The following is a 121,896-nucleotide window of genomic DNA, read 5'->3' on the forward strand; positions in this document are numbered from 1 at the left end:
CAATACCACCCAAATTTAGCAGCCGTCATTACAAACTCCCTCGCGAATATGCTACAGGACTTTAGCAAATCAAACCCCACATTGGACTCCAGAAAAAGATTTCTACAAGATACCCAATCCATCCTAGCAGCACTCATAATGCATTAAAAAAAAAAAAAAAAAAAAAAAACCAGATTCCCTACAGATCATCGCGTGGAACGCGAATGGACTTAAAAACAAGGTTCTAGAACTCCAAGAATGAGTGAGATACAACCCAGACATCATCCTCATAAATGAATCTCACTTAAGACCAGCAGACAACCCAAACTTAGTGGATACCTCCTCCACAGAAACGACAGATTAAACTACAGAGGCGGTGTCACCGCCATTTTCATAAAAAAAACTACATCGATCACCACTCAGTAAACAACCCCTCAACCAGAAATCTAGAGCTCACAGGAATAGTAGTACCCACAAACTCAGTTGGGAAACTAACACTTTATGCAGCTTACAACCCTCCATCAAAAAATCTGCTACATTCAGATCTGGATGCCGTCTTGGCCCATAAAGAGGAAGTCATCATTGCCGGTGACCTAAAAGCTACAGTATAGCATAGATTCTTTAAATGAGCTGACATCCGATCACAACCCAATCCTGCTCCAGCTGGGAAAGCAAGAACAACTGCTGCCTCCTCCCCCCCACCCCTTCATCTCATGGAAAAAACTATCGGAAGCTCTACCGGAACACATCGGCCCAGTCCCTCACATCAGCTTCATAAAAGAAATTGAAAATGCTGTCGAAACTCGGCTATTATAAAAGGGGATCGCGACTCGAAAAAGATTGGGAAACACTGGTCTAAGGTAAAGGATCCGATCTCTAGTATTATTTGTTAATTTTCGTCACTTCAGGTCTCTAACAAGCAGAGTAGTAGGGAAGATCAAGCTAACCAATGAAAATTATCTACCACCTAAAGACCTCACAATGTTCTTGCCACCCACAGCGAAATTCGCATCTATGACCTCTAACAAACAAATACAGTGGCAGCATCGACGCTCTTTAAAAAAAAAAAAAAAAAAAAAAAAAAAAAAAAAACGGACAGATACAATAATTAAAATACAAGTATCATATGCCTATTGTCTATAATACAAAAAAAAAAGAAAAAAAGAAAAAAGGAAAAGGAAATCTGCTTCATACAAAAAACCTGCCGTGATCTGTTAGTTAAAATAGCGATGACTTCGACTGCCTTAGCCATCATAAAAACTCAATAGCGCTACTAATACGTAAGTTTTTTTTTTTTTCCTGTCTATGGAATTACGTTTTGCTCATTTAAAAAAAAAATTATGAAATCGATAAAAATATATTAAAAATATTCTTAACCCACCCACAGTACGAATGCACTTATATAGATTTACAAAAATAAATAAATAAAACAAAATAAAAATAACATTTCTCGCGTGGCAGTCACACACACACACACACACACACACACACACACACACACATACAAAAAAAAAAAAAATACTTGTCTATGCAACTCTAGTGTGGATGCAATAGATTCGCTGCAGCAATCCCATTGACAAGAAGCTAATTTTTTCCCCACACCTTTTAGTTTTTATTAAACTATCATTTTGCATCTTTTTTTTTCTTTTTTTTTTTTTGAACTTTTTCTTGAATAATCATAGCATTCAAAAAATTAAATTAATTCATCTGGAAGGTTATTTGCATTCACAAAGAAATATTTTTTGTCATCTCCCCAGTTTATTAACAGAAAGATAGAAAGAATAAATTTTAAGTCTAAAATGGAAATTTCAAAGTTCCCAATTCCCTACAGATGTATTCATATTTTTTTTTAAATTGAAATACTGTATTTTGAAACAGAAAAAAAAAAAAAAAAGGAGGATGACTCTTTTCATTTCCATGACATCAATACAATATGTGTTAATAAATATGACTAATAATTAAAGATCTTGAATAATATACCCTATGTGTAAAACATGTATGGAATTTGAAGGTTGCAAAGTGGTTAAAATTATAGCGCTTGGTAAAGCTTTTTTTTTTTTTTAAAAAATTATTATTTTTCAAGTGTTGCGAAGTACCAATGAAATGTTGTTTGCCAGTCATAAAGGATAACCAGTAAAGTGGCCCATAACGTCATCCTCTTAAACGGTACAGATTTGACCTTTAAACGATTTCGAATTATTCTTTAGCTAATGTTCTTCTATGCTTCTTCAGAATTATAATAGCTAACTTGACCATTTTAAAGGAACACAATTGTTATTTCAACAGATAACCATCTATTTGCATCATGAATAATTTAACTTATCATAGAATCAATAAATTGAAATAAAAATAATTATCATGAAGAATACTGTATTGTTTGCTAAATTCTACTGTTCTGTTTCATTATCTATTCTTTAAGTAATTAACCAATGAATGTCTAAAATTTTAATTTTGAAAAGTTTTCTTTCGAAAGATGTTTGTGTATGTGTGTGTGGTAGCATCCCACTTTGGCTTACCTTGGCGATCAAGGCTGAACAGCAACATCCTGGGTCATGCCACCGTGCCTCTAAGCCTTATGGTGACCTACTTGGTAATGCATTGCTTGCTAAGAAGAGAATATAAGTCCCAGAACTGAGAATCGTCAATTATTCTTTATTTACGTTTCACCTTCATTTAAAAGTAATGATGTAATCTGAAAGAAGATAAACAGGATTCCGTCGTGGGTGCGCTCAATAGACTTTACGACAAGTTGCGCATTTTACAAACGCCAAAATGAAGTTTCTAGTATATCTATTAGCAATCTATATAACTTTACTTGTTTTCACACTAAGGCTAGCTGCCGATAGGATAGTGATGAGAGCTGATGTGGTTAGAGGTATGTTTATTTATTTTTTCTTTCTTTCTACTTTATTAGTATTGCTGAAACTAGTATGTCTGTTTATTTAGAATTTTTTAAAACATTTAAATCTCCGAGGAATATTGTATTGTACATTATAGACTTGTTTTAAAGTTTATTATAAAAATCGATTGAATTTACATATAATGCATAAAACTCTTAAATAAATGAGCTTCCGGTGTCTTTCATTTCAGTCTGTTGTCTTTTGTTTCGTTGGGTCGTTTATTCCAACATTAAATAAACACATTATTACTGCTGCACGACCGATAATAGTTAATATCCCTGAATTACAGTGTTAGGTTTAAGTTTATAATGTCATAAAGTGATCCAATAACATTTAAAAAGATTAAATGGGCTGAGTAGATTAAATATTATTAAATTAACAACATTAAATGAACTACTTAAAAACTGCATAAAAAATATTATATTTACAAAATGGTTTTATCCAAGTTATTACAAATACAGTACAGCTTACACCAACACTAAATTTAAACGGAGCAGTATATGTGACTTCATGGAAGTCCAGAAAATAATAAAAATAAAATAATTTGGTACAATGGCTTAAAAAATAAAGAAAAAGCAATAAAATAAATGTTTTTATATCCGGTGTGATGTGAGACTTTTAGTTGTTGTTGCCTATCTAAATGGTGACGTCCGGCAAAAAATTTCGAGGAATATGCATTAAAAATGTTTTGAAGCGATGGTGAAATGTGCTTCAATAAAACTGCTCTTGTTTGTAAACAGAAATCAGTTCGATGACCGACGCAGTGTCTGGGAGTTATCTTCTTTCTTCTTCACTTTGCTATTCCTTCAATACATTTCTGTCTTGTAACAGCTTGTCGTTATGTACACGTGAGCTCTATAAATAATCATGGGTTAATAAAAAAGCGGTACATCAGTGATCTTAAATATATTAAAGGAGCTATTTTCTGAAAAAATAAAAAAGTGAACCAAAACATAGGATGATATTTTAAAAAATAAAATAAAAAATCGTACACACACTTTCTACTAGCTCTCAGACTTTTTTAAACCATACTATCTGTTTCATTATTTCTACAGTTGCATATGCAGTTGTTTTTAGCACGGAGATACAGAATCATAGCTTCCAAGGGATGCCTTTTTTTTTTTTAATTTGACTTCCGCACGCGAAAGGTTATAAGCCTATGGTATATTAATACCGTAGATTCATTTTTTTCTATTTTAATTAATTTTTATATATTTTTTGTTTTTTTAAATTCATTTTTACTTTGAAAATATTCATTAAAATATATTCGATAAAGAATTTTTTAGTTTTTTTACAACTGTTTTTCAGATGGCATAATTTTTTTAAATATTTCAATATATTTTGGAAAGTGATCCAATACAGTCCTGTATAATGCTAAATCCGAGAGCCAGATAATGGCTCCGTGTTACGTTTTATTTGCAAGCGTTAGTGGTCCTTTTGAGAAGTACTTCAATTTCTTTTATTATTATTATTATTATTATTAGTTTTTAGCTTACATTTTTTCATCATTTCTTCACATTTTATGATTAAAACAATTATGTGAATGTTATCCAAGGTTGTAAATTTATATAGTACTGTGGGTTAGCTAAAGGTTAAATAAAGAGTAAAAGTTCAATTACGACCAGACGAAGAAATGAACTCACCGCCTGAAGACATTGACAAATATCTTTGGCTGCTGTAGAATTCGAATCTGTTGGAAAATGAATACTCAGTCCACTCGGTCAAGCAATCAGCCAAACAACATAAAATTTTGGTGTGTTTTGTTGTTTTTCTCATAAATTTAATTTCGGATACTATTAATCTTTGTTTAATTATCCAGATTTCACTTCCGTAAACTAGTGTTAATGAAAGTGGCTTGCACAAGATTTTGTTAAGGCAGAGAATTTATTACTCCTGTTATTTTTTCAGATATATTTGATATATTTGTAATTTTCGTATTCATGTTTTTTTTTTTTCCTGGTGAAATTATCATTTCGAAATTTTCTTTAGGTTTAAATAACTTGTTGGAATTTATGTTCACAATAAGTAATCATTAATTTTTTGTCTCCGAAAAAAAATCATGTCAGCAGAATAGTTCAATGCTTTGTTCTTTTTGTTCCATTTTATGATTATATGAATTAAATGTATGCTGGAAATATGGGACATCTATGTCTAACTTCTTGTTTTATTTCTTTTTACAAGATGACAAAGCATTTTCTTATCTTCATATGTGTGTATAATAGCTACTAAGAATGACATTTTGCATTTCACTTTCCTGTAATGTCTCTTGTTACCTTATCGAATAGTTTTTCAAAATCTGTAAATGTACTTTCAGGTTTTTTATATTATTAATTTAAAACCATTCTGTGATTCTCAAATAAAATGTTTAGAATTATTTCATATTTCTTATTTAATATTCTTCTATCTATTTTGTAATAAAAATGTAAATGCTTGCACACCATACTTTTTAGGGACACCTCTATTACTCTTAAATTACTATTGCTTTTTTTTTTAACCCATTTCTATGGAAGGCTTCCAATTGAATAATACTTTATTCAAAAAACGAAGTTCTTTTACAACTGGACAGCAGATTCACTGAACCTGTTACTCCTAGTCGTTTTTTATTCCATCTACCTCATTCCTCTGAAACATCCTTCCCTCATGAAGTATTGCCCAAGGTCTAAAACCTCCAGCTCTTCAAGAAGAATATCCACAGATTACTTTGCTCTTTATCCCTGGTCCCTAATGGATTTATTTTCTATAGGCCTTGACCTCTAGTGTGTGGAAGTGAATAAAAATTATCCTTGTGATTTGTCATGTTTTTAGTTATTTATTTCAAATTAATTTCTAATTCTTTCGTTGTCACTTTTTCCATGATTACTTTATAATCCTTCGTGGTGCAGTTGCTAACGACAATTCCCTATGGATGGCTTCAAATATAGAAATTTACAAAGTGAATAGCCATTAGTTTACAATTTCTTCGTAGAAAGCAAATACTATTACTACTGCTAATACTACTACTACTAATAATAATAATAGTAGTAATTCTTACTTAGTTTACTTTTCTCTGAATGCCGGTAATGACAATAGAACGTACTAACGTTTGGAATATCTGCTAAGACATGAGAAAAATCCAATGCAGAGATAGGTAACAATATCTGTGCGTAAAAATGACAAAAGACACTTTCTAGATATAGCACATGGAACTGTTCTTAGCAAGATGCCTTTTGGTTAGCAAAGCTTAGATTCGTTTCCTATTAACAGAAGTGAGTTTAGATGTCTCATATTAAGCAGTTTTTTTTGTTGTTTTTTTCATTCCGCTTCACACTCAAACTGGCTAAGAGAATGCAGTTTAGTCACAATATTGTGTAGTCTTAGCTGCTTTGGTGTTTACAAACTGATCAAGCGATTACCGGGATGAGATGGGAGTGCTCTGATGTGTTTTAAGGTATTCTTTAATGTAGATGACTAAAGTAAACAAATGCAATAAAAAGAGTCGATCTTTCAAGGAAAAATGCCTATTCTGGAGCCTTTTTCCTGAAAAAGTACTCTACATATCATAAGGACTCCGAAGTTTATATAAACACTTACCAAGTGGCTACATGCAGACCAAACCCAATCGTTGATATTAAATTTCTTTAAGTACTGAAAAACACATATAACTTATTCTAGCGTAGTACTTCAGAAGAGTTTATTGTTAGCTGGAAAATGCTGGAATCGTGACGAAGAACTATTGAAAATCATTTCCTATGTCAATAAATAAAATCTCATTTTAAAGAAGTCCTTATTCAAGAATCTACTTCTTGGTAAAATTATCCTTCCATCAGATGTACATAAAATTCTCATATTTCATTTCAGATAGTGATTTGCACCCTTTACGTTTGAAGATACTTTGAAGAACACTTAACTTGAGAAATGCACTTTAAAAAAAAAAAAATTCATTTCAGTGATTTCATGTTTAGTTCCGACATGAAGAAATATTTAAAATTGTCATTTCATTCTTTCTTCCACAGTGCATTTCCGATAATAGTTTTTAAAATTTTGACTTAAAAAAAAAGACTGTTTATTCTTTTGAAGTCTGTTTTTTTTTTTTTTTTTTTTTTTTTTTTTCCCGGCCTTCGACACTTCTGCGCATGGTAGAAGAAGGTGAATCCATTACGATAATAAAGTAATTAATGTGTTTCGTGGGATGGGTGTTTATTATTATATCGGAATAGCTTTTCTTTGGAAATTCTAGTTTTAAAGTGGTAACTATTTTGCTTGTACAACAGCTGGAAATTTTTACGTATATAGCTGATTTCACGTGCTGGTAACGAATTCGTACATAGCCTTATTCCTTTCTCCCTTTCAATATGAATTGACTCTTCTTGGCAAATTGCCAGCCTTGCATCTGTCGTCGGACAGTAAATAAAAATTGTATGTCAAAGATGAGTTAGCAGCTCATACTAAATGCGGTGGCTCCCTTAGTCGCAGCAAAGGAACTAAAAAAATATTATAATTGGGAAAAAAAAATCATCTTACTATATGTGTGTGTGTGTGTGTGTGTGTGTGTGTGTGTGTGTGTGTGTGTGTGTGTGTGTGTGTGTGTGTGTGTGTGTGTGTGTGTGTGTTCCCAACAGAGATATCAAGTAATTTTTGTGACTTCTGCAAAGGTATTTGTGATATCAGTGGTTCTCATTTTTAATATGGGGATTTGAAAAAGGGGAAATTTTCTTGATTCTAACACAAATACCAGTTATTCTCGTGTGCTGAAAGATGAAGAGTATTTTTTATATTGTTAAAAAAAGCCTTCAAAATCAAGCCATGAAGACATGCTTTTCATTATAACTAATAAATTCCATTCTCTATTTCAAGTCTGCATACTTCTGTCTATTACGTAAAAGCCTCTTAAAAAGACGGTGTTGAAAAAGTAAATAAATAAATAATCACTGCTTGCTTAGAAGAGGTCGCGGAGTCCATTCAAGGATATTCGTGCCAATGGAAAGGCTTAAATGGGCACAAAGGGAATGTTTGAAGAGCCCCCCCCCCCACACACACACTCCGTTGTATTCTTCTTTTCGGACTTCTTTTTTATCCTTCTTTTTATTTCTTTCCTTCTTGGTTTTCTATGTTTTCAGTTTCACAATCATTTACTTGTTTTCAATAGATTTTTAACTACTTTTATTGTTCCCTTTATGCCTATTTTTTTAAACTTTACTTTTGCCCCCTTTTATTTCTTTATTTTCGATTACAAGCATTTTTAAGTATTTATTCTTTCATCTAGTCGATTACATTTGCTGTGCAAATATTTCTTTTGCTTACTTCCTTTACCCTGCATTGGAACAAGTCTATACGTGAAGAAATTCCGTGACCTCTGTTTTAATGTTACTATCTTTATTTCCTTCAATTTCATCGATTGTAGTTTAATTATAACCGATGTTTAGGTGAATTAGCTTTTAATGCAAGGAATTTGCCATAACAGATCGAAACAGTCTACGCTTTCATCGGTTTTATTTATATCGTTATTTATAAATATCTAGTTTAATTGGTTTCATTTATATCCATACGATATGTTATTAATATGTCAGTGACAGAAATAAGGAACAGTAAACTACGTATCTTTTGTAATGAACTGCCAAACGATAAACTTACTTTTGGCTGTTTATGATGAACATATTTAACAGATTACTTTGCTCCTGACCTTAGCCTACACGCACAACATGGCATTTATTTACCATAGCCCTTTATGTCTCGCACACGAGAGGCACAAAGGGCTACAGTAATTTTTTTTTTTTAAATTGCGTATTTAAAAAAAAAAAATACGTAAATAAAAATAAAAGTGATCTTTTCGAAAATCTGACTTATTTTCGTGAATCTGTTTATCAAGAAACTAGATTAATGATGGATTTACAAGTGTTGAGGACTTCCATGTATTTTCTTTATTATTATTATTATTATTATTATTATTATTATTATTATTATTATATCAAAGAGCCCAATTTTTTTTTCTTCTTTGGACCGTCCTGGCTTTTTAGAGACCCTTGTCTTGGATATTGGGTGAGAATTTTAAACAGGTAGAGAATGGGGGCCCTGATTCAAACATTTATATTTTCTGCAACAAGATCAAGTATCTGGATGTGGAGAACGGAAACCTTGGAAAGGAAGAGTAAAGTCTCGGAGATATTCTCAATTCTTAAGAAATCTTAAGCCACAGAAAGTCCAAAAAAGAGGAGTTTGAAGATTAGCCATTCTGTGGCAAAAACTTTCAGATCAGTTAGTATTGGTTATTTGGTTGTGTGGTAAAAACAGATTATGTTTGGTGATGGTACACATAATTTAGGTTGGTGTTTATACCACGAATATAGGTGAAATGAACGTGGAAAAAAATTTATATATATATTTTTTTTTTACACGAAGTGAGATTATTTAGTGAAGATTGTCATGTTAGTATTTTGAAGAAGAGAAAAAAAGAGAAGGGACAGTAGATAGACTCTGAGACATGTCACTCATACAGAAATCATTGTCTTTATGCCATAATATGCAAAGGGCACCACTGAGGTGCCCCTCGTACCATTACATCTTCCCTCTAGTCATGATCTGGCAGTATAGATGATAGCGAAATTATGCCCAGGACACCTAAACGTATGATCATCTAATTCAGTTCCATACACCAGCGTTTCTTAAACTTTTTGAGACTAATAAATTCTACATATAACCATTTCTTTTTCACGGACCCCCCCCCCCAATGATTTACTCATATCGGTAATAAATAATTAGAGTAATAGTAATGCGTAATAACTGGTGAGTCAGGTTCCCCCCCCCCCCCACACACACACACCTCAGCAACGATAAAGATCGTCCTCACATTCACACGTATAGTTTCTCCAAATAGCATTTTCCTCTTACAAGGCGAGCATCTAATTCAAGTTATGTCTGGGAAATGGGGCAGATGTGTTAGAAGATTGAGGGACAGAAGAGTGTTTCTCCAGAATAGGAGCTCTATTCATCCCCCATCATTGGAGACGATGAAAGTGTGGAAGAAAACGCCGACAGGAAATGCTCGCTGGTATCCCCAAAACCTCTTTGGTAAAAACGAAAACCACACCTCGAGAAGGCTGGATTTATCCGGCACAGACTGTATATTGCGTACCACCAACCCATAACTATCCATTTTCTACTCATGATTTTGATTTATTTATTTTCTACTCTTTATAGACTTTTCTGGAATGTGTTATGATGTCAAGAATTGCCAGGCACGTCAAGTCAATGAAAGCTGGACGCTGGGATCTTGTTCGATTGCCAGTTGCGAACGACACGAAAGCGGAATGTTGCTGGAAGCCCATTATACGTAAGTTCATATTATTATTATTATTATTATTATCGTCATCATCATCATCATCATTACCTAAACGTACAAGGAGTCTAACAACATCGAAGGAGGACACTACACCACAATGAAATGTTGATTTTAATAATACTAGTGGTGTGTGTGTGTGTGTGTGTGTGTGCACGAGCGCTCGCACACGATTTAACAATAAATTACCTACATGTACATTTTCAATTCTAACTGCAGATTTATTGCAATAAACTCATTGTTCTGTATAAGATATCATTTAAATTAAACAGATTTAGTTTTTTTGAACAGTTCTCCTCCCCCCCCCAGTAAAATATTATATGATTATTCCGTAAATATATAGTACTATATATATATACTCAGTACTATATCATTAAAAAAGAGGTATTATATCTCATATTCAAATAAGAGATATTAACCCGAGTTCTTTGGTCTATACAGATGACATTTTCTCCTTAAATAAATCTTCTTCAAATGTTTGAGTTTTAGCAAAATCAAATAATTGCTGTGTAAAATTTGGTATGAAAATGATATATATATATATATATATATATATATATTTCATTACATCATTACCACCCGATGTTTATTAGTAATATTTTTACGATGAATTTTAGTTTCAGTAGGCTGAATTTGAGATAATTCTACTGTTGTATAAAATGCTAAAGTTACATTGGAAAGAAGCTTTCATCATTTGTAAACAATATTGTAAGTTCTCAGTACTGGAGTCTCTAAATTTTTCTTTTATCTGACAGGTGTCCCAGGTTTCAAAAAGGACCTTCTACAAAATGTGATGTAATTGAAGATAAACGTCATCCTTTTCCAGGATGCTGCCCACGAATGGTTTGCAAAGCATTTACTGATAATGAAACAACACATGAATCTAATTACGTTACTCCACGACGCCATCGGGAGATTGTCCGAGTGGTTAAAAAACGACGTCTACACCCCGCAAGTTAAGCCTAATCTGTTAAAAGATTTGTCTACAGTTGAGTGAGCTTATAAATAACAACCTTATAATTCTATTCAAGTTTCTTGTTCTATAGTTCGACAAAGCTGGCACTTTGTATAATATTCTGATATAATGCATAGTTCCAACAGGATTGGCACGGTACTTTGTTCTGTGTAATCGCATCTTGTGAATATATTAATTTTGCTATGCTTTATCACTTTATTTGAAGCAGAGAAAAAATACTATTTTCGTTTACTCTTCATTTGAACCACTCAGGGATTCAACTGTGCATTTTAAATCCTAAATAATACGTTTCAGCTAGATGGGTTTTATCGTCTATCTTTAGCACCTTAACATGTATTCAAATCATCATGATTTATATGATTATAAACCAAGAGAGGTGAGAAGATTTACTTACGTTCACCTGCTCAGTTAAACACGAAACCAATGGAAAGTGAAGAAGCGACACAAATGTGCTTTTCCTTTTTGACACACCTGGCAAATGTGCTTTCCATTATAATAAGAATTTATATTATCAAAAATATCCCAACATGGCTTGCATTTTAATAATGTATATGATTATTTATGGTTTGTAGTTTATTATGAAATAAAACATGTATAAGGCAAATCCGTCAGAGAATACCCGCAGTTAATGGACAAAAATATTATTGCTGGGCAGTAGATGGCATAGTGTGAAAAGATTGTGGATTATTTAGTCTACACAATGATTAAGTAGCGTCGTATATTCTCCGCGATGAGTTCTTGAAATCTATGGAGATGTCATTTAATAATAATAATAATAATAATAATAATAATAATTATTATTATTATTATTATTATTATTATTATTATTATTATTATTATTATTATTATTATTATTTTAACGGTGTTTCCATGGAGTCAAAAGACTCATCGCGGGAGACCCGACATTGACACACTAACCATTATTTACACAATACCTGTCATACCTCTCCTTAAATTCATTCACAGTTGAAGCATTCACAACCAGTTCTGGCAAAGCATTCCACCCATTCACAACCCTCCAAGTAAAAAATCTAGTCCTAACACCCTTGTTAACCACACTCTTACACAATCTCCAGGGATGGCCCCTCGTTCTCTCACATCCTGCATTGGTCTTTAGAATATCATCAGTATCAATCCTGTAAAATCCCTTTAACAATTTAAATACCTCTATCATATCTCCTCTCCTACGTCTATCAGCTAGTTTTTGGAGCCCCACAGATCATCAATCTATCCTCATAGGGAACATCCCACAGACCTGCAACAATCTTTGTAACCCGCCTCTGAATCCTCTCTACCACTTCCGCCTCACCAAGAAATCCTGGCGACCAGATCTGTGCACAATAGTCCAAATGCGGCCTTATTAATGCCTTATAGAGTGGAATAATAACTTCCCTATCCCTGCTTGTTAGTGTGTTCCTCAACAACCATGTAATTTGATGTGATATTTTGGCAATCTTAGCAATATGCCCTTTAAACTTAAGTTCTCTGTCCACAATAACTCCCAAGTCTCTTGTCTCATCAACTTCCTGCAGTTCAGTTCCGTTAATATAGTAAACAGCATGCGATGTCATCCTCCCGAAGTGCATCACCTTACACTTAGCCATGCTGAACTGACAGCCATTTACCTCAGTCCATAGCGTCAGCCTATTTCAGTCATCCTGTAAAATATCCACATCATTTGAATTGATTATCGCTCTTCCCAATTTTGCATCATCAGCAAACAAGTGGATATTTCCATTCAAGGTATTTCCAATATCATTGATGTACAAATTAAACAATAGAGGACCAAGAACTGAGCCCTGAGGTACACCACTAGTCACTTGCCTTTTCCTGGACTCAGCTCCTCCGTAAACCACTCTTTGATATCTGTCCGCCAGCCATCCTTTAATCCACTCCAGCCATCTTCCTCCAGTTCCTCCAACCCGTTTGTATCCTGCATCCCACTTCCTTCTCAGCTCCTCCATCTTCTTCCACTGTTGAACCTAAGTATCTAAAGTCTCTCACCTTCTTGATGACATTTCCTTCCAGCTCCAGATCTGTCTCCTGGCCGCCACCCACTGTGCAACACATATACTCTGTCTTACTTCTGCTCAGTCTCATACCTCTCTCTTCCAGTACTTTTCTCCATCTTTCCAGTTTAGTTCCCGCTTCTTCTCTTGGATCTGCACACAGCAAGATGTCATCTGCATACAACATTGTCCAAGGCGCATCTTCTCTCACCTCCTCTGTTACCACCTCCATCACAATATTAAACAGAAACGGACTTAATGCCGACCCTTGATGCAAGCCAACTGTTACTTGAAAACTTTCTGTCTGTCCCAGACAGGTCCGACACTTGTCTTCACATTTCTGTACATTTCCTGCAACAACCTGACATATTTCTCCGGCACCTTCTTCTTCCTCAGACACCTCCAGATTTCTTGCCTTGGCACTCTATCGTATGCTTTCTCCAGATCAATAAATGCCAAATGTAGCTCCCTTTGTTTCTCTCGATACTTTTCCGTCATCTGCCGTAACCCAAAGATAGCATCTGTTGTTGACCTACTAGGCATGAAGCCAAATCGTTCCTTTGCAATCTCCACCTCCTTCCTCAATCTACTATCAAGAACCCTTTCTAGGATTTTCATTGTGTGGGATATCAACTTTATTCCTCTGTAATTTTTACAGTCTTGTGCATCCCCTTTACCCTTGTAGATGGGGACAAGAGTACTCTCCCTCCATTCCTCGGGTATATTTTCCTGTTGGCAAACTTTCATGAACAGGTCCCACAGCAGGTCAATTCCCTCTTCCCCCAGTGCCTTTTGTAAATCGGAAATAATTACAAGCAAGAAAGTGTCAACAAATCCAAAACTGCAGCATACTTTCTGGTCTTTTGAAAACCTTGTGTCCAATTATTTCCACCTATTTAGATGATGAATGTTTTATTTCATCGTTTACTGACAGATTCTTATTTCTTAATTTTCTTCTAATTCTGGCAATAGTGATTTCTATAAATGTATTCTCACCGTTCCAAAAACTTACAAAATCCAATATGTCCTTTGATTTTTGATCTGCACGAGATCAGAAGAATGTCTAGTTTGAATATCAAAAATAGCATATAGCATCCTTCTCCTGATAGCCTGCTATCGTTCTGAGAGTTTCTATTTCATTTATTCCTAAATATCTTATGCCATTTTAATGCCAGCTTGGTAGAATAAATAGTTTACCAGTTTTTAATTAATTAATTTTATATTAATTTTTCCCCTACTAAAAACTGCCCGGCACGTCAGCAACTGGATTTGTAAATTTTTGGCACGCACCGGCATGTCAGCAACTCGACAGGTAGACTTTTGGCACGCTCACATAAAAAGGTTCGCCACCACTGCATTAGGCCATGAATGTTGATATAAATTCAAAATCGCTTAAGTCTGAGGACTGATAGTTCCGACGAATTCTGTGCTTGAGTCTAAAATTTCCGAAGTAGCAAAAATTGCAGTTATGCTCTGGTTAATGTTCAACTGTGAAGATTTATTTTTGGCATGTGTATGTATATAAAGAAATACAGCCATTGGTTTATAATATCGCCGACTATATTTATCAGATTTTTGAATGTGGAGGTCTGTAAACTAGTTGCGTTAGATATAAATATTCATGTATTAACCCTTGTTGATATATATATATATATATATATATATATATATATATATATATATATATATATATATATATTGTTTAAATGTTATTCCAAGGCGTTCGTTTTGACAAGAAATAATGAATTAACAATTATAAATTTTATGACCTTCATTTGAGATTCATTACTTCATTTGTAGTAGGCGTGGGTAATACGATCACGTTAACGAAATAAGAAACGCTATTTGAGAAATGATGAGGCTTTTGTACTGGAACAGAGATAATTTATATTCAAGGGGAGCGTAATAAATTATACAGTCTTCTACTCATTTGCTCTTCGATCCTGAAATTAGAATCGACTCTTACATTACGAATAATTTACAACAGACAGGTAGGTTTGAAGACTACCTTTTCTGATACAAATGAAATGTACAAAATTGTATTTAGTGCTTATGACAAAGTATGAGATAATTTTTTGATATTTTTATTGTGATTTACAATTTAGTATCTTCGAATAGAGAGGTTAACTAATAATAATAATAATAATAATAATAATAATAATAATCAGTAGCGGCTCGTGGCTTGAAATCGTGCGGTGTTGCAACTTTCGAAATATACATACACACTGTAAGTACAGTATATGCTACGTGTTTGGATAAAATATCAAATTAAACATGAAAATATATTATTTATTATCGATAAAATTATAATTCAAAATTACAGGTAATTCAAAATTACTGTACTTAAAAATAAAATATATTATTGTTTTGTTTCATGAAAAAATATTGTTTGTTATCGATAAAATTATACAGTTTAGTATAATTCAAAATTACTTAAAAATTACTATAACAAATGTTATGTCTTTAAATTGTAATGTCCAAATATTTAAAGAGACGGAGTAAGCACGATAAGCACTACGAACACTCTACTAATGGCGCAAACTGCATATAAACAACAGTGGAACTGCGCGACGGACAGTGCCGCATTACGCTAATAGCCAGCATCTCGCTATGATATGCATATGCTTATGCGCGTAGCAATATGACACTGTGGAAAACACAGTGCCGCTAGCGTCCTTCGCCCTCCTAAATGCTACAAGATGGATTATAATTATTTTTTTTTTTACAAAATAAGAGAATTGCAGTGCGTATGCACGAGCCGCCCCTGACAACAACAACAATAATAATAATAATTTTTTCTTTTTGAAATACATTCCACATTTTGTTGAGCAATCAAGTATACAGTGTCTATTCATCCATAACTAAAAACCATACACTTATACAATGGAAGCTCTCTGCAACAGGTAAAAGTGAATATTGCAAAAGTATGCACTGGATTCCAAAAGAGTGAACATGAGAAGGCAGTTTAATTCGATACTCCTCAACTGTAGTCTACTAAACATGAAGAATTAGTGATATGATAAGTATGAGATCTGAATATGACAGGTAAACAGCAGACAATGAAAGATCAAATAAATTTAAAAATTACATCGAATTAATGTTTTAGCATTCATTAACAAATGTTAAGTTAAATGTTGCAATGAAGTAATATGTGCCTAAAAATGTACAATGTCTAGAAAAGTGTATCATTTTACAATTGCTGAAATAATTCAGACAAAATATACTCAAGTTGTGTAGCATTAAAAAAGACCAATATTAGGAAAATATGCAATAAAAAGCATGTTTTAAAAAAATTGCATGCCATTTGTTCTAAACTGCCTGTTCTTCATTCTAGATCTATATTCCATGCTGTATAATTAAAGTGAATGCCACAAGATGAAAAGAACATTAATGAACAACACTGTGATAGTGTACTAAACATGACATTTTAAGACACCATACTATAGGAAACTAACAATGTGCTGAGCTTATCGCCTTTTCCCCTTTGAACGACCCTGAGCTCTACCACGAGCTCTGTTCCTCCGAGTTAAGTTAGTGGTGAACTACTAATTTCTTCCTTCCTTACTGGTGAAATACTAATTTCTTCATCAACTTCTGCTTCATCTCCATGGTCAGAGTGGACAGCTTCAGCTGCAGGTTTATCATCATCTGCATCTTGGGTTTTTTTCTAAATCTAAATTCTTTCCTGGCTGTTGCTCAATACTATCACCTGTACCACTAGTTTCCATTGATTCATCTTGATCTTTCTGTGATTCAGCTTTACCATCTTGCATGCGATCAGATGCATCGGTTTTTTTCGTTATCGCCAGAATTTCCTTCAGTCTTGGCATCTGCCTTTTCAACTTCAGATTTTTGTTCAGCTTCCTTTTTCTTGCCCTTCTCAGTCTCTTTTTCAGCAGCTTATTTTGCAGCCTTTCTGCGGCTTCTTTAGAAGCTTTCTTGGCAACTTCCATTGTTTTCGTGTATTTTTCTGTATGCGCTACTGATTTACAATGGATCACACAGGTAACACTAGCGTCTTTGAAAAATTTGCGGCACAACTTGCAGAAGTAGCCAGATACAGGAACAACAAATCCTTGTCCTAATGGTTTAGGTTCTTTGGACTTCCCTGTTTTGGATTCCTTTTTTGGTTTCATTTTTATCTTCAGTTTTATCCTTGTCTTTTTTATCTTCTGTTGACTTATCTACACTTTTTTTTCATCATCTTTCTCACTCTTCTCTTCCCCACTTTTTTCTTTAGCTTCCTCCTCGGTTCCATCTTCTACAACAACCTTTTCTTCTGCATTTTCTTTTTCAGCCTCTTCCTGCTCTTTTTTCTCTTCCATTTCCTGCAGTCGCCTTTCTTCTTTCATTGGATTCAGTTGCACATCCATCATCATCTGATCCGGACTGCAAATTCTTCAAATAATGAAACTCGGCAGATTTATTCTTGTGGTCTTCCGTTTTACAGTGATCCCAATATTCTTCTAGACTACCGAATCCCATTATGCATGGTCGGCATTTGGGATGTTTCTTATGAAGATTTCTCGTATGTTCAATGGTACGTCTGTGTGGTAAGAGGTTACCAGTGAAGGAACATTCACACATGGTACACAAATACCAGACCTGCTTCCACCACTACTACTTCCTCGTCTAGAGCTTTCCCTTATTTCAACCATCTTCAGGTGTTGTTGGGAGGCTTCCATTCTGGTCTCCAGAGCTATATAATAATAATAACAATAATAATAATAACAAAATAATTCTATATAAATACATACTTTTTCCTGCATTTTGTCTTTTGTATTTATATTTTAATAATTTTTATATATGATAAGTTTAATACGGATATTTTACAACATACAATTTAATAATAATTATGGTAATAATAAACCGGTCTCAATATCCTAGTTTGTTTGTTAGAATACAGCATACCTACGTATATAGTATTAAAACATCTTTGTTACATTTTTGATCACGACAGAAATTCTAACACACACGCGCACGCAAGCATGCACACATACACGAAGAAAAACTAGACGTATCTAGCATTGACTGATAGCTCGCACAGTGCTCTATCTAACAGTGAGTAATTTACACTATAGTTTCATAGTTCTAAGCGCATATGAGTGAAATTTTATTCTATCTTTATGAACTGAATATTGCTGTGAGACTATCTATTGTTCAGCCACCTCAAGGACAACGTCCTGGTCATAATAAGATTAGCCGCTACAGCAAGGTCTAATACCCCCCCCTTCCCAACTTCTGGGAGGGGGGGTTAGCCTCCCCCTGGGAGGAAAATGCAAAACGCACGCACCCCCCCACACACACCCCCCACACACAGGAGAAGTGTATATAGTGTATATCCGATATTCTTTATGATTATGCAGTCTAAAGCACAGATTATGCTTTAGACTGCATAATCTGTGCTCAAAGAGCCAACCACAACAACTAGCTATATTTATTCATTTACATATTTCATTGAATTAGAATTCAACAACTCTCATCAAAAGACCGCAAAAATTTACAGTGTGGGTTGAAGCAGTGGGGATGATATTAAAAAACAAACACACCCACTTAGCATTAGTGGAGAAGACAATAAAGCCAGGTAAGCAATCTTACTGCAGAGGGATTAGAAATAAAGTTATGCTGGGTGAAGGTGCATACTGAAGTGGCAGGAAACCAGAAAGAGTGGATCAGTTGCCTAAAGAAGCAGTTATAACTGAAACGTTAGAAAATAAAAGTTAACAAAAAAATGACGCAAAATCAGCCATAAAACAACTTACAGAAGAAATAAGCCTAAACGTGTGTGAAGAATGGAAAACATCTAAAATTTGATCAAACAACAAAAGAGTTTTTATCATGTATCAGAAATCTTCAGGATGAAAATAGACGCCATCTCTCTACGCTTAACCACGATATTAACTGGACCTGGAAAATTAATCGCTATCTGCATAGATTCCGTATTCAGGAAGCGCTATTATATGAACATGTTATCCACATTTTCCAACAGCCGTTGGAAAATGTGGATAACAAGAATCTCCTAAACTATGACGGTCAGTTAACAGACTCAATTTGAAAAACATTTATGAAAATCTTTAACTGTTAATTATATCACAAATTAAAATTTATCTGATTGCCGTGAACACAGCATAATTTGATGTTGATGACTTTGCAGAACTTTTTTAACATTCGTAATGAAATACCAAACATAATTGAAATATATAATTTTATTTTTTGTCATTTACGTTTCTTATATATTCCTTTCATGGGAATAATTTTATCCACGGCACAGCATATGCATTATTAATTATACATGTGCTTGCTGAATCTGTTTACGCATTTATCGTAAATATTGGTAGAGCAAGTAAAAAGTTTTTTTCTGATTTTTTTCCTGTTTCACCTTCAGCAAAATAAAAGTAATAAAGCCTCCATAACTTCGATCTTTGGTGTACATAAGAAGAATTTTTTTAAAACTAGTATAGATAGAAAAATCTATCTATACTAGTTTGAATTGGGAAACAACTCTCATCTGGAGCGAGAGACGGCTGTCGACTGATTCCTAAGAAGTTTGGGCTAAAAAAAGGAAGTACCCTTTCCGACGCTTGCTTACTTTCTCGAAATCAAGTTACATTTGATTACGTTATATCTCTACTGTTGTGTTGAGAGATGGAATGTAATCAAAGCTTGAAATAACCACTTCCTTATTACTATGTATTTATTTATTATTTTTTGTCAATAGTTCCTTATAATAAGCACTTCTTTGTGCTATTTTTCATTACTTTGCAATGTGTCCTTTGAACTTAAACTTCTTATCTACTGTTATCCAATCTTACATCGTGTAAATATCGCAACACAATATCGCCAATGAGATACACAACTTTACATTTCTAAGTTCCAAAGTACAGAACCTTTAATTTATCTTTAGCAAACTGATATCTTCACTTTGAGCCTATATAGTAAATCTATTCGAATTGATCTAAATTCCATATATCAACATTATTCTGTTTTCCCAACTTTGCATCTGCACACAATCCAGGAGCAGTCCAAGTACATAATCCTATGGGACTCCCCTGTAATTCTCCTTCTCGGAGATACAGAGAAGGAGAGACAGAGGGTACAATAATCCTCTAATAACTATTTGCGAGCCACTTTCTTATTCGATCAACTTACCACTTATCTAAACTCATTTTTCAACTTGTATACCTATCTACCATATGGAAATTAATTAAATGCCTTTGCGAGATCCAAAGTATCACAGTATGTGATTCCTTCCTTATTCGCCATAGTAGTTACTTTTTTTTATAAAATGTAACTAGATTATTAAACCAACCAAGTCTTCCCTTTTTATACTATTAAAGAAACGATTTCTCTCCCACTCCAAATCATTGCAAATGATGCATGTCGGATTGTTAGAAAACTATCTTAACCACCCACAAACTTAACTTCCATGGATGTCCCTGTTTTCTGTCTGCCTTCCATAATAACACAAATTTTCAAAATAAATACAGGTCCTTTTTAGCTCTTCCCCAGCTTATTTATCCACTTCGAACCAGAAAAAATTTGGTCCAGATGCAGTCGTATCAAGACCTTGAAAAGAAGCAAAATGACTTCTTATACCTACATGCCAGTTTTCGTTTAAGCATCATAATTGTCCTTTGGGTAGCATTTACGATTTTTGTTATGTGACCTTTGTACTTCAAATTCCTATCAACCATAACTCCAAGATCCCTAGCGTTATCATTTTCTTGTAGCCTAATATTCCACCAATATAATCTCATCTCTCCGAAATGCATAATTTAATACTTACTAACATTAAACTGACAAACAAATAGTCTAAAAATATTAAAGAAATTGAATAATGAAGAAAGTAATACGACATAAATGAATATAATATAAGAGAAAACACAGATAGAACATTATTATGGTATGACCCGGATTGACGATAACAATGAAGAAATCAGTACAGACATAGAAACAATTAGATTGGGGAAAAAAAACTAAAAAAAGCAATAAAATTTTCAAATATAGAAAATCAACTAGATTTGGAAGTATGGTGAATAATATTTACATAAAAGATGCTTAAAGTTAATAAATAAATGTTAGAGGAAAAAACGTTAAGTTTCGTCAGATTGGGTTAAAAGTCAAGATTATATCTATATTTAAGAAGTGAGATACATATGACCATGGAAATTATGTCTTTAAATTACAATGTTTTAAAATATTGTATATTGAATGAAAGATTAGAAATATTGCAATATATTCGAGGAAGAACAATGTGATTTTAGACAAGGAAGAAAGCACGGAAGAAATCATTGAAACAACATGAGAATTTAATTTGGAGACACGTGTAGTCTTTATAGATTATGAGAAAGGTGTTGATAAACCTTTATCATAAACATAGAGAAAAATTATGGAGTATAATGAAAATACAAGAATATTCATTACATTTACTACAGGCTATATCACGTTTTTACAGAGACACAAAAAGAAATTTACAATTAGGTAATGAATGAACATAAGCTATTGAAATTAATTCAAGTGTAAGACAGCGATGTAGTTCATCTCCAACTTTATATAAATTGATCACATTATAGAAATATGGAAAACAACAGAGTGCTGCTTTCGATTGGAATTGCTTAGAATGCGCATGCTCATATATCTATGATCAGCTAAATATTGGTGAGAATAATGTATTTCCTATCGCATTGTTATCTGCATCCAGCATAAAATATTATTCTTTGCCATTAACTTTACTGTTAACCATGAGGTATAAGTTTATAATTATTATTTTTAAATTAATCAATCAATAGTTAAGCGAGAGTTAAGTTGGGTTGGGCACTTTATGTCGCACACAGTACCTGATTGGATGAGTAGAGTGTTTCCACTCTCCAACCAACAAACTATGAGTTTGAATCCATCGTATAATGCAGATTTGTGAATGTCTTTATTGGTATATGAAGTTCATCGCCCTTGAGAACTACCATCCTCTTACTGAAGGCCTGAAATGAGCTGGAAAAGACTTTCTTTGGACTTTAGAGAAAAGTCTTCAGATTATTCATTCAAAAAAAAAAAAAAAAAACATGAGCCCCTTGGCCCATGTATGAAACAAAATATACAATAGGTTTACAACCTTTTATGAGTGGAATGTACAGACAACACACACACACACACATAATCTAGAAAATTTTCCTAGGATTGCTTGAACAACGCCAGGTAATTTTGATAGAAAGATAGAGAGAGGAAGAGAAAGTTGGTTTTGAGAAGTTTGTAGATCTAATATAGTCTAATATAATGTCATTATTCCAACGCAATGGTAAATCTGAACTATTTAAATTTAAAGAATTATATGTTTATCATATTTTAATTAAAAACATAAATTTTTAATTTTTAAAAATTGTATTTTTTTAAATTGTATTTTAAGATGACAGATTATTACATGACATCTTCATAAAGTCCCACGAATCATCATTAATGTGTCATTCTGTTTTTCTAAAAAGAAAAAAGTTTCTAAGAGATAAACCTTGAAACACATTCCTCGCGTCACAGCGATCGCACCCAAGGATTTTCCAATAAAAGAGCGATGTCCGAAGGCGCCTTTATCTTTAAATGGCCCAGGTCAAAGGGATTGCTGACCAGCGTTCTAAACATCTGAAACACTTTAAGCACGAAATATTTTACGTATTGATAACCTACATTATGTTTAGCAGTGCAAATTACTGCGTTTTGTGTTATTAAACATCAAAGAAACATCGATAGATGGGATCGTTTGGTATGAAACCCAAAGAAATCCACACTGATTTTTGTATATATAATTTCAGTGTAGGAAATTTATATTTTATATAAATTTGTATAAATTTATATAATTATAATTTTTATAATTAAAATGACAAAATTATATTTTTATAATATTAATAAAAGCATCCGAAAGAGATATCTGTTTCACGGTTTATTTAAGCATTACGCTGACTATCTTTCATGTCCTGTCCACTTCCATAGCCATGGAATTTTAAACCCGAGTGGTCTATTCCACTTTAAGCACCTGTACAAGCTCTGATTACAGTCAGTAGATCACTTGCGCGCATGCAAAAGTACATGAATCTTATGTTCGAGTGGATCGCCTTTCGCGAAACAGTTGTAAATAGTTTTTCGCCGTGTGTGCGCGACGCGCGTGTGTGTATGTACTGATCACACACACACACACACACACACACACACACACACACACACACACACACACACACACACACACACACCTATATATATATATATATATATATATATATAAGTATGCAGATCTTCGTACTTATATAAGTACGAAGATCTGAGGAGTCATATTTTGCCTCTTGCTAGAGTGAAGACAAGGTAAGATTGCATTTTTTTTTTTTCCAGTAACGAAAATCTCAAATGTTATCTAATTTTCTTAATTTTAATTTATCCTATTGGAATTATAATAATGGCAACATCATCCACAGTGTTTATAATCTTTTCAGCCATAGAAGTGACACTTAATAATTTTTAAAATAAATAACGCGTTATATTTTCCTGCCTTGTGAATATTTAGTATGAAATTTCACGGAAAATTTCATGTTAAATACTCACAAGGCAGGAAAATTGATTGAAAAATTTTGAAGGAAGTGGTAGGAACTAAAGATGAGATCTCCCTTAAAAGATATTAAGATGTTAAGATTAAAAAAAAAATAAGATATTAAAGCATTAGTGGCTTGGTTTTAGAACGGTACTGTATATCGCATTTTCACCTTTAGGAATATCATTGAACACAGTACAGAAATTTTAAAACTTCCTTGTGTCTAAATTTTATAGATTTTGCAGAGGCTCTTGAGAGTATTAATATAGAGACATAATGGATAATTATTAAAAGCTACGGAATTCCTGAAAAATATATGAGAATAATTCCAGAGATATGGGATGTGTTGGTGGATAGGGAGTTGAAATTTAGGGGGTACATAGCAAAAGTGACTAAACAGCTCATCAGATCACTTGGTTACTGACGAATACTTTGACGAGCAGAGATAAGCAAGTTATTGTTCCTCTTTATCGAGCCTTGAGACCCTATCTTGACTACTGTGCCCAGATCTGGGGCCCCTAGATTTCTTTTTGATGGGGAGGAGATAGAGAGAATTCAGAGGCGAGTGACCAAGATGATAGCTGTTCCATGGAATGAACCTTACGAGAACAGGTTGGAGATCTGTGGGTTAGAGAAATTGGTTGATAGGCAGAAAAGGGGTGATATGATTGAGCCATTCAAATTATTGAAGGGTTTTACAAGATTAATTCAGGGTAAATTTTTCAGAACAGGACTGGTGGTGGGAGGACTAGGGGCCATCCATGGAAATTGAGCAAGAGTGTTAGACCTAGGTTTTTTACTTGGAGAGTAGTGAATGAGTGGAATAAGCTGCCAGAGTTTGTTGTGGCTGCCATGACTGTAAATGAATTCAAAGCAAAGTATGGTAGATACTGTGCGAATGCGAAATAGTTGTTCTTGATTTGATGTTTAGGGCCTCCCTCGATGAGTTTAAGGACTCCTTGGAGTTGCCCGTAATAATAATAATAATAATAATAATAATAATAATAATAATAATAATAATAACAAAAGTAGCGCTACGTACAAGAAGTAAAAGAATGGTTTGAGAAGACGTGAGACAGGGTTTGTTGCCTAACGCTTCTCTATTTTAACATAGTTATTAAACAGATGATAAAAAAAAAGTTGTAGTTTTTTTACTTGGAGAGTAGTGAATGAGTGGAATAAGCTGCCAGAGTTTGTTGTGGCTGCCATGACTGTAAATGAATTCAAAGCAAAGTATGGTAGATACTGTGCGAATGCGAAATAGTTGTTCTTGATTTGATGTTTAGGGCCTCCCTCGATGAGTTTAAGGACTCCTTGGAGTTGCCCGTAATAATAATAATAATAATAATAATAATAATAATAATAACAAAAGTAGCGCTACGTACAAGAAGTAAAAGAATGGTTTGAGAAGACGTGAGACAGGGTTTGTTGCCTAACGCTTCTCTATTTTAACATAGTTATTAAACAGATGATAAAAAAAAAGTTGTAGTTTTTTTACTTGGAGAGTAGTGAATGAGTGGAATAAGCTGCCAGAGTTTGTTGTGGCTGCCATGACTGTAAATGAATTCAAAGCAAAGTATGGTAGATACTGTGCGAATGCGAAATAGTTGTTCTTGATTTGATGTTTAGGGCCTCCCTCGATGAGTTTAAGGACTCCTTGGAGTTGCCCGTAATAATAATAATAATAATAATAATAATAATAATAATAATAATAATAATAATAATAATAATAATAACAAAAGTAGCGCTACGTACAAGAAGTAAAAGAATGGTTTGAGAAGACGTGAGACAGGGTTTGTTGCCTAACGCTTCTCTATTTTAACATAGTTATTAAACAGATGATAAAAAAAAAGTTGTAGGTATAAAGGAAGGAATAAAAGATCTAGATTATGTAGACGTTTGCGCGGTTAGCCTAGTGGTTGCGCGCTTCGCAACCGTAGGCCTCGGAAGGGAGTGTCCTGGGTTCGATTCCCGTCGCTGACGTGAGGAGTTGAAGGATCTTCCTCAGCCATAGCCAACTTAGCCAGTCTTGGTCGTGGACAGTAGGGTTTTTTCCTCAGTTTATCCTGGGGGTTTTCATCCCGCAAAGCAGGCAAACCGGCCTTGAGAACTCAACACTATGGACATAGGATACACCTGGGTATAGGGCTGACCACCTTATCCTGTGAACGGCTTGAGGTCCGATGATTAATAAAACCCTCGACACCGCAAGGTAAAAGAGGGTAAAAGGAAGATGAGATGAGATTATGTAGACAGCTTAGTTTTAATACCATCAAAACATACTGATTTACGAGCTAAATCAGAAGCATTGTTTAAAACATCTGAAAAAGTTGGACTTCAAATAAATAGGAAGAAAACAAGCGTTCTTAAATTGAACAAGAAATGTCCTGAAAAAATTAAAATTGACCAACACATAGTAGAAGAATTTAAGAATTTTACATACCATAGGTTGAACTGATAAGGATACTACACAAAAATTGATAAAAGCAAATATAGTAATGCATTCAGAAGAGTGAATAATTTATGAAAATCATCCAAATATTATAAAAATAAAATAAAATGAATCAGCTAAAGTCTTTTATTTCCTTATAAGGAGTAGGCGAGGCTTTTAAGCTTTTTGGAGACTGAGTGGACAGTTCAATCTCCACCGGTAGTCAATCAGAGATAGCTGGCCCATGTGTATCACTAATTATAGGCAACACCAATGAAGAGACGGGCAAACAAGTGTGATCATCACTTGGTACCCTAACAAAATATGTTACTATCTGAAATAATGTGGGCTCTACGATCGATTTTCTTGAGTTTACGGGAGAAACAACTTGCTTGCCCATGACAGAGATCGACTAACTCGGGAATTCAGCGACTACCGTGGCCAGGAAATTGCCCAGATCTCAACCACATTGAGAATTTGTGGTAGCAAATGGAGACTGAAATACACAAGAAGAAGAAGCAGAAAACACTTCGGGAAATTCAAGAAGCCATTATAAGGATACGAAACCATGAAGTGACAGTTGCATCCATCAAGAAATTGATTCTGTCAATGCTCTGCCAATGCCAAGTTGTAATAAATGCAAGAGGAGGACCCACGAAGTAATAAACAGCTAGCTTTTCAATATTGGTAAAACTGTGTAGGCGAACTAAATTTTGATACCGGTATTAGTTTTTCCAGTGAAAATATTGCTGTCTACTCAATTTTGAAAAATTTGCAAATTTGTCAAGTTTGTTGTCATTTCCTAATTATCTTGTACTAAAAATAACCAAATATTAAAAAAAAAAAAATCAGCTAACGCCTTTTTATTCCCGTATATGGGGAGTAGGCGAGGCCATTTAGCCCTATCTAACTTTTGGAGACTGAGTGGGCAGTTCAATCTCCACTGGTACCAATCAGAGATAGATGGCCTAAGGCTATCACTATTTAAGCGGTACTCAGTGAAGAGAGACGGCTCAAATGTGCCGCCATCTCGTGGTCCCTAACCCTAACACAATATATTTAATGTCTGAAATAATGTGGGTTCTACGGTCGATTTTCTTGAGTTTACAGGACGAAAAACCCTAGTTTCCGGGAGGAAAAACCTGCTTGCCCGTGCCAGAGATCGATTAACTCGGGAACCGGTCGAAAAAAGGCTTAGAAAAATTTCCTCTAGTCGCCGACTAGACTCGAAACCAAGTCTTCCTTCGTGCGGCCATGCGCCGTGGTTAGCAAACGCCACATTCACTTCAAAAATAAAAATGCTATATTACTTTCTTCGTTATTTGTGACAATTATTGTGTTATTATCCATTTTCAAATAGGCATTCAAATATAATTACCAAAAAAAAACATGGCTACAGAGGCAATGCGGTTTTTATGAACAACCAATGGGAATATTATGATGCAATATTGTGAAACACTCCAGCAGTATTACTTCGAAAGCATATTTCTTAACTGATTTTCACATGCATTCATGTTGCATTTGCCCTTTTCGCAGAATGAATAAGACAATCACACACACACACACACACACACACATACACACACACACACGCTGTATACATATATATAATAACTGTTGGTCAACCGGGACCGCATTTACGTACAGGCGCACGAGGCTCTAGCTCGGGCTTCCGAAAAATTAGGACCAATTTAAAGACCCTAAAAATGTGATTTAAAATTGAAGAATTAAAAGTATAAATAACTAAAATTCAACATTTAAAAAATTATGATTGTTTTCTGTTAATTATCCTATATCACTGTTATACTGTATATACTGTAAATAGCTCAGGAAAAAGGTGTCGTTGCTTTAAGGCAGCATCTAAATAGATCATATGTTCTTTTTTAAAAAAAAAGGGAAAAAATAAGAATGGAAATGCTATTTATATTTATTTATTTACATTTAGATTTATTATTTATTTATTTGGATACCGTATCAAGATCCTAATATGTTCATTTATTTAAAGCTTAATTAACTCGATTTTCCATTTATGCGCTGTATGTAAAGTAAATCTAGATCGTTTGAAATTTATTTTGCTTTGATGTTATATATAACTTTTTAGCATTATATTACCTTGGTGTACGGTAAATCTCCTTAAAACTTCGGGGCACAAGGTACCAGAGTGTAACGCTTCGGACCTCTAAAAGTGTAAGTACTGCCTTGTAGCCATCGGTCAGGGTACCACCTCTGACATGAAATGCAAAGGAAGACCTAGAAAGCTAGCTGCAAGGAAACACAGGATTCTCGGGAAAATCTCTTCACTGCGATGCGAATATCAATCGGGAGTTTAACGAGTCTTCCTGGGTGAAGGGGGGGGGGGGGTTCATGCTAGGTCGTAAAAAACTATAAAAAGTTGCCCACTTTCCATTGCTATGAAAGATTTGATGCATAATCAAACATCAGCTAAAGAGATCAATAATGCAGACTATATTGGTGTAAATAAGATGATGACTAATCCTCAGAGCATTGAAAGTTCTTGCTACGGAGCAATGAAGTGTTTTCATTGCTCGGATTAAAAAGAGTGGGTGTGGTAGATATCTCGTGAATGCCTTACCCGAACTGCGTTATCTAAACGCACTTGCATATAAGACGATTGAGTTCAAGTATGAACTCAGACCTGTGGCCGCAGTGTCCGGAAGATGAATATTGATGAATATACTTCTTACATTCTGGTAATTTTATGGAATGATCCATGTCTCCTTCAACACAACAATTCATTTTATCAACCTACAGGTTTGCTATATACGACATGATTTGATGTGGAAAACTTGATTGAGTTACCTAAAGTAACTCAATCTCTATCCTAAAGTACCAATCATAAAAGGGATAAAAAATAAATAAAAAATTCTGCGTGCATTCACAAACTGTAATATGGATCGAAGAAAGAATGGTCCTTGAAAAATCGACTTGTGTTATCATAATCTGATGGAAAGCATGTCCAGAAGAGTAGAAAGTGTGATCATGAACAAGGGAGTGCATGCACGCTATTTAGGTACTACCTACAGTTTTGCTTTTTCTGAAATAAATGCTGTTTGAATACTTATTTCAATATATTATACCTGTTTTATTGAAAACTCCGTGCTACTCAATCAAATGAGCCTCTTCATTTTTGAGAAAGAACACAAATAATAATCATAAGAGACAGAAGGTCTGATACCTGCTACTCAAGAACAGCCATTCGTCACAAACCGATGTAATAAAGGATAAGATTGAATTATCAGTAATAATAGCAACATTGGACCATCTGAATAGTCCTTGCAGCAAGAATGCTCAAAAGATCGGGTTGCACAAGCTATATACTCCCACTTGTGTAGGAAATATAGTTTCCCAACTTGTAAAACCCTTTGGGAACATATCGAAAAAAGTTATTAAAAGTGGAAATGCAATGGATGGGACTTTAAAATTCATACTGATAAATATCTGGAACACGATATGCTAAATATTCCATGTAGGTGAATACAAACGTGTGGTTTATTAAATAGCAGTACCAGGGATCACTCAAGTAGAATAAATGTGCATGAAAAATTTACCAGGTATAGGGATCTGGAGATTGAAATTCAACGAATTTAAAACCAAAGAGCAACAACAATTTTAATTGTCACAGGACGCTCTCGGAGTAATAACACAATAATTTATGTAACACCTGGAAAAGCCGTCTCGGAGATATAACACCACTTCAACTCCACGAAAAGGGACATTTCGTTTTAAGAGGATATCTAATCAATTCTTAAGCTTTTGGATAAAGCCCGAATTAGTGCATGGTTTTTGGCCTAGTGAATACATTTATCTATAGACATATGATAGTATAACTGGAAGCAATTAGAATCTCGCCATCTTATCTTTCTATTACACATTATGGATCTTAGGTATAGATCCATAATAATAGTCAACCTACTGGATGGAGAAGACATTTGGCACAATACCACAGTATACTACACGTTTCTTGTGCTCTTTGACCGTGAACGCTATTATTATTATTGTTGTTGTTGTTGTTGTTGTTGTTATAGGGAGGGCGCTTTAGCAGCAAGCGGTCGCAAGCACGCTATTTCGATGCTCCCATATTTTAAGTTGCAAAGTAGATATTCTCTTGTGAATTAAAATTTAAAGTACATCAGTGAATTCCGTTCCTCAAGACGAACATATTGATGTAAAAAATGTAAGTATCTGTTAAGTAATAAGTAAAATATAAGTATTCAAAGTTCGAAGTATACGCTGGTCAACTACGCGAGAAGAGAATAAAGGAAGACGCCATATTAGAAATTACAGCAAGATCGTCAAACAAGAAATATGAAGTGCTACAAATGCCAAGAAGACCTAACGGGGGAAGAAAACCACATTACATGTAGGAACTGCTAGAGAAACATGCCTTTTCTATGATCAGGATTGTCTGAGTCTACTTGGCAGAGAAAATCAAACAAGAATCGTGACGAGTGGAAGTGTCCCCATTGCAGAGACAACAAAGGAATGTCGCCTTCGACCGCAGGCGGAAAACAGCACATGCAGAAAACAACCGCAGGCAGTAAACAGCTATCAACAACAGAGGGAATTAAAAACAAAGAAAACAACAACGGAAGGTGAGCCATCTTTAAATGCATTACTTGAAAATAGATTACAAAACCTAAAAGACTGTTTAATCGATTTTGTTGGAGAACTATTTAAAAACCATACCGCACAAAGTACAGAAAAATTCAACCAATACGAGGAATATATTAAATTTAATAATAACTCGGTAGAAGGTGTATTACAGACTGTAAGAGAAATTAAAAACTGCGTTAAAGAGCTAACGGAAAGACAGCATAATTTAATTAAAGAGACAACGGAACTACGGCAAGAACTAAATTCTTTAAAGCAACAGTACGAGCTCTCAAACCAACAGCAGCACAAAAACGATCTCCTCATAAATGGTCTCCCAGAAACAGCTACGGAACATCTAAGAGACACCGTAATACAACTAAGCTAAAAAATTGGCTCTCCCACTGAATCAAGAGACATCCAGACAGTGTATCGGTTACCACAAAAAAGGAAAAGAGAAAATAATACCCGTCCTTCTCCTGTCGTAGTGCGACTCACCAACAGTCCAACAAAAACTACACTCATAAAAGCTAGCAGGATTAAGAAACCAGTAGTCAAGGATCTGAAAGGAGACCACGACAATACCCCAATATACTTGTCCGAATACCTAACGCGATATTACCAGAAAATATTCTGCCAAGCAAAGAAGGTAAAAACAGAAAACAATTACCAGTTTATATGGATAAGAGACAGCAAAATATTCCTAAGAAAGACGCAAGACGCAAAATCGAAATAAAATCCGTGGACGACCTCAACAGGCTGCCACATTGAAAGGAATATGGACAACTCGTAAAGAAGGAACAGCACACCAACCAACATGAATGCAGACCATCAAGCAGACGTAATCACCCCGGAATATGATAACTGCCACATTCTGAAATCAATAACAGAATGGAAACAACTGACAACCCCCAAAAAAGGACTATCTATTCTCCACATCAACATCAGAAGCATTCAAAAATACTGGCTGACTCTGCAAGCTTATCTGAAGGAAGATATAGACGACATAGACATTTTAATACTGACTGAAGTATCCACGACAAACGAAGAGGCATCCACCTACCAAATGCCACACTTCCAACAACACAAACACTGCAGACAAACAAAACGAGGCGGTGGTATAATAATATTTACCAAACATAAACTAGAAGTAACAGAAACAAACTATAAACTAGAATACGCAGAAAACATATGCATCGAAATTAAAAACACCAAACAAGAAAACTCCCTGATATTAAACGCAATATACAGACCACCCAACTTAAGCATCACAAAATTCCTAGAAGAACTAAACGAATGACTTTCAACCACGGAAATAGGCACCTCAGAATACTTGATGATAATAGGAGACATTAATATAAACATTAGGAACATAAATAACAACACAGAACAATACCTAGACCTATTATCGGCATATAACATAACCCCATCCATACAGTCGTATACACGAGAAGAGATAGTCGGAAACACAACAACATCATCCTGCATCGATCATATAAATATAAGGGGCCCTTCCAAACAGCCACACATCAGCCGTCATAACATGCAAACTGGCAGACCATTATTTCACAGCATTACAGTTATACACTGAACCAGAACCCATAAAAATCACTGAGTCTACAAAACAGTATTATAGCATTCTAAACGAAACAACAGTAAACGATGAAATCAGAAAAACAGACTGGATGCAGATAGCATCTTTAGACTCTGCTGAAGCTATATATAATAATCTTAAACTTGCATTTAACAAAATATATAACAAAGCATTAACAAAAATAAAAATACGTCCCCAAACGAAACAAAATCCATGGATAACAGACAACATACTAACAGACATACAAAGAAAAGTTGCCCTATGGAAACAACTTAAGAAGTCGCCGAACAATATCGCTTTAAAAGCTGAATACAAAAGAAAACGGAATCTCCTAACAACACAGATAAGAATGGCAAAAAGAAACTATTACAGCAACAAATTAACAACAGCTCAGAATGACATAAAGGAAACCTGGCACCTGATTATTGAAATGCTGGACAATATACACAGAACCACTGCCTCAGAAACAATAAAACACAGCTTTGCCTGCGACCCCAAATCCCTCAAACAATTGGCAAACGCATTTAATCAGCACTTAGTGAACTCTGTCCAAAAGCTACAAGAAACAACCTTTCCTCACACAAACGAACATTCTCCACTAGGTCCACGAGCAACCCAGTCGATGTGGTTCCCCACAGTAACAAAAGAAGAATTATCACTGGCAATTCAACAAATTAACCCTAACAAAGATCCGGGGATAGACGGAATCAGACCAAAAGACATCAAGAAACACTCAACCAACCTACTTCCAGTTATTTCAAAAACTGTTAAATAAAATCTTCGAAACGGGACACATACCTGAAACACTAAAGACTGCATTAATCACACCCATACACAAACAGGGAAAAAGAAGCATTATAAGTAATTACAGACCCATCGCCACGCTGTCTGTAATCAACCAAATCATGGAGCGCATCGTGCATCAGAAACTCTCCACGTACGTTGAAAAATTTCAAATCATACCCAAAACACAATATGGCTTTCAAAAAAATAAAGGAACGGCAACACTCCTGGAAGATTTCACAGATCTAATAAACGCTGCATTGGATAAAAATAGAATAACATTAGTGGTATTCATTGACCTAACGAAAGCATTTGACACACTAACACACAAAACCTTGTTAACGAAACTAACCCATATAGGAATTGGAGGTCGTCTACTCCAGTGGTTTAAAGCATACATGAAAAACAGAAAGCACACCACACGTATAGGATCAGCATACAGCAAAGAGGTACATGTAACCTGTGGAGTACCACAAGGAGCTGTCCTATCTCCCATTCTATTTAACATATACACACACGACATAAGCCAACTCCCCCTAAAAAGTAAAATCTTCCAGTACGCAGACGACACGGCCATAGTATCCATTCACAACAGTGCAAATATCGCTTACACAAATATGCAACACGACATCAATCAAATCACTAACTGGTTAACTGAAAACGGCATATATATAAACCCAGGGAAAACAAAGCTAATGGTATTCAAAGACCCCCAAACCCTGCCCATAGAAACTAAATATCTCACTATCCAACATTCATCCTCCCATACACAAAGCGTTGAACCTAAAATCACAACCATCACACAGGTGAAAACAACACGCTATCTCGGACTTCACTTAGATGCTGATCAAAGTTGGAATAGCCATACAAACTACCTACATACCAAGCTTAGGATAATAGCAAGCAAACTATACAGATTAAAAGACATTGCCCCAATCCACATAAAAATACTAATCTATAAAGCATTATGTGAAAACATTTTATGATATGCAATCACATCATACACATTCTGTGCAGACTATAGGCTTAACAGGCTACAATGGTTGCAGGATAAAATGGTAAAACTGATATTCTGGGAACAACCCACTCTTATGCAGGAAGCACGGACAAAATAAAAAATATTTAAGGTGAAACACTTATGCCACTACACAGTCATGTTAAAACACTACTACAGCCCAACCTATAGAGTAACCAGAACAACATATCAAATAACAAGTCCACAGTCAACAAACTACATAACATATAAGTACAACAATCACTATGGCAAAGCCACCCGAAACTTCTACGTACCTGACATGATAAACAAACTGCCATTCGACAACAGAAACCTAGGAACATACAGAGAGCTGAAACAGGTGCTGTATAAATATTATAGCGAGAATGAAAATTAGAGCAATTCCTGTTTCTCTCCCCCCCCACACACACACACCTATGACAAACCCCCACTCAAAAACCATCACTACAAGAACACAAAGAAACAAACACACCATGTCTAAATCCAACCCTATTTGCACAAAAAAAGAAGAAAAAAAAAGTTAAACTGTAATAGCAGTTGAAGTCTTCCAAGCACGTACCATCAGACAGTAAAATCAATACCTGGCTTGTGAGACCATTACAGGAACATAACCATGAAATCACCACCATTTATCATCTATTATCTTCCTCAGATAAGCTCTGCTAAGCTTCGAGGAAGAAAATTATTAACTTGCAAGTATCTGTTATTCACAATTGTAACATGTTATAAATATTATATATATATATAATTATTACAGCATCTATATATACAATTTATCTGAGACATAAAAAAAATAATAAAAATAACAATAAAAATTATTATTATTATTATTATTTATACACAGTCAAAACAAGATATCATTTAAACAACAATTTGATTAGAGATACAGAGCAATTCAGATTCTGCCCAAGAATCTAAGATTAGTCTGTCGTGTAGCATCCTAAAATATGGACTGTTTCAAGTAATGTTTTTTGTAGATCATATGGGGTCACTTCAAATAATGTTTAATTGCTGTAAATAGTTGGACAGCTTCTTTGAAATTGCACCAAATGCACCGAAAACTATTGGGAAGACTCGTGTGTTTAAGCCACAGCCGACCAACTTCGATTGCCAATCTCGATATTTAGTACTTTTTTTCCAGTTCTTTGTTGTTAATGTTGATATCACTGGATACTACGATATCAATAATCCAAACCTGTCGAATTTCGATAATTGTGATGTCAACTCTATTGTGTTCCAAATATCGATCAGTTTGTATTCTAAAGTCCCATAAAATTTCTGCTGTTTCGTTTTCCAGTGCTGTCTCTATTTTATGCTGCCACCAGTTATCAGAAGTAGGAAAGTCAAATTTTTTTGCATACATGTCAATGAATTATTTTGCTCAACTGATCATGGCGGTATTTTTAATCAGTTTGAGCTATCTTGCTGCAGGCTGATTTGATGTTCTACAGTCTCATCTTTCTGAACGCATTAGTATGCATTTTCTGTTATTATTGATGTTCGATTTTTTTTGCTTTGATTGCATTAGTTTGTAACGCTTGTTCTTGAGCTGCTGGAATAGCATAAAGAAAATTTATTATTATTATTATTATTATTATTATTATTATTATTATTATTATTATTATTATCTGAGACCTCCAGAGAGTCAAAAACTCATCAAGGGAGGCTATTCCTCACCCAAAGCAGCTGTCATACCTTCCCTTAAATTTATTCACATTAGAAGCACTCACTATCCCTAAAGGCGAACTATTCAACTCACTCACTCACTGCTCTGTGAGAGAAAAATCTAGCTCTTACCCCTTTCTTGACTGCGAACAAACTTAACTTCTATGAATGATCCCGTGTTCTCTCCCACCTTCCATATAACGAAAAAATTCACCAGCCGATATCCTATAACACCTATTCAGAAGTTCATAGACCTCTATCACATCATCCCCCCCCCCCATCTTTCTCCCGTTACCAAGATTCTGTAATCCACCTACTCACAATTTGTCCTCATAATCTAAATCCCATAATCCTAATATTATCTTTGTAACTCTTTGCACCCTATCGACAGCTTCTTTATCCTCTTGGAATACGGGAGACCAAATGTGGGTACAATGATTCTACCATCTTATCAAGGCCTAATAAAGAGGCAAAATAACTTCCCAATGTTCACTTCAACATTGTAATTTTCCTCTGAGTTGTATTTGCAACTTTTTCTATGCGACCTTTGAACTTCAAATTTCTATCCACCATTAGGCAAAGATCCATGCCTTATCAGTTTCATATAATATGCCACTGGAAATGTCATCACGCAAAAGTGCATAACTTTACGCTTACTTACATTAAACTGACAGCCATTATGTTTACCCAAATTTCCAACCTATTCAAATAATTTTGTAATTGTTGATTATCAGTAGCATCCTTGATTACCCTGCCTATCTTCGCATCATCGGCAAACAATTGCACATCTGATGTTAGACCCTGCTTGATGTCGTTAATGTACATATTGAACAATAATGGCCCAAGGATCTCTGAGGTACACCACTAGTTATCTTAAATCTGGCAGATTCACACACACTGTATATCACTTTTTGATAAATGCCTTAGAAAACTCCAACATTATCATAGTGTATCCATTCCCTTTATCCAACTCGGCCGTAATATTGTTATAAAATATGAGCAAACCCCTGTTGTTCCTCGCAGAGTATAGCATGTTTGTCTACCCATTTCTGTTTGCGAGTTCTTACCAACTACTGTACTCTAAAATCTTTACTACCACACCAGAGATGTTAATAGATCCGTAGTTAGACACATCAGTTTTTGCACTACCCATGTTCAATGGAACTGTCATACATTCCTGTGGTATCATTCCTGAGTTGAGACTCAAGGTATACAAATGCCTGAAAGGCCTAGCCAATTCAGCTGAACATTCCTTTACAAACGGGCTGATACTCCATCTGTCCCTATTGACAAATTCTTATCCAGGTTATGCAAGAGCTCTTCAACCTCATTTTCATGAACCTCTAACTCTTCATCCAACGTAGCAGTAGCACTGTGCACAATGCTGCATACACCTGGTTGACATATCTTAACAAAGTGTTTATTCATTAATCGAACAATTTCATTAGCTTCTGACACTAAAGTACGATCTGCCTTCAGTTAAGTTATTCTTCTACATTCATTCTTTCTTTTGCTTGTAGCATAACGATAAAATTATTTTGGAATTTTCTGAAAATAATTCTTTTCATTCTGGCCTGTGTAGCTCAGTAGAAGTGGCGTTTGCACTCTAAGAGGCTTCTCTGCACGAAGAAAGACTTGGGTTCAAGTCTAGTCGCCTACTGGAAGAACATTTTCTAAGTAATGTTCTTTTCGACCACTGATTATATACAAAACACATACAAACTGGGTTTAACTGGTCGAAGGTTTTTTTTTATTGTAAAGTAATAGGAAGAAGATTTTCGTTCTCGCAACATCAAAGAAGCTGCAGTAGTTATCCGTTGAAGAGGCAGCCTGGATGATCCTTAGTGACATATAAAAACGTCTCATAAGATCACTCAACACATCGAAGTTCAATTTTGCTGCCAATTATAGATCGTACATTTATAACAATGACTGATAACATACACGCTCCATGCGTTTGATGTAGCGTTTTTTTTTTTTTTTTTTTTTTATTTTAAATAATATTTGCAATTCGTTTATGTTTTAACCTGATATCCTTAGCTTGTTTTTTGATCTTTTTAAGCTGTGTGTGTCACCTTGTATGCCCAGACGAAGTCAACAGTTAATTCGGCGAAACTAGTGAGCTATTAGTTAAAAAGGCTTAGAAAATGTTATATAAAAACCCCAACCAGTTAAACCCACTTTATATGTGTTTTGTATAACATTTTCTAAGCCTTTTCTCGACCGGTTCCCGAATTAATCGATCTCTTGCACGGGCAAACGGGTTTTTTCTCCCTGAAAATCGGGTTTTTCGTCATGTAAACTCAAGAAAATTGGTTTGAACCTACGCTACTTTCAGACATTCAAAATATTGTGTTAGGGTTAGGGACCACGAGATGGCGGCACTTATTATCCGCTTTGTTCACTGCGTACCGATTAATTAGTGATAGCTTTGCGCCTGCTATTTCTGATTGGCTACCAGTAAAGATCGAACTGCTCACTCAATCTCCAAAAGTTAGAGATTGGGCTAAAACGGCTTCGTCTACTCCCTACACGGGAACAAAAAGGCGTTAGCCAATTTTATTTTTATTTATTTTTATTTACTTTTCATACTCCGATTTAGCTTTCTGCACAATACTCGTTACTTTTCTGGCCTTCATTTTATATATTTCATAACACCTCTCACTCTTCTCGCGATATTCTTTCCACATGATATTCTTCTTGTGGATCTCTTGCCTAATAAGGTTGCACATCCATTTCACTTCCAATCTATTTATTCTTCGAACACTAGGGATATATTCAGATACCGTCTCATTTAAGCAATTTTTCAAAGATTCCCATGCATTACTGACATATTTTCCATTCAGTAACTGATATCATGGGATCAAAAAAAGTCACTGTGACTTAAGATCAAAGTCACAGTGACTTTTGTTAGAAAAATAGGATATATATTCTGCTAATTTCCTTTTTAGTTCCATTAGTTCAAAAACAGATTGATAGTTTCACTGTCATGCAAAAGATGAAACAAATCAAATAACTCCTTTTATTCCCCTATAGGGAGTAGGCGAGGCCATTTTAGCCCTATCTAACAGAAGGACAGTTCAATCTTCTCTGGTTGCCAAAATTATTACTAATTATACACCGCATCCGGTGAAGAGAGATGGCTGACAAGTGCCGCCATCTCTTGGTCCCTAAGCCTAACATTATGTTTACTCTCCGAAAATAGTGTGGGTTTATTTTATTGAGTTTACAGGACAAAAAACCTGAGTTTTAGGGAGAAAAAAAGTTTGCCCATGTCAGAGATTGACTAACTGGGGAACAGGAATTCCTATAGTCTACAACTAGAATTGAGCTCACGGCACTCTTTCTTCGAGCAGTCTAGGGCCGTAGAGAGCACACTTCACTTTCACACAGCTAAATAGGCCCACTAGTCATACACTTCAGATAAAGAGTCCAACAAACCTCCTTGAAGATGTAATGGTTACTAGAAATCAAAGTACTAGAACTCTAATCTTTGCACTCCACGAAACAGTATAAAAAAAAAAAGGTTTTCTTGCGGAGTTCTTCTATTTGAGATCTTTGATGGTGTGCAACACCTGCCTTTCAGTTTTGGCGTTATAGGACAAAGCTGTTTTCTTTTGTGTTATAGGACAAAGCTATATATATATATAGATATAATGTGTGTGTGTGTGTGTGTGAAAAGTTTTTTACCTTGGGGATAATATATATTATATTAAGGATACTAAGTAATTTTATAAACTTAAATTTTTTTTACGCCTTCTCCCAAGTAAGCAAAACAATTAAGTTTGCGCCTGAACATAGTTCAAGTCTAAAGGTATTGCAACACCAGGACAACTCATTGTAAAGGTGGGTAAAGCTCTGATTACTATTCTCAGTATTTCCCATAATGTAAAACACATCTCACTAAGAGATGTATACTGTTATACATTATGGGTGTGTGTGTGTGGGGGGGGGTCACTACCCAGACCGGTTTCACACTCTCGAACAACTTACAGTGTTGACTGCTTTTTCTCCTATGCAGTCATGTATTGAAAGATTTCTTTAGTATTTACTCTCTCAACTCCTTTTGTACGATATATATTTCTATCCTATCCTACCTTTCATTTCTGTCATTACCTATAACCTACAAGTCGTCAGTCTGTCCTCAAAGGAAACACAAAAGTCACTCAGGGAAGGAAACAAAATTAAGTTATTGCAGGAAGTCCAGACTCGTCGAGGGCACCTACTCCACAACTCTTCACTAACTACATCTACTGCTTGTCACAACCCCCCCCCCCCACCCATAATGTATAACAGTATACTGTACATCGCTTAGTGAGATGTGTTTTACATTATGGGAAATACTAAGAATAATGATCAGAGCTTTACCCACCTTTACAACGAGTTGCCCTGGTGTTGCACTACCTTTAGACTTGAACTACGTTCAGGCGCAAACTTAATTGTTTTGCTTACTTGGGAGAAGGAGTAAAAAAACCAAGTTTATAAAATTACTTGGTATCCTTAATATAATATATATATATATATATATATATATATATATATATATATATATATATATATATATATATATATATATATATATATATATATATATACTGTATAGCAAAATTTTGACTGAACAGCAGAAAGAGGATGTGAGGATTTTTTTTTTTTTACCATCTTTTTTTTTTTTTTTTAAGTTCAACATAAACATGATTTTTATTCCTTGTATTCCAGAATGAGTTTCTGTAATCATTTTCTTATTTTACAACTGTTTTAACGAAACTTTCTGAGTTTAATAAATGCATTAAAAACAAGTAGAAATAGTCAACTACAGTGTAACGACCTTTATGGCATCTCTTCGTATAGATATCTTGTATTTATTTTTTTCCCTCCTCTCGAATTCTCCCTTCTTTTCATTGGCGTTTGTAAACACCAGCTGCTGTACATAATCAGTGTATTGCCTCATTTCCTGGCAGTGCCTACGCAGTCTCACTAACGGAATAACGTCATTAAGATCCGGATATTTTCAACACCAACGACAAACAGAAGATAGCGCTAAGTTTTAAGTCAGTTTATATACATACTCAGGATTTATTTTATGTACGGCAAGAATGGCGAGTAGGAATTACTTCAAGTCTAATTTCAGTTCGAATTGGAATAATAGATATTCAAAGTAAGTTTAAATTAATGAATATTACTTAAAATATATTTACAGCAAAATTTTATCTCAAAACGACTCAATAATATGGCACATTATCTGCCATCCGACTTTTGGTCTTGTTATGTGTAGGGTTAGTTGGTTTTGTTTTGTCGTCTGTATGTAGCCAAACTGAAGCCATATTATGAAATCCATATTTTTTTCTTTCAGGGTCAAGATGTTTTATTTTATTATGTTTTTCAATGAATCTTCCTTTATATTAAGAAAGCTGATAATTTAGGATAAACGCATACGATAATGAATGTGACCAACTCTGAACAATGTTTTCGTTGAACAGCATTCCTTATATAAATCATGATTAATAATATTAGGCTGTTTTAAGTAAGTTTAAAATAGTTCGACATTTGATGTATTAAACGTATATTAGATTCGTTCATATTTTAAATAGTGAAGAGCTGATGCAGGGCTTCCTCATTTGTCAGATTTTGCAGCATTTCCGCCTTTATTTTGATAGTAATCTTTCATACATATTTGAGAACTCTGCACTGACTCTAATAGCTCCGATTGTTTAATTATAATGAAATTAAGACATTTTGTCATAGTAGCCTGCGTGAATAAACGTGCATTATATTAAATGATTGGAAGAAGTTGTAATGATGGCAGGGGGAGTTGTACCGTCTAGGAATGGAGAATCTGAAAAATGGCAGTAGTGTTGAAGTTTTTCTTTGTTCGATTAAAAAAAAAAAAAGCAACCGTAGATCTCTCTCTCTCTCTCTCTCTCTCTCTCTCTCTCTCTCTCTCTCTCTCTCTCTCTCTCTCTCACTATTTTAAACAATAATATATGGTGTCAGAATTAGATACCGCAAGATGGTGGCAGTTGTTTCCCGTATTTTCTTCACTGGATGCCAGTTGAAGTCATGGATAATCTTGAGGTAGCTATCTGTGAGTGGCTAAGGGTGGAGGTTTGCTGCCATGTTTCTAAAAATTTGGGTTGAACGACCTCACTTATATCCTTTGAGGAATAAATTACATTAGCTATTTTTATTTTTATTTCTCTTTCTTTTTTAGTGTTCGAGATATTTGGTGTGAAGTTAAATTGTTACAATATATGATTAGTACCCTATTTTTCCGAGAAGGGTATCTTGAAGGGACGAAAATGAAATGTTTCGACATAGAGTCATGTAGTATTCATTGCAGAATGTTTCTACATATCGACACTACATATTCATATTCATTCACATACACATTCATCAAGAAGTCTTTATAATGACTTCTTGATGTTCCTGGGAGAGCCATTCTCTTCTGTCCAGTCCACTTACTGATTATCAGAACAATTTTCCAGCAACGTAAGTACTAACCTGCTACATGTTAGATAGCACTAGCAAATACCTTTTTGAAATATCAGAATATTACAGTATGTGCATTTTTGTTATTCACCACTGCTGTTATGTTCTAAAATGTAACTAATTTCAACTAGGTACCTTTGTAGTCTTGCAACAACACTTGTAGTTCCATGATATTAGATCACTATAAGAAAGATCATTATAAGTTCTATTCCAGTCGCAAACTAAAGGAATCCTTCTTTTAGACTTTTTTGCCGATTCCAAGTTAATCGATCTTTGACGTGACAAGTAAGGTTTTTAATCCGGAAACTCAGAAAAGCTGACTGTAGAACTCACACTATTTCAGAATACAATTCGAATTAGGGTTTCACGTCATATGAGGGCAGTTTTCTGCCGTACTATTTCCTCTGTGCCTTTAAAATCATTGGAATCCATGAGATCAGCCGTTGGTGACGGCTAAGGGTTGAAACTCAGGCCGCTCACCGATTTCCAAAAAATGTATGACCAAAAGAGTTCCGCCAAATCTTTTTCTGGATAACAACAACAACAACAACAACAAAAAAAAAAAAAAAAAAAACCTAAGCCTACTCCAGATATGAACTAGTTGATAATTTGATGCTCTTGCTTTGACATTCAGAGGCAAATTAGTATGAAACAAATTAGTAATTATATATATATATATATCGGTTTCTCTCTTTTGAGGAATAAAAAATTCGAATTTCCGAGAGAGAGAGAGAGAAACCTTCTACGCTATGTAGGACAGGCTTACCTTCACTTGAAAAGCCCTGATGAAGGTTCTTCACGACTTGCAACACTTTTTTTTTTTTTTTTTTAATAAATGCTATTAGCAAATTTAACTAGCTAGTAATACTGTTACTAAAGGATTATATGCAAGATATAGTTTGTCATCATTTATTTGAATATTAGTAAGACAGAGATGACAAAAACAGATTACAAAACACCACATAGAGTAAGACATTGGAATTATTAGAAGCATAGTTAAGGGGAGAGTCAAATGACATCAAAGTTGGAAGGGTAGTTATTAATGAAGGACTCTTCTTCAAGCAGACTTAGGAGGAATATTTCGTTGATCTGAAAAAAAAAAAAAAAAAAAAATATATATATATATATATATATATATATATATATATATATATATATATATATTGCTACTAACTCTCTGTTAACCTCTATTTGAATAAGGATAAACTCAAATAGAAGATGAAAAGAAACTAAAAATCCAATATGAAAATTTCTAAACAACGTACTAAAGCAACCAGAACTGCAAAAATATGAATAATTAAATTCTCACCTTATCACGGATTTTCTGCGAGACACAAAGAATGTAATTTTTCCTCTATGCAAAATAGTTGCTGTGCCTCATTAAGTGTTCATGTTTGGAGCTCCTATCTTAGAAAGGATATGACGTGCTTACGAAAGTGCCGAGAACGGTCAACAATATCCGAAATGAATGGCTACTCTTATGAAGAAAGACTTCGGGTTTGCAGATTTTGTAGGTTCTATATTGTAGAAGATTTAGTTGAAGTTATGGATATGAGCAAATTGAATTGTAAGGGTTTATTTTTGTTTTAAAGCAGAAATTGGGTACTAGGGAAATAGTTTAAAACTAGTAAATATTCTGAGTCATCAGAAGAAGAGATGAAATGGTTCGGACATGTGGAGAGGACTAATGCCATTCCAAAGCAAGCACTAGATTAAAATGGACTGATAACATCAAAAAATGGACAAATCCTTCCCTTTCTCAACTGACATCAAGAACAAGAGACCGAGATGATTGGAGGAGGCTAACAAAGAATATCACCCACCAGCCATGAGTGACCCAACGGTCCATTTAGGACTACGAGAGAGAAGAAGAAGAAGAAGAGTAAAGGATTAGTCTAGATAACCCTTTACTCTAGGTTAGATTTAGAAAAGAAATTTTATATTAGTTGCATGGGTGGAGTAAGGGTTCGATAAACTGGAAGTCCTACTCTAAAAATAAAACACTAGACCTTTTCAGGCCATTTCAGCCTTGTGGTATGCAGGGTAGTGGCCTCAAACCAAGTGACAATACTCATCTTCCTCTAAAAGAGTCATAATCATCCGTGCTCGGACCCACTGTCTAGTGGTGGTAGAGCAATAGCATTATCCACTCCGCCATCTAAGCCAATTGTACTTAGCTGCAGCACCCTTACTGTGAAAAGTTCTTTCTTATTGCTTTAGTATTTTACTGTTAATGATTGTATGAAAACGTCCGGTCCATTTTGCTCTTGAGATTTCTGTTTAATTCCGACATCAATGCTATTATTAAGCTTTGCTACTTTGCATCGGATTTCAGACTAACCATTATCATCTTAATGCACATGCATCTAATGCACGCCGATGCCTGATGGTATTCATATTTTCTGCCATTTCCTTTTGTTCGATTCCAAGTGATTCAAGTCTTGCAAACTCTTTGTATACTACTCCTGTACATCTACCCACTTTATTCCGTCTTTTTTTTTTACCAAACATCAAGTTGTTGTTTTTTAATTTTCGGAAATCGGTTCATCCTGCAGATATGTCAAAAAAAAAAAAAAAAGGTTGTTTCGCTGTGAATGTTTTCTGCATTGTACTTTTCTGTAGAGTTCTTCGTTCGTTATCTTTTGCACCCATCCATTTCGTAGAACCTTTCTGTGGCATATGTTCTTTATCGAATGTCAGTAACCTCACAGTCTTTGATCATACTCATATTCAAATCCATGAAGAGCTCACTTGAATGTGTTTATTTCCAGTACTCTTAACTTTGTGTCATGGGGTCGCTGCTTTACTTTTTCATATCTTATCCATTGCTTATAGGATTAATTTTGCTTTTGCTATTTGAAACCTTTTCTTTTTTATAATCCAAATTGTGCATCATATTACTCTTTAGATGCGTGAAACTTCTAATCTTTTCCATCTCTTGTCCCATGACGTTTATTCGCTTCATCCTCTTCTTAACGAATATCAATGTTTTAGTTTTCTAAAACATTGATATTCGTTTCTCTTCCATATCTCTTCCCTTCTTTACTTACCTTCAGCATTATTCTTTATAGTTCTTCATCTTCTAATAACTATGTCATCTGTAAATCTTAAATTATTGATTGTCGCACCTTAAATTAAAATTTCCCTTACGTTTTTCTTGTCTCATGCCTCGTTTTAGCAACATAAAACCATCTTCATTTTTTTAAAAATATTTCTCACAGCGTTCTCTCCATTATCATTGATATTCCAATAGATATATCAGGTTTCTGTCCACCCCATAAGATTCAGTTACAGACCATTCCGCTTTTTGATCTGTGCTGTCGAATGTTTTCAAAATTCAACAAAGCAGGCACGAAAATTTATTTCTACATAGTGCAGTAGTATTTGCTAAACCGTGCACCGCAGAATATTTTAAATTTTCGAAAAGTTTACTTATTTAAATTTTAAATCAGTAGTTTGGGCCTAACTACTTAATAATCGGAACTGTTAAGTACAATTAATCCCTTGAACAACGCTGGGATTAGGGGCGCCGATTCCCAGCGTTATTCGAAAATCCACGTATAACTTGTAACTCCCCGAAAACTTAACTGCTAATACTTAACTACTAAATACTAATAACAAAAGCCAGTAAAGGTAATGCTACCGTTGTCATTGATCGGACAGCATACCTGGAAAAAATGAACCAATTGGTATCCGACCATAACACATACCAAATTGTAAACTACAACCCCTACAAACCACATCAAAAAGAAAACAGAATTAATCAAATCACGTGGCCAGAGGAAACAAAAAAAAAAAAAATGCTAAACCGCATTATGCCGCTCTCCTAGAATTTATGGCCTGCAAAAAATACACAAAAACACCACTACGACCGATAATTGAAGGAATTGATAGCCAAGAAACTATCACTTAGCCAAGAAACTAGCGGGCCACACTCAAGGAGTTGGTAGGTCATTCCCCTCCTACATAAAAAGTACACAACAGTTCATAAACAAAATTAGAAACATCACACTGAACGACGAAGATTTATTAGTCAGCTCTGACATGACTGCCCTTTTCACTAATGTTCCGATCAGTGATACTATTCTTCTCTTACAGAACATATTTCCACTCGATATCACAGCCCTTTTTGCCCACGTACTCCGCTCCGGGCATTTCGCATGGCAAAATAATTTTTAGCGAACTTAACTTTTACATAGAAGACTTCGAGCAAAGAGCTCTAGATTCGTAGATTCGACCAGCTTAAAGCCCGAAGTCTGGCTCAGATATGCTGATGATATTTTCGCCATTTGCCCCACAGCCGCGAAACAGTAAATACATGCCTCAGTCACCTGAACAAACAACACAAACGTATTCAATTCGCCATCGAGATCGAAAACAACTCTCTTTCTTTCTAGACACACTTGTCACACGTTTTCCCTCAAGTTGCCTCTCCTTCACAGTCTTCCGCAATCTTGCACACACAGGTCATTACATACATAAACATTCATACCACCATCCAGCACAAAAATTAGGAGTCATCAGTACCCTCAAACGCATAGCCCTAACAATTTGCTTTGTCAACGAACAAGCTCTGAACCAAAAAATTGAAATTATTAACCGAACGTTTGTAAAAAATGGCTACTACAATAAAAAACAGTTCACAAGATCCTCCATAAAATGCCATTAAAAGCAATAAAGATTACAAGAATAACCATAGCCATACCACACATTAGGAGCATCTCGGAAAAAATAGATCGAACACTATTTAAATATAATATTAAGAAAATCTTCAAACCCCGGCAAAATTTGGAAGAACTAAGAAATTTACTTAGTTCTTCCAAAGATCCTCTTCCATACCTTGCCCACCGAGGGGTTTACAAAATTCAATGTACCCGTAACCTACCTTACATAGGGAAAACAGGATGCACCATCTCAATTAAAAAAGATGAACGCAAACGCCACATTAAATACCTCCCTCCCCCACTATGGTAAAACTGGCTTGTCAAATTCAAAGACGCCTGTGAAATGCTGAAACATCTTCCAAATCTGTACAAGAATGATGGATTAATTATTCCAAGAATTTGGAGGACTCATCCAGAACAACCCCAAACAGAAGAAAATCTTAATACGAGAAACTTTAGAAATTGTTTAATGTGGGTTTTTTTTTCCACCAGAGGTCAGGCTAGGGTAAATTATTATTATTATTATTATTATTATTATTATTATTATTATTATTATTATTATTATTATTATTATGTGACAGCTCCAGGGAGTCCAAATACTCATCGAGGGAGAGTGTGCCAACAGCATCGAACGATAAACCCTTTCCAACTACTAACCGCGCTCAAACTTGCTTATTTTTTTTGCGTGGGCCATTAGTAGCAGAACAAACATTTAGATTCAACTTATTTTTGTATAATGTAGTGTCATGTAGCATGTATTACATATGTATCTTTTCCTGATGATGACCTCCATACAGAGGTCGAAAGTCGAATGTTACTTTCTTAATAATAAGCAAAGCAATTATTCTAACACGTATGTTGTGTCCATAAATTCTTCACTATGAATGCATGAAGACTAATGGCCTACTTTTAACCGGAAGCCTTACGGATAACGTAAACAGTTGATTAACACATATTTTGTGTGGTATGTATTATATACTATATTCTTACAGTAAAAATAAGGAAGTAAGAATACTTTTACAGTTCTGTACTGTATTTATCGATACGGTAAGTTTAGGTTGTCTGTATACAAGATGAATTCTGTCTAGTACCTACTACATCAATATTGTCTTATACAAAACACTGTAGATATTATACTTATTACTAAACTCTACACATCAAAAATGAAAAGATAATGTAAAAAAGAAATTATTCATATTTATTTAGAGGTATATGATTGATGCATTAATGACGAAGAAGCATCAGTATGGATGCTTCTTCGTCATCAAGAAGCTTTGCCTAGGGCAGTGGTGTACAACTTTTTTTACTACGCGAGCTACTTTTCTATAAAAAGTTATTCGGCGATCTACTCTCTTATATAGATCACGTTACCCCAACCTGATATCTGATCACGCACAAATAAACAACTAAAAAAAATACACAACTAAAAACTTTATTTGTGTATTTAAAAATTTATTTATCACTTTTAATTATTTTAATACAACAAATATATATATATATATATATATATATATATATATATATATATATTGGAATAAAATATTTATTTCTCTATTTTGGAAAACCAAAGTTAGAAAAGAGAACAGACTGATTACAAACTCACAAGTTACAGGAAATGCTGGTTGATTAAAAAAAAAAAAAAGTTAATGTGAAATTTGGCATTGTTTGGACCTCGCAATATTTTCATAGTCAAGTTGATATGAAGAAGTGGCCAATCGCAGACAATCATCCAAATGATCATTTGTAATTTGGTTTCTTAATTGATTTTTTATGACGATATTTGAAAAAGCGGATTCTGACAAGTATGTGATCCGAAACACGACAGAATTTTTCGCGCAATATCAGTTAATATTGGGAGTTTTTCGTGTGCATAGTTCCAAATCACTTCATTGTTTATTGATTTTAAATGTAAACTATTCTGAATGTTTAATTATCTCAAGTTCTACTTCAGCTTGGTTTATATCAAACAGCCCACTAATTTTATTTGAATTTCTGTGATGTTCAAGTTTTCTTGAAATGGATTATTGATAAAAGATATAATCATTTCTGTTTTATTAAAATCTTTAAATCTTGAATTTATTTCTTCCTGAAATTTTTAATAAATAAGGGAGATGTCTAAATTCCCAGTCATTTATATTTTTCTTTAATAAAAGTAAGTATTGTTGGAAAGTTTTTATTGAACTTAACATGTCAATTAAATTTTTATCTCTACCTTGTAACTCTAAATTTAAATTGCTTAATTTCGTACAGAAATCTACTAAAAATGATAAGTGATTTTATCACTCAATTGTGGATAAATATCTCCTTTTTCATCAAGAAAAATTTTTATATCGTTAATTCATACAAGAAATCTTTCTAAAAATTGACTTCTGCTGAGCCAGCGAACAACAGAAGTTCTATCATCATCTGCCTGTAATTTAAATAACCGCCGTTGCAGGGCTTTTCCTCGAACAGAATTGACAATTTTAAATGTAATATGCAAAACATCTTTTGTGTTTAATCTTTTACTACATAGTACTTGTTGGTGAATAATACAGTGGTACGTTAAAAAATCTGGATATTTGTCATCGTTTTTACATAATGAAATGAAGCCTGATTTATTACCTATCATTGCAGGAGCACCTTCAGTAGTAATAGACACAAGTTTAAAAAGCGGAAGTTTGTGTTGTTTCACAAACTCATCAAATGCCGAAAAAATGTCTTCTCCCCTAGTTCTTCCCAATAATGGTATACTTTTCAAAAGTTCTTCTTTACTTGAATAATCTTGAAATACCATGCGAATAAATACCATTAACTTAGCAATATCAGTGAAGTCGTTTGATTCATCAAATTGTAATGAAAACGCAACACACTGGTGAATGTCTGACATTAAACTGGCCTGGAAACTTTCCTCCGGCAATTGGAACTCTTCCTTTCGGCAATTTGAAACCTTGTCTGCAGCCTAGAAGTAGTCTCTCTCTAGCGACGTCTTGAACCGAGAAGCTCCTTTCTGGAAGCGGGAAACTCCTCTCTCAAGCGACGTGGATTCGGGCAGTCTCTGTCTCTCTGACGGCGACTCTGGACCGGGCGGCCTCCTCTCTGACAGCAACCTGGAACCTTCTGCTTGCTTCATTCCCTTTTTGTTAAGCATCCTCTGAGACCTCGCATGAAGTTTGGTAACCCCCCAAAGAATCGGTATGAGTCTTTCATCTTAAGTTTCAAGTTCGGCACGCCTTTTGTTCTCCTCTGCTTTCTTTTGATTGTAAGTTGTCTGCCATCGGAAAGTTGTTTGAACTCTTTCTGACTGACTTCGGAGATGTTTACACTTAGAGCCTGCAAGCCTTTCTCATACATACAAGTTTCAATAACAATCTTTCTATGTACAGCTTCGGCGACAAAAACATTGCCTTTGTTTTTAACCACCTCACTGGTCATTATGGATCAAATACGCATCATCATATGCTTCATATCCATCATATATTTCAATATAATATCAATGGTATTACAATTTTAATATGCACTTCGCATCCATGATAAATTTGATGTCTATAGACGTCTTGGCCGGTAGCATGATTAAAACTCTAACATTTAATATTCTTATTAAAGCAGTATATACAGTTAGCTTCAAAAGAGTTATTTACAGAAACATCTAATACAAACTATACCGAGACAAAGTTTATTTTTTTACAATATTCACATGGGACTTAACCTAAGTAAAAAATCGGTGTAATGTGCTTTGGAATATTTAATATTTAAGCTACAATCGAGTATTTATACTTTGCTTATAATCGTATTCACTCGGCTCGTTGTTTGACTTCCACTGATCCAAATTAATTCATTTACCCGGACTTATAATAAAATTACTGATTTGACAATTTTAAGAAAAATAAATAATACACTTAAAGCGAATTAATAATAATACAGAATAATGATAAATAAAATATTATGTTTTCAGTTTTAATTAAATTTGTAAGTAAGGAGAGATACACAAGATATCGACCAAAAATCGCTCCGGGATCGACCTGTCGATCGCGATCGACGGGTTGAACACCCCTGACCTAGGGCAATCGATACGATTGCTTCGCGGTAGCCTAGCTTATACACTAATGAATGAATCGTTATAAAATTTTATTTTATGCTAATTAATTAATTTAACTAATTAATAACAGTTAATTTTATGCAGTTATGATTTAATATTGTATCTTTACGTTTTTTACATTTCTCTCGACTGCGAATGGTGCCACGTACGATCTGTAAGTGTTTGTGCGCCGCGTACAAGTGTTGATAAATTTTCACTTTTTATAATAGAGTTGTGTATATTTTATGGTAATAAATGATAAACTAGATTAGTATCTACGTATATTTTATGCATTCATGACATACCTAACTTTTTTCTAAATTTTTTTCGATATTTCTAAGCTACGCGGTTCGTCTGAGAGTTTTTTCAAATTGTCGCAAATCTCAGAAACATTTCCATCATCATCATCATCAAATTCCTGCCATGTACCCTCAAGGGGTGTACAGGATATGATAGTACTACATGAAAAAATTACATCATTACTTACTTACTTCCTATCTACAATTTTCCTCCAAATCAGTCTGTTACTTGTCAAGACTCCAACATTATTAGATCTTATATTTCTATCGTCTAAGGCACTTTGTACCGTATCAATCCACCTACATCTTGGTCTTCCTCTGGGTCGTTTTGCTGCTAATCTGGCAGAGAACATTTGTTTTACTAATCTTTCTTTGCCAATTCAGTTTAAGTGACCATACCACCTGAGATTAGCTCTGCTAACGTATTCCTGGATGCTGACAATGTCAAGTTCTTTCCTAATATCCTCGTTTTTAATGTGATATTGCCATTGATGCCATCTGTTCACGCCTATAATCTTTCTCAGGACTCTCATATCTGCGGTCTCTAGTCTTTGGTCAAGTATTTTACTTCTGACCCAGATGGATCTGATCTGAGAAACATTTCCCAATATATTTATTAAAAAAAAAAAAAAAAAACGTTTAAGTGGACCCGCGTAGTTTAAACCCTCGTTCTTCAAGGGTCGACTGTACTTCATTTTGGCCTAGGGGCGGGATGAAGAAATTACTGAGACACTGAGGGTACCATGAACCGCTAAAGTTTGGGAACATCTGCCGTAATTCTTTCTCCGCTGTTGATCTTAACATTAACATTAATTGGCGTACAGTACTCCTATCTCTTCTGAATTCTGTTTGGTCATCTAGATTTTCTTCCATGTTTCCTTATTCTTTCTATTAATATCATCACAAGTACAAAAACAATTGTCAGAGTCATGTTCACACACGACTAGCGCAATTGTTTGGTCATTTTGGCAATTCATTTTGTTTCCTTCTTGGGAACGGGTATTAGAATATATCTTGATTATTTTTGCTTTCCTTTAATTCTGATGTTACACAACCTGTGTAATTCTTCTTTCATCATCTCGTCACCATGTGTCAGCATATCCCTAATGATCTCGTCATTCCCGGGGATTTTATAGTTCTTGAAACACTTTACTGCATTTACCCCTACATTTATGTCTTTCCCTTTTGTGCTTGGCGGTGATATTTCTTTCAGTCATCAGTTAACCTCTTTTGAACCTAAACACCTTTATATAATATACAACTTATATATTATATAAGTTATATAACAATTATATAACTTATATAATATATAACTCTGACCAGTGCCGTAACGAGGGCGTGGAGAAAGAGGCGCCCGCCACGGGCGCAATTAGGTTTGGGGCGCAAAACGTAAAAAATAAAAATAAATAAATAGACATAAAAGTCCGCTATTTTATACTGTATTTTTAAATTTCGGCAATACGCCGCTTTAGACACACAAATTCTGCAACACACTGCAACTCATTCTGATGGAGTTAATAGTAAGTATTTAACACATTGCGATGGAGTTAATAGTAAGTATTTAACCTCTGCTACTAATGGCGCGCGCAAAAAGTTAAACAAGTTTGATCTCGGTTAGTAGTTGGAAGGGGTGGTCAATCGTTCGATGCTGTTGGCAGACTCTCCCTCGATTAGTCTTTGGACTCCCTGGAGGTGTCATATAATAATGATTTAAATTTTTCAAAATTTTTGTCATTTTTGGGTTAGGGGGCGCAAGTTAGAAACTTGCCACAGGTGCTTCATACCCTCGTTACTGTACTGACTCTGACTGACCAGTATCTTGTTACACACACACACACACACACTCTCTCTCTCTCTCTCTCTCTCTCCTATTTCTTCTGTGATAATCAAGATTCACCCTCTTCATTTTTTATAGTTCTCTTCTTGGACTCCATTTTGGACTCCATTTCTTTTTGTGGAATCTTGTATACTAACATTGTGTCGTATTCATACTAATACTGTTTGTTTGTTTGTTTTTTGTATATCATGAAATTTTTAGACACACGCGCGCGCGTGTGTGTGTGATGTCAGCATTGTAGCCTGATAAAACTTAGCTTAAAAGAGGTCAATCAGTCCGCCTGACCTGCCATTCATACCTGTAGTTGACTGCTCCCAAAGATCCATCGTATAATATTTATAATTGTAAAACTGAATAACTAAAATTGACAGCCGAGAAAGAGTTAATTTTCACAAATACACTGTTGGTACTAGGAAACAAAAACAATAAAATTACTTTAATGAGAAACATATTTAAAAATAATAATAATAACCATATGCGAAGTAGCATATAATAAAATATTATACACGATTCACATATAAAGTTCTTACAGTGTTGCCAATTTAAAGTTTACAGTCTTTATAGTTTTATCAATGCCTATCGTCATTATCAGAGAAATATTATATAAAAACAAAACGGTACCAAACTAAATTCTAAACGCAGACTTGCTGTTGCACATACAGTTAAATAAAGTTCCTTGCGATTTCGCATTTTTGATAGTAATCCCATATATGAAGGATTCAGCGTATAGTACATGAGTAGGAAAGTTGAAAAGAAACTTGCTAACATTGGATTTTGAAGACCTGTGGAATGTATTCTTTAGGAAATTCTCAAGAGGGAGAACTGTTCCAGAAAATAGCAGTTGAACGAACAGGGAATGAAGAGGAAGAAAAATGTGTTAAGTAAGTTTGCGTTTAATAACTGATTTATAAAAGAGTGAAGGGAATTATTGATGTCAGTTTTAATGAACAATGATCATGGAAATATTTGAGAAAATGTATACAGCAGACGCAATGCCGGTGTGAAAGAGAGTGGAGTGAATTGATGAGATGAGTCAAGAACCTAATTGCTGCTCTATACTGAGTCAAGAGTTTTTAGGGACTCTTAATGGTTGAACATCATTGAGATTTGTATAAAATTTATAGCTGTTCAGAAGTAAAGTAATGCCCTGAGCAAATGGAGAAATAAAGCTTTTTTTTTTAATACTGAGGAGGAAGCGATATTTGGTGTTTATGCGATGTGAGAGTGGATGTTAGATTAATCCTAAGATGAGAAATCTCATCTTGTCTAGAGATTTTGGTATTGTCAAATGTAAGACTGGAAGAAGAATGTTCTTTTCTGTAATAAATAAAACAGGATAAGTTTTTCTGTCATTGAAATATAGGATTATCAGTATTTCATTGAAGACTAGTTTGGAGATCAGAATTTCTGATTGCCAGAGATGATATCGCAATTTTTTTTTTTTTTTTTTCATATGAGAAAGAGGAGGGGTGTAGTGTAGTGTCATCAGCAGAACTGTCATTTGACTTCTTTAGTGTCAACTGGAGAATGTTGTCGATGTATACGAGGGAGAAATAAAGATAAAAGCACAGAACCTCGTGGAACATCATCAGCTTTAGTTGCAAAGTTTGAAGATAAAGATCCATCTGCCATCAGACGTAATATGCAACCATTATGTAGGCTTTTCAAACCAATCAAATTAGATATCAAGAGCAATCGCTTTAGATTCCATAAGCAAGAAGGCTACCTGCTTATCAATCCTGTCCTATTCCCTTAGCCATACGGCTGGTGGGGGATAGCTGTATGCTACCATACTAAGGAGATGATTATGTTGCTTTCTTTGCCGTAGTATATTTTATGACCCTAGCCGTTTGTGTCACGGGACCGGTTTACCTGTTTTGAGGGATGAAAAACCTAAGTTACCGAAAGAAAAAACCTTCACCCCTGTATGAGACAGGCTAACACTCACCTTTAGTCGAAAGTGACCAGATAAAGGTTCTTCGCGTCACGGGCAGGAATCGAGCCCAGGTCTTTCCTACTAAAGGGCTTCGTCTATACTGACTGAGCTACGAAGGCTCCTAGCAGATCCATATTAGCGATCGTTTATTAGTTGACAGGTTTCAAGTTAAGGATTTCAACCGTTGGTTATTGGATATGATAGATGAACGCCCACAATTATGTAAGACTTCTGGATAATGCAACACTAGATTATGACAGTTTTGCAGAATAGATCGCATTAAATGTGTCCTTAATAATACAATGGACTTGGTCATCATGGGTTCTGTTCCTGACCATGACATAAACCTCCATGGAGTCAAAAGACTCATTACGAGAGATCCCGTTATCACACACACACACACAGTTTATCATACCGTGCCTTAAATTGTCTCTGCGCTCACCACCACACTCTTGGGCAATGCATTTTAATCACTCTCCATGCAAAAATCCTGCTACTCACCCCCTTGCTCACACTTTCCTTATACAGTTTTCAGGGATGACCTCTTGTTCTCTTCCTATCTTTATCCACTCTATATAAAACATTAATCTGACAATGACCCTTTAACAGCTTATATGTGTCGATAATATCCCCTCCCCCTCTCCTCCTTCTTTCTATATAATAAGACCAAGGGAGGACTCAGCATGTTGCTGATGTAGTTTGTAGATACCCAGTTTAGGTTTATTTGAAATACAGTTCTGTCCCCAATACTTAATCCAGCACAGTGTATTTTCTACCGGAAATCTAAAGAGCCAGATCATCTGAGTGAACAAAGACCTTGAATTGGCATAGAGCAGTGTTTCTCAAAGTGTGGTACGCGAACCCCCGGGGGTACGAGAAAGGTCTTCAGGGGGTCCGTGGCAATTTTCGGCTATGCATCATTAACGCATGGAATAAAATTTAAGTTTGAGATCGTAAAATGTTCCTATTGTATCATTGAATAAGGTACAGAGACATCTGCAGGCTGTGTAATATGTTTCTCAACATATTACACAGCAATTAGAGACAACTGGGTAAAAACGGCACTAACTAATGAATCGCATGACCCCTCCCACATAAAATGCTGTATAGTAGACAATCAAAACCATATGGTGCACCGGCAACATATGGTTTTGTTTGAGTGAACGTGTTAAAACTAAGAAATATATAGTGAATGTGTTTCAGATATTATATAAGGAATTCGGTTGAAGAGAATTAGCATTTCAACTGAACTGTCGGCTTGCCTTTGTCAATTAGTAGCGCGATCTTTTGTTAATACCGCACCAATCATATGAACGTCTTCATAGCTGCTTTATCTCTACTGGCCTACCATTGCTGTCTGTTTCGAGTTCTGCTTTCACTAGCCATTTGTTGAAGGACTGTTCGTTAAATACGATAACTTTTTTTAGCTTTCAAATTCTTAAGTATGGATCACTGGTTAAAGACTGGATTTTTAAAATGCGCAAAAGAGAGGAACATAGTAGATACAAGTAGCTGTCAGCAACAAGAAAATGTTGATATTGTATCTGGATCAAGTGAAATTGATAAGTGTGTGTCGTCTGACATCTCTAAAGAACCAACTAGGAAGAAGATGAGAAAACTTCGTAAGTACGATATAAATTACTTGAAATGTGGATTTTCATGGACGGGAAATGAAGAGGAACCTATTCCATTATGTGTAATTTGCGGTGAAACTTTAAAAAATGAAACATGAAACCATGTAATTTAAATCGCCATTTTGAATCGAAACATAATGAATGCAAGGACAAACCTATCGAATTTTTTCAAAGTAAACTAAAAAAGTTAAAAGAATCTCAAAAAGTGAGGTTGATCATGTCAGGAGGTGAAAACATGAAGGCTTTAGAAGCTCCATATGGTGTGTCGCTATTAATAGCAAAAAGTGGTGCAGCGGAAACAATTGGTGAAACTTTGGTCAAGCCTGCAGCAAAAATAATAGCAGAATTTATGATCGGAGATAATGCAGAAAGATCTTTTGATCGGATTTGCCAAATAGTACTGTTCATCTTAGAATCACTGAAATGGCTGAAAATATAAAACAAACATTGTTATCCGATATACGTAAGAGTCGTATGCGTTGCAGGTAGATGAATCCACCGACATTACAAATTTTGCAAATCTTCTAGTGTTCATTAGGTACGAAAAAAATCAAAAAATTCATGACGACCTTTTATATTGCCAACCCTTGCCAGAACATACAACAGGAGAAGAAATATTCAACAGTATAAATATCTTTATGCATCAAAACAAGCTTAATTGGAAACGTTGTGTTGGAATAAGCACGGACGGAGCGAAATCCATGGTCGGATCTAAAAAAGGGCTTGTTTCAAGGATTCAAGTTGTTGCACCAAATGCAAAGTCGACACACTGCTGCATACACAGGGAGGCTTTGGCTACACATATGATGTCTACAGACCTAAGAAAAGTTCTTGATGAAGCTGTAAAAATCATAAATTATATTAAAGGCCGTCCTCTAAACGCCAGGCTTTTCTCTCAACTTAGCAAAGAAATGGGAAGCAACTATACACAACTTCTTTTCCATTCCGATGTTCGTTGGCTTTCTCGTGGAAAAGTCCTTACTCGTTTATTTGAACTTCGGAATGAACTACAAGTTTGAATTCAAATTCAAACTTGATGAAAAATTTGAATTGAAAAAGTATTTACATAATTGGAAATGGCTCAGGCAATTAGCGTACCTGGCAGATATATTTACTGTATTAAATAGTTTTAATTTATCTTTACAAGGCAAGGAAATTTCTATATTTCATGTCCAAGATAAAGTGAACGCCACGTTGGCAAAAATGAAGTTATGGCAAAAGCGGGTTGGTAATGGAGAATTTGACGCGTTTCCATCGCTTCATGAATTGCTCGCAAGTTCAAAGAACAAATTGATGATGATGTGAAAATTACTATCATGCAGCATTTAAAAAGTTTACAAATGAATCTAGAAAAGTATTTCCCTGAATTGGACATTAATATTGAGTGGATAAGATACCCTTTCAATAAAAACAAATTCATGCCAAAGGGTCTATCGTCAATAGAAGAACAACTTTTAGAACTAGCTTCTGATGGTTTCCTAAAAAATAAATACAGCGAGAATACGTTATCATCATTTTGGCTACAAATACAGAATGAATTTCCTGAATTAACAGATAAAGCTCTAAGGTTCATTTTTCTATTTCCAAGTTCATATCTGTGCGAAGTTGGATTTTTGGCCCTTGTAGATATTAAGACGAAGAAGAGGAATCGCATTATAGATGTCGAACCGCATCTGAGATTGAAATTAACAACTATAGAGCCAAAGTTTGCTGAAATTTTATCTCACCATAAGCAAATTCACTCCTCTCATTGATGATAAATTATTTCGAGTAAGTAAAACTTTATAGTATCTTTATAAAGTTTGTTCTATTAAAAATAAATCATATTTTTTGTTTACATGAACATATAAATTCAAATAAAATAGATATTTAATTTTTCAATATTTTAAATTAATTTATTAAGTTTAATTTATTTATTTACTTTTTAATTAATTAATTTATTTTTTAATTAATTAATTTACTTTTTAATTAATTTATTTATTTTTAATTAATTAATTTATTTTTTAATTGATTAATTTTTTTAATTAATTAGGGGTACTTGGTAATAATGAAAATTTAAGAAGGGGTCCGCGGATATCTGAAGTTTGAGAAACACTGGCGTAGAGGAAGGATTTACCTATTAATAATCAGTATGAACAGTAATAATAAGGGAAAAAAATCATTAAATATGTTCTAGTTAGGAATATTTGATGAAATGGTCGAGCTAAGAAAATAGCTTTAAATTAGTAAATTTAACTTTAAATTATAAAACAAATTTGTGAATATATTCGTTCTTAAAACTGCCTATTCCAGGAAGCGCTGTTTCGAAAATAAAATAATATAGATTCAACTTTTCTTCCGTAACAAGCATGCCACTTGCTTGCTTGTAGTTTTATTGTTTATCTCATTGAATATCAGGTAACATATGACAGATTTGAGGGCATCGAGTGTCACGCAGCTGTGTGATTATGCAGTGAAGTAACACAAGCTGGATTACAACCAGGATTAGATTTCTACATGGAATTTTCAGTCGTAACCGTTATGGAAATATGATATTTTCTCATTGTGATGTTTTGTTTTATTTCTCAGTGCTTTGTAGTCTTGTTAAGTAACCCGATGAATTTACTTAATTGAATCTGTTAGAAACGAATAAAGTAAATAATACAAGTATTATTTGCACATGTAATACATATATAATCGACAGCGTATTATTATTCGTTACCGCTACATGCCCCGCATATGCTGATATTTCAGTTCAAGTGATTTCTTGAGTCGTTTGGTGATGTTGTGCTTGAAACGGGATGATTGCAACAATAATGAATGATCACTACACAAGATACCCTTTTATGATTGTCTCGAATCATTTCCATAGCATTTTTTCTTTCTTTTTAAAGTTAGGATGGCTTTTGACAATGAAGAAATTTCTACTCCAAAATCCGTAATATGGAGGAAAAGTGAGCCCACCGAAATATTTCTGTTGAATAAAATGAATAAAATTACAGCTGACCTCCATCTCAATAGATACAAAACAAAATATGATAGTTTGCCATAATACACATACCGGCCACTGAATTAGAAACTTGTATTTAATAGCGTGTCGGATCTCCTTTAGCTTGAATTACAGCACATATGTGATTTGGCATAGGTTTCACAAGGTGTTGGATTGCATTTACGTTTATAACATACCATGCGTTCACCAGACAGTGCCTTAAGGACAAACAGAACTTCCTCTGTGTGTGCGCGCGCGTGCGTGCGTCAGGGAATGAGTAATCATTCATTGAAGGATGTTACCGATCTATCTCACCGAACTATGAGCAGGAAATTGAAGAGGAGCAGTTTTATTAGTCACTTGCCTATATGAAAACCACTGATTTCTGCTAAGTTGCTAATTCAGTAGCCAGTATGTGTGGGTAACAGGAAGGTAATCTACCATTATCATCATCAGCTAAAATGAAGTACCTCCTCACCCTCCAAAAGTTAGATACGGCTAAAACGGCCTCGCCTACTCACTATAAGTGAATAAAAGCCGTTAACTGATTTTTTTTTTTTTTCATCTTCAGCATTAGACTTTTATGAAGCCATGTATGAAAGGATGATGTGTCATTGCTTCTTTCTTCGTATGCCCTGGAACAATGCATTCCGTTCATATAAAAATTTCCATCCATGCCTTTTATTCGTCTCTTCTATTTTAATCTTATTTAGAATAATATAGTAAAATTCACTTAGTAGCAGTCAGTTTAGTTATTGATAAATCCGCAAATCATCCGTGGAATCATCCAATTTTGCATCGTGTCTGTTCTAGGCTGCGTTTAGTGACAAGATTGCCATTGGGTGGATATTTTTCTGATTGTTGAACCCTTCTCAGTATCTTAGATACTTTCTTATGAACGCCACTAAGGAACTATTATCCATAGAATGTACTTTGTACCTGCATATCTGGTGTTGACTGTGTTGACTGCTCAAAGTCTCACTAAGGTTGCACTGTTGGTCCCCGTTATCCACTTCAGTTACACGTACACAAGCATATACCTCGGTATATTCTTAGATATCTGTTTACTTGTTTGATATGGTCTCAAACAAACATACATTGCCTTTAATGAATCGCTGAATTTTTTGGATGATCTGATAGACACAATAAATTAACCACTCACAGTACGATTTCCTTTTATACCGTCTTACTTCGCACTGCGGACGGTATCTTGCACTATCGATTATAACTCATCTGTGGAGAATAACATCGCTAACAAAAAAAGGAAATATTTTACTTTTTCTCTACTATTCCTCCGTTACACGGATGGTCGCATTAGTTCGTTTCTTTCTATTTCCAAGTTATATGTTGCTCTGTTATTGACCCCTTCCCCCCTCTTTCTTTTGACAATTTTAACTGTAATTAAGAGGCAATGTGTTTCAGTTCAGTTCATCAATCAATCTTAGAATCCTGAATTAGTTTTTGTTGTTGTTATTGATTATGATGATGATGATGATGATGATGATGATGATGATGATGATGATGATGATGATGATGATGATGATGACGATCGGTAGGCTTTTGACTGAAAAGTTGAAGAGATGTAGATGCTAAATCAAGAATAAGACAACTGATTACATTTACTGATCACTTTTACTATTTCAATGATTGGCAGTGAAGAACAGTGATTTCTCATACTCAGATTGTTACATACGTGTATGTATGTATGTGGGGGAAGGGGAGAATTGAAATTAAAGAAAACATTAACTAGAATACATTTTTGGAAATTTCTACAATTAAATCACAATTTTTCTATTATTTTTTTTATCAGCTAGTATAATTTTGATGAGAGAAAAATGTAGCTCTCACCCCCTTTCTTAACTGCATTCATTTTTAACTTCCAAGGAATTCTCAGTTTTTCTCTAAAATTAAACATTTCATTGGAATCCTGTGTGATCCTTTAAGAAGTTTCTTAGTCTCTATCATCACTTCTCTTTGTCTGCAGCAGGGGTGGCTCGTGCATAGGCACTGCGGAATTGCAGCACCCCCAATTTTTCTCGATATATAAATATATTTATTAATTTATTTATATTTGCTTGTAATATTTAATTTTCAACAGTTCCTATGCAATTCTCTTATTTTGTATAAAAAATATTAAAAATCCATCTTGTAGCACTTAGGAGGGCGAAGGACGCTAGCAGCACTGTGTTTTCCACAGTGTCATATTGCTACGCGCGCAAGCATATGCACGTCATAGTGAGATGCGAGCTATTAGCGTAATGCGGCACTGTCCGTCGCGCAGTTCCACTGTTGTTTATATGCAGTTTGCGCCATAGTAGAGTGTTCGTAGTACTTATCTACTGTTTACTGTTTACTCCGTCTCTTTAAATATTTGGACATTACAATTAAAAGATTTAATTGTAATGTCAAAAAATTGTAAATCCATTCCATTAATTACAATTAAAGGAATGGATTTTATTTTTAAGTAATTTTGAATTATACTAAACTGTATAATTTTATCGATAATAAACAATATTTTTTCATGTTTAATTTTTTTTTTTTTTTTTACCATAATTTTGATATTTTATCCAAACACGTATACTCTGTACTTACAATGTGTATGTATATTTCCAAAGTTGCAGCATCCCCACGATTTCAAGCCACGAGCCGCCACTGGTCTGCAGTCAACACATTCGCAATCTATCCTACATTCTTCATAATCTGAATCCAAAAATTCAGATATCATCTTTAACGCCTTTCTTTGTATCCTGTCCACTATATTTTTTCTCCTGGTTTTCATGTCGAAAATCAACTGAATAAATCTGCGCACATTTCGCCATGTGGGGTTTATCATTACAAAGAGGCAAAATGACTTGTAAGGACAAGCCTTGTTAGTTTCAGCATTAGCTGTTATCCTCAGTTGTGCTCACAATCCACAAGCTCCTTACAGTCCGCATTCAGTAGGGTTATTTTTTTCACATTCATTCATTCTTTCTTTTAACTGCAGCATAACGATGGAATTATTTTGAGTTATCCTTAGCACGTAGAGCCAGTTTCTTTTCATATCCAGACTTAACTTTCAGTACAATACTCATAATTTTTCTTGGCAGAAAAATTTCATTTTTCTGAGTAAAAGAAAAATGAAAGTGTTTTTAGCCCTTTCATGAGAGAAAAATTTCTTTCCATACTTGAAGAAAAAAAAGAAAACAAATAGAATGTTTCTCGCTTATGGCTAGAATCGTAGAATATAGTCTTCCGTCGATGTATCGTCTGGAATGTTAGTACACACTGTTTAATTTTCGATTATAATAATTATTTTAATATAAATACTTTTGTTTATTATATAATTTATGTAATTATTAATGGATAAAAAACCTGCATAACCTTGTGGTGACATTTCTGCTAGGTTGATTAGAATAAAAGCCATTCTAGATTTAATTGTTTCCATCGACTAGAGTAACTTTTCTAGTCTTTTTTTATCTCTAATTCTAAACTTAGTCAATTTTTGGAGCAAAGATATAGGAATTTTTATCTGTCTGAAGGTACTTGGGTTTCTAATCCAGTTACTAAGCAAAATCGAGCGTATAGCATACAAATAAAAACTAGTTAGGGCGAAGAACATTGCGTCTTATTAAGCATATCATGAAATACACTCAACCTCGACGATGGTGAGAAATGAAGGTTACTGATTCAAGTCGTTCTGGGAATAAAAGAGTACTATCTGCTCCCTTTATAGAATGAAAAGGCGTTAGAATATTATATATTTGATTTAAGTCGAGATATGAAAATTACACTTCTGCAAGAGAATCGCAGTTGAAAACATTTGATAAACTCTACATTGTATCTTCGGGGGGGGGGGGGTGGAGGTCATCTAACTACTATTTCTGTAAATTAAAGGATTTTTCCCATAACGACTTGAATATACATACAAAATGAAAAAAAAAAATAAAAAAATTTCCTAATCAGTAACCAATTTATTAATAAATAAATTTACATATTAAAAAATTGCTTTATTAAAAATATTTCACCCTCACCACGAACACACGACCATAACAAAAGTTTCGTATCTCATAGAAATAACGCGCGCAAGCATACAATTTATCTGTAGCGACACTGCTCAGAGACAGTACCGTCGACAGGGTGTAGCATAAAGACAGCCTGCCTCACGGCGAGGCTTAATAAGGGCGCTCATTTAGCCATATTGCGATAGTCGTCGTCGCTACGCTAACAATTCCTATTAGCGTAGCAAGTGCAGAAAGAAGTTTTTCCAAGCTTAAACTGATTAAAAATTATTTGCGAACAGCAATGATCCAGAAAGATTGGTTGGTCTAGCAACTATATCGATAGAAGAGGACATAGCTTATAATTTAAATTTAGAACTTATAAACAGTTTTAATGTGCGATATCCCCGTAGAGCAAACATTTAATTAATCTTATTATGTAATCGTTTTGCATTAATGTTTCTCTTGCAATAATACGGCGAGTCTAGCTGCAATTGGCCGAACGCGATAATTCCGACACTGCATTAGCTCGCAATGCATTTGTTTCGTAATCTAAAGGGTTAATCGAACAAATCCAATTATTAACTATTCAATCAATGTCAAAATATAAGCTTGAACCTTTAACATGTTGTATTGCATTTATATAATGTTGTAAGCATTGTTATTATTTATAAACACAAACAAAATGTAATTTTTTTTTTTTCATTTTTTTCCTTGGGAGTGTTGCAGTGTCTCAGTGCTTATGTACAAGCCGCCACTGCCTCTCATATAAGAAAATTTTAGATATCTATTGGCCTATCATATTGTTCTACCCTCTCTCCCTCTCTTTCATCACAACATACCTTACTTTCTTGGATTGTGCTTGTGTTTTTCATGCCCTTCCGATAATTTCCTCTGCTTATATAATAGCGTCGTTATCAAAGATTGGTTCACTATCCCCAAGCAAGATTGCTCTATTTAATTCATCATTTTTCTGAGGATCCTTCGTATCCGAGGTTGAGATACCCAGAGATTGAGAATCGCTGTGCTTCAGATTAGGAGACATTAAATATTGCAATGAAAGTATGAGAAATGCAACATATGCGAAATGCAGCAGATGTATCCGATATCATCATCCGAAAAACGATACCATGAACCAAATTTTGCCAAAGTGGAAAAAAAAAACAATTGTCTACTGCTTTTGCCTTTCTATAGTACAGTACTTATTTCATATTTTGCATTTCCCTTTAAATAAAGGAATAAAAAAAATGAAAAGGAACTTTGAAGAAGATCGCATTCATCTGCTTTTTTTTTTCTTTCGAAAATACCTTAATTTGATATTTTTAAATTACAAATAAAACCGCTAACGCTGTTTATTATACAAAGAGCGTAAAAATAACCCTTTTTACATTAACTTTTAGAAATCGGTAGGAGCCTATCCCGCCTTTAACTATCAACATACATTAACTGTCATCAATAACTGAGCTCCTGGTTATCGGAAGCTTTCGTGTGCAGTTGGTATCGACAATGCCGTTTGGTTAGAATGATCCGGATTCTATCTAGGACACAAAGCACCTTTATAAGCGTCTTTTTCACCTGAAAGTAGACCAGTCTTGTATGAGGTGAAAGGGCTTCCTCCAGAAAGACGAATTTTTCATCTACAATACTGGTAAATAGGCTAGAGCACATACAATTAAGACATTAAACCCTGACTTCATAGCCTTGTGGCTTTGGCTGCAATTCTAAACACATGCAACTTCCATGATCGTAAAGTCATCGAGAAGTCAGTACGAACAGACAAGAGCTGTCATCTCTTGATCCCAAACTTCCAGACTCGTATTTTGTTGACTGAAATAATGTGATTCTGCTATCGATTATTTTCTGTAATGTGAGGTTAAAAACTTCAGTTTCCTAAGGAGGAAACCCCTACTAGCCTCCCAAAGATCGAACAACTCGACAACCGACTTAACATATGCGTAGGAAAGAAAAGCAGCAACTAGTTTCGCGGCTATAACGTTTCTTCTGGCAGTTTAGTATTATGGAAACCAACAGGGGGCGAAATCTCCATGCTTGCTATGCTTGCTGCGCAAACTCATTAATTGAGAAAGAAGTAATATTTATTTGGTAATAAATGCATGCATTTATAAGCATTCCATTTAGGCTTTTATTTTTGTAGACAGAAGACGTCTTAAGCTTGCGGGTAATAATTGAGCTTTGCGTTGTGTATCGAAGGCCGATGCTTGCTCATCTAGTCAAAGCTACTTTGGCCTGCTCGGTTGTAGGAGCTTCCAGGTCCTCGCTGCAGCACTGTGATTTCATGCGCGCGCGTCTAGCCATTTCCGCTCTCTTCACGTCGTCTTAAACACAGGCCATGCGCAGTCAAAATGGCTCTAGCCAGTGAGCTTCAGCCAGCCATTACAAGTGTGCGTGTTGCTTGGGAAAATTTAAGTTGCAACCAACTTTTTATGACTATGTTATTGACCGGTTCATAAAGATGAATCTTTTTTAAATAACGAAATATTTACAATTAAATAATTTTCACTGTGGTTAATACGTGTTCTTTTAATAAAAGAAACTACTTGATAAATTTTTCAATTTATCAAGTAGCTAAATTGAAAAAGATATATCATTTGTAAAATAAATGTTATATTTGTATGATTAAATGTACATACATTTCTAAATATATAGTTTTAAATGGCCAGTAATTCATTATTCTGCTAATTAGACTTCAATCACACCTCTCACTCCCTGAATGATAACAAGAGCTTTCAAGATCAGCATTCGCCCTTGGAAACCAGAAACGTTTCCATATGGCTACACCTACGCCTTACTCCCAAATTTCTAATATGAAATTATGAATATAATGCTGAAGTGAATTTTCACTATATTATATGAATATAATATAGTGCAAAGGTGACACCCGCTCATCCATTATGAATATCTGCAGTGGAAGTACGTACTATAGTAAAGATGCTTCGCAATTTAAAAGACAAGTCTGAGTACCCAGTTGAAGTGTTTTTCGTGGAAACATGGTTCAATTGCTTCATTCTTTATGGATAAGTCTGTGATTTTCGAAATGATGTGACACAGAAGAGATTTTTATTATTTTTTTTTCTGAATTCGGTAGAATTCTCTCAGAGATCTTTGAATTTATGCAGATATGAGAGTCCTGAGAAAGATTAGGAGCATGAACAGATGACGTCAATGACAATATCATATTAAAAATGAGGATATTAGGAAAGAACTTGATATTGTCAGCATACAGGAATGCATTAACAAAGGTAATCTTGGGTAGTATGGTCACTTAAACAGAATGGACGAGTAAAGATTAGCAAAACAAGTGTTCTCTGCCAGGTTGGCAGGAAAAACACCCAGAGGAAAACCAAGATATAGGTGGAATGATACGTTAGAAAGTGCCTTAGACGATAGAAATATAAGATCTGATAATGTTGAAGTCTTAACAAGTAACAGACTGATTTGGAGTAAAATTGTAGATAGGAAGTTAGTAATGATGTAAATTTTTCATGTAGTACTATCAAATTCTGTACATCCCTTGAGGATATATATATTAGGAATTTGATGATGATGAGGATGATGATGATGAACTATCATAAGCGTAATGGTCATCATTACTGAAGCCAAAGAAACTAGGCAGGTCAGACAGGAAAGTAACCCAAGAATTGTTTTATTTGTTTATTTTACGAGGGGAAAAGTTCTGGTAAACACCTTGAACAAAAATGATATTAAAGCAAGAGATACAACCACAAGAAAGAACATACGAAGATATAAGAACATAAGTTACCTTGATAACTGTGCTACTAGTATGTTCTTTCTTGTGGTTATATCAGTTACATTATTATATTTTGGTTCTAGGTGTTCATCAGAACTTTCCAGTCCCTTCCTCCCCTGCTATTTGTTTATTATTTATTTCTTTTTACTATGAAGAGACTTGCGCATTGTGATTTCCAGCTGTTCAAGTTCTATAAATTCGAATAAATTCATTTGCGACCATCAGTATGGATTCTGCCATTGTAGGTTCACAGTTGATTATCTGCAGTCGCTCAGAATATTCCTACAGCATTCAGTCTGGTTTTTTCCTTGAGGCCTGCACTTTATAAATAAGATACTTGTGCCATGAGAGAGATTTTTTTTTCAATTAATACACGCACGCACGCACGCACACGCACACGCACGCACGCACGCACACACACACACACACACACACACACACACACACACACACACACACACACACACACACACACACACACAAATATATGGCCTTAAATAAATAGTAATACTATTTATTTAAGGCCATATATTTCAGGCTGAAATATACGGCCGTAAATAAATAGTATTACGCATCCCTTGGGCATTTTCGTGTTAATTGAAGAAATCTATTCTCTTTTGTCTCCTCTCTTACTCGTGTACACAAATGTAAACGACCTCTTACTCTGTCATTTTACGATGATACATTCCATTCTTCACAAACCTTAGAGTGTTCAAACTTCCCAAGATGTTCAGATCTGAACAAATGCCTTAAACTCTAATTTTCATGCTATTATTCAGTGTGGCGTGTACAGCAACGTAATTACCTTCATTGCCAATACAGTCTTCTAGTTTCTACTCCTGAAACGACAAAACAATTTACCTCCTCTTACTTTCAGTCGTTCTTTCTGTCATGGAAGACATTATATCTTCTTCATTCTCAAAAAAAAACTTGATGTCCTTTTCTTCTCCTACCATACTCTGTATTTTAAAGCCACCACTTTTTCACTTTTTTGAAGTAGTACACCAAAAAACTTTCCTAAAAAAAATAAGCTTGATTCCTTCCAGAATATAGCAATTTAGCTAAGTGCTCATCTCTCACACAATCGTTTCTGTTTGTATATGTACCATGGCTATGCTCAATGAACAGACACCCATCATTTCTCTGTTTTCTGTTAAGAATATAATAACCTGACCCGCAGTTACACGCAAAACGTTCACTGTACAATAGCAGATCTGCTCCTCCTCTCCCCCCCCCCCACATCATCTACCTATGTTTGGATCGTCCTTCTAGCTTAGGTGGCACTAATGCACTGTAGCTTTTGCAGCATGTCGTATCTGGAATTAATATAAGAAACAGTTATATTATGGAGTGCTGCCTTGTACTTACTCTGACCAACTGTGGTCATCGTTGATATATTGTTTTTTTTATTCATTTTTTCACTTACCTGTTTACCTGCCTAACCTTAGTTATCTAAGTAATAAAATGCATGATGGTTCATCAGATAACTCATACATGGTGATTTTATTTTATTTATTTTTTTTTCGAATTCGTAAAGTAGATATGGCGTGTCTTTATAGTGGAAGTGGCCTATGGAAGTGGGTTTTATATCCATAGCATTAAACGCCAAAGAAAGGCTGTAAAATCGAAGAAAGGCTTAAAAAATTTCCTCTAGTCGGCGACTAGAATCGAAGACTAGAGGAACTTTTTTTAAGTTCCTCTAGTCTTCCAGTTGGGTCGGAGATGAACTTACTTATTTCCAAGTTAGACTGCCAGAATTCCGATTCCAGATTGATTCTCTGATGCAGGCGAGTAAGGATAATAAACCTAGAACCTCTAGGTTTTCATCTGTATGCACAAAAAATCCGGCCGTACAGCTCATATTATTTCAGACAATGATATACAGTGTTAAGGTTAGGGACTACGAGATGGAGGAAGTTGTCTGCCTTACTCTCATCCCCCGATGCCAGTTAAAATCACTGATAGTCTTAGGCAAGTACTATAATTGGTTAAGGGTAGAGCCTATCTGCTCATTAGTCCTCAGATGTTAGTTTGGAGACTAAATGGCCTTGCCTACTTCCTTTGAGAAATAAAAGCCAGCGAATTTTTAAATAAATCATCTAAAAATGCCTTTCATTCCTACTCCCTTTGAGGAATGAAAGGCATTTGAACCCCTTTACTTCAAATAACTCAAAGAACAGGTTCTGTCTTTATGCTTCAGCCTTCAATGTAATGAAGTCTAGCTATCAATGTATTACGGCTTATCACAAGAAAATGTACATCAGCCACTCCACCATCTCATGGTCTTCAACTCTAACACTCATACATCGTCTGTAATAGTGTGTCTACTGGCGATTGTTTGAGATAGAGGGTTTAAACACAGCTTCCAGCAGAAAACCATAGTTGTCCATGCTTGTTGTGTTCGGCTGAAGTTTACTACTTGGAGTCAGGCTGAAGAAAGGTCGAGAAAAAAAGGAAACGTTCGTCTAGTCGAGTACTCACTGGCAGAATTTCATTTTCCATTGTAGCAATCCTGAATTTTGCCATAAGTGAAGAACAGTGGCAGCTGGTGTTAGCAAATTTTAAGTGGTGCTGCTGCTTATACAAAATAAAAAATTTTAAAAAATTATTTTTTTCCTAATCAATAACGAATTTATTAATAAATAAAATTTACATATTAAAAATTCTTTATTAAAAATATTTCACCCTCACCACGAACAAACACCAATAAAAGTTTCGTATCTCACAGAAATAATATCCGCATGCATGCAATTTATCTGTAAGCAAGGAACCATCCATAATGCAAATGGCGGCTCGCGTATTAGTGACGCGTTTTGATCAGTGCGATAGTTTTGAATGGTATTTATAGAGGTAAGCGTTCTTCATTTTCAAAATTTCATATGCTATTGCTTTGCGCATTTAGCTAATCGCTCGATATTGCTGACAATCCTTTTAATCTGCAATATCCGCTACAATTCTGCTGGCAGGTCTCAAGACCTGCGGGATTTCTAATTGCGATCATAAGCAATTCCCCAATCACCACTTACTAGGTATAACAACGAATAAAATAGACATGGATAATATTACTGATCTTCTAGAGCATCTAAGCAAAGAGCAAGCACTAAAACTGTTTAAATTATTGCTTAAAAAATTTGATACGGAATGGCCAGGTTTCCTAAACCTGTACACACAACCAGAAGAATCCGAAGATATAGAAGACGAAGTAGAAGAGATCAACGACACGACCATCTCCCTACGCGAGAGCCACAGTCAGTCTTCACAGAAGAACAAACGAATAAAAGACGAAGAATCGAGGATGATCATATGGAAAACGAAACACCCTCACAAACTGCCGGAAAAAAGGGAAAAGGTCCCCCCGGTAATTCTTCGTAAAAAGGAAAAATGGACCACAGTTGCAAGAAACCTGAGAGAACATCAAATTGGATACTCCTGGGCCAGAAACACCGACGGAGTAAAAATTCAACCAACAACAGTCACAGACTACAGAGGGATAACAAAAATGATGGACAACAACAAACTGCAGTACCACACCTTCGCACTAAGCAGCGAAAGAAATCTAAAGGTTGTACTGCGAGGTGTCACCGAAGGCATTACCTCTGAGGAGATCGCGGCAGACCTTACCCTGCAGGACCTAACACCAATCAAAGTCAGCCGGATGTACAGATCCGATAAACAACCGATGCCATTAGTATTGGTCGAGATCCAGAACACACAAAGACGAATTTATGACATAACTGCGGTCTGTGGACTTAAGATAACAACAGAACCACTCAGGAAAAGGACATCAGCAGGGCAATGCCATCGTTGCCAAACGTTTGGCCATGTTTCGTATCCATGCCCAAAGACTGTAAAGCCTCCACAAAGAGATTCCTGCAAGGAACCCATTCCATACTCACAGCACTGAATTATGAATAAAACAAAGATAAAACCCAACTCGCTTCTAATTGCAGCCTGGAATGCCAATGGCCTCACCAACAAGACACTAGAACTACAGGAATTCGCACAAAGACACAACCCGGACATAATGCTGATCAACGAGACCCACCTAAGACCTGCCAACAACCCAAAAGTGAGAGGATACACAATATACCGTATGGATAGACTCAGCACCAGGGGGAGAGGCACTGCCATCTACATCAAACCGTACCTCCACCACAATGCCATATCCAAGCCACAGACTACAAACCTGGAGACCACAGGAATACAAGTCCACACAAACAATGCTGGAAGCCTCAAGAAGATATTTGCTGCCTACAACTCACCAAGCAACCCTCTACTGACAACAGACCTGGATGCAGGCACCACACACCCCACCATCATAGCAGGAGACTTGAACGCCAAACACACAGCATGGTTCAGCACCACCAGAAACAGAAGTGGATGCATACTACACAACTATTCAACACTTAACTCAGTTGTGGTAGCCGGACCCACTGAGCACACCCATTAAAGCCCTCATGGCAGATCAGATGTACTTGACATAGCTATCCTTAGAAACATCAGTTATCAATACAAACTAGAGACGATCAGTGAACTCTCATCTGACCACAACCCAATCCTGATCAAACTTGGAATGCAAGACCAACTGGCCCACCAACACACCTTCATATTATGGGATAGGCTAGCTAAAATCCTACCAGAATACATTGGTCCTGTACCCATCATACACAAAAAAGAAGAAATAGATGAAGCAGTAAGCAATCTAACAAGCCAAATTAAAAAAGCACTAGAAGCAGTCACCAAAACCACAACCAACCACCCAACCAGTCGGCTCCCAGAAAACATGATGGACCTCATCAGAACAAAAAACAAAGCCAAAATGATACCACAACACAAGATCCCCACAGGACAAAAAAATACTGAACAAGTTGAACAATCAAATCAGAAAAGCACTTCAAATCCACAGGAATCAGGATTGGGACAATAAACTATCATCACTCAACCCAGAAGATCACTCAATATGGAAATTTCTGAAGATTCTGCGCACCAAACACAACCCCCCTACCGCCTATGCAAACTGCTCATGGAATGGTGCACACTGATAAAGAAAAAGAAGAAGCAATAGCAGAAAACCTAGAAAAACAATGCAGCCCATCATATGACAATATAAACATCACCCACATATATAAAGTCCACCAGCAGGTCAAACGTACCTTAAGACAGTCCGAAGACAAACCAGCCAGCATCACCCCCACTACTCCAGTTGAAATAACCAACATCATAAAACATCTAAACAACAAAAAAGCTCCAGGTCCAGATGGAATTACTAACAGAATCATCAAATACTTCCTAGAAAGGCTATTATACACCTGGTTAACATAACCAATGCAATACTGAGGATACAACACTTCCTCACTGCATGGAAAACAGCCGACATCATACCAATAAAAAAGCCAGGAAACAATCCACAACTCCCGCAAAGCTACCGTCCAATAAGCCTGCTTTCCAACCTAGGAAAGATTGCTGAAAAAATTATCCTTTCAAGACTACAATAAAAATCAGACCAATTAGGAATAATTCCAAACGAACAATTTGGCTTCTGCTGTATGCACAGCACAGTGCAACAAATACACTGACTAGTGGAGCATATCACTCAAGGATACAACTGGAACCTTCACACAGCTGCAGTTTTTCTGGATATTGCCAAGGCCTTTGATAAGGTATGGCATCAAGGATTACTCTACAAACTCATTCAGGCCAAGATTCCAATAAACCTTACCCATCTAATAAAATCATATCTCACTGACAGATCCATGCAGATAAAAATAAATGGCACCATCTCAACTAGGTGCCAAATCCTAGCAGGAGTACCATAGGGATCTCTATTGGCTCCTTACTTTTCACAATCTACATGGCTGACATTCCTCAGAACCTGAGGACTACCATCACAGCCCTATATGCTGACGACACAGCCATAATGACAAGATCTCTCCGCCCACACCTGGCGATCAGTCGTCTCCAGGATACTATCACAAAGCTAGAGAAATGGTTCTCCGACTGGAGGATACAAGTAAACCCCATCAAAAGCTCAGCTATACTATTCACCAGACGCAAAGCCTTCATCTAAGATGATATTCATCTCCTCGGTTAAAAGATACCATGGCAGATGGAAACCAAATACCTTGGAGTACAGCTAGACAAAAAGCTAAATTTCAACAGCCATATCAAGCTCATAGGCACAAAGACATCCAGAACCATGGCCCAACTCTATCCCCTGATCAATCGCAACAGCAAATTGGATAAACGCAACAAGCTGTTATTATATCAGATGGTAATACGACCAGTAATGACATATGCATCCCCGGCATGGAGTCACACATCCAAATCTAACATCCGGAAACTACAGAGGATGCAAAACAAATGCCTGCGGATGATCTTGGACGCCCCATGGTTCGTCAGAAACACGCAGATCCACAGAGAAACTGGAACCCCTGACATCCGTTCTCTCCTTCATGACCATGCAGAAAAGTTCTTCAGCAAGGCACATTCTCATCCCAACCCACTAATCAGACAAGCTTCCAGTTATAGTGAACATGACTAGCACAAATATAAAAGACCGAAGGCAATCCTGCTTTCAGCAGAACAGAGCTAACTCCATAGTTCACAAAGTGCGAGCATACGACTCATAACTTCCCCCCATCAAGCTTCTCGACACAGATAAAGGGGAAAATAAAAAGCATTTTATGCTTCACCCAGCAAGTCAGTAACGTTGTTGTTGTTATCTGTAAGCGACACTGCCCAAACGATCAGTGTCGGAATCACTTGTAACGCTCAATGACAAGCGTAAACGAATATCGACGAGTCTAGCTGCAATTGGCGAGATAATTCTGACACTGCGTTAAATCGCAGTGCATTTGTTTCATGTAACCATAATTGAAAAAAATATAATTCTTTTCATATTTTCAACTGACACTCGTCATAATTCAGCCTTGTATCTCTAATAAATAAATATGTTATTTTTTATGTTATTTTAACAAAATAATATAATAAGATTTACAAAAAATAGTTCACCTTCACCACGAACATGAACCAATAATAAAAGTTTCGTATCTCACAGAAATAACGCGCGCAAGCATACGATACACTGCCCAAACGAGCAGTGTCGGAATCCCTTGTAACATGCAATGAGAAGCGCAAACGAATATCTGCGAGTCTAACTGCAATTGGCCGAATGTGATAATTCTGACACTGCGTTAGATCGCGGTGCATTTGTTTCGTAATCTAAAGCGTTAATCGAACAATTCCAATTATTAACTATTCATTCAATGTCAAAACATAAGCTGTAACCTTTAACATGTTGTATTGCATTTATATAATGTTTCAGCATTGTTATTATTTATAAACACAAACAACATTTAATTTTTTCCTTGGGGGTTCTGCAGTGTCGCAGTGCTTATGTACGAACCGCCACTTTCAGATAATACAAAGGAGTATGTAATCATCCTTTCCCTACCAAAAGAATTCAAGTGATAGATGAGTGTACATTAGTCAGCCTGGTCTTATCAAAGTTTTTTAAAAAAGCATACATCCTCTTTTTCTTACTGATTGTCCTCCTTATTTGATTAGTTCTCCGAGTCTTCCTTACTACTTTATCATTTTGGTCCCAGAACGAACACTTTATCCACTGGTGCTTCTTTTCTAGATCTTTTGTTCCTGTTGTGGTCTTATCGATACAGTATAGCATGTGAATTCTTTTATGCAATATTTAAAACTTTACCCCTGCGAACGTTGAAGTAATACAAATTCTCAGTTGCTCATACTATCAGCTTTCATCTTATCCTAAACAAATACTTGACTAGTTAAATGGATATTAATTTGAAGTTCTTTCAGTCACCTCGTTGATCTAAAAGTTGAAACATAATGGATCCAGATGATATTCTGTGATTGTATAACGTAATCATTCTTTAGTACATTATTTTCACATATGCTAGTCTTTGATTAAGTGTGTATAGCTCAGTGGAACTGCTGTTTGCACTCCTCAGCTCTAAACCGCCCGAAGACAGACTTCGATTTCAAGTCCGACTAGAGGAACTTTTAATAAGTCTTTTTTCGACCTGTTCCCGAGTTAGTCGATCTCTGGCACGGGAAAGCGGGTTTTTTTTTATCCCGGAAACTCGGGTTTTTCCCAATTTCCAGGATTTTCCCGTCTACGGTCAATTTTCCCGTAAACAAGAAAATCGACCGTAGAACCCACGCTATTTCAGACATAAAAATTATTGTGTTAGGGACCACGAGATGGCGGTACTTGTTGAGTCGTATCTTCACTGCGGGCTGATTAATTAGTGATAGCCTTGGGCCAGCTGTCTCTAGTTACCAGTGGAGATTGAGCTGCCCACTCATTCTCCAAAAAGTTCGATAGGTCTAAAACGGCCTCGTCTACTCTCTATACCGGAATAAAAAGGCGTTAGCTGATTTTTTTTATTTGATACTTGTCAGGCAACCACTTTCTTATCTCTTACACCAATAATTCATTTTAATTTATCCTATAACCTTTCTTATGGTGTTTGCTGTCATTATTAATTTTAGGAACAAGAAAGTATTTAAAAAAAAACGGCTACAAGGGTTCCTTTAATTCAAACCCTGTGCTGACCATTCAAGATAACTCCAAATCCACCGAAGTAATCCCACTTTGTTACTATCTGATATTAACTTCTACTCAGTCTTGTCCACCTAGTTTTTACAAATACAAACTAGTTTTCCAATTAATTTTCCAGCAGTGTAAATTTAATATTCAAAAAAAAAAAAAAAAAAAACCTGCAAACACAATTAAAAGTCATTAAATGCCATGAAACTTTCAATCGGTGAGAGATAGGGAAATTCTAAACGCTCCTATCAGAAGGAACGGTGAAAATCTGTGCGTAAGAGCAATTAAGTTATGCAACAATATTAATGATACAAATATGCTTAATAATGGAGGTGATTATGATGAAAATATGATTCTGTATCATCTGGTTCGGATTTATTAAGTATGTAAAAGGATGTCTGTATAATCGAAGCATTAGATAAGAACAGAAATCTAAAAGTTGTCCAACCGGATCATGCAGGCGACAGAGGAATATGCAAAAAACCATGGAGATAACTTATTGTGTCGGTACACAAATACCAGGATTATAAGTAACAAAGTAGTTGAGTTTGTTATCTTAGTAAATATTTACAGGCTCAAATTATTGGCATTAGCGAGCTCTGGCTCTCTCAACCAGATGTGCTAACTGATATTGTGCCTAATGGGTACAGGGGATATTGTGTTGGCAGGATTATGCTAGAAGAAGCTGACCATGCTAGACATATTACAGTTTTAGTAGGTAATTTCAATGCTAAAACAAACACTGTCATGTGAGAATACGATGGTCCTCCCCTCCCCCTACAAAGTTTTGATACTACTTCTATGGACTATTCTGCGCAAACGTGGTCTCTAGTTTCCTAGGTAATGCAGATACAGTGAAGAGAGAGTGCAAAGAACATTGCTAAAGATTCTATAAGAACTGTAGAATTTACATTTTGTGTAGAGATTGAGAATTTCTGAACTTCAGACGCTAGCAGCGGCGGCCCGTTAAGTTTTAAGTGGGGGTGCTGCCTATACAAAATAATTTTTAAAAAAATTCTTTTTTTCTAATTAGTAACCAATTTATTAATAAATAAATCTACAGATTTATTTATTAATAAATTGGTTACTAATTAGGAAAAAAAGTGATTTTTTTTTAATATTTTGTATAGGCAGCACCCCCACTTAAAACTTCACGGGCCGTCACTGCAGTACGCTAGTAGACCGAAGAAACATAGATAATATGATGGAGACCTTATGAACTTCTAAAAATATCATAGAGGATACCAGTAGATGAAAATTTTATTTTATGGACAGTTGAGAAAGGAAACGCTGGCTTTATTGGAAGTTGAGAATTAATAAGTTTCATGGGTGCCTTCTCATGAAACCAAGTTTTTCTGTCATAGAGTGCAGTGTGATTAAGAATGGCTTGTGTTTGGTGGTTTTAAGTGCAGACAGTGGGAATGAAATCAAGAGAATATATGACATATTGTGTGAATAATATGTCCTTCCTCGATGAATCTGTGTGGATATCTTCTTCTTTTTCAGATAATAATAATAATAATAATAATAATAATATAGACGGCTTGGAAAGAAGTCAACGGACACCATAGTGTGAGGAACAAACAGCTATGGCGCTCGCCTTAATGTGTAGGATTTCCTTTCGCGGCAGATTACAGGAATCCTAAGGGGAATACTAATACTTTCCACAAACGTATGTTAGCGATCAATGGAACTTTTGGACCATAACCCTGCAGGCATATAATAAGGTTCTGGACTGTTGTGAGTCGAACGTCCCTTGACCTCACCAGATGCTCCAGTTCATCTCACAGATGTTCAGTATGGTTCAGATCAGGGCTCTGTGGAAGCCGGTCAAGTGTTGTGATGTTCATGTCCACAAACCACGCAGTTACAGCAACAGCATTATTACACACATTGTCTTGCTGAGACAATGGTCAGTTATGTAAAAACGCTACAAATTAGGAAGGATTGCATTCCCCAGAATGTTCAGATAGCTCTCGAAGTTCAATGTTTGTGGAACCACAAACGTGGCCAAACCAAGAAAAACAGGACCATACCACTGCTACCTCTGAATTTTATACTAGGGATTGCGCACTCTGGTAAGAGACGTTCACCAGGTATCTGCCAAACCCACACCTTTCCATTTTCTCGGTAGAGGGTATAACGTGATTAGTCGCTCCATCCCGCAGTTTTTCCAAGCTTCCTGTGCCCACTGTGCACACTCTTTGTACCACTGAAGACCACACAACATATTGGTTCGAGTAATGTGGGGCTTGCTTATTGCCATCCTACGATGGAATGGAAACCTATGTTGTGTGCTTTGGCTCTGAATGTTCATGTGCAAATTCGTTTTCAAGTCGATGTTTGGAACTCTGCCTTGAACGTGTCTGCCAACGAATCGCGGTTTACATATTTCCTTCGTAGCACAGCACTACGGTCACGTTAGGTGGGTCGTCCACTGTGGGTAGCATCTGCAGATGATTCTATGCGCTACCATCTCACAGGCAGCAGTAGAATAGCCCCAAATCAGAAATATTCTGAGAACAAAACTTAATGGATTAAATATAATTTGATTGGGCTATACCAGTGATCCATTACACGGCTGGCATAATAAATTGGGCAAGAGAAGACCTGGACAAATTGGACTGCAAAAACTAGAAAATTAATGACTATGATATATGCATTACTTCCAAAAGTCATGTTGACCACTCTATCTGTCAAAAAAAGCAGTTGGATGTGATCTTCTGCAGGTGAAACAGACGAAGAAATTAGTTTAAAAAATTATATCGACAACAGCTCTGAGCAGTTGCTTCAAGCCATTTCACAAGACTTCTAAAAGCAATAGGAAATAAATCCGATTATAAAAAAGAACAGCAAAATAACCGATATGTGCGCTGGAATGAGACGGCCTATTTTTTCTGAGGAAAAACGGACTTGACCATGCCGTGGCAATGGCTACCATATGGATATATTCAAAAAAGAAACAGAAGGATAATCTTTACAAACTAGTGGAATCAAAGCAAAGTTTTCGAACATCAATAATAACAGCAAATGCAAATTATGTGATCAGAATCAGACTAGACCATCCAATCAATGCCTACAACAAGATAGCTTAAACTGATTATAAATACCACCATGATCGAGTGGCCAAAATTATTAATTGACATATATGCAAAAAAATATCGTTTTCCTACTTTTGAATACAGGTGGTTACATAAAATAGAAACAAATTGGAAAACGAAACACCAAAAATTCTCAGGAACTTTAGAATACAGACTGATCGGCATTTGGAACATAATACACTTATCATAATTACTGAACATCAACAAGTTTGGATTATTGACATCGCAGTACCCACCGATAACAACATCAACAGCAAAGAATTGGGGGGGGGGGATCATTAAATATCGAAAGGTAGGTTGGCTGGTTCTGGCTTAAACGCACCAAACTCATCCCAATTGTTATCGGTGCTCTTGGTGCAATTTCAAAGAAGCTGTCCAACTATTTACACGAATTAAACATTAACGAAGTGACCACATATGATCTACAAAAAATGACATTACATGGAACAGTTCATATTTTATGAGTGATATCTGGGTTTGACTTTCAGGTGTGTGAATAAAGTAATAATAATAGTATATTATCATTATTATTATTATTTATTTTAGAAAGACACTTTTTTGCGCTGCTGTTCTAATAGAGGTAAATATTATGCTTATTTGAAGTGGTAAGAGGTTTTTTGTATTAATAGGAATATAGTGAATTTATTTAAGGAAGAAAAAGTGCACATGAAGAGCGCCGCGTAGTGTTGAATTATGGTTTGTTGGCACAAGTGCATCTAATCTCTTTTTTAACGTGTGTTGTGGCTAACGGCTTTTTATGAAATTTGATACGGTATCTTGTGGTAGTAACTAAGGGTTTCTATTTCAGGTAAGTACTTGATTTTAGAAGTTTAGATTCATTTTAAATAGACAGGTTTCTTAAAAAATAATAGCATAATTTGTTTCTCTTCACCTCTAAAACAAAATTTTATCGATGCATCCCAACAAATGATATGTCCTACACAATGCCCAGGTGAAAAGATGCTTTAAAATAATGTAACTAGATAGTATTCCTAATCTTCAATAGTAAAATAGTTTTTGTCAATAGTTTTAGTAAAAGTGTAGATGTATCAATGGAAAAATATACTAATTTGGTTTTATTCTTCCAGTTTTTGATAAAAACTTACGTAAAGATCTCTTCTGTAGTAAGAAAACGAATTGAAACAATTTTTTATCCTCCTGGTCGGTCGGCATCAGGGTGACCGACCACCCACCAAAAATATTTAGTACCAACTTATGCCTAAAATAGGTATTAAATCCGAAAAAAATTACTAATTTTTTATTTGCCTTCGTTTCACTCTATTTAGGACATTTTACGATATTAATACCTTATCATAAATGAACTCAATGTAAAACTGCTAAATTAATACATGTATACGACAAATATGAAAAGAAAAAGAAAAAAGTCAAAACTCACCTCACTGTAGTCATCTATGTGGCCAAGAGCTGTAGTTGTCAATCATCATAACAGAAGTCCCAATTGTAACTATAGCACTTAACGTGTATTAATTTACCATATAATTTTAGTCTCATTTTAGTGTTTAAAATAATGTAACATTAAATTTTCAGTTATTTAGTATGCTATTTACATATATATACTGGGGTTCCCACTCACAAGAAAAACACTGGAAGTATTTATTCATGATTTTTAGCAGATTTTGCTAAATTTATTAATTCTTCAGAAATAGTAAAATCTGTAGCTGATGAATGTTTTATTTTTTCTTTTGTCAAAAGGAATCCATTCATCAAGGGAGTTTGTAGTTGATTTCTTATTTTATTCTTATTTATTGTCACTGCTGAAAATATTCTTTCAGTTGCTGTTGATGAATGAGAGAGGTGCAGTACAGCTTTATCTAAAGTTGTTAAATTAGGAAACATCTGTTCTCCTATAGCATTTTTCATTTCAAAAACTTTATTAAAAAAAAACTTGAATTTTTGACCTTTTTTTTCAATGCTTCTACAGTTCTTCAATAGTTGCCATTCTCTATATATACATTATATACATTTTCTATGTCTAAAACTGACAATTGTCAGCTGGATTCATCTTTTCAATGGTCCAAATTACGTGTGAATCAATAAAAGGTGGTTATTCATATTAATATTTAACTTTCCACTTGTTTTTATTGTTGTAATGATCTTATATCAAAGTGTTTGAATAGCGAAGAATATATTTTCATTGGTTAATGCCAGTTGGAATGCGTGAGTATGTGATCGGGGGGGGGGGAAGAAGGTTAGCGAACAGTGAGAGGGACAGAAAAAAAGAAATCATGAGCTTGTCACTGAATGTGACATATGGGGAGGTGGGAGAAGAGAAAAATATGAAACTCGTATGTCAACAACACGAAACTCCCGTGTTGTTGTTATTATAATTATTATTATTTGGAAGGAAGAAACTACTCGATCTGTTGGTGAACATACTAGAACACTAAAATTTTTAAAAAGTGCTAGATCTAGTACGAAAGTACTAGTGGTGGTCACCCTGGTTGGCACACCTAGCTAGCTGCCTTAAAGATATTTTTATTTAAGCAATTTTGTCATTTCTAAATGATATTTTGAGCGAAACTTAGTTCAGGTATTGGCGAAACTTTTTTTAATTGTAAGAGAAAGCAAAATCTTAAAAGTGAATGAGATTTAACTTGCAATAATTATTTTTCTAATGATTTAAAGATTTATTGATGTAACTAATATGAAAAATAGTACAAAACACAGTATTTTGTTATGCGATCTGTTTCTTCAGTAAATTTCATTATTATAAAAAATATCCAAAAGTGAGTGCCTTTTTATTTATGTAATGTTTGAGATTGAAACTAATGCTACTGGATGAGTGTATTGGGGTGAGAATGCAAATTGTTAAGCAAATAAAGCCCAGTATCTGTTAATATAAATGCAATAATATCAGCAGCTGTCCTCTTGTTTGGCATGCATGCATATTCTCTCTTGATAATGTGTATATAAGAATAATTTCCAGTTCGGAAAATAAATTCTGCAAGAAATACTGCCAGAGGGTAGCAGTATGAAACTATTCTTAAATATGGATAATGATGACCTACTATAATGGCAAAGCCTTTAGTATGTTAATTTTTTTGGGCATTGATTAGAAAAGTTTGAAGTTTACTGAAAGCAGGTAAACTGACTTAAACTGAGATTATAACATGAATTTTTGAACTATTAATATTAATAGATATGGGTTGCAGAAATTGGTTGATAGGCAGAGAAGAGGGGATATGATAGAAGATAGTTACTAAAAGTGTTTTATAGGATTGATGCAAGGGAAATATTTCAGCAGTTGACTAGTGGTGGAAGAACAAGAGGTAATCCTTGGAAATTAAGAGTGTGTTAACAAGGATGTGAAGAGTAGATTTTTTGGTTGAAAAGTGGTGAAGGAGTGGAATGCATTACCTGACTCAGTTGAGTGCTTCATCTGTCAGTGAGTTCAAAAAGAGGTATAATGTATTGTGTGGATAGTTTGGATCTCCAATAATGAGTCTTCTGATTCCATGGAGATGTCTATAATAATAATATCCACTTAATATCATAAGAAAGGGATTCTAAGAGAGTGCATGCACATATTATAATCATGTATTTGTTTGTGATAGTCAGTTGGTGCAAGAATGTTTTAGTTTATTAATTGTAAATTAATAAACTAAAATCCAGGTGCATAGAATGCACCTGGATTTTAGTTTGTTATTTCAAATGCCATATGTTCTACACATCCTGAGATGTGTAGGACATACGGCATTTTGAAGTGAGTCATTACTTTGTAAAAAAGACCTTTTACAAAATTAAGTTCATAAAAACCTAATTAAGGCTCCATTACCAGATTATATTAACTATCCAGATACATGCATTTGACATAGGGAAATTAAAATAATCTACTATTGGAGCCTTAATTAGGTTTTTGTGAACTTAATTTTGTTAAAGTTTTTTTTTTATTATTATTTTAAGATAAGTGTTACAAACTCAAGGAGCTATACAACCTCATCCAAAGAAAGCCTTTACAAATATCCATGTCCAATGCAGGATTTGAATGAGCAATCTTTTCATTGGAGAACAAGTATGCTATTCTCTGGCAAGTTCTGTGATAATAATCCAGCCACCATTAAGTGGTAGGTGATTTTTGTTACCCAATGTAATACTGCCACACTGCTTATTAGAGGCTTTGAAGTGGCTAAAAATCATTTTGGACCCCAGAGCAATGATCTGGTTACTTTTCCTCTAATTTCTTCAAAATTTCTATGGGGAAAGGACAATGAATATACAGTAATAGATTCTTTACTTGTTTATATGCATGGACAATTTTACTCTTGCAAGTCATGGTTTCAGCAGTGTCCTCACATTCCACTGATCTGTACACATTTCCAGATTAGTGGAAATGAGATTTGATTGCCATCTGGAAACATCCTAAAGCATTAGATTAGGTTCAGTGCCATATGCTATATAGCAGCCAACATTTTCAGTTAACTGGACAGAGAACCAACCTTCTTTTCAAGGATACAGCTTTAAAGTGGTTACATTACTGTTCATCCAAATTGTATACCATACAGAACCTACTGGTATTGTTTGAGACTTCCAGTTAAGTTGGTAAATAATCTTCCTACTGCTGGGAGACACTGCTGAGGCCATGATTTGCAGAGGAGTTGGATGAAATTGTATATATCTTAGCAAAAGAGCTGATCTGTTGCTATTTATTCTATATCCTTCCCAGCTTCAACTCAGAGCCATCATGAAAAATCAAAGCAGATGAATGGTTGATCATAGGTTGAGTAGAGGATGTGGAGAGGAGGAATGTGTTCACATTTGATTTGAAGACCTGTGTATTGTCGTCTTTGGGAAACAACAGAGGGAGACAGACTTCTTCTCCATCTCCCTGTTATGGGAGGTAAAAAGTGGTGTCCTATAAAATCCCTTTACCAACGTATGTTTCATGTCCTGTTTCTTTTGCCTATTGAATAGTCTTTAAAGCCTTCAGTCTGCCCTCAGGGAACATTCTATAGATCTGCTTCAATCTTTGTTACTTGAGTTTTGATTTTCTCCATCACTTTCTCATCCTTAAGGAATTCAGGTGACCAATCCTTGCTTGCTGATATTCATCTGCAATCTGATATGCTGTTTTTGGCCAGCTTTTCAATACAGAAGATTCTGGTTAATTGGGACACATCGGGATTAGAACAACTTGGCTCAATTATGTGAGTTTCATGTTAATAGTTAGAAAAAATTGTTTCTCAGTCTTTTTTTTTAATTAATTATAATATCCAAATATGTACATATTTAAATTAATATTTAACAGACCTGTTTTCTTTGAATGTAATCTTATTAAAACAAAATACATAACACATTAGAAAATATTTGATATTTAAACATTTAATTTATATAATGTACATTTAATATCATGACTAATTCCATTGAGACAACCAACCATCTGTTGCTTTAAAATTATGACCCCAGCTTGTGGCACACTCCTTGTTCAGTTATAATGGAGAACCACTGATTTTTATGTTGCTTCCATCCACAAAAGTTTATTTGCAAACTTATAGTATGTTTTGTACTGTAGGTGGGCTAAGATTTTTTTTTCTATTTTATCAGTTTTATTTTTTGTATTTTTAATTTCTTTTTTACACGATCCAGAAACCCATGCATTTTTTTTCCCCAAGCCATTTCGGACCTCCAATAAGTGGAGTGGTGGTCTCACACTGGGCGATGTTCATCTCCCACCTAAAAATTTTTGGTGTTCTCAATGTCAGCATCCTCCCCTTCACATTTCTGATTTTGGGATGGTCCCTCTTTTCTGTGACATATCCATTCTTCTGTCAGTTTATCTTGCCATTGTATCAAGTGCATAATCATAGATTTTGGTCAGACGATGACTGGTATTTGGAGAAATGACTTTAGTAAGGAAATTTTTTTCAGCTAGTGATAAATCTTTGTGGCATGTTGGTAAGGGTCCAACATTTTATAAACTTGAAAAGAAAATTATCAAAAAACAGAACTGAAAAATTTATACTTTTCTGATTAGGCATTGGCTTATCATGAAAGATGACACCAGCACAATCAACTAACATTAGGTAGAAACTATCATCCAAAATGTGTGAAACAAAGCTGCATTCCTTGTGCCAATAAATCTTAAAACCATTTACAAGTGATTACTTCAGAGTGATAATCTTGAGTGCTTCATCTTCTGCCCCACAAATGACAACTGGCAATTTTTGATTTAGTTTGTTTCTTTGAGATTTGTTTTAAATAACCAATTGCCCCAATTAACTGGATTCTACTGTATCCTCTAAACTTCAGTCCCCTGGCCTCATCTGTTTCCTATAGTTCTATCAGTATAGTACAAAGCTTATGATCTCTTCATTCCAAAGCACCTTACACTTTGAGTGTGTTAAACTGATAACCATTATCCTGTATGATCTGTCTTCATTGACTATTCCACTTTATAGTTTTGCATCACTGCCATACAATTGAATATTTTCCCTAATTCGTTGCCTATATCATTCATGTGCAACTTAAATAGCAGCAGATTAAGTTGAGCCCTGCAGTACATCATAAGTTGCCTTCCTTTTGAATTCATTTCCTTATTACAACTGTTTGATATTTGTCCCATCGGCCATCCTCTTATCACCAGTTTTATATCCATCCCCCATTTGTCCAGTTTATGCTTTGGAATTCCATGTGATATTGTATCACTGTAGTCTTTTCTGATGTCTAGTTGTTACTTAGACAAGACATTCCAAAACCATGCTTCTCCCTATACAGTATGCACCTATCATCTCATGTACTGATCTACTACTTCTGAGATATTGATTGGCCTATACTTTGCTGTGTGTCTTGGAGCTGCCTTTATAATGTTTTGGTCAGCTACCATTCACTTGCATGTTTCTATAATATAGATGATATCCTATGGCCATATTAGTAGTAACATGCTCCCACTGGGTGTTTCTCATGTGTTATGCTCCCTGCAGGAACTCACTTTACTGTATGTTATCTCTTCCAACTCAGGCAGGGGCATGATTGGAATAGTTGCAAATTTTTGGTAGAATTTTATTTTGTAAAATTAGCATTTGTGAACTGTTAATGATGTGGAAAATCTCAAATGCAATTTTTTCATTGAGAAAATACATTTCTCAGTGAGGTGTAACTGATTTCAAGGTATGTATTATTATTGAGAGAGACCTTCAGGGAGTTACTCATCAAGTCCCTAACTCCCTGGAGGCCACAGTACACACACACACTAGCTGTCATGTCATGCTTGGTCTTGAATTCATTCATATTACTTGCACACACAATATCCAATGGCAATCTATTCCAATCATGCACCACTCGAAGAGAAAAATCTAGATCTCATCCCCTTCTTAGTGGGATTCATTCTCAGCTTCTAAGCCCTCTTGTCTTTTCCCCACCCTCTGTAAAATAGTCCCTCAACTGAAATCCTGTATGACCCCTTTCAGAATTTTGTAAGTCTCAATCATATCACCCCCTCTTTCTCTTGTTTGCTAGTATTCCACAATTCTGATATCATTTATAACATTCTCCTTTGCACCCTTTCCACTATATTGGAATCACCAAGGAAACAAGGAGATCAGACCTGTGCACAAATAGTCCAAGTGAGGTGCAAAATGCCATCCTTATTTTTACATGTCAAAGTTTGTTTCAGCATTGTAATTAACCTCTAAGTTGTATTTGCAATCTTTGCTATATGGCTGTTGAACTTTAACTTCTTGTCTACTAAAACTCCAAGGTTCCTAGCCTGATCAGTTTCTTCTAGAATGGATATCTAATCTCACTGAAGTGCATGACTTGAGATTTACTAACATTGAACTGACAGCCATTATCCTATGTCCATTCTAGCCTTTTTGAATCTTTTTCTGTAAGTACTACATATTAGTTGCATTCCTGGATTAACCTGAGTATCTTTGCATCATCATCAGCAAATGGCATTAATGCTGCCCTACCAACCTTTGCTGTATGCCTGCCATGCCTAAATGAATCAGTTGATTATTATTAGTTCATTGGATAAACCCAGTTGAGAAGTCATAGAACATACCAAATGATAGAAGCTTGATTTTAGGTCCTTGTCAGACTCATTCAAAAGCCTTTGAGATATTAAATGTGATCAAGATTTTCCATGGTTTTTGCCCAGAGATGGGTGACACATAAGTAGATTTTCTATTGGTTGTTAGTAGTAGAATCCATACTGATAATTAATTTGTTTGGTGCCTTCATGGCAGCAGCATAGAAGTTGGGTTTTGACAGTTCTCTCTATTTAGAGAAGACTGGATGTTTGGTAAGGATTTGTCACCTTTCTTGGGAATAGGTTGAACATGGCCAATTTCAAAGCTGTGGGATTAGATATGGAATAAGATCAACAACTGATTGCAAATTCACTTCTCAGTTTGGTTGAGAGTACATTGCACCTTCTCATCTCTCAAACCTTGAATTGCATTCAAATGTAGTTCATACTATATTTGAACTACATACAAATTAAAACTTGCAGAATACAACCTTAAATTTTATCAAGTCATCCCAATAACTGTTAATTGCAATGCTAAAAAACTTCCTGTTCTATTATTCGCAAAATGCCTTCCTGTCTCTTTTGGGAACCATCAAAATTTTTGGACTAGATTTCTCTTGTTGGAATAACTAACCTCTGAACTTTCTTGGGTTATGCCATGTTACAAAAATTGCTTAAGGATTGAAGAAATGTAGTTCTCTTTCACTTAAGGCCTTTACCTTTTGAACAGGTATTAACCCATTATCAATGAGATCCAATCATTGTATTGTTTTTGCATTTTGGGTGATGTTTCTGAAAGCTCCCTAAAAATGCTTGACAGAAGAGCAGTTATGTTGATTAGTGATCTATCTCTAATTTGCTTCACACATTCATAGCTATTCAATTTCTGTTAATATGAAAAATGACAGGGTTTTTCTCCAAAACAGGCTGACACATTTCCTGAAGAGTGTAATCCATGGATATACAAATCCAGTGTTACAGGTTTCTGCTTCTTCTCCAACTTTTTGTCCATCCATGGTACTAATATACTATAATTAATTTACAAAATCAGCAGTATTAGTTTTGGGTATGGAGCAGAAATAAAATAATAGGACACAAGTCCTAATGCAAATTGGAATACTTTGTGAATCACAACTATAAGTCATAGCATAGACCTACTTGTACAAGGATTAGGTTATCCAGACTACTCTTCACTTCATAGTCCTAATAAGGAGGGTGATATTCTCAGATGACCACCTAAAAATATACATCTATATGCCTGTAGCAAGTACTTGTGCAGAGAGGGAGAGAGATGGCATGTGCCTTCCATGGCGCTAAATCACCCGAAGAGAGAGAGAGCGTGCATGAGTTCAATTCCAATCACCGACTAGAGGAACTTTTACTAAGTTCCTCTAGTCGGTGATTGGTCGAAAAAAGTCTTTTTTTGACCAATTTCCCCCAGTTAGTCGATCTCTGGCATGGACAAGTGGGTTTTCTTTTAAATATTCTTTTTACTCACCATTGAAGTGTTATTTCTTTATATTATGCTTTTTTTACTATCCTCTCCACCCTCCTTATATGCCATCAATGACTGGTGTGCAGCATATCATATTAGTCAAAACTATTACGTTGATAGTGGACTCTGTCCTTTTTTCTTTCTGAATTAGTAATAATGCCTGTTGTTGGTTGAAAAATGATTTGATTTCCACTGTCATAAACATTTTATGTTTATGACAGTGGAAATCTGAAACATGCCACTTGAGTGTTTCAGGTGAATACTTGTCCATTAGTTGGTTTGTTATCTAAACATCATCCATATCTAAAAATCAGCCATTTAATTTAAGACTGTTGATATAGTTTTGGAAACTCATAATTTTACATAAAGATTAATATTTTTGTTACAGTAATATGTCCCGCTTTCGTGATTGGAAATTGGATTGCAAGGTGTACATTGGGAATCTTGGTGGTGGTGCAGCTAAACATGAAATAGAAGAAGTATTTACCAAGTTTGGTCCTTTGAGGAATGTTTGGGTGGCTCGGAATCCTCCTGGTTTTGCCTTTGTAGAATTTGAAGATTCAAGAGACGCAGAAGATGCTGTGAAAGCTTTAGATGGAACGTGAGTATTGCTAAAATAAATGTAAAAATATAACTTTTTAATCCACAATTGCAGTATTATATAGATTTTGGCAAAATCTTGTCTAATAAAATCTTCTTTTTAGAATAACTTATGACAATCTAAACTATGCTCTTGACTTGTTAAAACAAATTAAAATACTAAACTTTCTGGTGTTGCAGATATTTTTGCAATTAGCTATCCTGCATTATTGCTAGTACCTGTTGGATTCTGAAATATTGAGTATTAATAAGATCTTGTAATATTTCAGATTTCCATGCACAGTGTAACATGAAGCATTAATGAAATGCATAAAAAATCCTGGTTTATTAGGGATTAGAATTGGAAGAATTTTCTTGGAACCTGTCATGACATTTTTAATAACATGCATGAAAGGCTGCAAATCAGCATAAAATATGGATAAGAATCATGGTTCCCTCTTCCATAAACCTATAGTACTTTGGGTTGGCTAAACAATTTCTTAATTCCATCTTTATTAAAAATATAGATTCTGGAAAATATATAATGTTATAATTTTTTGGAAAGTAACTGGATCACATTGAGTCAGTGTTCCAGTGAATAATGCATGTGGAATGGAAAGTAGAAACAGATTCAGTAGATTTGCAAGTTTTATATTTTAATAGGCTTAATAGATAGCAAATGAATAGTGGACAATGGTGCTGAGCTACTATTTGAATGGCTGAAGTGAGATTGAGGATCATCTTGATCAATCTGAAGAATTTTTCAGAGGTCCTGTTCTCATATTTGGTGCATCACACCAAATATGAGAACAGGTTGGGTGGATTTCAGATTTATAGTACAGGCATAATTTTTGTTCTTCTTGTATTGCTTTAGGCTTTAAAAATGGGCATTTAAATGAATATGCTTTTCATTCCCTTTTTTAATAATTCATACAATACAAATCAATTCAGAGCTTTTCTTTCTCTTACAGATTTAAAAGCAAGGAAATCCTTTTGTGTACTGAATATACTGGGATAGTAAATTTTGAACATATCTGTAAATTACAAAACTCAGATTAATGTGTTTAGTAATGTGCAACATTAGAAAAACTGCTTGACATTGAAGGTAGTAGTTGTGCATATATTATTATTATTACAGGAGTCCTTAGACTCATCAAGGGAGGCACTAAACATCATGTCAAGAACTATCCAACATTTGCACGGTATCTGCCATACTTTGCTTTGAAGTCATTCAACAGTCATGGTACCCACAACTCAGTGTAACAGGTTGTCAGACTGGCAACCTGTTCCACTCATTCACTACTCTCTAAGCAAAAAATCTAGTTGTAACACTTGCTAACTGCTCTTACTCAGTTTCCATGAATGGCCTCTAATTCTACCACCAACACCACCAGATCTGTTCTGAAAATTTTCTCTGAATTAATATTGTAAAAACCCCCTTAGTAATTTGTATGTCTCTATCATATCACCCTTTTTCCTCTTATCAACCAGTTTCTGTAACCCACAAATATTCAACCTATTCTTGTAAGGTTCATTCCATAGACTTGCCACCATCTTGGTTACTCTCCTCTGGATCCTCCCCACCTCATCACCAAGAAACCCAGGTGTCCAGATCTACGCACATTTGTAAAGATGGGGTCTTATGAAGGCTCGATAAAGAGGAACAATAACCTGCTTCAATATTCTTTGTTACTGAAAAATACTTCGGTATTCTTCAGTAACAGTTTCACCAATGTAGTATACAACTGGTAATTTTTCACCCCAAAATGCATGACCTTGCACTTTGCCACATTACACTGACATCAGTTCTCCTTTCCCAGTCTGCCAATCTATCCAAATCATTCTTCAAAGTTTTGAAATCATCTGTATTAGCTATTGCTCTACCCAACTTTGCATCATTGGCAAATAACTGAACAGTTGCTCTCATATCCTTTCCTATATCATTAATGTATAAATTAAACAGTAGTGGTCCTAGAACAGAACCCTGTAGCATGCCACTAGTCACTGGGATAGTTTATTCAGGAGTCCAAAAGAAGGCCTCTACTCCTGAATAAACTATTCTATCTCTCCATCAGCCACCCTCCTATCCATCTCACCAATCCTATATTCATCCCCATGTACTGCAGTTTACTGATTAGAATTCCATGTGATATTCTTTCAAAGGCCTTTGCAAAGTCCAGCAATGTCACTGTAAACCCATTACTTTTATCCAACTCATCTATCATTGTATTGTAAAATGTATTACAAAAATGAGCAAGTTACAACTGAGGCATGTGACCTATTCTTTATAAAACCATGCTCTCCCCCATACATAATCCCATATCCACTTAACCCTTCCTGTATTTTGCTCTTGAACAACTTCTTCAGTGCTTTGACAAGAACTCCTGATATATTGATTGGTTAGTAATTTGCTACATCAGTCTTGGAGCCTCCTTTATGCAATGGAACTATTTTCCCCTATTTCCACCCCCTGCCCTGAGTTAACTCAGAGCTGAGACTTAGATTAAAAAATGCATCAAAGACACTGACAATTCTTTAGCAGCTTCATGCAAAACTCAAGCTGGTATACCAATCAATCCCACAGCTATATTCACATTAAGGTTCTGTAATATTCCATGTACCTCCATTTCATTTACCTCAGTTCCCATATAAGCCTTTTGTTTTCTTTTTCTTGCAATATCACCACCTATACTCTTACAAAGTGTTCATTTAGTAATTCTACTATTTTGACTGATTCATTTACCTCCCTACCATCAACATTGATTAAAATCATTCTGCCATAAACATTCTTTCTTTTACTTGTAGAATATCGAAAGTACTGTTTGGGATTATCTTTTGCCTGCATTGCTAACTTCCACATTAATTACCCTTCTGGCCTGTGCCTGCTGGTCACTTTTCTCCTTAAATTCTCTTCACAATTGTTTCTTTTTTTCAGCTCCAGCTTAATGATGGTATTCATCCATTTAACTACAACGTATGTAATTAAATGACTACTCTATGTATGCAATCTACCATTACCTCCTTTACCACTTTCCATGCACTATCAATATCCATCCCTTGTAGTTTTATGCCATGGCACTAATTCAAGCAATCTCCTAAGCTTGTCATACTTACCAGCCCTGTAATTCTACATATAGCCCATTTTAACTGGAAAATTCCACACATTTAGTCACCTCCCAGGTGAAGACCATATAATCACCCTCTCACGAATTGGTAGCAACGTGGTCATATTCGTTATAGAAAATTCTCAGATGCTATTACTAGATTGAGCACTCTCCATTCCCAAATATTCCATCACATGCTATCTCAAGTAATTATCCCTTAGTAACTGTATAAATTCATTTCCTTCCTCTCATGTGTCCTCTCCCCTTTCCAATCTATGTTCCCATAGTTGAAATTCTCCATAATAATTACCTGGTCCACTCATTGAGAGTCTATTTGCTGATGCATACTATTTCCATCCCCTGGTGTGCGACAACATCCAACTGTGTATTTTGTTCTGTTGGCCTCTATCTCACACCAGATAGCATCATTTGTGCTATTTTCACTATCCTATAGTTGAATTTCTATTGCAGTTTATTGGCTATCATCAGTAACACTCTTTTCTTAATGAGTAACCCCATTCTTTTCACTCTCTATCCTCCCTGAACACATTATACCCTTTACATTAACCCCACTAACTGTATCTTCTGTTAGCCATGTCTCACTAATACTAATAACCTTTGCTGGGATGAACTAACCAATGCCAAAAATTCCTGTTTGTCCTGAATGCTCCTGGCATTAGTGTACATAAAGTGAAAAAGACCCTTAGGCCCACTGCTGTCCCAACGCTTTATACTAACTACCCCATTCTGGTTTGTTACCAGTGGTACTAACTTCAGCATATTATACACATTCTTACACTCAACTACCTCACTGATGTCTGCATATCCCCTCAACAGCCCCCTCCCCCTTCTAAAAGCTCTACTTTCCCTGATTCTGCATATCCACTTTCACTTCATTCAACAATTTTTTCAGTCTTTGAACCTCAAATCCATTCAGATGCAAATCATCCTTGTATAAGTCCTTTTGCCAATCAAACTCATTCCACATATCCACAAACTCCACACCACTCCTCTTGTATAAGCTACGCATTGTCATTCGGTATTATGGTCCTCCTCAGCTTTACTCTGTCATACCTTGGCAACAAACTCACTATCTTAACTCTCTCTCTCTCTCTTTTCATTTGCTACTTCCAGTAATTTTTTCATGTCCTCTCACTCTCATGCCATACTTTTCTCCTTTCAAAGCATTCGTTCCAGCCACGATCACTTCTTTCACCGTACCCTTTTGTGCTCTAATAGTCTCACTAGCATCATTAATTTTTGCACCTGAGAACATGATTTTGTCAATCTCTCATCAATTACACCTTTTATGATTGAATTACCGGTGCTTAAGGGTCAAAGCTGTATAACTGAGAGGAGACCTCCACATAGCCTTTAAAGGAATGCGGAGAACCGACCAGGGCTTCTGACCTAATGTCCAATCCTCACCTTCTCGTGGTGCACCCTGTTGGGTATCTACTTTGATACTGAACGAACGAGGATGGGCTGGCAATTTGGGATTTAGCCGACCAAATTGTATTCTTATTGGTTAAAACCAAAATAAAAAATAATGGTACAACATGACAAAATTTCATGCCGGCTGGGGCGTCGCCCGGTTAAACAAGGCCCCCGTTGTTTTCGCCAGGGAACCAGGGCGAACAGCGAAAAGTCAGCTACTGGAACAAATCTGAAAACAAACCCCAACTCAACATCACCAGAGTTAAAGATCGGTACTATCAACGTAAGAAGCCTGAATAGCAAAGAAATGGAGCTAGCTGAGGAATTAGATAAGTACCAGATCGACATAATAGGGGTGACTGAAACAAAAAAGACCAAAACTGGTGAGATCTTTCTGAGCAATAAATACAAAATGTTATATTCAGGCAATAACAATCAAGGAAAAGAAGGAGAAGCCATAGTATTCAACACAAAATACGAGGCTAATCTTCTTGAATGGCAGTCAGTCTCAAGTAGAGTAATGTGGGCAAATATGAGAATGGGGAACTGGACAATGAGACTTATTTGTGCCTATGGTCCCACAGAAGGTTCTACTAAGGTAGAAGTGGAGGAATTTTTTGAGGCTTTAGAAAAAGCAACTGACACAATGAAAAAGGAAAAGTTGGTCCTTGTTGGGGATCTAAATAGTAGAGTAGGAAATGATTGTGAGACATACAAAAATATTTTGGGAAAATTTGGAGAAAAGAGCAAAGCTAATAATAATGGCAAATATCTGTTGGATTTCTGCTCAGGACATGGACTAGTTATTACTAACACCATGTTCCAACATAAAAATGTGCACAAATTCACATGGAGAGAAGAGGCTAGGAATAAGAAAAGTCTCATTGACTATGTTATTGTTGATAGTGATGTTTTCTCCCTGGTGCAGGACACCAGAGTGTACAGAGGATTTGAAATTGGAAGTGATCACTATTTAGTCTTGAGCAGGATAAAATTGAATTTCATATTGAAAAGAATAACATGTAAGAAAGTTTTAAAGCGAATAAAAGTTGAGCAGCTCTCAGATGTAAACTGTAGACTAAAATACAGAAATATTATTGAAAAGAAAATGAAAGAGTTTGAGAACAGGAATCAAACCTGGGAGATTCAGTGGCAAACTCTGAAGGAAACATTGATTGATTCTGCCAGAGAGGCATGTGGTGAGGTTGTGTGCAAAGATAAAAAAAATCAGAACTCCCTGGTGGACACAGGAAGTTAAAGAGGCAGTGAAGGAAAAGAAGAAAGCATATCAAAAGTTCCTGGCAAATAAGTCAGCTTTTACTCTTACAGAATACAGAGACAAATGTAAGAAAGCTAAACAGTGTGTAAAACTAGCTAAACAAAAGTCATGGGAGGACTTTGGCAAGAATATAGAAAATAAATATCAAGAAGGTGGCAAAATATTCTGGAGGTTGTTGAAGAAGCTTAGGAATGGAGGAAAGAGTGCTGTAAAAGGAATTAGAGATGATAAAGGTGAAATGAAAACAGGAGAAAAAGATATCCTTGAAGTATGGAGTAATTACTTTGAAAAACTGCTAAATGAAACAAGCAGTGATGACAGCACAGTGATAAAAAATACTGACCAGGCATGCAGTCAGGAATACATATCCATACTTGAAGTAGAAAAAGCCATCAAAGGCTTGAAATGTGGAAAGGCAGCAGGAGTAGATGATATTCGACCAGAAATGCTGAAGTATGGTGGTATAAGAGTCTTACAGTGGCTGCACTGCATAGTTCAGAAAGCCTGGACAGAGGGACGAATTCCCGATGATTGGAGTAGAGCTCTCATAGTACCCATATATAAAAGGGGAAATAAAACTGAATGTGAGAATTACAGAGGTATTTCCCTACTGAGTGTTCCTGGCAAGATCTATGCAAGTATACTTGAGAAACGGTTGAGAAGAATTATGGAAGAAAAGCTTGGTGAAGAACAAGCTGGATTCAGGCCAAATAGAGGCTGTCAGGATCAGATCTTCACTTTACGACAAATAGTCGAGAAAGCATGGGAATATAACAAAGATCTGTATTTAAGTTTTGTCGATTTGGAAAAGGCATATGACAAGGTGCCAAGAGAGAAGCTATTCAATACGCTGCAGTTATATGGTGTCAATGGGGCATTATATCAAGCAATACTTAGTCTTTATTTGAGTTGTGAGTCAGCAGTTAGAATTGAAGGAAGTACAGGAAGATGGTTTAATGTTAAATCTGGTGTGAGACAAGGATGTACATTATCCCCTCTGTTATTCATTATCTATATGGATCACATTATGAAGGAATGTGGTATTAAACCTGATATCAAAATTGGAGATGTTAATGTCAGCTCTTTGCTTTATGCAGATGATGTTATACTTCTAAATAAATCCGCTACAAGTCTGCAAGATTCTCTGACTAAACTGAATAGCTGTTGTAATAGATATGGTATGAAGGTCAGCAATAAAAAGACAAAGACAATGAAAATAGGCAGAATCATTGAAAATGTCAACTGTGTTGTGAATGGAGAACCTGTGGAACAAGTAAAACATTTCAGCTACTTAGGCACAATTTTTACTGAAGATGGTAAACTAAATATAGAAATAGACAACAGAATCAGCAAAGCTGGTATCGTGGGAAGTCAATTGAATAAATTCATATGGAATAAGAAAGAAATTAGTCGGAACACTAAATTAGCTGTATACAAGACTGTGTTCAAACCAATTTTAACTTATGGATCTGAGAGCTGGGTCAGAAGTAAAACACTTGACCAAAGACTAGAGACCGCAGATATGAGAGTCCTGAGAAAGATTAGAGGCGTGAACAGATGGCATCAATGGCAATATCATATTAAAAATGAGGATATTAGGAAAGAACTTGACATTGTCAGCATCCAGGAATGCGTTAGCAGAGCTAATCTCAGATGGTATGGTCACTTAAATAGAATGGGAGAGGAAAGATTAGCAAAACAAGTGTTCTCTGCCAGGTTGGCAGGAAAACGACCCAGAGGAAGACCAAGATATAGGTGGATTGATACGGTACAAAGTGCCTTAGACGATAGAAATATAAGATCTGATAATGTTGGAGTCTTGACAAGTAACAGACTGATTTGGAGGAAAATTGTTGATAGGAAGTTAGTAATGATGTAATTTTTTCATGTAGTACTGTCATATCCTGTACACCCCTTGAGGGTACATGGCAGGAATTTGATGATGATGATGATGAATTGCTCCATAATTTTTCTTTCTCTCTTGGTCAAGCCCTCATTTCTCTTTATCTCTCACTTCTTTCTGTTATCAGCTGATCCACTTGCTAGACGTTTCTGCATTTTCCCCAGCTCCCACTTCACCCTGTGTATATCAATCACTCCACATAACTGAATTGTCTCCCTCATTACAACCAACATTTTGTTCTTTACATCATTCATGCTATTCTTTTGTTCAATACTTTTACACTCTCTCAATCATGTAACATTTAATCTCTTTCAATCCTATCTGCTGTTATATCACATATTTTGAAGCGTATCCTGAGTTCCATCTACTACTCAATCTTACAACCTGAGATACACTTTTGATCCTCACTCTCATAACATTTTCGGCACAATCTCCCACCACTAGCACTTTCAAACCAAATTCCATTTGCCTTCGATATGCGTACATTTCCCAGACATTGCACTGCATGTCATTAACTGCTGCTAGTAATCAAATTGCACTACTAGTCTTCTGTCAAGATTATCACCGTTTCGGGATCCATTGAAACATTCTTTCTTGCTTCAGATGAAAACTAATTAAATAATATAAAATTAACTTACTTTTAATCATTTATCTTGCATTTAACAACTAAATTTGAAAATAAAATGACCTTAAATGGACGAAAACATTTTAACTAAATATCTGCAGCTGTGAGTAGCTTGTCCCATGCTATTTGCTTTTATTGAAAATTACCTCTTGATGCTTTCAGGAATATCGACTATGTAATTCAAGAAGCAACTGCAGTTTCCATTATATCAAAATATTTGGAAGAAAGTTCTGTAATTTAACTTGTTAATAGCATTTTTAATTTTTTCATGGTTATGGTTTTCTATATTTTTTCTAGAAGAATATGTGGAACTCGTGTCCGTGTAGAATTGTCCCATGGAAGATCAAGAAGAGGTGGTGGTGGGGGTCGTCGTCCCCCTCCTCCTCCACCTAGATATGGGTATGTTCTGTTATTTTTCATTTAGATATACATATTTTAATTTAAGGTTTGTATTTCTGAAAAGTTAGGGCTAAAACAGTACCAGCTCTATGGAATGAAAAGGTGTGGTTTTCTTTAAAAATACTTATATCAATTTGTGGTAGTTTTGACTCATTATAGTGAACCTTCAGGAACCATAGAAATGCTTGTGGACAGTTTGCTGTGGTGGTACTAAAACAGTACCACCTACTCTAAAAGGTGTGGTTTCTTTAAAAATACTTATATCAATTTGTGGTACTTTTGACTCATCGTAGAGAACTTTCAGGAAGAATTGAATGCTTGTGGACAGTTTGCAGTGGCTTATGGTTTTGTGCTTATGAGTCTTCATTCAGGACTTTTTGTTAAGTTATAGTGAGTCATTTGTATTACATTGCTTATTGATATCTAATCTTGCTTTGCAGTTTTTGTACAGGAACAACCCCAAAAGTTTTTGGAATTTTTCATTTTCTATCTAAATACTTCAATTCTTATATTAAAGTTTGTTCTTGTGAGCAAATATAAATAATTTTTATACATCTTTTCAGTATTTTTTAAATTTAGAATGGTTTCAAAAACTTCAGTCTGAGATATAGAGCAGATGAATCAATATACGAGGGTGGTCTGAAAGGTTTTCGGCCTCAACCATAGATGGCAACACTAATTAAGAAATGGACTTCCCAGCCTTGAAGATGATTCACGTGAAGGACTTCCAAAAAGTGTAGCAATACCAGAAATCATTGATCAAGTGCACGATATGGTATTGGTGAGTCAAAATGCATGAAATTGCTGAGGCTATAGGCATTTCAAAAGAACATGAAGGATATATTTTGCATGAAGAATTGCAAATGAAAAAGCTTTGCACAAGATGGGTGTCATGCTTGCTCATAGCAGATCAAAAACCACTCGTATGAAAAATCTTTGAACAGTGCTTGGAGCATTTTAACAAGAATAAAACTGATTTTGTGCATCCATTTATTACTATGGATGAGACTTGGATTCACCATTACACACCAGAATCCAAACAGCAGTCAAAACAGTAGACAGAAGCCAGTTGTTCAGTGCCAAAGAAGACAAAGTCGGTTCCATCTGCAGGAAGGGTCATGGCATCGGTGTTTGGGGATGCTTGATGCAGTTTGTTTATTAATTATCTTGAAAAGGGTAAAACAGTAACCGGGGAATACTATTCCGATCTTTTAACTAGATTAGATGAAAAAATTCGTGAGAAAAGACCTGGTCATCAAGACAATGCACCTGCTCGCAAAATGTTTTGGGAATGGGAAAATTAAGGGATCTGCACTATGAATTGTTGGTACATCCAACCTATTCCCTAGATTTGGCTCTCTCTATCTCTTCCCGATACTAAAACTCTTCCTCGCTAGTCAGTGTTTTACTTCTAATACTGAGAACTGCTACAGGGATGGGATAATGGTGCTGGAGCATCACTGGAATAAATGTATTAGTCTTAAGGGAGATTATGTTGAAAAATAAAAATAATTTTAAAATTATAAATGCTTTTTCATTGTTAGACCGAGAACCCACCATCATATATAGTGTAGATGAATCAATCTGAAATATCTGCACAACAAAAGGATAGATTCCTTTGAAGCAATGCATTTCACAGTTCAAAACTTATACGGCTGATTACATTAAGCTATTGAGGTAAATTATTATTACATGACACCTCCAGGCAGTCGAAAGACTCATCGAGGGAAGGCACCTGCTCTACAATTCTCTGTCTTCAGAGAGTTGTACAGTTAGGTTAGGTTCTCATACATCCATGCCCCTGGCAGGATTCGAACCCGAGCACTTTGGTTGGAGAGCTGATACACTAACCACTTGGCCAACCAGGCTGGAATTGCCAAAATATGCCAAGGAAAACTGTAATTTGATCATCATTGACAAGATTAGGTTGTAGTGATGTTCAATAACCTAAATTTACAAAGGTTATTGAACTGAAGATAACTTACCCATTCTGAGGCAGCATGAATTTTCTCTCAAACTTATTTATCAGCAAGACAAACTGATCAGAAGAACACACATAACCAGACTATGCAGATAAAATTCATAGTTCTTATTAATGGTCTGATAGGACATTTAATCTTATCTGCATAGTCTGGTTATGTGTGTTCTTCTGATCAGTTTGTCTTGCTGATAAATAAGTTTGAGAGAAAATTCATGCTGCCTCAGAATGGGTAAGTTATCTTCAGTTCAATAACCTTTGTAAATTTAGGACTACTCAACTGAAGATAGGTGTATAGCCCTTCGTGGCCTATACAGGAACCATACTATATCTAATAAACAGCATCTGTACTAACTGAGCAATGGAGGCTTCTCCAAAGCAGATGTTTGTAGAGAGGTATATGCCAGTTTTCAGGACAAATGTTTTGTTAAATAAATTTACCTGCAATGAAAAAATGAGCTGACTTCAGCGACCTTTTACCATTTTCATATTTGGAATTTTGTGGATGTGTTCCAGAATGGTACACAATCAATGCCAAATTGTATTTTTAAATTGGAGTGCATATCTTCTTCAAGAAGACTAGCACAGGTATTCTTCATTTTTGAAATTTTATTAAAATAATAAAATTTCAAAAACGTTTGGGTCACCCTTGAAGATCAAATTTTTGAACCCAAGTTTCACTTCTAGTTTATTATATGAAGTGAAATTTGTGATAATTCTTCTGAAGCACTTTTAATTGCATCAATCCATCTTGGTCTATATCTGGGTCTCTTTCCTACTCTTTGCTTTGCGTGCTAATTTTGCTAATCCTTCATCTCCCATTCTGTTTTAAGTGACACGCCTTAAATAGCTCTGGAATATTCTTTAATATTAAAAAGTTCTTTTTACTGTCTACATTTTTAATATAAGTTTGGCTATTAAGGCTGTCTGTTTATTCTAATTTGTCTTCGGTCTGTAGTCTTTATTCAGCTGTTGTAACATGACTGATACAATTATGTAGAGATGGAATATGTCTATCTTAGTACATTCCTGTACTTGCACATACATATTCTTATCTTTGAGCCTGTCTGATGACTGGTGGTCATTATAAATGTTGACTGCAACTTTAGTGAAGCCCTGGACTAGGGTTTGTTGATTTTCAAAAACCGTTTCTTTTTTTTTTTATAAATTTGTAAAATTCAAAAACCAGTTTTTAAATTTAAAAAACTGGTTTTAGATACTAGAATTAATATCATTATCATCATCAAATTCCTGCCATGCACCCTCAGGGGGTGTACAGGATATGATAGTACTGCATGAAAAAATTACATCATTACTTCCTATCTACAATTTTCCTCCAAATCAGTCTGTTACTTGTCAAGACTCCAACATTATCAGATCTTATATTTCTATCGTCTAAGGCACTTTCTACTGTATCAATCCACCTATATCTTGGTTTTCCTCTGGGTCTTTTTCCTGCCAACCTGGCAGAGAACACTTGTTTTGCTAATCTTTACTCGTCCATTCTGTTTAAGTGACCATGACCATACTACCCGAGATTACCTTTGCTAATGCATTCCTGGATGCTGACAATGTCATATTATTTCCTAATATCTTCATTTTTAATATGATATTGCCACTGATGCCATCTGTTCATGCCCCTAATCTTTCTCAGGATTCTCATATCTGTGGTCTCTAGTCTTTGGTCAAGTGTTTTATTTCTAACCCGGCTCTCAGATCCATAAGTTAAAATTGGTCTGAACACTACCTTGTATACAGTTTTAGTGTTTTGACAAATTTCTCTCTTATTCCGTATAAATTTATTCAGTTGACTTCCTACCATACCAACTTTGTTGATTTTGTTGTCTATTTCCATATTTAATTTACCATCTTTACCAAAAACAGTGCCTAAAGTAGCTGAAATGTTTTACTGTTCTATAGGTTCTCCGTTCACAATGCAGTTGATGTTTTCAATGCTTCTGCCTATTTTCATTATCTTTGTCTTGTTATTACTGACCTTCATACCATAACTATTACAACAGTTATTCAATTTAATCTGGGAATTTTTGCAGACTTGTAGTGGATTTATTTAGAAGAATAACATCGTCTGCATATAGCAAAGAGTGACATTAACATCTCCAATTTTGATATCAGGTTTAGTACCACTTTCCTTCATAATGAATAACAGAGGGGACAATGTACATCCTTGTCTGACACCAGATTTAACATTAAATCATCTTCCTGTACTTCCTTCAGTTCTAACTACTGACTTACAACTCAAATAAAGACTACGTATTGGTTGATATAATGCCCCATTGACACCATATAACTGTAGTGTATTGAATAGCTTCTCTCTTGGCACCTTGTCATATGCCTTTTCCAGATCTACAAAACTTAAATGCAGATCTTTGTTATATTCCCATGATTTCTCAACTATTTGTCGTCAAGTGAAAATCTGATCCTGACAGCCTCTATTTGGCCCAAATCCAGCTTGTTCTTCACCAAGCTTTTCTTCCACAATCCTTCTCAACTGTTTCTCAAGTATACTTGTGTAAATCTTACCAGGAAACTCAGTAGAGAAATACCTCTGTAATTCTCATGTTCAGTTTTAGTTCCCTTTTTATATATGGGTACTATGAGAGCTCTAGGAATTCTGGGTGATTCCAATCATCCGGAATTCGTCCCTCTGTCTAGGCCTTCTGAACTATGCAGTGCGGCCACTGCAAGACTTATACCTCCATACTTGAGAGCATTTCTGGTCGACTATCATCTACTCCTGCTGCCTTTCCACATTTCAGGCCTTTGATGGCTTTTTTTTTCTACTTCAAGTATGGATATGTATTCCTGACTGCATGCCTGTTGGGTGTTTTTTTACCACTGTGCTTTCACTGCTTGTTTCAATTTTTCGAAGTAATTACTCCATACTTCAAGGATATCTTTTTTCTCTTGTTTTCATGTCACCTTTATCATCTCTAATTCCTTTTACATCACTCTTTCCTCCATTTCTGAGCTTCTTTCACAACATCCAGAATATCTTGCCATCTTCTTGATATTTATTTTCTATGTTCTTACCAAAGTCCTCTCATGACTTTTATTTAGCTAGTTTTAGTGTTTACCTAGTTTAGTTATTACTGTCATTTAATTTTTTTTTTTATTTGGTTTTGTACAGAGTATATTTTATTGTTATATTTTTGTAGTTCCAATAAATATTAAATAAACTGAAATTTTGAAATAAGTACAAATATTTTTTTTTTTACTGTTTTAATTATTTATATATATATTGTAAAAATTCGAAAACTGGTTTTTTCAAAAGTTGGTTTTTGTATAAACCCTACTCTGGACATTCTTTCCATTAAACCACAAAAGTTATTGTTTTAACTTTACTCATCAATTTGTTAAAACTGATTAGAACAGTCTTGTCTATTGCTAACTTGGTGTTTTGACTGATTTCTTTCTTGTTCCTTATAAATTTATTCCGTATAAATAGAAATAAAGGTGGTATGGTAGGAAGCCATATCACACCTTATTCTGTTCTGTTATGTTGTCATGTCTTTATTAAGGTAGGGTGAAGCCTGAACTTATTTACTTATTCTACAGGTTCACTAATGAGATTGGTGTCTTCTATGTTTCTGCCTATTGAAGAGGATCAATGCTGATCCTCTTCAATTCCTTGCACATAGTTTGAGATACAGATTTGGAATGCTGCAACTAAGTTTAATAGTATACAACTTTTGTTGCTTTCTCAAGGTCAGTAACATTTAGAGATCAAGTTTATTCTCATGATCTCTTTAGTATTTGCAGAAGTAAAAAATCTGAACTTAACCTGTTTTTGAATAAACCTAGTTTGTTCACCAGCTTGTATTCATCACATTTTCTTATCCTTTTCTCAGACATGCTTTCTTGTAATACTCAGTAGACAAATTTTATGAACTCCCTGAAAGCTATTTCAGAACTCTTTAAAAGTTTTGCTATATAGTGAATATTTGTATTTCCTTTTTTTTTTTTTTGTAGATTAGCTGAGTGATAGATCCGCTCTTTATATTTAATCTGCAGTGTAGGACCTTCAGATTTAAGCATTGTGGATTCGTTTTGTGGTGGTATTCCTCTTATTTCTGAGCTTTATTTTTAGCCTACAGAACATTTTCCACTTTCACATTTATTCTTATTCTTTCCAAAAATTTCTTAATTTGTTTAGCTCCTTTTACATGCAAAGTTCCTAAATTGCAGCACGGTTTACCTAGCTTGGACATACTTTTTATGGAGTCAGTGTGTTCTTCTGGTTTTGTTGCTCTGAGAATTATCTTGTTTTTCCAAGAATAACAAAGAATATACACAAGACTTGTGTCTATTCTTTGTGAATTTAAGCAACCTTTGTTGAAACATAGCAATGACTAGTCCATGTTCTGAGCAGAAATCAAGCAGGTACTTCCATTATTATTAGCCTTCAAATTTTCATATAACATTTCTATATGTTTGATTCATTTTCTGTTTTGCTGTTTAGGTCTTTAGCATGAGCCAGCTTTTCTTTTTTATATCAGCTACCTACTCTCTGTCCAATGATACAAATGCCTCATGTCATCTTGAACTTACCTATACCACTTGTAGTACTGAATACTAGCTTTTCCCTGATCTATCTGAATAAATCCATTTATACTAACAAGAAATATCATCTGTTTTGCTTTACTTTGCCAGCATGGTAAGGAAAGCAAAATCAGATTATGAGAAGAAATTAGCTGTTCAGGCTAAAGGAAATGCCAAAGTTTTTTTTTTTGCTATGTGGCAAGGAGGAAGGATAAAAGCAGACGAAATTGAGCTAGAGTGACCATTTTACAATGCTTTATCATAAAAATTCACCATGTCTCTGGGGGAGTCATGAATATGGAGGCCTGGTCCTCCAGGTTGGGGATTGGGCACGGGGCTGACAATCCCACCCTGGGTGGGGGGACTTCTTATGAAATCTAAAGAAATAACTGCTGGATGGACTCAATGTTGACAAAATGGCATTTGAAAATTGGATCATGGAACATACTTTCTCTTTACTGATCTGAAACTTTAAAAATGCTGCTGGAGAAATTGGATAAATACAGGGTACTTGTTACAGCTATACAAGAAATGAGATGGACAGGAGAGGGGATTAAGGAAAAGAAAAATATTTTTTATAGCTGCCAAAAGAAAGATCACATGTTTGGAACCGGTTTCATTGTAAACAAGAGGATAAAACATCTTATCATGGACTTCAAATCAAACTCACCTCAAATGTGTAGATTACGAATTAAAGGACAGTTTTTTAACTACAGTTTTATCTGTGTACATGCTCCAACTGAAGAAAAGAATGATGTTGAAAAAGAGTTGTTTTATAATGAATTAGATAAGATCTATGGGGAATGTCCAAAGAGGGATGTAAAAATTATAGGTGATTTAAATGCCAAGATAGGCAAAGTGGATACACACAGGCTAATGAGACTAATGATAATGGAACTAGATTGATCAACTTTGCTTCTTCAAGAAATATGGTTATTGGTAGTACAATGTTTAATCATAAAGATATTCATAAAATGACCTAGAAGTCTCTTGATGGAGGCACCTTTTAACCAAATTGATCATCTTTTAATAGACTCAAGACACCTATCCAATTTGATGGATGTTCTTACAAACCTACAAATGAGCAAATATTGATTGTGATCACTATTTGATTATATCAAAGATTAGAAGCAGAATCTCTAATGTAAGGAAGATGTGGGTCCCATGCTAGAAAGTTTAATAAGGAAAGATTGAAGGAATTAGAAGTTAAAGCCAAATATGGCGAGAGAATCACTGAAAATCTGCCTGGTCTAACCATTGTTGGGTGTTAATGAATCTTGGGATGTTATAGTGACAACTGCAGACATGGTATTAGGAAAAGTCAGTAAATTTAAGTATAACCATTGGTTGATGCAGAATGTGAATGTGTGACTGTATTAAAAAAAATGAGGCATATAAACAAATGCAGCAAAGGAACCACACTCGTAAAGCTGTGGAGGAATATCATTTGGCTAGAAAAGAAGAAAAAAGTGCATAAGAATAGAAAGAAGAAATACTATGAGGATGAACTTAAGGAATTGGAACATCTCAGAAGTATGAATGAAAGCAGATGTTTCTATTAAAAGTTTAAATAATAGTCTGAAAGATTTCCAGCCTAGAACATTATGTAGGTATAAGGAGGGTATAATTTTGAGTGGGAATAAAATGATACTAGGAAGATGGGCAGAGCATTTTGATGAACTATTGAATTCAAATATATCTGGTCAATTAGATGATGTGGAAGAGAGCCAAGATCTAGAAGATGTTGAACCTGTACCAACAGATGCAGAAGTGGAGACAGCTTTTAAAAAACTTAAGAACAATAAGGCCCTGGGAATGGATAGGATACAAGCAGAATTAATTAAAAGTGCAGGTATAGAATACTTCAAGCAGCTGTGTCAACTTATCTACAAAATCTAGATTAATGAAACAATTCCAGATGAATGGAATCTGAGCATCATATGCTTCATCCATAAGAAATGTTCTAACTATAGAGGAATTAATTTGCTATGTACAACTTATAAAATTTTCTCTAACATTCTATTTAAGAGACTATCCCTATGCAGAGAATGTTATTGGCGATTATCATTGTGGATTCCATCAAGGAAGATCTACAAATGATCAGATTTTTAATATAGAGCAATTACTTGAAAAAGGTAATTAATTTGGAATTGAAACACACCACCTTTTCATAGATTTTAGAACCACATATGATAGTATAGATAGATCTAACTTATTGCAATGGAGGAACTGCAGATTCTATGAAAACATTGCTTTAGTTAGAAATACTTGTTGTCAGATCAAAATTCAGAACATATTGTCTGATCCCATATATATATAAAAAATGGTGTTTGACAAGGGGATGGCTTAGCTTGCTTACCATTTAACATAGCACTTGAAAAGGTTTTCATAGATGCTGGCATTAATACATGGGGAGCTAATTTCTACAAGTCAGTAGAAATTATGGCATATGCAGACGATATCGATATTATAGCAAGGACACAAAAAGCAATGGAAGAAACTTTCATCAGTTTAGAAAAGGTAGCAAAGAAGATGAATTTGCAGATTAACCAAGAAAAAAACAGTATATGCCAGTAACTAGAAAAATTTGTGATAATCCTTCTCTAATCAAAATTGGTTCCTATAAATTTGAAATTGTACGTAGTTTTTATATACTTGGGATCAGAAGTTAATTGTAAAAATGATATCAGTACTGAGATTCAAAGATGTATTCTTTCTGCAAATAGATGCTTTTGTGAAATCAGCTAGTCACATCTGATCTCAAGAAAAACAAAAGATAATGATGTGCAAAGTACTTGTAAGACCAGTTTTAACAAAGAAGAGTTCTCAGATATATTTTTGGAGCAATACAAGAGAATGGTGTATGGAGGAAAATATAACCATGAACTACACAGATTATTTAATGAGTCAGACATTATTTAATAAGTACAGTGGTATCTCGCTAGTCCGAACCCTCCAGTAATCGAACTGCTTTTAAATGTAATTTCCCAAATTTATGACGTTACCACATCAATAAAAAATATAAATTTGAACGATGTATCATTCTCAGTTGCTGCTGCTTGGAAAGCCGTCGAACCTCAAGCAATTTGAGCGTCATGGAAAAAACTGTGGCCTTCTAGAATTTACCAAGATAACTACGGTTATCTTGGTGAATTCAATTTACCAAGATAAAAATTACCAAGACAAAAAAATTTGAATTTCCTCTTTTAACAAAAAGAGGAAATTCAAAACGTGCATAATTTGGTCATCATCATCATCAAATTCCTGCCATGCACCCTCAGGGGGTGTACAGGATATGATAGTACTGCATGAAAAAATTACATCATTACTTACTTCCTATCTACAATTTTCCTCCAAATCAGTCTGTTACTTGTCAAGACTCCAACATTATCAGATCTTATATTTCTATCGTCTAAGGCACTTTGTACTGTATCAATCCACCTATATCTTGGTTTTCCTGCCAACCTGGCAGAGAACACTTGTTTTGCTAATCTTTACTCGTTCATTCTATTAAGTGACCATACCACCTGAGATTAGCTCTGCTAACATATTCCTGGATGCTGACAATGTCAAGTTCTTTCCTAATATCCTTGTTTTTAATATGATATTGCCATTGATGCCATCTTTTCACTGGTTAAAAATATAAATCCAGATGTTGAAATTTCACAAACAGATGTTTGTGAAATTATGGAATGGATTACAGGTAGAACCGAAAGTGAATTCGAAATCAAATCAGATGGCTGAAATTATAAATATGATGCTACAGAATGAATTTGACGACGATGTTGATGATAAAGAACTGAAAGAAAATAAATAAATAAAGTAAAACATAAAGAGGCAATTGACAGTTTTAATACGTGTATAGAATGGGCTAAGCAGAATGATACGCCATTCCACAAAATTTTATTCCTAATGCAGCTCCAAGAAGAAGTTTAAAAAGTTTAGCTTCCTAGAAGCAAAAGAAAATCGGTGACTTTTTACAAAGAAATAAAAAAAAAATTTGTGTTATTTTGTTAAACTTTTTTGTGTGTTGTGTACAAGAAAGTGATCTTTTTTATGCAAATTAAGTTATGTACTTTTATTATGTTATGTATTTAAGTTATGTAATTTTATTAAATCAGAATCCTCAACAACACAGGTACATATAGACTAAATTTTTTACTAAAATAAACTTGTGTACTTTATTATTTTTTAAGTTTTATGTTACACTACAGTAGCTTTTTTCTATCAGTTACTTCATTTATTTACAGAATTAAACTGATGTACCATTACAATCTGATTATTTTTGTTTTAAACGCTAGTTATTGTTGTCTCTTGGGGAATATTCGCTAATCCGAACGAGCACGGTTTTTATTAGTTCGGATTAGCGAGATACCACTGTACATAAAAATAAATAGATAATTTGGGCTTGACCCATAAGCATGGATAGTAATAAAATAGTTAAGATGTTAAATGCTAAGCCAGAAGGAAAAAGAAAAATTATAAGACCTAAATTGAAATGGGAAAATGGAGTGATGCAAGATATTAAGGTTTTAGGAGTCAAAAATTGGAGGAGTTTGACATTGAATAAGGAAGGCTGGCAGAAATTTCTGAAGAAGGGCAGGGCCTACATAGGGCTGTTGAGCCGATGATAATGATATCATAAAAGTGAAGATATTGTTATGACAGGTGAAAGGGAGTGATGCGAGAACAGAGGTTGAATTTGGAGGTACTTGGGATATTGCAGAATCTGAATGCGTATACAACTGTAGGATTGGATGGATCTCAGCTTGCATTTTAAGAATGTCCAGGGGAAATTGGCAGTGCCTTTGACTGGGATGGCAAAATAATTCCTTTGTGTAATGAAGGGTCAAAGGTTGTGGTAGCAAATTATAGATCATTATAAATCATATTCCCATGTGAGCAGTGTATGTTCAGTCATATTGGATATTTGTCTATTCTTGACTGTTGGCTAAGTAGTTTGGTCTTGTGGATTTTCTAAACATCAGCCCACCTGTGTTGAGGGTTATAAAATGTATGATACATTTCCAACTGAGTGAGATTCATATAAAAACTGATTTCATCAGTTGCATTGGGAAAAGAAGTGTTTGGTTCCATAGAACCAGGTAATTTGTATGGTGCATGCACACATAAACACTAAAAGTTTTAATGTGCAGAAACTTTCTTTTCAGTAGTGTTACACTAGTTGATGCCATTTGATTTTTTAAAAATTTTGAGATCATCGATCAAATTGGCTATGTGAATAACTTCTCTACTCTCCACCCATTTAGACTGTATAAAAATCATTTACCATCTTGTTCCTTCTCTGATAGGATAAACCAATGCCCACACCTCTAGAAGTGAATTCTAAAAGTGTGGGCATCAGTTTTCCTGTTTAAACTTGTAATCTGAACTTTGCTGTTCTGTTTCCATTTTAAACTTTTCAACTTGTAGATCCATATTTCATCACCATTGACATTGTTCAGGAAGAGGTCACAAAATTATAACATTGCCAGGTATATGAGCAAATGAAGGGGCAAGAATCTTGTTTCTTGAATTGATATGGATTTGTAGTCCTTGGGATTGTGAAGGCTTCTAAAGAGCATGTAAATGGAATGAAGAGGTTTGAAATGGATGTCTGAAGCTGAATTATATGTATGGATGCCAGCGCTGCATGTGTTTTAGTGGTTAGAGAAAAGTGGAGAAACTGTTTGAAGCAACCATGAAAATAAAGAAAACTGCAGAAACAGCATATCTGTGGATTATCTATTAAGAAAATTGAATTTACATTATCCCAAAATGTGAGAACAGATTGTTGGGCTGATTTGGTATTTACAGGCTTGCTTTTGCCCAAATACAGTTGAGTCCCCACACCACCCATCTCTGCCAAAACCACCTTGTGCAACTGTATCCATCCATGCTTTTATTGCTTTGACACGTAGGTGATACCACTGCAGCATCTTTCTAATGTCAAGACCGGTCTGTCAGTATCACTTCTGCTTGAAATGATGAACAAGGCTTGGCATCCCATCCTAAAATTAAAGATGCCAAGAAATTATATTCTAGGTTTACTCCTTTATCCAAGTGTAAGCAGATAGTTTGCATGTGGAGTATCTTGACAATTGGGCTATTTATATATAGAGGCTAATGACTTCACATCAGTTGCCTTGTTAAAAAAAAAACAAAAAACTACCCATCCCTAGTTCCCTATCAGAAAAAAATCAGAAGAATCCTAAATAACTTGTACCCAAGTCACCTGTCACTGACATCCCTCCCACCTCCCAGATTGCTTTAAAAACACTTCAGAATCAGCATCTATCCCACATCACCTTCAGTATTTCCTTCTCAGTTGACATCCACCCTCAATGACATCCTGGAATACATCTTACGCAGAAGAGGCTTGCTCTGTCCCTGGCCTACAACTGTAGATGGCAGTAAACCTCTACCAGCACAGAAACATCTTGGGCCTTAACACATTCCATCTCTTCCTGACAAATCCCATAGTGCTCAGCCATTAGGAGTTTCAAGATCTCCCATAACCATTATCCTAAACTCCATTCCTCTTTCCCCTGCCACTTTCATAGTTTGTGCAGATTGAGTTCCTGAACTCATCGTGAACAAACTGAAAGTACAGAATTGATAGACCCTCAGCCAGTCTGCAGTTTCTGTTTGGACATTATCTTCTTGTCAGTCAGCCATTTTGTTGTGACTAAACACTGATTTTTACTTTGGGTGAATATTTGCACTTGCTAATCTTTTAATGCACACAAATCAGGAACAGCAATATTTCATATTTACAGTTGCTTGCACATTTATTTATAGTGGGAATAAGCTAAAGTATAAAAATACTGAACAGTATTATAGTATTATATTATAGTATTATCATACTGCCAGCAGACTGGTTTCCAACTCCCAGTTGTAACTTTATCTTAATAAATACCAAGTGAAATTGATTAGTACCTAGTATTTTACCATTCAGTTATTTTTTTTTTCTTCCTTAATCATTTTCAGTGAAAGCTCACAGCAGTTTTTAGTAATGTAGCTTAAGATGTCATCGCTCAGTTATTGGATGTTTGTCATTGCTTCTACCTAGGTCAGACAAGACCACCATTTCTGCTTAATGGAGACCTGATGTGGCTTAAATTGTTGTTTGCTCTGGAGTTACTTGTAGATTGTTTGATCCTTAGCCTGCCTGTTGTAATAAATGTTAAGTTAACAAACTTTTGTTGATAAAATTGCTATAAATATAAGCGGATTTTATTTTATAAATTCAAAAAGTTTGTTAATCCTGTCCACAAAAGGTGTGAAGCTATCATACATTAGAAACCCAGCTCTAGAGACTAAGCATATAACTTTTTCAATCCATTTGTGATTTTTTGCTATAACCTAAAGGCATTTACAAACATCCATATTCATGTTGCAAAACTATAGCCTATGGGTTAGAGAGCATATACACTACCCATTTGGACAACTATTAACTTTACCTTAATAAATACCAAGTTAAATTGATTAGTACCTAGTATTTAACCATTCAGCTATTTTTTTTTCCTTCCTTAATCATTTTCAGTGAAAGTTCACAGCAGTTTTTAGTAATGTAGCTTAAGATGTCATCGCTCAGTTTTGCATGTATTTATTGGTATAAAAGTTTGTTTTATGATCTTTATAAGAGCAGGAAACATTGAAATATGCTATATTCATTAATTTATAGGTATGGTGGTGGTGGTGGCGGTGGTGGTGGTTATGGAGGAAATAGAAGATCAAGGTGAGTATGGATGTAAAGTAAATGTTAATGCTTCTGGATAAATTTGGATGTGTTGGACCATAAGCCATATTTTTTGATTGATATTAGACATAGCAGTTTTTAATTTATGGATAGCTTTTTCATTTTTCAGGAAATGATAACGCATACTAAAATATTAATTAAAACATTAATCCATACATTTCTATGCGTGAGGGCCTGCATGTACATATCATTTTGTAATCCCTGAAGATGGCATTGTAACATTGCCAAAATATAGGAAGTTATTGATTAAAGAAAAAGACGAGAGGTATATAGTATATCCAACATGAGAGAAGTTACTATACTTCTCTCATGTTGGATGCAGCTGAGGATTGAGAAAAATATCTTGACATTTTCCTTGAAGAGATGGGGGTTGTATGAAAACACTTCCAGAGGAACGAAGAAAAGAAGGTTTGATGTGTTTGCAGTTGTACTGAAAAGGGGCTGCTGGACAGTTGCTGCACTTGTTTAACAGCCCCAACAGAAAGTACAGAATAGCATTTGTCATATTCTTGATGCTGTCCAGAGGAGAGGAATTTAGCTCATAGATTGCCCTTCTCTGATTCACTTTGACCTTCAGTTGCAGTGGAAATACTGTAGAAGACAAATACAGTGTAGCTGAAATGAAATCAAAAATTTTTAGGAAGGATTTGGAATTTGTATAAGACTGATAGCTAAAGGGGTCTAAAATAGTATGAGGGCTAAAGAATTTCGAGTTTTGTCTGACAAAGCTTATGATATGATGTATTTATGCCAGGAAAGTCTGGAGGTAAATTTCAGTACAAGGGGAGATCTGATCCTGTCTAGTGATTTGTGTATTACTATGGGGAAGTGAACTGAGGTCCCTTTTGCAAGAGAGGCAGGACAGCATTTTTGTGGTCAGGTTATTCTTTCCCCATTGAATTTTGGTATGAGTAAAGGTTGTGTTTAGTATATATACTAAATACAACTGTTTAAGTTTTCAAAGAAACTATTTAAATCTTTCCAGGATTCATCAAATCCATATACTAGGAAAACAGCATGCAAAAAACGTTTTTCTTTTAGCAATTTAATGAAAAAAGTTGAATGTTGATGTATGATACTGTGTTTAAATATTGCAAGATTGTGCATAAAGTTTGGTTTAAGTATCAAACATGAAAGTCAGCTACAATATGTAAAAGGTGACACTCATTGTATACGAATGAGTGCTACTGTCAGTAGTATATGCAAATGAACCACATCATTAAAGTGGGTTCTTTGAAGTAGTTTCCATTTCATGTCTGGATTGAGAACAAGACATGAAATGTCTTGTTCTCAATCCTGGATGTGGCTGCAAGATATTTAACTGAATTCAGGTGGCAAGCAATTGTAAGATTAGAGACCTGATAGTAAGTTGGGGGATAACCAGATAGTTGCATGCAAGTAGTTCCATGGTTCACAGACTGTGGAACCATTTCCAATGGTCACAAACAGTATCCCAGAATGAAGATAGGCCATTGGCTACAACTGTAGTGGGTGGCCAACATTTCTGTTTATCTGCTTGCCAAAGCAGAAGTGGTATCATGAATCAGCTATGGTATAAGAGTTCCAATTTGATATACAAAGTGATACAGTTGTGCTCTGATCTGGTGAGAACCAGGGGCATGTTTTCATCTCTTTAATATTTGTGAAAGGAACACTTATTGTGCAGGTGGTGTTGATGGTTTATGGAGGCATCTTGTTCAGTTGATGAACTCACGTGTATGTGCTTCTCAGCAGAAGCATGAATGATGCAACTTATATAGTGATGAAGTCCTAGTCCACTATGTTTGTGTGTGGGTGCAGTAGGGGAGACCTTTATCCTACAAGACAATGATGCTTGTCTTCATCCAGCGAAACTCGTGGACTGATGTTCAAGAAGAGACTCATACATATGGACTGGCTGCCAGGTGTCCTGACTAATCCTGTTGAACATATCTGGGATGCTTTAGGTGTGTTGCTCTCAACCTCCTCTTCCCCCAAACCTTGATGGAGTTTTGTAGAAGCAGTGGTTATTACCAACTGAGCTCCTGCATACCATTATAAACAGTATATGAATATACGTTTCTTATTGAGACACTCATTTTTACCTTGTTTTTGACTATTGTTTTCATGGACTCATTTGTCACTGAATTAAACTATTTGTAATTTTTGCGAGTGTTTCTTTCACATCTCATTATACTATTTATCAAATTGCATAAAAATTCAACATTTTCAATGGCGTGTGGTTGGCCAGCACTTGCTCACTGGGTGCTGGTACTCTCACAGTAGACCTTTGATACAGTTGCCCTTGAGACCTCTAGGATTCTTATGGGGTGATAGATATCTCTCTCGTGCTGATAATACATTCATGATCAAAGTTGCTAAGATGAACATGAGTAAATATTCACTGATTGTGATACACTTTTGGGAAGTCCGATGTCTATTTACTGTCTGCATTTGGTTTGGGTATGTTTCACTGTGCATGGGATGCCAGTCTCATGTTTCCATCACCCCTATCTCTAATGTGTTGTTCATTGGATAGAAACAAGTGCATTTTTAAGTGGAGGAAATATAAAATGAAAGAGCCCATTGTCATAACAGACTGCTTAGTATATTGAAACTGAGTTTTAAACTATGAAATAAAAAGGTTGAATTTTTGAATCATGTAAACTTACAAGTTTCTTATGATTTAGTAGAATGTTCAGTATAGTTTTATATTTTTAAGCAGTTTTTGTTTCACAGAACTGCTGGGCATTAATAAGATGACATTTGCCATTAATAATAATATTCTTGGCAGTAATAAGATAATTGGACTTCACTTTTTCTTATTTTACAATTGTTGCCCATATTTTGAGTTTGAAAATTAACAATCAGTGTGGTTATTTATATGCATGCAGACTAGGTATGGAATTGTAGCCCTTTATTTTTGTAATTTCAATGGATATAAGAGAACTAGAGTAATTATGAGGTATGTCTTTCATTATTACATACATGTGCAAGTCTTAAGTGGGTTTGATCATGTTCATATTGAAAAAGTAAATGACTTCTATATTTAATAAGTATATTAAGTCATTCAGTTTGTTTTTTCCCAATGTAACCATAAGCGCAGATTTTCCTTGAATAAAATCTAAAGATGTGCTGAATATTCTGTTTTGTTTCAGTATTTGGCATATTTTGCAAATATTTGGCTTCAGTTGAATCATTTGAAAGATTAACCTTTGCCCAGCCAGATTTTTGATTTTTATATGGTTAATCATGTAATCCTGCTAAACAGAAATTCCTATACATTTTATAACAAATGCAAGGGATTGTGGAAATGCTTCCCTTTAACTTACATGACACCATATCAAAACTTGTTTGCTATGAGGATTTATTTGATAGGTTTTTACTTTAATTTGCATTATGTACTCTTAAATTTTGTGTATGTTGTTTTATAACATTGAAAGAGTAGTTTTGTCAATGATTATGATTAAAAATAAAGCAATATTTGAAACTTAATTTATGTGAATATTTTACTTTGCAAACAGTAAAATAGGCAAAAACTGTATCTTGGGGATGGTACAGCAAAAATACTTCAAGGAATATAAGAAAAGAAAATATTGTTGGAAGTTTTGGTTATATTATAAATTAAAGATACCAAGAAATTATATACTTGGTTTAATCCTTTATCCAAGCGTAAGCAAACAAAGTTTGTGCCTGAAGTATTTTCACGGCTGGGGCAACTCATATATAGAAGCTGATGACTTTACATCACTTGCCTTAGTATCCCATAATGCAAAGCACATATCCTTATCTTTAATTTATAGTATAACCAAGTGGAAAAACTTCCAACAACTTTCTCTAATCCAGAGTATTTTAATAATAAGGTGTGACATCTTTTGGCTACTTGTATAAGAAATTGACTTCTGCATTACTTTCAACCTTAGTATCTGGGTGTGGCTCCCACTGAAGAGACCTCAATAAAGATCGGAACCGGTCTGGGTAGTGACCCTTCTCATAATGCATAGCATTATGCATACCCGTAAGGATGTGTGCTTTGCATTATGGGATACTAAGGCAAGTGATGTGAAGTCATCAGCTTATATACAAGTTGCCCCAGTCCTGAAAATAGTTCAGGTGCAAACTTTGTTTGCTTACACTTGGATAAAGGATTAAACCAAGTATATAATTTCTTGGTATCTTTTATTTGAAAGAAAATATTGCTTGTCTTTTATATGAATAATCATTTAAAACGAGATAGTGAAACTGAAATTATCAAACAAGAATGCAAAAACAAGTGTCCAGAATCTAAAATAAATCCATGAAAACAACAGGTGGCTTATTAGATGTTAGAGAAATCTAGAATGAAATTACATGAGACATAAAATCTGCATTTCCTCCATAGCTAAAATTATAGTATTGGATAATGTTGAACCCTTCAAAATGCTAATGAACAAACTTGCTCCATAGTACAATTTGACCAGAAGATTTTACATCAAAAATACAGATTTTTCTGACTGATTGGTTCTAATTATTAAACAATATTGCAGGTGCTAAATATATTTCTTACATTGGGTATTCAGACCTGCCAGCATACAAACTAAAATTTCATTACTTTCATAGGGCACTCACTGGCTTGATATAAACTTTTAATTTAATCAATTTTGAACTGTGAAGATTTTCCTGAGAGATAAGTGAGATAATTATAGAGATTAAAGGAAGATTTTGCTATTACAAATGTGTAATATATTCATTTCATATAATCATGCAAATTTGAGACAACAGTGTTGTTAAGGGTTATAATGATGCTGAAATTGTCTGTTTTATTTACACATTGTAGTTAGCCATATTGAACACGAACACTTAATATGATATCAAATGTAATAGCATGGTGTAGAAAAATAATTTGAATAGGCTGGAAGTGTGGCAATGGATCATAGTTGTCAATTCAATGTAAAGCTATGCATTTCCAACAGCATTTTATTGGTGGGATTATTGATAGGAAGCTGAAGTTCCAAAGTGAGAACAAAAATTTCAAATACAACTCAGATAATTGCAATGCTGAAATGAATGTTGACATGCAAGTAATTTTACATCTTTACAAGGCTTTGATATGACAACACCTGGACCACTCTGCAGATTTAGTCTCCTCGGTTCCAGTGGAATAAAGCTGTGGAAAGATGCAAAGAAGAGTTACCAGAGATATTACTGGGATTACGAGACTGGGTGCATTTTGTATGGGATGTTGTCTAAGAGTATCTCTTCCATAGTGTTTCATTTTTCCTCCCCTTCACATCTGAAATACACAACAGTAAACCTAAACAATGTAACTGTGGCTATAATAAAAACAAACCTCTCTGAAAGAATTTCAAGCCATCTCACAAAAAAAAAATCCACTTTATCAACATTCATGGTATAAATACCAACCTATACCATTACTTCAGGTATCCAAACCTGATCTCATTTTGAACCCTGAATCTGCAATAATTGTGGCTTGTTTAGCTGTCCAAATTACACCTAGTTGTTTTTACTCTTCACTTTCATGAACAGGGCACTCTTTCTGCTCAGAAATTATCCATGGTGGAATGTAAGGATCTTGAAGTATTGTCAAATCACCTAAAGGTAAAGCTGACCCAACATCATTCTTCTCATTGAAATCCTGCTGACATTTGTCTAGATGAGCTAGACAAATCACACTTATTTACCTGGAATATTGCATTGCATGCCCCCCCACTAGAAAGCCATCAGAAGAAGCTTGAACTATATTATACTTAGTTGGCATATCCACCCTTTAGCATGGAAGCAAAACGACATATTGCCAATTCCTGTAAAAAAGTGATAAGTTTCTACCATCAGACTATTAACATGTTGCTTTCAGTGTTATCAGAAGTAATAAAGGTCATCAATAGTAACTTCAACACCTGGAGAATTATCAACTAAGTGACCACCAATATGGATTTTGCCAATCATCATTCAACGCTGGATGTGCCACGAAAAGGTTTGGAGGAACTTAATCTAATGCAATTAATTGAATTTAGCATCAATGACTTCTCACCAAACTGCAGTCTTGCGGTCTCCTTCTGTAATTGGATTTATTAGTTTTGTTTCGTTCACACCGTATAACAGTGCAGGGTGTTTTCTAATCAGTCCATGTGCTCTCCAGGGCTATTTCACATCCTCAAGTAAAATAGCCCTGGGGAACACATGAACTCAGAGGAAGTTGTTTATGTATACATATACACAAACTGTAGTCACATGTACCTGCTCTTACTGTCACAGTTTGCTGATAATAGCACTCCACTTATATAGTGATAATCACCTTGACTCTTCCAAAATAGCTTTTTTCAGACAGTATCTTACTTCTTCTAGGGTACCCTTTAATAATGTCCAACTTAAGGTCAAATCTCTTCTTGGACTGACTTACTCTTTGCATTTCCTGGCATCCTTTTTTTACCCAAAGGCAATACTAGAATACTGTTCACATTTGTAAGGTAGAACAGCACTTAGCTGTGCTACCCTAAATCCTTGATGCTGTTCAGACAAGGAGCAGTTTGATTGGTAACCCCTCTCCCACAGATTTTATCCGGAGGCAGTTCAGCCTCTTTTTACAGTTGAACTGCTAGCATGCTGAACCTTCATTTCCCCATCTTTCATTCTACCTCTCTCAGTTCTGTGGGAATTATATTTTTAAAAAAAATCATTCACTTCAAATGGGAGAATATATCTTTATATAACAAGTAAAATGTATCTTAATTGAAATTAAAGAAAAATCCACTTCGGGTTTAAGCTTGTAGCTTATCTCATACAATAACACTAATGCTTGTGAATATGGCACTTATAGAATGTGTGGAATCAGTTTTCCTTTTTATTTGATAATCCATATGCAGAATAACTGTTAAACTTTGTGCCCAAGCATTAATATTTTTCTCCCTGACATATTCAGTCATTTATTATTATGTAGTACCTGTAAACATTAGCATAGTAGCATGAGACTTAAAATACAATATTAACATTAAATGTTTTAATGATAAGTTATCATTAAAGTATTTATTGTTAATAACTAACAGTTTGTAGAAAGTTTTTCTGTATATTTGGTATTACTGCTTAAAACACCATGTACCATTTTCAACATAGTAATAGTTAAAACAGTTGAAATATTTTCGTGTTATACAGTACCATTTCATTTTTCATGAAACAGTTCAGATTTTAGAGTAATTGTGTTAATCCAAAGATAAATGGTTATTTAAAGCATGTTGATTTAGAATCAAAATATTTGTGATTAAGACATTACACATAAATTCTATAATGTGTAATATTGTATTAGTAAGGAATTACATTGTGAAAATGTATCAGAATCTTTGTAAATATGTTATATAATCCATTAGTATGCATGCATATTATTATATTGTTGATACAGGTTCTTCTCTACTCAGAGGGTCACAAAAATAAAATATAAATTAGTTCAATTTAACCAGATGATAATGTTAACACCGACCACTTGCAGGGCATTTCATCTTTCTACTTCATGAGGGTGGGCAGTGCTCCAACACAACACCACCACCACCACCTCAGTCTGCGTTACTCCATGCCACGGCACATACAGTCAGCCTGAAAAGCTGCTCCTGTTCTTCAATTGGTCCTCTTCATTTTCTTCGAGGACCTCCTCATCATTCATCACATGAGGTAGCTGTTTAGCCATCGCCAGCCACATCTGCCATCCACTCATCTACATGTTCTCAACATTTTGTGTTTCCCTTGATGTGCATCTGCTGCATGACCGTACTTCCCTTCTCCCTCTTCCATGCCATGTAACTGGCAGATGCTGTTTTCAGCGACTAGCACTTATAGGTTCTCTTCAGTCATCCATTTTTTTACTTCTGCTACCACCACCACCATTACTACTAGTACTACGTACAAGTCATCTTTCCACTGTACCACTGCTGCTTTTGTTGGTGAGGTTTTAATTCAGTTAACGATTGATTTCTTGCTTTAATATTTATTATTTTGTTATAAATGAGATTCAAGGGCTCTCTTGAAAAGAACCTTTTTTTACATAAATTTTTCATAACAGTAATAATATAATTTTAACATTTCGTAAAGTGTTAATTTTAATTATGACAAAATAATCAGTAAATTTAACAATATGAGAAATTGCATTTAATGTTTTGCCCAATATTTTTATTGGTGCAACACTCAGGCATTTGGAAGTGTGGGAAGTTAAGAGCCCAATTTGAAATACAGATTCCTCTACTTTTTATATTATTCTTTACAAGTAAACTAACAGCAGCATTTCTATCACTAATCTTGTAAACATACCTGACACATTTTATTATTACTAGGTCCCGTTCACCACGAAGACGTTATTCTCGTAGTCGCTCTCATAGTCCTCGTCGAAGTATCAGCAGAACTCCTCCCCATGCTAGAAGATGATGATGATGCAAAGTGAAATGGGTTTTCTCTAATGGATCAAGATTTTTTTTTCCCTGTTTTTATTTTGATATTCACACAAGTCACAACTGCTCTCTAATAAAACCTTGGATACAGCTACATTTTTGTTGTGATGTGTGGAGAGAACATGCAGTCTTGTCATATTTGGTGCAGTAGGATGATGATTTTCCCTGGCTTGATTATAACAAATTACTTTTGCTTTTTAAAAAAAAGGGAAGACTTGGAAAGCAGTTTGTGCCTTTTATGTAATGAACTTTTACATGTTAAGATTTTCATCATTTGTTTCTGGAGATTGTGATTGTACATTTCACTTGCCATATGCGTAAATATCATTCATAGTTTGTGGTTGTATCACCTCTGGAACATTTTCACCAACAAATGAAATTAAAAAAAAAGTGTGGTTTTGTGGAAAGTCATCTTGATATGCATTTACAACATACTTTCATGAGTAATTAATTACTCAACCTTTAAACCGGTGTCAATTTTCCTCTTTTACATGAGATTTATTTTCATCAAGCAATCTTATTTGCATTTCAAAAATCAAAGATGAAATTTAAAAATGTATTGCATTATGTGTGCACATACAGTGCACAGCTCCAAATGGTGCTGTGCTGTGAGCATTGAGGTTAATTTGAGAGAGTAAGCTTTTGGATTCTTGAATAGTGTGCAGAATATTTAATGTCATCAAATGTTTTTCAAATTACCTGTCATGGCACGCTAGTTAAGAACCATTACTATTAGAGCATTTCTGCATGAAGTTAAGCAAATATCAAACTTGTGGAATAACAGTAACTTATTCATACCAAATGATGAATTTGATTCGTTATCTGTTTCCAATGGGAAACTTGTAAATGAAACAGATTTAAGCCATTTTTGAGACATCCTCTACAAAGATTATGTAAATATCACATTGGTCTTAAGTATGCTGAGTTATCCAGGTACTCTGCTCAGCAGGCTAAGGAACTTTTAATATTCACCACATCCAGTAAGCAGTGGTGGTGGTAGTTTCATACCAGTGCATGAAAATTTACTGCGAAAGACCATCACAGACATCCATATCACAGTGGAATGTCATATTTCATGGTTCTGCCTCTATATCAAATTTGATAAACATGTTGCATTTACTGTGGTGCATTGTTTCAGTGGTAGGCTGGTTGTGGCCAGATTTAATTGTCTCTGAAACACTGTACTACACCCTACCTCGTTACTGAAACCTCAGGTGACTTGAAAG

General features: G+C 35.1%; 1 protein-coding gene across 3 annotated transcripts; it reads left to right on the forward strand.

Annotated features, from left to right (window-relative positions):
• The first annotated feature begins 40,846 nt into the window (after positions 1-40,846).
• LOC150105889 (RNA-binding protein 1-like) lies at positions 40,847-121,069 on the forward strand. Of its 3 annotated transcripts, XR_016548460.1 has the most exons (6): positions 40,847-40,994; positions 89,025-89,237; positions 97,861-97,962; positions 112,188-112,241; positions 119,722-120,169; positions 120,557-121,069. XR_016548460.1 is itself a non-coding variant. In XM_090394382.1 (5 exons), exons 1-5 carry the CDS (start codon positions 40,933-40,935, stop codon positions 120,645-120,647), a joined length of 522 nt encoding a protein of 173 aa, XP_090250508.1. In that variant the 5' UTR covers positions 40,847-40,932; the 3' UTR covers positions 120,648-121,069. The 3 variants fall into 3 exon arrangements, 2 of the variants coding, with proteins under 2 accessions (XP_090250508.1, XP_090250509.1); XM_090394382.1 differs by lacking the exon at positions 119,722-120,169; XM_090394383.1 differs by lacking the exons at positions 40,847-40,994; positions 119,722-120,169 and adding an exon at positions 79,851-79,962.
• The last annotated feature ends 827 nt before the right edge of the window (positions 121,070-121,896 follow it).

The sequence above is a fragment of the Typopeltis vanoorti genome, chromosome 6 (genome assembly GCF_054136105.1).
Source record: "Typopeltis vanoorti isolate ZY-2024b chromosome 6, IOZ_Tvanoo_1.0, whole genome shotgun sequence".
In the NCBI taxonomy this organism is placed as follows: Eukaryota; Metazoa; Arthropoda; class Arachnida; order Uropygi; family Thelyphonidae; genus Typopeltis; species Typopeltis vanoorti.

Bases quoted from the DNA above. Each gene is read 5' to 3' on its own strand.
- LOC150105889 (XM_090394382.1), top strand. From the start codon at position 40,933: ATGGCGAGTAGGAATTACTTCAAGTCTAATTTCAGTTCGAATTGGAAT. The intron at 40,995-89,024 runs GTAAGTTTAAAT...TTTTTGTTACAG, and splicing joins TGGAATAATAGATATTCAAA to TAATATGTCCCGCTTTCGTG. The intron at 89,238-97,860 runs GTGAGTATTGCT...TATTTTTTCTAG, and splicing joins GTGAAAGCTTTAGATGGAAC to AAGAATATGTGGAACTCGTG.